This window comes from Monodelphis domestica, chromosome 2, assembly GCF_027887165.1.
Source record: "Monodelphis domestica isolate mMonDom1 chromosome 2, mMonDom1.pri, whole genome shotgun sequence".
Taxonomy (NCBI): domain Eukaryota; kingdom Metazoa; phylum Chordata; class Mammalia; order Didelphimorphia; family Didelphidae; genus Monodelphis; species Monodelphis domestica.
Genome location: NC_077228.1, coordinates 43,033,597 through 43,155,446, shown reverse-complemented (window position 1 = coordinate 43,155,446; position 121,850 = coordinate 43,033,597). Strand labels below are relative to the sequence as shown.

At 38.3% G+C, this 121,850-nt stretch overlaps 1 protein-coding gene across 1 annotated transcript; it reads right to left on the bottom strand.

Moving 5' to 3' along the window:
• Nucleotides 1-22,336: 22,336 nt before the first annotated feature.
• Nucleotides 22,337-90,165, bottom strand: LOC100009811 (calcium-activated chloride channel regulator 1-like). The gene is made up of 15 exons (XM_007480563.3): nt 90,057-90,165; nt 89,499-89,722; nt 66,515-66,655; nt 66,185-66,332; nt 65,119-65,224; nt 62,646-62,823; nt 59,020-59,241; nt 58,018-58,251; nt 53,351-53,525; nt 49,029-49,135; nt 38,086-38,301; nt 37,131-37,392; nt 28,980-29,144; nt 27,054-27,290; nt 22,337-22,772 (listed from the first exon to the last, which is right to left on the bottom strand). The coding sequence occupies exons 2-15, from the start codon at nt 89,655-89,657 to the stop codon at nt 22,384-22,386; spliced, it is 2,739 nt and encodes a 912-aa protein (XP_007480625.2). The 5' UTR covers nt 89,658-89,722; nt 90,057-90,165; the 3' UTR covers nt 22,337-22,383.
• Nucleotides 90,166-121,850: the final 31,685 nt, after the last annotated feature.

The following is a 121,850-nucleotide window of genomic DNA, read 5'->3' as shown; positions in this document are numbered from 1 at the left end:
TTCTTGGTCTTAAGATATTTGTATGTGTCGTGGATATCAGATCCTTATTAAAGAAACATACTACAGTAATTTTTTTTCCATCTAGCTACATTAATTTTGCTTGTTCAGAAGATTTTTAATCTTCTGGAATTGAAATGATATTTTTCATCCTTTGTATTCATTTCAGTTCCTTATTTACATATGTATTCTGGCCAATCTGTATCTGTGAACAGTATATCTTTCTTCTGTCTTTAATTTGTTTATGTTGACCTTGTATGTTTAGATTATAGATGTTTGGTGTTGATGATGATATATTGTGCATTTTTTCTCTTCTATTGCTTTTGTTGTTATTGTTGCTAGTCGCTTGCAGAATGCTAATGATTAGTTTGGAAAGGAGCAGTTACTATTGATTCCTTAATTAGTTATCTCTTAACTGGGATAGGGCTTTGAGAAGTTTTCTTTCTAGTATAAAGCCCAGGAAGTGCCCTTAGACTGGAAGAGTGAACCTGTGGGTGAGAAACAGTTCTTAGAAGAGCTTGCAAGAGCTATGAATAGTGTCTACCTTGTTTTGAGAGCTTATTCACCTGTGTTAATTCTTTTACTTAACGGGCCCTTGAAAGGTAACTGAGGGACTACAGATGGAAAAGAAGAGTGAAAATAAAGTTATATTCTGGAGAGGATTTTTATTGACACATTTATTGATGCCTATGATTTCCTCTTAGCTCTGGAATCTGTGTTCATTCTTGAAATTACCTTTCATATGCTTTGATTTGATCTTTGTATATGCTGTAAGTCCTAGTAGAAAAAAGTACAAAAGGACAGAGAGTGTTTGGGGCATTTTTTTTTTTGTATCTCCAATATATAGCACATTGCCTTACATGCAGCTGATGATGCCTGTTAAGTTGAATTTGGCCTTTTCCCCTAAATCAAATGTGAACTTCAGAGTTACTTCATTTGTGATCATAGTCATCTCCAGGAACTGTCCGTGTCAGATTAATATTGTCTCCTTTAGTTTTAGCTTCAAGGTTGGTGATTTTATATGGTGGGAAAAAATCAGGTTTGTGGTCATTTGGAATATTTTTGCCACAACTGAATGTCCTGAAGATATTCTGCAGAAGTGTTCTTGTTTATCTTGACCTCCCTTCTCAGTTTCAGGTTTGGGTGGCTTCCTTTTTATTTCAGTAAAGGAATCCTTACCCTTTGATTTTGTATAATATTAGAGGTTGAAAAATTACTACTCTTTAAGAACAAGTCACCTCAGTAAAACAGTCTAAAAAGAGCAAGTTTCAAATTGATGTAAGGAAAATCATCCTAACAATCAGATCCTTTTCAAAGTAGATTTGGGTAACTTTTGGAGGTTGTGAGTTTCTCCTCATTGTGGGTTGATGCAAGCAACTTGCAGAATTGCCAATGATTTTGATACGCTACAAATGTAGGGTATTGTGGTATCTGTTTGCAAAGTAAATGCGAAATTTTGCCAGATTTTTAGTGAGCACAGAAACTCCTGGTTAGAGGGTTCTTTTGTTAGATCTTGCGATGCATAATGGTTTCAGTGAATTGAGGATTGTCTCAATGTGATTGATAGCAAGCCTGACCCAGAGAGGAATGTTTATTCTATAAGGACAGAAATTGTGCTGGCCACTTTATAGATGTAAAAGTCATCCAGGAAAAGTTGCTATGTTGTTGAGAAGAACTTATTCTAGAATTTAAACTTGGGGTTTTTCAAATCAGATGTTATTTTAATATGTGCTGTCAGAAGTAGAAGTCATGTGACACACAAGAAGTTTTTAAAGTGGTTCATCTGTGCATGGGATTTAATGATATTAGTGCTAAGAATCTGATACTTTGCAAAGGAGGGAATTTTCGAACAGTGTTGTCTTTGACCAAGGTTATATGAATTGTTTTTTAAAAATGTGCAAAACGCATAGAAAGGAATTTGTAATCTAGAGATGAACACGTATTCAGACACCAAATGCTGGAAATTAGTAATGCTGAGTGAATGCAAAATATGTATGCATTTGTATGATGAAGAGAATTAAGTTTTCCACCTACATAGGTGAGGGGTATATCATATGTAAACTGTATGTCCTTAACAAGACAAATTTAACCAGCCCTGAAATCAAGAGGGCTTAGCATGAGGATTAAATACAATTCCATATGGTGTCTTTCCTCTACTTACAATAATGGGAAAGAGGAGAAGCCAGAAGAAATAATGAAGTAATCCCAATAAGAAAAGACAATAAAATTGAAGTAGATGAAGCAGATCTATCCCTTCCTACATTTTTTTAGGAAACAGACCCAGCCCCCTCCCCCTCAGGAGGTCAAGCAGTTTAGGCAGGCCACAGAATGGACTCCAATTAGCTGAAGAATGAGAATTAGGAAGGTTGGGAAACAAAAGGAGCTCCAGGAATATCAAAGAGGTCAGGCTGGAATCCCAGGTAACATGTAGCTAACTAGGGAGATGTGATTAAGTACATGTGAAAGTAACCAACCCCTGAGGACAAACCTAAGGATGGTCCACTCATCACTAACCTCACATAACTATGTTTGTGATGAGGTTTGTTTGATTGTCAAAGAAGAACCTGTATGTGAAAGGAAATAACTTTATATCTTATAACCTAGCTATATAAGTTAATAATTGAATTTTGGGGTGTCTGGATTCGTTTTTTGAAGTGTTCAACTGCAATAAGAGTAAGGAATAGAGATACTGACAGATAGTATGAATTCTAGTATGAAATAGATATAAATTGTAATAATGTTGATGGAATTTAATCAGGAATGTAGCAATGTTTTGAGCTAAAAGAAAACTAAACTGGAGGTTCTATTCTACTTTAGACAGAGGTCTGAGAGGAGTACAGGTAAATGCTTTGCACTTCAGTTTGGATACACTGAGAGATTGCTAAAAGTTTTAATCAATGTTATTTGGAAGTGGGGAGTTCAAACTGAAATCCACTGAGAGTAAATTATTTTGAAAGGGGGTTTGATGCATTCAACATTTTAAATTATAGTTAGCTCACTGGTTAAAGAAGGATGGGACATAAATAAATAAAAGCCAAGCAGCCTTGGGATCAATTGCTCAGAAGTTATTAACCCCTTCTTTGCACACAGGAAGGAGAAGGAAGTGGTGATACTTGTTCCACACTGATACTTAGGCACTGAAATAGGGATCTCAAAAATGTTGACAATCACTGTGTGATAGAACTTAAAGATGAGTATATTTTAAATGTATATTTTGGAGCTTTTAAGATGCTCAAGTTTGGAGCTGTGGAATCTCAATGCAAACATTCCATGCCCAGAATGATAAAATGAGTTGAGTGATATGTAATTGATAAGTTACATCACATGAATTTTGGGAATATGCTGGTTGATATTTTGTTAACATTTTTGATCTGTATAGAGATATTTGTGGCACATAGTAGCCAAGGACTGGGTAGGATGTTAAAAATGGCATATATGTGAAAAATGTTTGCTCAGAATTTTATGATTTTTATGTGAGTTGCTGCTAAAATATGTGTTTAAGTATTGTTTGGATGTAAACATCAGCTCATTGTAAACCTATACCATAGATTTTGTTCAATACTCAGTGGTTTCCTCAGTTTACCAATTTGTACTCTGAAATGAAATTTATAACTGATGTAATCTCTTAAATCAGAATTCATTTGGGTTACTGACTAACAATTGAAGTGATACAACTGTATGTTTCTTTGACTTAAGCAAGTGAGAGAAGATGGGAAGGTATGAAGAAAGGGACTTTGATCGAAAGTCCATAAAGCTTGAGTATGCAGATTTGTAAGGAAGAATGGAAGTCTTGTTCTGCTTTTTAATCAGTGTTTGGGAAAGAGACAGAGAGATAGAGAGAAAGAGAGATGGAGAAGGAAACACATAGGGAGGTAAAAGAGAACAGATAGATGTTCTGCTCTCATGCTTGGATCCTTAACTTAGGGACAATATATAGAATTAATGTACATGATGTGGGAAAATCACACATGAGTCTTTAATTTCTCTGGACAGTGTGACAAGGAAATCACTTTAAAAGACTGATATATATTAATTTAAGGTCGCCAAGGAATTCAGCTATGTAATTCCTAAATGGAAACTCAAGTCAGCAGTCAATCTTTTATGGAGTTTAATTACAATAGGAGGAAGAAAGGAATTCGAGATCAAGAGAGAGAAAAAGGGAGAGAAGGGAATAGGGCTTAAATACCCCTTCTGTTTAGGCTGGGCCAAAAGGCCCAAGCCCTTAGATAGCTGGGGCAATGAAAGGAGATCAGTCCCTATTACTCACGTGACCAAAATGGAGAAACAGTCTCAGAGGCCCCCACCTTCAGCTTCCTTCAGAGCAAGCTTCTCAGAGCACCTCCCACCACTCAGACAAACTCCTCCACCACCACCTCGAGTCTTCAGACCCCCCTATCCTTAAGCAACCCATCCAAGTTACCTCCCCTCAGTCCTCACATCTACCAATCACCTGTCCATCAGTTTCCCTGTGCCAATGGAGGCTCTAGCTTAACCCAGGACCGCCCAGAGGTCTGGCTTTGCACATGTCTGTTGAAAGTCATATTTTCAAATAATTAAATCTTTGATCCTTTGCTACAGCCCTTTCTAAATCCTGTTAACCTGAGTAGGGTAGAGATTGGAATAATTAAATTTTGATCTAGGCTGCAGCCCTTACTCAATCCTGTTAGGACTGAATAGGGTGGAGATTGATTCCAAGTATCTCCATTGTATCAATTCTAAAATCAATCATGACTCAAAGAAATTCCTGTTCTATGCTTAAGCATAGGTCAAAGTCCTTTCCATTGTTCAGCAAAAGGTTTCTGTCCTAAAGTAATCTGAAAAAGGGAGTAGAAGGAACCTCCCATGCCAATGGGGTTCACATTCCAATAGTCAAGACCCACTATCAATAGGAAATTTTTCACGTATGAAATTTCCCAATGGTGAAATTTCCAACATTTATAAGTCTAAGAAATTTTGAGGTTTACAATCCCCCCTGATGATCATTGGGAGACTAGTCTCCCCATTGATCATTTAACATAATCATTTTGTAGTTCTAAATTCACTTCTAACTAAAGATATACACAATATTCAATTTTCTAAGAGAAATTAGAATAGTGAGAGAGGAAATAGAAAAGAAAAGAAAGTAAAACCAATGTTTGCTAGGCCCATTGACAGAAAGCCAAATTAGGGGCAGTCCCTTTTGGCATAAATGTGTACAGTTACAATAAATGTTCAATCAAAATTTCAGTCCAATCAATCACATCCAAAGTTCATTCTTGATCTTCTTGATGAAGTGTAGGGTTTTGGCATCTTTCTGCAACAGTTCATTCTCTGGATATAAAAGTTTCAAGCTTCTTTCTTGAAGATCTTTTCTCGAACAAAATCAAAATCTTTGAATTTTTTATAAAAGTAAAATCTTAAACAAAATTCTTGGATTTTTTTTAATAAAAATACAATCTCAAACAAAAAAAATTCAAAAATTCTTAGATTTTAAATTAAAATACAATGCCCCCTGAAGTAAGTATTTAAAAAAAATATCAAGTTTAGCTCAGAATGCAATGTTCAGTTATGGGGGTGTATGTGTCAATTATCAAAAGAATAGAAAAATAATCAAAAACATAAGAAAAATTCAAAATAGACCTTGTATAGGTCCAGTTTAAGGTAATTTCTATCCCACAAGTATGTAGGACAGAATGCAGTAATATTTCACTTAGACATTTGTAGCCAAGACTACAGGAAGTTGCCATAATGTAAGAAGAAAAGAATTAGAATTCTCTTTTGATGGGGAAATGTCATTCCCTTGTCTGATTTTTTCCTCAGGGATATAGGGAGCCAGCATGATAGTCAAGCTTTGTACTTGTTTGAGTACTTCGAAAAGAGTGTAGATACAAGGAAGTCCTACGACTTAAACATAAGTTAAGCGTCACAACCTCGAGTCTCACTTTAATATTTCATGTGTGCTCTATTGGCACTATTCAGGTTTAGTCTGTGCTCCTTGTTTTTATCCCTTTTCCTGGAATCAGACACAAACATTAATCACAGTCCTATAATATTTTATCAATAAATGGCAGGTTCCCATAGTTTAAAGCTTTTAGGCATATATTGATATTATAGCAAGAGTATATATATTAACTTGTATTACTGCAGGGAAAAATAATATTAGTATTAATTATGTGTACCTTCAGTACAAAAAATGAGAAAAAAAATCAAATATTTTCATTAAAAAATAAAAGAAAAGAAATAAGAAAAAATAAGAATAAATCAGTAATTCAATATATTCTTGAAAAAAAAACAGCATCCATTTGTCTATGGATTATTATCTCCAATTCTTATGATAAGATAGAGTCACAATTCATAAGATAGGATAGAGTCAATCAGTCTCAGCAGAAGATGCTTTCTTCACATGTGAGCAGTGAATCCAAGAGTCTCTTTCTCCAATCTTTATAGATGTTGGAGTAGTTAATAATATTTGGAATGGTCCTTCCCATGAAGGTTGAGTTGCTCCAGTTCGCTTGCAATTCTTGATATAAACTTTATCTCCTGGGTTCAGGTCATGCAGAGAAAAGTCTAATGGTCCAGCTTGTACTGCAGCTCCGGATTCATGAAGTTCACGTAGTTTGTGCTGTAACTCCTGTATATAGGAAGCAATAGTAATATCTCCCCCTAATAGTGATGTATAAGCCAGGGAGAAAGGCTTAGCCTGTATAGGCGGATGTCCAAAAAGCATCTCAAATGGTGAAATATGTAAGTCTCCTCTAGGCCTGCTTCTAAGATAAAATAGGGCCAGAGGGAGAATTTCAGGCCATTTTAAATGGGTCTCAGTGCATAATTTGCCAATCATAGTCTTACGTTCTTTATTCATCCTCTCCACTTGGCCTGAGCTCTGGGGGTGATATGGAACATGGAATTTTGGAGTTATCCCCAAGCAAGAATATATTTGATTTAAGACAGAATCGGTAAAATGACTCCCTCTATCGGAGTCAATACGTGCTGGTAGGCCAAAACGAGGAATAATTTCTTTTAAAAGTATCTTTGCAACAAAATCTGCTGTGGCTCGGGTCGTAGGAAATGCTTCCGGCCATCTGGTTAGTTGATCTACAATTACTAGACAAAATTTATAACGTCCAGCCTTTGGCATTGTTTTGAAATCTATCTGTAGATGTTCAAAAGGTCTGTAAGCCAGAGGACGTCCCCCAAAGGCTTTTCCACGATATGCATGTTGATTATATGCCTGGCAAATAGGGCAGGCTGAACATACTTTAGAGGCTATAGTAGTTATACCAGGGGCTATCCATACTCTCTTGACAGAGTCCACGATGCCCTGGGTGCCAAAATGACCATTTTTATGAATAGATTGGTAAATTTGGTTATAGAAACTTCTAGGGAGCAGGGGTTTTCCTTCAGATGACACCCATACTCCATTAATTTGTTTTGCTTTAAATTTTTGTGTCCATTTTTCCACTTCCTTTCCATTATAGGAAAGTGGTAAATTTAAATCATTAGTAGTAGTTAATGTTAAAATTAATTCAGGTTCTTCTATGGCTGCTAGCTTTGCAGCGGCATCTGCTCGATCATTTCCTCTAGAGACAGGGTCAGTGCCAACTGTATGGGCAGAACAATGAACTACAGCTAGGGCTTCAGGAAGCTGGAGAGCAGAAAGAACTTCATTAATAATTTCTACATTAGCTATAGATTTTCCAGCTGAGGTTAAAAATCCTCTTTGGAGCCATAGCATTCCAACTGAGTGGCAAATGCCAAAAGTATATCTAGAATCTGTATAAATTGTTGCCTTTTTATCCTTGGCAATTATACAAGCTTGTTTCAGAGCTATGAGTTCTGCTCCTTGAGCGCTAATGTTAGAAGGTAGTGAAGCTGACCATTCAGTGGCAAATTCTGAGACTACGGCAGCTCCAGTGTAACGTATGCCATCCCTCATAAAAGAGGAACCATGGGTAAATAAAATCAGATCTGCATTGTCTAAGGGAGTGTCCAAGAGATTATCTCGAGGCTTTTCTGCCATAGACACTAATGTTTCACAGTAATGTACTGGTTCTCCTGAAGTAGGTAAATCTGGAAGCAAGGTGGCAGGGTTAAGAGTTGAACAGAGCTTCAAGGTAATGTTTTCACTATTTAATAAGGTTATTTCATACCTTGTAATTCTCTAATCTGAGAATGCCTGTGTTCTATGTTTTATCAATAATGCTTCTATCTCATGTGGGCACATTATTGTTAATGGACATCCGAATACTGAATCAACAATTTTTGTTACTAGTAAGGCTGTAGCAGCTACTCCTCTAAGGCATGGTGGTGCTCCTGCTGCTACTGGGTCCAGTTGGGCAGAATAATAAGCAATTGGGCGCTGAGAAGGTCCCAAAGTCTGAGTTAACATGCCAGTGGCTACTCCTCTTCGCTCATGCACATATAAAGTAAATGGCTTGTTGTAATCTGGGATGTCTAGAGCAGGGGCAGACATGATAGCCTTTTTTAGATCTGTTAGAGCTGACAGGTGTTCAGGCTCTAATTTGAGGGGTTCAGGAACCGAATCCTTTGTTAATGCTATAAGGGGTTTAGTAATTTCACCATAACAAGGAATCCATTGTCTGCAAAACCCTGTTGCTCCTAAAATTGCTCTCAACTGTTTCTTAGTGGTAGGAACATTCAATTTTTGAATATTCTCAATTTGTTTTGGAGAAATATAACGAGCACCCGCAGTCAAGATGAATCCCAAATATTCTACTTTTTGGAGACACCACTGAACTTTATCCTTAGAGATTTTATGTTCTCTTTTGTACAATTCCAAAAGAAGGTGTTTGCTATCTTCTTGACGTGTTTTTGCATCTATTGAAGCCAAAAGTAGATCATCTACATATTTGATTAATTTGCTGTTTTGAAATGTTATATTGTCTGTGTCTTGGCTCAAAATTTGCTCAAATAAGCTCGGACTTTTGACATAACCCTGTGGCAGCCGACACCAGGTATATTGTGAGCCCTTCCAGGTGAAAGCAAAAATATGCCTGGAGTTCTCATGTATAGGTATGGAAAAGAAAGCTGAACACAAGTCTACCACTGTAAAGTATGTAGCTGTGCTAGGAATAGATGAAATAATAGTATGTATGTTAGAAACTACGGAGTATCTCTTTATAACGTGATTATTCACTGCCCTTAGATCCTGTACGAATCTATAGAGGTTCTTGCCATCGGGCCCTCTTTTTGGTTTTTTAATTGGCAGGATGGGCGTGTTGTATTCAGATTTGCAAGGGATTATTATTCCCTGTTCTATTAATGAGTTAATAACTGGTGTAATACCCTCAATTGCCTCCTTTGAGAGGGGATACTGAGGGATGTAAGGAGGTGGGCTAGATTTAGTTTTTATCTGCACAGGAACAGCAGATTTAAGTAAGCCTACATCGGAAGAAGATGGGGCCCAAAGAGACTCCGGTATATCTTTAGGTATTTCAAAAGTGGAAGGCTCTTTTGCCTCCTGGTTTTCCGAGAGAAGTACAGGGAGTAAATTTAAAGATTCCTCTGGTACTTCTAATGATAATGAGCCATCTGGGGAGCAGGTTATTGTGGCTCTGAGTTTGCATAGAAGGTCCCTCCCCAGCAAATTTAAAGGGGAGTCAGGCATCAAAAGGAAGGAGTGTTGTACCTCTAGGGGTCCTACAGACACCATTCTAGGAGGAAGTCTTTTAACTCTTTGGGTTATTCCTGATACTCCCATTACATTCTCTGAGCCAATAGAATAACACTGTAAATCAGGTGTTCTCTTTAATACAGACCAGGAAGCTCTGGTGTCTAATAGACAATCATAATAGGTGTAACCCACCTTTAAGGTAACATGGGGTTCATTAGTATGGGGAGGGCAGTGGATAGGGACAACGGGTAGTAGGACATCAGGGTCCGGGAAATCAAAGGTTGTATCCTCTGATTCCTGTGCCCCAGACCCCCCCAGACACCATCATTGTGTTTGGGATATTCCTTGGGCACCCCCCTGAAGGGCACCTCTCTGAGGGTCATTAGTATCTCGAGTATTTTTTGGACGAGCTCCATTTCTCATATATTGTTGTTGTTCATTATCATTATAATTTTCTTTTAATTGGAACATTGTCATTAATTTCCCAATTCCTATTTCTAGAATTCTGGTTTCTATAACCATTATCATCATTTCTATAGTTATTATTTCTAAAACTATTATTAAACTGTGTATTCCTTCCAAACATCTTAAGAAAGGTTCTACATTCCATCATTTTGTGGCCCTTCTTCCCACAGAAGTGGCAAGTAATGGATTGATAATTGGATTTCTGGAGAGGGGCAATTGTCGTTGGTTCATTATCATGCCCACTTTCTAATTTAGTCATCCTATCTATTAAATATCTCATTTTCTTCTTTATTTCCTCTATGTCATCATTATTTTCTTCCTCCTTTTCCTTGTTTCCCTTTAAAACATATATAGCTGTTTTTCGCAATTCTTCAAGGTCCATATCTGACCATCTTGGGCATTGTGTTCTAAAATAATTTTTAATTGCTTTGCAAGAATTGTTTACAAAGATTCTCCTAACTTGTCTTAAACTACTCTCTTTAGTTAAGTCCCAATCTAAGTATCTGTCCCCAAACTCGATAATTCTGTCCATAAATCTGGAGGGTGTTTCTTCGTCCTTTTGCTTATTTTTTTCCAGTTCCATCCACTTATCTGTACTGTCTGCACATTCCTTCATGGACGTGAGGATGGCCTCTCTACAACGGTATAGTTGTAGATAATCATCAGGATTGTTATAGTCCCATTCGGGATCCTGAGATGGCCAATGTGCTGCATTACGCCCCCGGGTTTTGTTGACATGAGCAATTATTTTATTTTTTTCATGTTCACTTAAAAAAGCCTGTAGTAAGCTCTCAATGTCCTTGTAAGAAGGATTATACTGAAAAAATATGTCTCCCATCTTTTTTGTTACTATAAAAGGATCTTGTTCATATGTGGGGATATTTCGTGTAAATTCATTTATTTCTTGGGGAGTAAATGGTATCCTATGTCTTAAAGTCACCACATCCCCATTCCGTCCTATTTCAGGTACTTCTCTTAGAGGAAACAGGCCTCTAGTTGAATTTTGTACCTGTGAGTCAGTTTGACAAGGACAGGTTTCTCTAGGAGGACAAGATCTCCCTTGCATTGGAATTTGGTTTTCTGTAGGAGAAGGAACATGAGAAGCTGGGATTGCAGGGGAAGGGTTTTGGGGATTAAATTCAGACAAGATTTGCACTACACGAGAGAAGCAGTCTGTTAACTGGGCTATAGGGAAGGTGTTTTCCATCTCTATTTCAGGAAAGGAAATTTCCTCATTCAAAGGTTCAGAAACAGGTCTGTTTCTGGTAGAGTGGTTGTTTGCCAATTGATCCTGTAAGAAACATTTTAGATCTTCTAATTGGGCTTGCATTTTATCCTCAATTTTTCTTATTTTATCATCTCTAAATATAGTATTGAGGATTACAAAAATGACAGTACCTATTAATATAAAAATTTGGAGGTATCCTGCATTCCTCAATGCCCCTACTTCTTCAGCTGCCATATAATTGTCAAAGAATGTAGTACTCATTTATATATATATTTTTTTTGTAATTTCACAAAACATGTGGGGAGCAGGGCAAAGCAACAAACTTTCCACAGGGTTGTTTTTTTTTTCCCTAATCCAGGAAGTTGTTCCTTAAGGGAAAGTATATTTAGAAACAGCTCTTCCAGCCAGGACTTTAGAGTCCTGTTGCTGAGATTTAAAACAGCTGTTTTCTGTCTATCAGAGTCACACCGCTGGGAAGTATCCGAGGTCCGATTTGAACCCAGGACCTTCTGTCTCTAGGGCTGGCTCTCAATTCGCTGAGCTACCCAGCTTTCCCTTAAGATTAAAGGGAAGAAAAAGAAAAAAACTGCTGATTCCAGTTTAACTTAAGGAGAAAAGAGAAAAGAGAAAAAGTTTTTTATACTCACGTGTTCTAGCAGCTGTGTCTTTAAGCCAAGTTGTTTGTTAAATAAAAAAGAGGGACTAAGTGGTGAGATGGTATAGTAAAAAAGCAAGGAATTTCAGAAGTTTTATTGAGAAGATTCTTTAGACTCCCGTGTGGTCAGCCACAATTTGACAAGGAAATCACTTTAAAAGACTGATATATATTAATTTAAGGTCGCCAAGGAATTCAGCTATGTAATTCCTAAATGAAAACTCAAGTCAGCAGTCAATCTTTTATGGAGTTTAATTACAATAGGAGGAAGAAAGGAATTTGAGATAGAGAGAGAGAAAAGGGGAGAGAAGGGAATAGGGCTTAAATACCCCTTCTGTTTAGGCTGGGCCAAAGGCCCAAGCCCTTAGATAGCTGGGGCAATGAAAGGAGATCAGTCCCTATTACTCACGTGACCAAAATGGAGAAACAGTCTCAGAGGCCCCCACCTTCAGCTTCCTTCAGAGCAAGCTTCTCAGAGCACCTCCCACCACTCAGACAAACTCCTCCACCACCACCTCGAGTCTTCAGACCCCCCTATCCTTAAGCAACCCATCTAAGTTACCTCCCCTCAGTCCTCACATCTACCAATCACCTGTCCATCAGTTTCCCTGTGCCAATGGAGGCTCTAGCTTAACCCAGGACCGCCCAGAGGTCTGGCTTTGCACATGTCTGTTGAAAGTCATATTTTCAAATAATTAAATCTTTGATCCTTTGCTACAGCCCTTTCTAAATCCTGTTAACCTGAGTAGGGTAGAGATTGGAATAATTAAATTTTGATCTAGGCTGCAGCCCTTACTCAATCCTGTTAGGACTGAATAGGGAGGAGATTGATTCCAAGTATCTCCATTGTATCAATTCTAAAATCAATCATGACTCAAAGAAATTCCTGTTCTATGCTTAAGCATAGGTCAAAGTCCTTTCCATTGTTCAGCAAAAGGTTTCTGTCCTAAAGTAATCTGAAAAAGGGAGTAGAAGGAACCTCCCATGCCAATGGGGTCCACATTCCAATAGTCAAGACCCACTATCAATAGGAAATTTTTCAAGTATGAAATTTCCCAATGGTGAAATTTCCAACATTTATAAGTCTAAGAAATTTTGAGGTTTACAACAGTTACTCTGAAGTGATTCCTGTATGGCCTTGTCTTAGTCTTTCAGAGGGCCTATGTCCAGGAGATGACACAGCTCTGATTAATATTACTATGGAGCTACTCAATTCAGCACTCATGTTTTTTTTTTTTTCAGGTTTTGTGACTAAAGTGCGATGTGTAACTTATTGCCAAAATATGTAAGAATAACTGCTATAATGTAGACTCATAGGCTTTAAGGAATCCTTAGAGAGGGTAAATGATCAGAAAAGCTTGTTTGAGGGTATGGAGATTTGTTTCTGAACTGCCGATAAGCAGCATTTCTCTCAGCTGACCTGGGTGAGACTTGTCTTCTAAAGCAAAAGAAGGCTTCTGAGATTTTTTTTAATAACATTATTTTATTTGGTCATTTCTGAGCATTATTCATTGGAGACAAAGATCATTTTCTCCCCCCCCCCCACCTATCCCATAGCCGACATGTGATTCCACTGGGTATCATATGTAATCTTGATTTGAACCCATTTCCATGTTGTTGATATTTGCATTAGAGTGTTAATTTAGAGTCTCTTCTCAGTCATATCCCCTCAACCCCTGTAGCCAAGCAGTTGCTTTTCCTCGGAGTTTTTACCCCCACAGTTTGTCCTCTGCTTGTGGATAGTGTTTTTTTCTCCTAGATCCCTGCAGATTGTTCAGGGACATTGCATTGCCACTAATGGAGAAGTTCTTTACGTTCAATTGTACCACAATGTGTCAGTCTCTGTGTACACTGTTTTCCTGGTTCTGCTCCTTTTGTTCTGCATCACTTTGTGGAGGTTGTTGCAGTCTCCATGGAATTCCTCCACTTTATTATTCCTTTGAGCCCAATAGTATTCCATCACCAACATATACCACAATTTGTTCAGCCATTCCCCAATAGATGGGCATCCCCTCATTTTCCAATTTCTGGCCACCACAAAGAGAGCAGCTATGAATATCCTTATACAAGTCTTTTTCCTTATTATCTCTTTGGGGGTACAAACCCAGCAGTGCTATGGGTAGATCAAAGAGTAGACAGTGGTTTATTGCCCTTTGGGCATAGTTCCAAATTGCCTTCCACAATGGTTGGATCAGTTCACAACCCCACCAGCAATGAATTAGTGTCCCAACTTTGCCATATCCCCTCCAGCGTTCATTACTTTCCTTTGCTTTCATGTTAGCCAATCTGCTAGGTGTGAGGTGATACCTCAGGGTTGTTTTAATTTGCATCTGTCTAGTTATGAGAGATTTAGAACACCTTCTCATGTCCCTATTTATAGTTTTTATATCTTTATCTGAAAAATGCCTATTCATGTCCCTTGCCCATTTATCAATTGGAGAATGGCTTGATTTTTTGTACAATTGATGTAGCTCTTTATAAATTTGAGTAATTAAACCTTTGTTTGAGGTTTTTATGAGGATTGCTTCCCAATTTGTTGCTTCCCTTCTGATTTTGGTTACATTGGTTTTGTTTGTACAAAAACTTTTAAATTTGATGTTATCAAAATTATTCATTTTGCATTTTGTGACTCTTTCTAAGTCTTGCTTTCTTTTAAAATCTTTCCCTTCCCAAAGGTCTGACATGTATAGAATTCTCTGTTTGCCTAATTTTCTTATAGTTTCCTTCTTTATGTTCAAGTCATTCATCCTTTTTGAATTTATCTTGCTGTAGTGTGTGAGCTCTAATCCTTCCCACACTGTCTTCCAATTTTCCCAGCAGTTTTTATGAAAAAGTGGGTCTTTGTCCCCAAAGCTGGGATCTTTGGGTTTGTCATAGACTGTCTTACTGAGGTCTCTTTCCCCCAGTCTATTCCTCTGATCATCCTTTCTGTCTCTTAACCAGTATCAAATTGTTTTGATGACCGCTGCTTTGTAATATTGTCTGAGATCTGGGACTGCAAGGCCCCCTTCCTTTGTATTTTTTTCATTATTTCCCTGGATAGCCTTGATCCTTTGTTCTTCCTAATGAACTTTGTTTTGTTTTTTTCTAAATCAGTAAAAAATTTTGGAAGTTCAATGGGTATGGCACTAAATAGATAAATAAGTTTGGGTAGGATGGTCATTTTTATTATATTGGCTCATCCTACTGTAAACCTTAAAATTTCTTAGACTTATGAATGTTGGAAATTTCCCCATTGGGAAATTCATACTTGGAAAAAATTTCCTACTGATAGTAAGAACTCTATTGGTATGTGAAAACCCTTGGCATGGGAGGGTCCTTCTCCTCCCTTCTTAAGATTACTTTAGGACAGAAACTTTTTGCTAAACAATGGGAAGGGCCTTGACCTATGCTTAAACATAGAACAGGAAGTTCTTTGAGTCATGATTGATTGTAGAATTGATACAATAGAGATACTTGGAATGACAGAACCAGGTCTTGGAACTTGCAATCTCCACCCTACTCAGTCTAACAGGATTTAGGAAGGGCTGCAGCATAGATCAAGATTTAATTATTTGAGAATATGACCTACAACAGACATGTGCAAAGGAAACAGACCTCTGGGTGGTCCTGGGTTAAGCCAGAGCCAGCATTGGCACAGGGGAGACATCGACAGTGATTGGTAAATGTGAGAACTGAGGGGAGGGGACTTAGATGGTTTCCTTAAAGATAGCGGGGTCTGAAGAGAGGAGGAGGAGAGGTTTTGCTCTGAGCAAGGTGGCTCTGAAGGAGGACTGAGGAGGTTGCTCTGTGGGAGGACCAGGAGAGAAGGCTGGCTCTGAAGGAGGAGAATTCTCTGGAAACATTTCTTGAAAGGAGGCTCTCTTGAAGGTGGAGCCTGAGGTTGGCATGAGAAGCCTTACCTAGAGAGATCTTGGGTGAGTGATAAACCAACTGACTGATTTATTCATTCTTATTCCTTTCTTCCTTTCTCTCTTTTTCTATTGATTAATCAGTGTATTATAAATTAAATTTCTCTATAAAACCCAGTTGGCTTGAGCATATTCATAAATTGGGAATATATTCCCTGGCGACCATTTTATATTTATATAAAACCAAGACACAGTAGAAAACATATTTCAGCAGTCATAATTGATATATATATATATATATATTTCCCTTGCTCCAAAATATTTTAATTATCACAGTTTATGGCTCCCACTCTCTTATCTACAACTATTTAACACTCAAAACTATTTTAAATCTAACACTACCCATGAGCAGTTAATGTTTTTCCAATTGTTCAAGTCTAGTTTTAGTTGTGTGGAGAGTGTTTTGTAGTTGTGTTCATATAGTTCCTGTGTTTGTCTCAGGAGATAGATTCCTAGGTATTTTATTTTGTCTAAGGTGATTTTGAATGGAATTTCTCTTTCTAGGTTCTTGCTGATGAGCTATGTTGGAAATATATAGAAATGCTGATGACTTATGCAGGTTTATTTTGTATCCTGCAACTTTGCTAAAGTTGTTGATTATTTTGATTAGGGCTTCTGGGATTTAATGGTGACAAAGCACACCAAGGACAGAGAATGTCCTGGGGTGGTGCAGAGGCATGTTCTGGTGTCACCTGGGAATGGACCTCTTCTGAATATCTAGGCTGTGTAAAAAATGGACTTGAACTCTGGAGTACAATCCCCACAAGCCTTTGCTCCACTTCCCCAAAATGCCTGTAATCTCACGGGAATTCTGAGGTGGGCCGAGATTGAGGAAGGATTTATGCTGGTGACAAAGGTTTTGGGTCTCTTCTGGCTCTTTTTCCTTCTTTTGGACTTCCGTTTTGGAGCAGAGGCGTCTCTTGCATGATGTGAGGTTATTTTGTCTAGGCCTCTGGCCTAGGCACGTGTTTTTTCTTAATCCTGTATTTTCTTTAATCCTTAATTCTTAATAAACCTCTAAAAAAATATAATACTCCTTGTAGAGAGAAACAAATTTCTACCTGCCTCAGTCTCCCCATATTCCTAAATTTTAATCTTTACAGCTGCTACATGAAACCACTCACTTTGTCCTTTGAGACATGAGGAAATCTTTTCCCTGCCTTTTCCTTTAATTAGCACATAATGCAAATTGTAATATTACAGTTTCCATTGCCTCAAACAACCTTAATAATTGAAAATTCTTAAATTGTTAGGGAACATACATTGAGATGTAGGTGAGGTTTATTCATAGATGACTTGTATTTGTAGCCTTAATTTTCCACAGTTGAAGTTTGGACTTTGAGCTTGAATCTATAGCTCAAAGTTTTTTTGAATTTCTCCCAGAATCTAAGGTAAGCAATACATCCATAAAATATTGTTACTCAAGTGTATATAGATGGTTATAGTTAATGTGTTCTTTGCAAAAGGATATTCTTTCAACTCAGGCAACTATTCCTGTCAGAGGATGATTTCTGAAAAAGTCTGTTGGCTAAGCTACCCAAATGCAAATGTGTAATGCCAATTGCTATTGTACTGATTTTCTCTGTTTCTATCTGGTGTTCTAGTTTTTGCCCTAGTCCTGGTTTCTACACTTCTCTCTTAGGAGCTGATTCTCCCCCTTGTGACCTGTCCGCCAATCAGGGGAAGCAGTTACAGGACATCCTTCAGATCTCCAAGCTGTTCCCCACCTACCTAGGACCCATGCATGCACTAAGGACACGCCCCTAAAGCCCTGGACATTGCTTATAATCAATACCTCTCTCTCCTAACAGTAGCCAGGGACAACTCTACAACAATTCTCAGCTCTGCTCTGAAGAAGCTACAGAAACCTGAGACCATTGCCCCTTTTCCCTTAGATATTTGGAGAGAGGGGAGATGACCCCCAGGAATTCGGGGAGAGGAAAAGAAAATGATCTATGTCTTTAATGAATAATGCTTGGAAATGATAAAATAAAATATAAAAAAAAACCTGAAACTGACTGTGACTCAAATAAGGAACTCCTTATGGCAAAACTCATTTAAATGAAAGAAAGAAGGGAAAACCATCAGTCTGTTCACGTTTGACCTAAATAATACCTCATATAAAGATTTAAGGAATTAGATGTAGTAATTAAAATACCTAATGAAATAGAGAATGTAAACTGAGGAAACTGTTTCTTGATGCAATGACTCCTGTACTCTGGCTCATGAATAGAGAGAGCTGTTAAGGGAACCTGAAGCTGCTTATTTGTGATGGATGGTAGGAATGAGAAATGCTGAGGGATGCTAGTACAGGGAAGTTGCCACACAGGGGGACTGCTCTGAGGAATGCCTACTGATCCCTACCAATGACTGATGGATCAATCTATTTCCTAACCACCTCCTCCTTTTCACTCCCTCCATTTTCCAACCCTCTCCTTCCTGCCTCCCTCACCTCCCAGTTCTTCTTGAAGCCTTTGGCTTCTTCCCTCCCCCCTGAGTGAACTATAAAGGTACTCTTTTCTTTTCCATTTCAAGTCAGGGGGTTTATTGGGATAACATGACTGGAAACTGAGGTAAGAGGGATGAGGATGTCCCTAATCTAAAATGAGGGCAAATTGAGGGTTTGAGAGAGCAGTCTAGTCACAAACTGTGACAGAGAGACAGTTAGAGAGATGGATGAAGGACAGCTGTTGAAAATCTTCTTTTTCACCAAGCCACCAAAAAAATCTCTCCTTAAGCTTGGCTTTCCTCCAATTCTTGGTCAGTCAAATCTCAGAGAGTGTAGAGGTTTCCCCTTGATCAGAAAGCCCCAAACCAAGCCAGCCCTACAAGGTCATGGACAGAAGCTAACTGGGACCAGTTCTCAGCTTCTTCTCTTCCAGTCAGGCTCAACTGCCTCTCCTCCTCCTGGGAACATTCTGTCTGGAACCTTCTTCCTGATTGACAGACAGGTCCCCATCCTTGCCTCTTGCATCTTGGCTTGTCCTGCAAAACCTCTCTCTCTCTTCCTGTCTCTATCACACTAAGGAACTGTGGCCAGAAGTTCACAATATTGTATGGGAAGCAGCAACAGAAAACATTCCAAAGGAAAAGAAGAGCAAGAAACCAAAATAGCTTTCTGATGATGCTTTATAATGGATGAGAAAAGCAAGTACAAGAAACTGAAAGGAGAAAGGAAATGTATGGGATGGAATTGTGCATTATTCCCCAGTATACATTAATAATCATAGATTGGCAACTTCCTATAGAAAATTAGTGAGTTAGGTGCCCTTTTCTAGGGAGATATCAGTCTCTCCTTATGAAGAGTAGAGAGATCCCCCTCCCCAAGCAATTTCATATATATTCATACCTAAATATAGACCTTTAACATACTCTTTTCTAATATGACTAAGAGATGCCCCTCCTTCTTTTGGTTCCTGTGGGAAAGATTTTGGGTGTCCTAATTTCCATGAGAGAAATCTTAAACTTATAAGTTATAATCTTGACTACATGTCCTAAATGTTTCAGCCTGAACAAGTCTAAGTTTTGATGCAACTGAGAAATTGCAACCTTAAGGAATTTTCCATATTTTAAGGAAATTTCCATAACTTGGAAGTGTTGGGAAAACTTAAGGAGGATAGAGGAAAACAAGATAAAAAATAAGACAAAGAAAAGCATTATGTCACACACAGATGGTGGGAAAGAGGAGAAGGTATTGTGTTGAATCGCTAGAAATTCTGAGAAAATTTGAGCATCAATGGCCATTGCTTCTGAGAGGTGTCTCCAGACAGAGGTCATTCCCTCACTCCCTCACACACTCTCTTCTCTCCTGCTCTCCTCCTGCTCTCTCCCCTCCCCACCCCACTCTCCCCTGAGGGCATTGCTTCTGAGAGTTCTCTCCAGATAGTGCTCCCTTACTCTATGCCCCCCAGCCCCCTCCTGAATAAGCCACATGAGCTCTGCCAGCATCTTACAAAGTCTCTTATCTGCTCATTAGAGTGATTCATGAGAGAATGAGCCCCCCCCCATTCTACTCCACACAGAAAGATATACTCAACTGAAAGTAGAATTCCAGAGACTAGCAAGGAGAGAGAAGGAAGTTTTCTGAAGTGAGCAATGCAAAGAAATAGAAGAAATAATAGAATGGAAAAGACAAGAAATCTCTTCAAGAAAATCAAGGGAACGTTTCATGCAAAAATGGGCATGATAAGAGGCAAAAATGATCGGGACTGAACGGAAACCAAAGAGGTTAAGAAGAGATGGCAGGAACATAGGGAAGAATTATTCAAGGAAGATCACCAATAACCATAGTGGTGTGGCTACTGCTCTAGAGAGAATGAAGGCAAGTGACCTTTTAGGAAGCATTGCTAACAGTTAGGCTAGGGGAGGAGACAAAATTCCAGGTGAACTACTTAAAATCCTGAAAGATCATGCTATTGAAATGCTGCACTCAATCTGCCAGAAAAGGAAAATACCTTCTCAGTAGGCCATGGTACTTTCACAAAAGTCAGCCATTTATCAGGACATGGAAACATCATAGTTAGATGTAGAAAAGCATAACTATGAATGCATCCTTTCTAGACCATAATAAAAATTGCGTATAGAATTGGGGACCATGGAAATACAAAGTAAAAACTAACTGAAGGCTAAATAACTTGATCCTAAGGGATGAGAGGGTTAAAGACCAAATAAGTAGTTTCATTAAAGAGAATGATAATAATGAGGCAAAGGCAGTAATTAGAAGAAGATGTATAACTGAATGCTTATACCAGCAAGAGAAAGAACAGGTCAGTGAACTAAGAATGCAATTTAAAAAACTTGAAAAAGAATATAATTTAAATTCCCAATTAAACACCAAATTGGAACTACTACAATGGTCGTTTATGGTACTTTACGATTTAGCACTATCTATTCGAAACTGCCCATCCCCTCATTTTACAGATTAGAAAGTTGAAGGCTCAAAGAGGTGAAGATATTTGTGCAAGGCCAAGCAGAGAGTGGTCTAGTTAGAATGCATTGGAATCTAGGTTCTTTGATTTCATAGCTATTAACCTTATGGTAAACCAGATTTATTCAGTGGTCAACTCTGTGATTTGTTTATCTTATTCTTACTTTATCATATTCTGATAATATAGAATTGAAACTATTATTGATTATTCTAAAATATGCTTCTCTTTCAACTATTAGCAAAGGTTAAGATACTATGTAAGTGAGTTATTCATTTAGCTGTAGCTATAGCTAACATTTATATAGTGCTTCCAAGTGCTTTATAGGTATTATCTCATTGGGTCCTCTGAAGAAACCTGGGAGATAGATGCTATTATTAGGCTCAGTTTTTCAGATGAAGAAATCAAGATGAACAGAGGCTAAGAGACTTGGCCAGTCACACAGCTGGGAAGTGTCTGAGGCAGGATTTGAGCTCAGTTTTTCCTGATTCCATGCCCTGAGCTCTCTCTCAACTGTGTTCTCAGTTGCCTCCAATTCATCATAATAATGGAACTTCTCGGTTATTTGATAGGATTAAAGTCTGTTTCGATTTTCAGTGCCAGTGGGAACAAATTTTGGCATTTAGCAACTTTGTGTCTAGAAGCTTTGAGTGTGGCTTATTGATGGACTCAGTGTCTATCTACATAAGACTCACCTGTGTATGTTTAGAGAGTATTTATTATAAGGAGCCCCCAAATTTGCCTTCCACTGTGATGTCACAGATAGAAGCCGTTTCAATGGGAAGTAGGAGAATGAGTCCCTTTCTCACCTTGTTCTCACTAGTACAGGAGTACTACTCAAATAAGCTACCAGTTTAAGGGCATGAATTTCCTTCCTCTTATAGTTCAGGTGTAAGGACCATTGTGAATCAGGATTCCCCTGATTCACTAATTCTGAACTTCTTCCATACTCCATGCTACCTTTTGATTCTGTTGCTTTATTCTGATAATTTCCATTAAAATACCTACTTTCCTTTGTATAGTTATTTTGTCAGTCTGACTTTGCTGGTAAACAGTGAGAAGATTACCAGGAATCCAACTGCTCCAGTAGATTTGGGGATAAAGCAAATTCAATGATTGGCCCATTTGGGAGGGAGGGCAGTTTCTTCCTATTACAGGTATTCTATTCATGGCTTCCTTGGCTGAAACACCCCCTTTTTAACTTCCAAATAATTCCCAGTTTCTTCAAAACTGTCCTAGTGAACTCAGCAAAGAGAACAATTATTTAGCATTTATCTCCTGTCTTCAGATTAGTTATCATTTTATTTCTTAATTCCTATATCACTTCTAATCCACACACACATATACCTTCAGGCACAAATATGAAAAATTAATGTTATTTCCTGTAAAATAAAATTATCAGCTAATAAATGAAGTGACTATATGTTTATATATTTATTTTCAATACATTTTCAAATGTTTTAGTTAATCCATTTATTCATTTAATGTTAGCCGCATAGTTTGCTTTAAGTTTATGTACAAATTTATAAGTAGTCTACAAAATTCAGAGAATCCTTTTATTTTGTACTGATATTATAATTATTCCATCTTTAGTCTTGTGTTCTTGTTTTGTTCAAAAGATACACTATGACACATGCAATGATAGCAATAGCTACAAGGCTGCCAACCACAGATAGCACTATTATTGAAATGCTAGTACCAGGACTGGAATCATTTTGATCTTCTAGAGAACTAGTGAACATATGTACTTGAGCAATGTTGGAGATGGGAGACATCAAGTTGGCTTTATCAACAGCCTTAATAGCCAGATAGATGACGGTGCCATTTTCTATTCTGAGGCCTTTTGGTTTGAACACGAAGACTTCCTCGGAGTTGGCATACTTTGGAATGAGGTTATCAGTATTCACTTGAAGAGCAGAATCAAAGTATGAGCTTAGGGTAGGTAAATCTTTGCTCATTCTTATAATATACCGATCAGCTAAAAGAGAAGAGATTGTTAGTTCAGGACCATAGACCATACAGGGCACACAGGGTATTATTCACTGGGAAGTTTGTTAAACAGAGTCCAGAAATAAGCCAAGTGGTCAAACTAAGCAAGAATTACTTGTTTCGAGGGAAACTGAATCTTAAATGTACCTAAAAAGTACTTGAATCTACCATATAGACTAGTAGTAAACACGGACTAGCTGAAAACTCTTCATTGGCCAGGGAATTTGACCTTAAGTTCCCTTTAAGTAGAACTGGATCTAGCCTTTGGTCCATTTGACTGGCCAGAGGAAAAATATCTCCCTGTGTGTAGAGGCAGTGTTTAATGTTTAGAAGTCCCTGCTAGGACCTAACAGAACTGAATTGGGCTGGGATGCCCACCTGTAAGTAGTTGTTAGAGTTACCCCAAAAGCCTCCATTGCTCTGTATCTTCAAAGCTATAACCTAGGAAAGGGCACAGGCCTACTAGAGTGTGTAATTCTCCAATCATGGTCATCTGTATCCCCTCTCAGACCTTTCCCACACAGCTGCTCTGATGTGCTAAGAGATATATCTCTAAATTAAATAACATGATACTCCAAAATTGGATAGTTAGAGAAGAAATCATAGAAACAATTAACAATTTCGTTGAAGAAAATGAAAATGGCGAAACATCCTTTCAAACCTTTTGGGATGCAGCCAAGGCAGTACTTAGAGGAAAATTCATATCCCGGAGTGCATATATTAACAAATTAGGGAGGACAGAGACCAAGGAATTGGAAATGCAAATCAAAAAACTTGAGAATGAACAAATTAAAAACCCCCAGAAGAAAACCATACTAGAGATCCTAAAAATTGAGGGAGAAATTAATAAAATAGAAAGTGACAGAACTATTAAGCTAATAAACAAGACTAGAAGCTGGTACTTTGAAAAAACAGACAAAATAGACAAAGTACTGGTTAATTTAATTAAAAAAAGGAAAGAAGAAAGGCAAATTAACAGCATCAAGGATGATAAGGGGGATCTCACCTCCAATGAAGAGGAAATTAAGGCAATCATTAAAAACTACTTTGCCCAACTATATGGCAATAAATATACCAACCTAGGTGATATGGATGAATATTTACAAAAATATAAATTGCCTAGACTAACAGTAGAAGAAATAGTTTTCATAAATACTCCCATATCAGAAAAAGAAATCCAACAGGCCATCAAAGAACTTCCTAAGAAAAAATCCCCAGGGCCTGATGGATTCACCAGCGAATTCTATCAAACATTCAGAGAACAGTTAATCCCAATACTATACAAACTATTTGACATAATAAGCAAAGAGGGAGTTCTACCAAAGTCCTTTTATGACACAAGCATGGTACTGATTCCAAAACCAGGCAGGCCAAAAACAGAGAAAGAAAATTATAGACCAATCTCCCTAATGAATATAGATGCAAAAATCTTAAATAGGATACTAGCAAAAAGACTCCAGCAAGTGATTAGAAGGGTCATCCACCATGATCAAGTAGGATTTATACCAGGGATGCAGGGCTGGTTCAACATTAGGAAAACTATCCATATAATTGACCACATCAACAAGCAAACCAACAAGAACCACATGATTATCTCAATAGATGCAGAAAAAGCCTTTGATAAAATACAACACCCATTCCTACTAAAAACACTAGAAAGCATAGGAATAGAAGGGTCATTCCTAAAAATAATAAACAGTATATATCTAAAATCATCCACTAATATCATCTGCAATGGGGATAAACTAAATCCATTCCCATTAAGATCAGGAGTGAAACAAGGATGCCCTTTATCACCTCTATTATTTGACATTGTATTAGAAACACTAGCAGTAGCAATTAGAGAAGAAAAAGAAATGGAAGGCATCAAAATAGGCAAGGAGGAGACCAAATTATCGCTCTTTGCAGATGACATGATGGTCTACTTAAAGAATCCTAGAGATTCAACCAAAAAGCTAATCGAAATAAGCAACAACTTTAGCAAAGTTGCAGGATACAAAATAAACCCACATAAGTCATCAGCATTTCTATATAATTCCAACACAGCTCAGCAGCAAGAACTAGAAAGGGAAATCCCATTCAAAATTACCTTAGACAAAATAAAATACTTAGGAATCTATCTCCCGAGACAAACACAGGATCTATATGAACACAACTACAAAACACTTTCCACACAACTAAAACTAGACTTGAACAATTCGAAGAACATTAACTGCTCATGGGTAGGACGAGCCAATATAATAAAAATGACCATCCTACCCAAACTCATCTATCTATTTAGTGCCATACCCATGGAACTTGAAATTTTTTTTTTACTGATTTAGAAAAAACCATAACAAAGTTCATTTGGAAGAACAAAAGATCAAGGATATCCAGGGAAATAATGAAAAAAAAATACAAAGGAAGGGGGTCTTGCAGTCCCAGATCTCAGACTATATTACAAAGCAGCGGTCATCAAAACAATTTGGTACTGGCTAAGAGACAGAAAGGAGGATCAGTGGAATAGACTGGGGGCAAGCAACCTCAGCAAGACAGTATATGACAAACCCAAAGATCCCATCTTTGGGGACAAAAATCCACTATTTCATAAAAACTGCTGGGAAAATTGGAGGACAGTGTGGGAAAGATTAGGCTTAGATCAACACCTCACACCCTACACCAAGATAAATTCAAAATGGGTGAATGACTTGAACATAAAGAAGGAAACTATAAGAAAATTAGGCGAACACAGAATAGTATACATGTCAGACCTTTGGGAAGGGAAAGACTTCAAAACCAAGCAAGAATTAGAAAGAGTTACAAAATGCAAAATAAATAATCTGGATTACATCAAATTGAAAATTTTTTGTACAAACAAAACCAATGTAACCAAAATCAGAAGGGTAGCAACAAATTGGGAAACAATCTTCATAAAAACCTCTGACAAAGGTTTAATTACTCAAATTTATAAAGAACTAAATCAATTGTACAAAAAATCAAGCCATTCTCCAATTGACAAATGGGCAAGGGACATTAACAGGCAGTTCTCAGCCAAAGAAATCAAAACTATTAATAAGCACATGAAAAAGTGCTCTACATCTCTTATAATCAGAGAGATGCAAATCAAAACAACTCTGAGGTATCACCTCACACCTAGTAGATTGGCTAACATGACAGCTATGCAAAGTATTGAATGCTGGAGGGGATGTGGCAAAGTAGGGACATTAATTCATTGCTGGTGGAGTTGTGAATTGATCCAACCATTCTGGAGGGCAATTTGGAACTATGTCCAAAGGGCGATAAAGGACTGTCTGCCCTTTGATCCAGCCATAGCACTGCTGGGCTTGTACCCCAAAGAGATAATGGACAAAGAGACTTGTACAAGAATATTCATAGCTGCGCTCTTTGTGGTGGCCAAAAATTGGAAAATGAGGGGATGCCCATCAATTGGGGAATGGCTGAACAACTTGTGGTATATGTTGGTGATGGAATACTATTGTGCTCAAAGGAATAATAAAGTGGAGGAATTCCATGGAGACTGGAACAACCTCCAGGAAGTGATGCAGAGCGAAAGGAGCAGAACCAGGAAAACATTATACACAGAGACTGATACATTGTGGTACAATCCAAGGTGATAGACTTCTCCATTAGTATCAATGCAATTTCCCTGAACAATCTGCAGGGATCTAAAAAAAAAAATACTACCCACAAGCAGAGGATAAACTGTGAGAGTAAAAACACCGATGAAAAACAACTGCTTGACTACAGGGTTGGAGGAGATAAGACTGAGGAGAGACTCTAAATGAACACTATAATGCAAATTCCAACAACAGGGAAATGGGTTCGAGTCAAGAACACATGTGATAACCAGTGGAATCATGTGTCAGGTATGGGAGAGGGAAAGGCGGGGGGAGGTGGGGGGGAAAGGGAGGAAGGGGAGGAAAAGAAAACGATCTTTGTTTCCAATGAATAATATATGAAAACGACCAAATAAAATAATGTTTAAAAAAAAAAGAGATATATCTCTGAATTATTTCCTTAGCAGTTTTCCAAGTTAAACTTTTATTTTTCAGGGCTCAGCTAACCTCAACTGTTTGTTTCAGAGTTCTGGAATAACTCATCCTCAAATCAGATCTGTTCAGTTAGCCAAATAATTGGTTTTTAAATCACTGTTTTCAGGATCTGTTAATTTTGTTCTTCATAGCCCAGCCCTCATTTTGTGGGTTTTCTACTTTTCTGTGTTGCCAGTGTGTCTCCTTGGCTCTGAATCCAAACGGAATGGGGCACTTACCTCGTCCTGTATCAAGGTCATCCCCGGGGGCTGTCCAGGTCAGACGAATGTGATCTTCTTCAAAATTAGCCTTTAGATCCTTGATTCGACATGGCGGGAATATATCAGTCTGAGAAGGCTGAGAACTGGGAATATTTGATACCAAAAATGAATCTCCTAAGCCTACTACATTAAAACCAGTTTGAGATATAGCCGGACTAAGTGTAGGTTTTGGTTTATTAACTTGGATTTGACCTGCTGTAGGAAAAAAAAATATGTCAATAATCTTGCCTTTTATGGTCAGTTCCACACAATTGCTATAAATTTTTGTCATTTGTTATCTCAGAACAGAGGTGAGGTGGGAGTTGGGCCCAACTGAGCTCTAATGTAGCTTCAGACACCAGCTGTGTGACCCTGGGCAAATCACTAAACCTCTATCTGCCTCAGCTTCTTTAACTGTAAAAAGGGGTTAATAATAGCATTTATTTCCCAGAGTTGTGAGAATACAATGAAATAATATTTGTAAAGCTACTGGCACACAGAAAGCATTAAATAAATGTTAGCAGTTATTACTATTTTGCCCTTTATCTTTCTACATACAAAATAACTTTTCTTATAAGCAAAGCCATTCATAGTATGGGACAAGCAGTTTGTTGGCCCAGAATGCTGATATCCAGAGGACATATTTCTTTCCCACATGGATGTCCTTTCTTCTTGCGAGGACTCATTTCTTCCACATAGTCTACTGTCTCTACATCTCTTGTCTCTCCACCATACTGCTCCACCATATGGCACATCCAATCCCACACTACCATTGCTAGGTTGTAATCTACATTCTCCCTTAACTCCCATGGGGCAGAACTCTAGGGAAGATGAGCTACCAGGTCCCCTGATATAGCTGTAGTTATTATTAGACTCTTGTCCAGTGTTTTACCATACCCTATTACACTTCAGCCCCCACAACTTTTGACCAAGGGAGAAGATTTCTATTGATGGCTGCATTGGCTCTGAAGCAAATACAGCAATATGGCTGATGAACTCCATGGAATTTCAAGGAAGTAACGATTTGTTAAAAATCAATTGCTTGGAATAATTATTCTGGGGCATGACCTCTAGAATAAGTGATTTCCAGTATTCTCAGGGACAGTTCAGCATCATTTATTATGTTCTGAATATCCATACGATCCACTTTCATCTTGCTTAGAAACCTTATATTGGCCATGCCATCATCAATGGCAGATCTTCCTTTGCCCATTTTTTCTGCTAGTTTGTGTTAATAATTTCCTGTTCTCTTCCTGTTGGTGGGTAAGAGGGACATGTCAAAAATTGACCTTATTTTGCTCAATGAGGGTAAAAAGAAGCTACAACCCCAAAGTTGCAAAGGAGCATATGAAGCAGTTAGAGGTATTCTAATGTAGAATTAACTTTTTCAATGGATTTCTCCATCACTAGAGACTTTTTCAAACAGAGAGTCTATGTAGTATATTGTAGACGGGGTAGTCTTGTTTCAGAATTGGGTTGAACTACAAGACTGGAAATCCCTTCCAGTTCTGAGATATTGTGATACTTAGTCCTAATCTTTCTGCTTCTACTCAGGAATTTGTGTCTGGGCAATATTGGAATATTTGTGCCATAAAAACATGATTTTTCTACCAGTTATATATACACTGGGACAGATTTCTTTATTTGTAGAGGTCTGTGGAATTTAGACATATTTGAAGTAAAGTAAGATGCACTTTATAAATAACCTCTGTATTGTAGAATTGCAGAATCTCAGAGTTGCAAGGGGCCCGAGTGGCCATGTACCACATTATGTGAAAAGAGCCCACTTAAACTTAGGTATTCAGATTTAATAGTGATGGGGAACCCCTTGTGAGGTTGATTCTCATTTCTGAGGCAGTGGCTTTCATTGCAGAAACGCTCTAATTGCTAAGAGGTTTTCCTTACCTTGGTCTATTGAGCCTGGTATGTACATGGCTCTATTCACTTGGGATCTTGACCTTTGGGTGTTTGTTCTTCCCAGGGCTCTCACTTTTAAGCTGTATTGACCATCTGTTTTATAGCCTAGGAAATATCTTGAGTAGACCCCATCATTCTTGAAAGAATCAGCACCTTAGTGTAGAAATAAAGGCGTTAATACTCAGCTTCATGATGAATGGATATGTAAATTCTCAAAAATACAGTTAGACCTAGGAAGACACTAATAGACTCTTCATATTGGTGTGGATTTACATGTATGCTATTTTGACACACAGACACACATATTCTTAAAATGCTTCAAAGTTTTTAAAGGTTATTTAAGAAATATGGTCTCATTGGAATCTCCTAACAACTCTGTCAGGTAAGTCATAAAACATTGATGTGCCCAAGTCAACTTGTATTAGAGATAACTGACTGATAAGTTTTAAGTGTGAGTATTTACCCCTTGGAAATGCCTAACAATCAAGGTTTTATTTCTCGTTTTATTGATTGTCTAGATAAAAATGTGATGGAGATTAGACCTAGAAGTATGTTGTGTATACTTTGTCACCCAGAGAACCAATTCTTAGACATTTATCAGCATATCCCTGAGGAGAAATATTGTTATACCCTTTATTCAAGTGAGAACACTGAAACTTAGATCAAATAAATGAAATTTCCACAAAGAACTGTTAACTATAATTGGCAGGATTTGAACCCATGTCCCTTGCTTTTCTCCAGATCCAGTCTTTTGCTAAGTATTATCAATTCCAACTCTATATCATCTCTTACATCAGTTTTTTTTTTCCTGCTCAGAGAGCCACTGACCAATTCAGGCATTTGGATGATTATAATAGCCTCCTAATTGGTCTCACTGGCTTCATTATCATTCCTCTGCAGTCAATCTACACCACAGCTGCCAAATAGACACCTCTAAAACACAGATCTAAACACTTCACCTCACTGTGCAAAAATCTTCAACTGTCCTCTCAGAGCTTCATCTGCCCCAAACTCTAAAAAACACTTGTTGATCTCTTCCACCTCATGTTAGAATATTGCTATCAATTCCTTTCGTATATATATATATATATATATATATATATATATATATATATATATATATATATATATATATATATATATTCTTGAATCTCTCACTTCTTTGCCTTCACCCAAGTGCCTCCCTGTTCCTCCCCATTTTTGAAATGTTCTTCCTCCCGTCCCTTGATTCTTGAATTCTCTCACTTCCTTGAAAGCATGGCTCAGGTCCCATCTCCTCCACAGGGGCTTTCCAGATTCCCCAGACTTGCTAATTATTTTCCTGTCCTCTCCCACACCCGAATTTCTTTGAACTTACCATGCATATACTTTGCATTTACCTCTCTGTGTATATGTTGTGTTCAGCTATGTAAGAAGCATGGAAAGGAAAACTGAATCAAGTTCTGGATTTTCTGGCGCTGAGTTGGAGCAAACAACAGTTGGAAGGTTAGAGTGAAATTGATGGACAACAATGACAGTTGGTGGGGGGAGGGGTGTCTGGAGAGTGATAGTTGGTCTGGAGGTCTCTTTTTCCTGGGCCTTGGACTATTGCCAGATCTGTTCTTTCTCCTTTCTTTGTAACTTGTTCCACTGTTCCAAAAAATTTCTCTCTAATCTCTAAGACATCATTATCTAATTGGATTTCTTCTATCTGCTCTTTCGTATTATTTTTCCTTTTTGTACCCTCTATTTGTATGTCAATGCAATTTTTCCCGAATTCCTTTTCTTTACAGATTACCAGTATTCATTCTCAGTAATTCATGAAATTTGGAAACAGAGGATTTTTGACAAGTGCAGGCAAAGCGATCGCATATGCCAAAGTCATCATGCAACTTCTTGAGAACTTACAACTGCCCAAGGAAGTGGCAATAATCCACTACAGATCACACACGGGAGCTAAAGATCATGTGTCCTTAGGAAACCATAGAGCTGACATTATAGCCAAATTCTGTGCTAGAGAAGTACTTCTTCATGTATTGAATTTCTCAGTAGTTGAACAGGACAGTATAACTAATGCCTACAATGAACGGGAAATTCAGTCATGGATGAAGAACTTAGGGGCAACTAAATCTGTTTTAAAAACATCCCCTGAAGACAGTGGAATCACAAATTATGTACAAATAATGGGGGCAACAGGGAAAAAACAGAGAGTACCAAAACTAAAATCAAAGATGGTAACTCTAGGACCCCTAACAATAGGACACTATGGAACCCAAGCCGTTATCGATTCAGTGAGATGATTTTGAACTGCACCAGGAATATCCTCATATGTCATAAGAGTCTGTCAAAAATGTAAAATTTGTATGCAGTTCAATCAGGGAGTTTATAAGACCAAAAGGTTAGGTGGTTGTCCCTTAGTATATTTTCCATTTGAATGCATGCTGATAGATTTTATCAATATGCCAAAAGACAAAAGGTTTAAGCCCTGTCATCCTAGACAGACTTACTAGATGGTCAGAAGTTTTTTTGCCAAAAAGAACAATGGAGCATTTGTGGTCAGAATCCTAGTAAAAGAAATCATACCTAGTTTTGGAATTCCCACAAAATTGGACTCAGACCATTGGAGTCACTTTACTCAATCAATACTCAGTGAAATTTATAAAAATCTAGGAATACAAGCAACATACCATATCATCGCCAAAGTTCAGTGCAAGTGGAGAGATTAAATAAATCAAAACATTGATAGTAAAATTTTGTGCAGAAACACCAAAAAAGGACAGACAGGGGGCAACTGGGTAGCTCAGTGGATTGAGAGCCAGGCCTAGAGACAGGCCTAGGTTCAAATCTGGACTCAGACACTTTTTAGCTGTGCAAGTCACTTGAACCCCATTGCCTAGCCCTTACCACTCTTCTGCCCTGGTATTGGCTCCAAGACGGAAGGTAAGAGTTTTAAAAAAAAATGGACAGACATTCTACCATTAGTTCTGTTCCATCTTAGAACAAGACCCAGTGGAGATCTTCACATGTCTCCATTTAAGATGTTATATGGACTCACAATTTGGCAAGGAATGACTTGTAAAACAGCTTACATTCCAATGATAGGGGGAAGATTGTCAATTAAGAAAATGTATACAAGCTTTTAACAAAATACATACAAGCTTTACAAACAAGAATAGCAGATTTGCATGAAATGGGCTTGATAAAAGATACAGTACCCATGAATTACAGTTTGCACAACATCAAACCAGGAAACAAATTATACTTAAAAATATTCAATATGAAATTGGCTACAAACATAAAATGGACTGGACCACACAACGTATTGCTTACTACCCCGACAGCTCTAAAAATTTCAGGGAGAGATTCATGGTTCCACTGGTCCCACATAAAACCAGAAAAATCTGATACCACTGTAACAGACATAGAAGATGAAGATAGCTACACAAAAGATAGCGCTGTGAAATGAAAACAAGAAATGCAAACAAAAACTGATTAACATAAAAACATACACTATAAAGAAACAATAGTGATGCATAAGACAATGAGATCCCAGCAGTCAAGCATGCCACAGCAAGAAAAAGACAACTTTCCAGCCCAGAGGAAAAGATTTTAAACCATTGCAGAGGAAAAGATTCTAAACCAGCCCAGAGAAAAAGATTTTAAAGCATGCTAGAGGAAAAGCATCAAGAATAGAGCTGCTAGAGAGAAGAAATAAGGAGGAAAATCTTAAACGGACAACTATGACTTTGAATTTTGTACATTTGTTTATACAGGAAGAGGAAAGGTGGAAAACAGGACTTATATGTAAGACTGAGAGTGGTGAAAGAATAAAACAAAATTAATTTCACATATTCGGGAAATGACATGCAACACTATATAAAGTAGAAGAAAGAAGAGATACATCAGTCAACATGAGAAGTGGAAATCTGAGGAAACTTGATAAGTATTAATTCAAACAACACTATTAGACACAGTACAAAATCACAAACTGACATATTGGGAGACCTTGTTTAAATAAATGAGTGTCTGAAATTGCATTATGCAAAATGTAAATATGTATATAGTTAGTTCCATAAGGTCCTAGGCAAATAGAAATATCAATTGATAGTTCTATTTTCCTGACATCAGGATACAGGAACAACACATATTATTGAATTATATGTAAATAATCTCTATAAATAATGTATATACTATAATCAGGTTAGTAATAATAATAGAGTATGTAACTATATAGCATAGCATGTATATATATATGTGGTACATAAGATTAGGTTATGGAATAGACTAGGGGCATAGATAATAGTTATAATAAGTAGGGAATAGATTAGGAGTAAGTTAAGTTAAACATAGCATAGACAGTTATATTTAGGAATAGACTTAAGCTGCATTTGCAGATAGTAAACTTTTAATTGTTTACTGTAAAGCTGATGCTGAAATTGTGTTTAATGGAAATATATAGATAAAACAGTTTGCAAATAATTATAGATATATAAAATAATGTTTGTTTTAGTTTAACTTAGTAAGAGTAAGTAGTATTAGCCCTAAAATCAAATTTCTTTGTAATGGTTTTGTTCAGACATTTATTATACTGAATTTATTAGTAAAACCCCAAAACTACCCTTACCCAAACTTTCCTGCATAAAATTCCTTAGAGTAGATAAAGTTCGCATAGAATAGTGATAGAGTAATTGAGGGAAGTTTATGATTTGGGGGGAGGGGTGTAGTTAGAAAGTAGATTTAGTAGCTTGGTAAATATAAAAAATATAAATGACCTTGGGAAGGTCACAACAAAAAAAGGGATGATTGTGGAAAAGAAAACTAAATCAAGCTCTGGATTTTCTGGCACTGAGTTGGAGCAAACAGCAGTTGGAAAGTTAGAATGAAATTGATGGACAACAATGACAGTTGGTGGGGGGAGGGGTGTCTGGAGAGTGACAGATGGTATGGAGGTCTCTTTCTCCTGGCCCTCAGACTGGAAGGAGCACTCTCTCCCTGTCTCTGGATAGAAGTACCTCGATTCCTGGATATTTCCCAACTGTGTGCTTTACCTGGATTCCTGTGATTGTGTCATTGAACAAAATGATTTAAGGGGAGCGGTTTGAACTATAAGACTGGTCTTTAGAGGTGTCAGCCTGAAGAGACAGGCCCAACCAACTCTAAAAGTCAGAACCTTTTCTTCCTCTTGCAGTCTACTGCTAAAGACTTTGAAAACTTAAGAGAACTAGCACAGATTAGCATAGACAGGAATAAAAGAAACCTACCAGCCCATGAGGCCTGGCCTTAGCTCAAAAACTGAGACTCAAACCCAATCTAGGGAAATCCCTCTTCCCTCATCCTCTCTCAATCCAAACTTGTTATTACATTCATCTTGAGTTAAATAACCCTCAGTCAGATAAGAGAACAATCATTTCAGGGGAACATAGAGGGAGCTGAACCTAAGGACAGCCATTCAACCATAAACAGCCCTTATCTGACCTATGCCGGGCAACCTTAGTCCCCAGGGTGGCTTGTCCCTCGGGGGGTCCATGCTTACCTGCTCTGGGGTATCTTCAACATCAATCAATAGAGAAGACATCCCCTCAGGCTACCATAGTTGGCCCATTTCTCAGGAACCCCATTTTCAAAGATAGCCTCTCTGCAGGGGGTATCTCTCTCCTTTTCCTCACCAGCATCCATATTCCCTCTATCCCTACAATTCCATTTTCTGTCATAAAACCTTTCATACCTCTTCAATATCCCTACAATCCCTTTAACTAATACAGAAGTAAGCTCCTTAAGGCTAGAGATTGCTTACTGTTTAGCATTATCTCCCTAGCTCCTAGCATTGTGCCTTCTCTTAGTAGGAGCATCATAGATGCCTCTCAAATCTACACATTTTTGTTAAGTGGATATTATACTTAGTGTCAAGAGGGTCGGCTCTCCGTAGTTCATAGACATTCCAGGGGGCAAAGGAGGCCTCATTGCTGAAAGCTGTCCATACAGTTCATTCCCTAGAGCAGATGAATTGAGTACAGAGGCAGGGTGGTACTGAAGCTTGGTCAGTGTGAGCATTGTCCTTCCTCCCAGAGATCATGGAAGAATTTAGGAACCCCTCCTTAAAGTGTTTTTCTATTATCTAATGACTTTTTGAATTTGTTTTTTGACAATTTACCTTTTAAATTTGTTTGAAAGCTGATTACAATCTTTTGTGGGCCCCTCTCTGCTATGTTTTTGGGGTTCGCCTAACATTTCAAAGGGAGAATCTTAATCTTTTATTTGTTTATAAGTTATACACTTCCTCTAAGATGGAAAGATTTTTACTTGGAGTAACTAAAGTGCCACTTATCCTTCCAAGTAAACAATCTTCCTGGGCCTCCATCTTACTACTAACGTTCCTTCAATTCAGTTCAATAAGCTGGAGATATATTGGAGATATTTCAATATTAAGGAATGATGAGAGCCTTGTAAAATGTGGGCTTGACTGTGTGCTATTTAAAATTATATTTGGAAAGAAAGAAGGGCATGAATGTCATGCGTATCAAATGTGCAGATGACACGGAGCTAGGAGGGGGAGGCAAAACTTTATCTATGAGAGAGGGAGGTTGCAAAATGATCTTGACAAACTGCAACATATCCAAAAAGGTATAAATGTCATGTCATATATAAAAGGGTTCATTCACAAGTACAAGAAAATGGAAAGGAATCAAAAGGTAGGACTATATTTAGCCCAAGTCCAAGAACTGATGGTGTAAGATAGTGTCTGCAAGAAATTTGTCAAATTTAGTGAAATGCAAGCTTAGTGTGAGTCAACAGTGTTAAAAAAAAACCCAAAAAACAAATGAATGAACAATCTTATCCTGAAAAAATGTAATAAGGCAGCAGAAAATGCTGCTCCAATCTGAGGCTGCATTTCAAGACACGGTGTCCAGGATAAGTAACAGGATTATTTTATTCTGTTCAGACCAGATTTAAAGTCTTGTATTTAATGTTGAGTGATACATTTTAGGAAAGATGGGTAAGTTGGAGACCTCCAAAAGGAGGGCAATCAGATCCATAAAGGGTCTGGAGATCATTTCATATAGGGGCCTGAGGATTCTTAGCCTAGAAGAGGGACAATTGAGGGGCTATGACAGCATTCTTCTGATATTAGAAGGCCTGTAATACAGAAGAGGATTTGGATTCGTTTGCTTGGCCTCAGATGCCACGGGTGAAAATCATGGAGAGGGCCATACAAGCTGGCTTTCAGGAAATCCATGAATGGAACAGAAGTAGTGATTCCCATCTCATTGAGAGTATTCAAGCAAATACTTGATATGTTCTTTTTAATTATGGTACAATCCTGTTCAGAGAATCTGGGAGATTTCGTAGTGAATTCCAAATAATTTTCAGATAATTCAGGAAGAATCCTGTTCAAGTACAGGTTATATAACTCATTGGTCTCCACTCTTAGCTCCCTTCCCACTCTGAGTTTCTGTGATTCTTTGGGTTGGAGGGCATTATTGGCAGGATTCCCGAGTTCTGCTCCTCAGTATTTTCTTATAACAAACCAAGCCTTTAGCAAACACATGCTTCTCCTGGAATATAAGCCTGGTATTTAATACAATAGAATTTTAAAAGACCTTAGGAGTCATTTAGTTGAAACTGCATCCTTCCTGTACATTAGGAAAAGTTTGAGATAAAGAATGATGAACAATAGCAATCAGATTTATCAAATTTAAATCATTAAAGAGGCAGCATGGTATTGTTTATGGAGAGCTGGCCTTTTAGTAGGAACACATAGGTTCAAGTACCATTTTGGAGATATAATTGTCTCATGTCTTGTGATCTTGGTTAAGTCATTAAACTCTAAATGTCATAGACAATTAGTTGTGGAGAAGAGGCAAACCAGCAAATGAAAAGGGAGTTTCATTATATGGGAGTTACCCGTATCAGTGAAATCACAAATCTAATTTTTAGCCTATTCTATTGAAAATGTTTTCAGAAAATCATACTAATCTAGGTGGCACAGAGTCAGCAATTTTCTAAAAAATTTAAGAGAAGAGACAAAGCTGATTCCTCTCCTTTTCAGTATCTGATATTTGGAGATGCACCATTTTGGAGTTTGCATGCAATAAAAAAGTATCACATTTTTTTTTTCTAAAAAGAGAAAGAAGCTGGAAGTTTTTGTGGTGGATAAATTACCTGCACCATTGTCCAGGAGTTGCAGTGTCACTGTTGTTCCATCTGCCGATTCAATGAGAGCTGTTACATTGGCTCCTAAAATAGGCAAGGATCCTTGACGAACTTCTGCATAAACAATCATTGGGCTAGGGAAGCTGCTGGTGTCTTTATGCATTCTAGAGTCCACCGTGAAGGGGGGTACAGTAGGATTTGCAGCACGAGAGGTTATTGTCAGAGTCAGGGTTTGTGCACTTGATTTTAGGCTATAAGTCCAAATTCCAACCTGAAAAATGCAATAGAAATTCATTAAAGCAAAACTATGTTATGACCTGCCTTACCTACCTTCTCTATTATCCACTATCTATCTTAAGGTGATATCTGATATATACATTGAAATTCAAGAAGATTAGAGACTTTATATGACTTTGCTTCTCTATCAGCTATGATGGTCATTTCAGATCTTATGAGAAGGGAATCTAGACTAGAACTTTCCCTGTAATATGCATAATGCAATTATTGTTGAAACTTTTGCTATGGAAAATGCCATAATTCCTTTTTTCTTAGAAGCAAGGCAAAGATTTCAGTTGGTAGGACACAGGAGATCTCAAATTCTGGACAGAGAAATGGGAGGTGGGGTGACCTAAATGTTCACAGCAATCAGAAAAAGTTTCTATAACTTCCAGGCCTGTCTTTTTAATCTCCCATGTGCTCCAGCCTAGTTCCCGCCCTTCTGACACCTATTTGACAGTTCCTTCCTTGCTTCATTTTTTTAAGCCTTTGCTTTTTTTGTTCAATTTGTAAAATTTCTATGAGAACATATAGAATAAAACTGTGGGGTTTCAAATTATAAAAACACACTAAAAAAACAAACAAAACCCCTATTGTCACTCAGAATACTTGGAATCCTAACATGAAAGTCTTCACTTCATTTTCTCAGAGTTTTAAGAAAACACAAGAAACAAAGCTGGGTCCTCACCTGGGCAGTGTTTGGTATTTGGAGGTATGCCATTTGGGAGCTTGTTTCCACTGCAAAATTTTTATATATGTTGCCACTGGGATCCATGACAAACATTTCAGGTTGTTGTGCTGTCCACGTGACAAGAAATAGAGTGTCTTTTCCTACTGTGCTGTCAAAAATAACTGTGCCATTCATCCAGCCTTCATTTGTCAGAGTGATTCCCTTACTTTCAAGCTGTTAAGAAAATGAATAAAACATTTAGTAACTGAGCAAAAAAAAACTCATCAACAAGTCATATAACAGTTAATCTGAAGGAGGTGTCAATGAGCAGAAGAGTACAAATTGCAGATGTTTCCAACCAACATTGGCAAAGGGAATTGCCTCAGCTGGGAGTCCCTCTACCAATTAAATCAGAGGTCTTTTCCTGTTCCCTGTGGTTAGCATCCATTAGGAGAAGACAGGTGTCATGGTTACCCAAATGTGCATGAATAATATTCCTGGCACAAAGGACATGCAAGACAGGACTAAATGAGACTCCTTTGTTTTAGTCTAAGGCAATATTCAAGTTTTGCTCATTCTCTCTCTCCTTCCACTCCTTTTGTGTCCTTTTTCTATTCCACTTCCCTTCTAAATCAGATTCTCTCCACAATAGGTGGAGAACAGATAAAACTCATCTATCCAGTTTCTTGAGTTTAACTCCCTGATGTAGAATCAGCTTCTCACCAGTAGACAGGTAACACTTTTGTTGGGTGGAAGGAATATCATGAATGAAAGCTCAAAATTTGGAGTAGTCTCTGCCTACAAGAAGCTCATATTATGATTAAGGGGTTGGAACAACATGCAAAGTAAACCTTCCTATCAAAGATACTTGTAGTGCAAATGGGAGATAATCTCAGAGGGAAGGCATTGGCAGAGTCCAAATCCAGATTTCTTTCCATTGAACCCCCTGCTTCAAGGGTGTGGCCTGATCAGGCCTTTTATATCTCACCAGTTAACTCTTTGTCCCACTCAGCAGACTCTTTTAAATCTTTCCATCTCTCTTTAAGCCTCTCATGCTTTCCTCTAACTTGCCTTCTCCTCTGAAAATCTTGCCTCATGTTTCCCTGAATAAAAAGGGAATTGATTGAGAGTTCCTACTTTCTCCCTCCTCCTCTGGTTGAGTTGCCACATCACCCAGATACCTTGTACCGTTATCTCCTTTACTTGTGTCTCACAAGAAGAGGTGGCCCTTGTAAAATTGAGATTTGAACCCTGGACTACAATCCCCACAAGCCTTTGCTCCACTTCCCCAAAATGCTTTGTAATCTCACTGGAATTCTGAGGTGGGCCGAGATCCAGGAAGGATTTAAGCTGGTGGAAAGTCTTTTCTTGGTCTTGGACTTCCGTTTTGAGGCAAACATGGCTCTTTCCATAATGTAGGTGAGGTTGTGTGTCTAGGCCTCCTTATGGCCTAGGCACGGGTTTCTTATCCTGTATTTTCTTTAATCTTTAACCTTTAATAAACCTCTAAAAAATATAATACTCCTTGCAGAGAGAACTAATTTCTACCTGCCTCAGTCTCCCCATATTCCTAAATTTTAATCTTTACAGTTGGCGACCTAATGGGGAAAAAAAAACACAACTCAATCTTCTGATTTCTTTTCTGATCTTTAGTTCAACTTTTAATATCTAGTACCTAGAAATTTGTTTTTTTTGAGCCATATCTCTCTGGCCAAGGTTTTCTACCCTCGCAAAGCTGCTACAGGCTCCGGACCTCGGCCCCGTCGCTTCCTGCCTGCAGCCCATCGTCCTCACCTGGTACCTGGTCCTGGCCTTGCCCACCCCCGCAGTCACTTCAGCTCCCGCTCCTGGCCTCTCACCAGCCTGCTGGCTGCCTGTTACTGCACCCCAGACCCATGAGCACGACCCCAGTTGGCTCATCACCCAGATCCTTGGAGCAGATCACTCAGGACTCACTTCTATCAGCTGGTAACAGTATTGACCACCTGGGCTGAGGGGAGAGATGAGAGGGAAAGGAGAATGGGCAATTTTCCCTTAGGCTAAGCCTCGGAGTGGAAGGGGGAGCAGGGGGAGGGATCATATCAAGGGAGAGAGAAAAAGAGACTAGAGAGAAGAAACAGAAATAGCAATGGGCTGTGTAACAGGATACCTGTTGACTCTTCTGGCCATTTCATTGACTGCACCTTATTGTCCAGGAGCAGACTCAGCCCAAAGATTCAACTTTGGAGGGGCAGCTGGGTGGCTCAACGGACTGAGAGCCAGACATAAAGACATGCGGTCCTGGGTTAAAATTTGGCCTTAGATTCTCCCCACCTGTGGGGCTCCGAGTCGATTGATAGCCCTTACCACTCTGCCTTCGGACAATAGACATTTAAATGGATAATCAAAAACAAACAAACAAAAAAAAAAAACCCAAGGAACTTTGAAGAGACTAAAGGCTATATTTTGAGGCATTTCAGACTCCAATGGTTTATAAAAATCTCTGTATTCTATTGCATTTTTTGTTATGGTTTAACTTTGTGATTTTAAGTTCATATATTACTGGATTCAGTATTATTTTGCTTGAACTGAAGGTTGATTGAATTGATTTTGAATGTACTGAGTTTTGAAATTCTGTTGTTTTTCCCCTATAACTGTGCTAAAAAAATTATTGTGAATAAGCCCATATATGAAAAAAAAAAACAGCCTTTCTATTTTTTACTTTGTAAATTGTTATAGAGGATGGATGGTCTTCACAACTGGTTATAATTGTAGAACAACCTTTGGAAAATTTAATGTGCTAAATATCTCAAAATGATAGTAAGGGTTTTTTAAATATGATTTTTGTAATTTTTTTTAACAAACTCTGGTTATTTTCTGCCCTACCATGAGGTAAGGCCCATTCTAGTAGCTGAAGTAAAATTTATTTTATAACCCCCAACTTTCCCACATGTGAATGGAAGTTGGGCAGTTAATCTCAGGGCATTTGTATCCCTATAAGCCTCCAAAAAAAAAGGAGCACCCCTTTATTTATACTCTTCAGCTTACTACTTTACTACTACCAGAATGATATATAGATTTCTTGATTATGTTCTTAACCTAAGATGAGTTTTAAAAATATGTTTAAATACCAAGGTTGAAAGATTGCTATGTTTGTAAAAATTGTGACATACGTCCATCAATTCATAGGTTTTAAAAATGCCATACAGCAACTTATGTGAAATATGAAAGTGTGTTTGTTTGCTATTGTAATTAATTGGGCTATTGAGAATTTTGGGGATTTTGATATCTACATATTTGTACTACTGTATTTTTAAAAATGAAAAAATTGTTAACCTTGTTCAATTCATTTGCCTTCTACTCACAGTGATCATGGCCAGATATTAGGAGGAAATGGATCTCATTTTTGGTGAGAAAGCCTTGCATTTTACATTTTCTTTACTGACACAGAGTGTCAATGATTATAAGCTATATTTTTGAATTTTTAAAGCTCTTTTATTATTATATTTCTCTTGCATGTGCAATATACTTTTCAGCTTTTTTTATTTATACTTTTTCAGTTTTTTATTATTTTTTCTCTCCTTTTTATAGTTGAAGCACATGTCACTAGCATTAAGATTTTCTTTAACCTTTTGATTTTTCAGTACTACAAGTGTAAGATATATTTGCTAATGGATGCCCTAAAAAAGCCTGTGACTATAAAAACGATGCCACTAATTATTTAATAAATTATGGGACTTTGCTTAATGATTCTGTCTGATTCCAGGACAAGATATACACACAAGAGCCATTGCACAGAGCCAAAGAAAAGCAAATCCAGGATGGATTGATGCACTTCTAGGCCAATACAAAGGTCTTGAACCTAGTGTGAAGACTCGAGGTTACTATGTTTAACATGTGTTAAGACATAGGCTTTCCTTTTCTCCGCACTCACTCTGAAGATACTCACAGACCAGTATCCCCAAAACCTTGGCGCCCAGAACCTTGGCTTCTATAATCTGGTCCCTTTCTTTTCTGCCTTCCATAATGTGGTACCTTTCTGTAGTTCTGGCACTGACTGGGTAAATGCATCATTACTTAGATCATTTTGATTGGGCCTTGATTGAAGGACCTGTTATAGATTTATTTTTCTTTTACTTAGAATTTTTACACATAAGACTTTGATAGTCTATATTTTCATCCAGAAATTTCTTCTTTTTTTATTTGGATTTTTCTGATGTCCTTTTAATATCTCTTGCCAATTGATTCATATACCTCATACCTCAGCCATGCATCCCTAAGTGATCCTGTATTTGTTAATCACCCTCTTAACGGGGAGAAAATAAAAAAATATTATTATTTAAATTGCAAAGTTTAAATTCCTTTTGAGAAGAATTTTAGGTAAAGAAGATGCTACCTCTCTGAATCCAGAACTGAACTGTTGGAGAAGCCACCATGAAGAAGCCTCCAGACCACAAGCTGCACAAGATCAAAATGAACTTTGGGTGTGGTTGATTGAATATTTATTTGTATGTATACTTTCATGCCAAAGGGGACTGCCCCCAACTGGCTTTTTGTCAATACATTCAGCAATTATTGTTTTTTTTTCTCTTTTATCCTCAAATTATTGTAATCTTTAAATTGATTATGTTTTTATGATCCTTTGGGGAAGGACTTCTTCCCAGAGGATCAAAGGGGGGGGGGTGTAAAATTGAGATTTGAACCCTGGACTACAATCCCCACAAGCCTTTGCTCCACTTCCCCAAAATGCTTTGTAATCTCACTGGAATTCTGAGGTGAGCCGAGATCGAGGAAGGATTTAAGCTGGTGGAAAGTCTTTTCTTGGTCTTGGACTTCCGTTTTGGGGCAGACATGGCTCTTTCCATAATGTAGGTGAGGTTGTGTGTCTAGGCCTCCTTATGGCCTAGGCACGGGTTTCTTATCCTGTATTTTCTTTAATCTTTAACCTTTAATAAATCTCTAAAAAATATAATACTCCTTGCAGAGAGAACTAATTTCTACCTGCCTCAGTCTCCCCATATTCCTAATTTTTAATCTTTACACACTTCTCTTTTCCAATGCAAAACCCTTCTCCAATACACAAGAGATCCAGTGCCATCTTGTTTTCTCAAGCAGTGTTTCCCCTCCATCATTCCCACTCTTATTTATCTTCCTTCTCTTTTTATCTGCTTGGATCCTTGTCCTTTTGGCTCCTTCTCTACTACAATCACACCAGGGGCTCTCCGATTCTCAAAAACACAATCACTTGATCTGTACTTCCTTGTGAACAACCATCTCATACATCTTCTCACTTTTATAGTCAAACTCCCTGGGAAGGCAGTCTACAGGAGATGCTTCTGCTTCCTTTTTTTAATCTTCTTTTCAATTCTCTACAGTCTGACTCTCAGCTTCATCATTCAGTTGCAACCACTCTCCAATGCTGATTGTCCCTTTCATCTTGATCACCAATTCTAATGATCTTTTCCCAGTCCTCAGCCTTTCTGATCTCCCTATATAGCCACTGACACTATTGATCAGCTTCTCCTCCTTAATATTTTCTTTTGTTTGGTATTTCATACTACTCTCTTCTAGTTCTTCTCCTACCTTTCCCACCTATTTGTCCCAGTTTCCTTTGCTGAATCTTTATCCAGGTCAAGCCTGTTCATCATGACTATCTTGGGCTGCCTTCTCTTCTCCCTCTAGACCATTTCACTTAAAGATCTCCTTAGCTTCCATGGATTCAATTATTATCTATGCTGATGATTCTCAGATCTAATTATCCAACCACAATATCTCTGCTGACGTCCAGATTTGTTTCTGCAGCTTCCTATTAGATATCTCAAACTGGATGTTCTGTAGATATCTTAAATTCAGTATGTCAAAAATTGAACTTGTTATTTTCCCCCCAAATCTCCCCTCTTTGAAACTACACCCTTCCCTCAGTCACCCAGGCTCACAACTTATGTTTTTGCCTCTATCCGTTCTCTCTTTTTTGTCCAATGTGTTGTCAAATTTTCCTTGATAACATCTCTCACATATGCCCCCATCTCTCCTCTGACACTGTGGGCTCATGGTGTATGTCCTCATTACCTCACTCCTGGACTATAGCAGTAGCCTGCTCATGGGTCTGCCTCCTTTACATTTCTCCATTTGCCAGGTTACTTTCAAATTAATTCCATGATGTCACTTCCAACTCTGTAAACTCCAGTGACTCCTTTTGCTCTCAGGATCAAATGTGAAATGCTCCCCATGGCTTGTAAAGTCCTTTGTAATCTGATTCCTCTCCTGTCCCTCAAACTTTCCAGTCTTCTTATACTTTCCCACCCCATGCCCTGACCCTACCATGTACCTGCAATCCAGCCAGCACTGGTCTCCTTGTTGTTCCTTGTACGGAACAATATTTCTAGATTCTGAACATTTTCACTGCCTCTCTTGGATAGAATGCTCTCCTTCCTTATCTCCTCCACCTCTTGGCCTCCCTGACTTCCTTCAAGTTTCAGCTAACATTCCATAGCTTAAAGGTCTGTCTCTCTCATTCCTACTACTACCCCTTTGCAATTATCTCCTACTTGCCATATCTAGATCTAGTTTATACATTGTTGTTTGTTTGCATGCTGTTGCCCCCATTAGATTGTTGGCTCCTTGGATTTAGAGACTTCAATATCTTTGTGTCCCGAGGCTTAGCACAGTAAGGGGCATACAGTAGGTGCTTAATAAATACTTATTGACTGACTTACTACCTGGTTTTTTTCCCATGTATAAGAGAAGGCCTTCGGCCTATTCAGAGTATTGATGTTAGTCTAGTTTTTCTGAAACATCAGTGACTCATTTGGGTATAGTCCTTGGTCTCTCCCATATCCCTTCAACAAAATCTACTTAAACACCATGTAAAGTATTTTACATTAAGTTATTGGATTTGATTCTCAGAACAACCCAGTGAAGTAGGCCCTATAGGCCCTATATAACCTCCAGTTAACCGATGAGGAAACTGAGTCACAGGAGGTTAAGTGAATTGCTCAGAAGCACAGAGCTAGTAAATACCTGTGGTAAGATTTTAACTCTGGTCTTTTGAACTCGACATCCAGCCCTCTAGGCACCACTTCATCTTGCTGCTTCTAAATTCCCACTTGTCCTCTCAGAGTTTAGAGGACCTCCTCCTCTTCCAAATCATAGCTCCTGTGTTTAACTACCCTGCTGCCTGTTATCAGAGTCCCCTGGTCTTGATACCTGACTACCTGAATCTCTGACATGTCCTGTCACCATGACACCTTACTCTGCTGGAGCCATCTTCTCTGTTGCCCATTTTTATCCTCTCTAACTGATGGGGCAGAGAAAGTAGGTAGACTTAGGCTGACTACCTGTGGCCTGACTCATGCTCCTAACTTTTTTCTTGCTGATTATTAGGAGAGATTTTCTAAACCATTGTTCTTTCTCCACAAAAAGCTTTCTAGTATTATGGCCCCAAGAGTCTTTGACCTTGCCTGTCCTATTTCACTCTAAAGACTGGTATAGACACTTATATGGGGAAGGAACAAGATAAAAACGTGGAAATAGAGATGTGGACCTGGAGTCAGTAAAACCTGAGTTCAGATTGCCTTCAGCCCTAGCTGTGTGACCCGGGGTGAGTGACTTATCCTTTGTTTTCCTTAGTTTCTGCCACTATAAATTGGGGATCTTGATAATATCTATCCCCACAAGATTGTTTTGAGGACCAAATGAGAATATTTGTAAAGTGCTTAGAAGAGTATGGTAAAAGTGGAGATTTGAACTCCAGACTTCAATCCCCAGAAGTCCTTGCTAGATCCCAGAATGCCCTCTAATCTCACTGAGATTTCCACCTGGGTGGGTCAAAATTTCTATTTAACCTCTCTGTAAAAGCTACTGGGTCTCTTTTCCCGTTTCCCCTTCCAAGCAGACACGTCTCTCATGATGTAAGTGAAACTGAATTGGGCCTCTCGGCCTGCGTGCTTTCATTATTCATCATTCAGTATTTTCTTCATATTTTAATCTTCAATAAACCTCTAAAAATATAATACTTCTAGAGAGAAACTAATTTCTACCTGCCACAATTTGGCCCCCTCATTTTCACTGTTATAGTATGTGGTACATGGCAGTTGCTTAATAAATTCTTTGTTTTTGTAGTTCAGTTATATCCAACTCTTTCTGACTCCATACTGGGTTTTCTTGGAAGAGATACTGGAGAGGTTTGCCATTTCCTTCTCCAGGTCATTTTACAGGTGATAAAACTGACGTAGACAGTTAAGTGCCTTGCCCAGGGACACACAGCTGAGGCCAACTTTGAACTCAGTTCATCCTGACTCCAGGCTCAGTGCTCTATCCACTGTAGCCCCAGCCTTCCTAATCAATACTTGTAAAATCTAAATCTAATTGATCCAACCATTTTGGAAATCATGCTAGAATTATGTCTAGAGGGTTATAAAAATGTATATACTCTTAGACCCAGTTAACCACTGATGTGTCCCAAGAGAAAAGAAGAACCTATGTATTCTAGAATATCTATAGGAGCTCTCTTTGTGGTGTCAAAGAACTTGGAAGGGACGTCTATCAGCTGAGGAATAGTTGAACCAGTTGTGGCCTAAGATTGTGATGGAATACTATTGTGCCAGAAGAAATGACTAATAGGCTAATTTAAAACAAAAACAAAAAGAGAACTATGTGAAATTATGAAGAGTGAAACAAGTACGACCAAGAGAACATGATGTACAACTTGTAAAAATTGAGATTTGCAAAATGAATGTTTGAAGAAGAACTTGTGAATGCCTACGTCCAGCAAAAGAAAAGATAACTAGAAACACCACAGACACAATTTACTTATGCATATATCTTTTATGTCAATCGATGCCTACTATGTAATTAGACTTTGCTCCCCAGCACTCCCTTTCCCTGCATCCCATATACTAGTTTAGCTACCTGCTAATGTAGGGAGGATATATTTTCATGTAACCCCGCCCCTCAATCTTCCTGGAAAAGGTCTGGGGGGAGAGCTTGGCAGGAAAGTTGACTCACCTGGTCATACTTAAGCTTTGTGGTTCTATTTGTATTTCTTCTACTTCAAATGATTACTAATGAATTTTATAAAATATAATACTTGGAATTATTGGACATTAATTTAAATCTCAGACTACTCAAGGGTGGGGATAGAAATACCTGGGAATTGTGATGTAAGGAAGAAACAAGTTTAAAAAAAATTCCTTGGGGTGGGGGTTGGAACTAAATCATGCCCTGAAGGAAGTAAGGTGCTCAGTTTTGAGGGTACTGCCCAGGACTGGGTTGTCCCCGTTTGAGAAACCTACTACGTCCTATAGCCAGACATGATCATGGTCTACCGTGGATATCATCTTCCTATCATGTTGTCCACTATTGAGCACAATGCCTGGCACATTGTACGCAGTTAATAAACACCTGTTTCTTTCCATCCAGCCCAGCTCCCAATGCCTCCCTCTCCCCTTTATCTTATTTTTACTGTATAAATATCTTGTATTTAGATCATGTTGTTTCTCTTAATTAAATGTAAGCTCATTGCAGTGCATAAATGGAGATTTTGAATCTTAGACTTCATTCCCCAGAAGTCCTTGGTATTTCCCAGAACTCCCTATAACCTCTCCTGCATCTCCACATTGGTGAGGTCACAGGGAATTCTGGGAAATACCAAGGACTTCTGGAGAATGAAATCTAAGGTTCAAAATTTCCTTTTCTACAGCAGGCAGGGCCAGATTCATTTTTTCTTTATATCCCCATTTTTAGGACTATGCTTGACACATAGTAAGTATTGAATCAATATTTGTTGTTGGATTATTGATAATAATCCCAATAAGGTATAGCATAATGATGAAACTGGACATGTGCTATTTTTGAACGGATTTTTCTCTGACATCCATTCTCATCTCAATCTCTAGTTGGAAAATCCTGCCTTTTAGATCCCTGAAAGAGATTTAACTGTTGGCCATGGATTCAGATAGCCTTCAAGGTGCTAAAACAATTTGGATTTGTAGAAAACCCATGCTATAGCTAGAGATCCAATAGAGGGAACCAGTGAAGGTGGTGTTATGGTTCAGGAGTGGCATGGTGATGGAGGTAAGTCGTGGAGAGATACGATGCATCATTCACAATGGAATTTAGTGTTGCTAACTTCCAAGGCTGTGGAAGGAGCCACCAAGTCTGTATAACTTAGTTAAAGCAGGCTGGGAGAAGGGTTTGTGCCCTATGTCAGAGGATACTTAGAGCAACATATGAATTAGCGTCATGGTATTCTTGGCCCTTTTTTGCAAAAGCACTTTAAGCAAGACTTTTCTGCTTACACTGGATAGCCAATGGAAAAGCCTACAGCCTAAAGGCTGCTAGGTGGTACCACTGTAGTATATCTCTAGAGTTGGAGTCATGAAGACCTAAATGCAAATTTGGCCCTCAACAATTATTAATCTCTGCCTCAGTTTCCCCATCTTTAAAAATGGGGGTAATAATAGCATCTACCTCCCAGGGTTATTGAGAAGATAAAATGAGCTAATTTTTGCACATTTGTGCCTGGTACAGAGTAGATGCTTAATGAATAAAACTTGTTATATATATATATATATATATATATATATATATATGTATATATATATATGTAATATATATATGTGTTTCTGTGTGTGTGTATATACACATATATATATATATAAAGAAATACTCTTTTTATGCTTTCAGTCCCTCATGATTCTAATATCACAACCATCCTGCTGAATGTGGAGTCAGAGTATTTAAATTTCATATCACATCGTGACCATGCATGACCTTTGTGACCTTAAGCAAGTCCATTTGGCTCAGTTTCCTCACATATAAAATGTTGGGTTTGACTTTGACCTCTGAAGATCATTCCAACTCTATATGTAGGATGCATGATTCTATGGACCTCAAAAGTTCTTCTAAGCTCTAAATCTCTGGTTTTAGAATACGATAACGTATACGTAACATGAACATAGAAATGAGAAATTGAGACTGACCTTGATGGACCTTTGAGTGATGGCTGCATTTCCTGACGAGAGGGCACTGAATGCATCAATGAGTCCATTGTTCTGGACATTGTCTGTAGCGGTTGTCTTCATACCTCCTAAAGTAGAATTATATTACTAGAAATTCATATGTTGGCGCAGTTTAATGACAAATTAACAGTTTTGAACTTAGGCCAGATTTGGACTCAGGACCTTCCATCTCCAGGCCTGGTTCTCAATCCACTGAGCCATCCAGCTGCCCCCTGCAGCCTCCCACTTAGAAGGTCAATGCAAAATTTTCAGTCTTGTGAATATTTCCTACTTTTATACACATTAAAATCTCATTGATCTGGAATTCAACTGAGGCCTTGAGAAGAGACAAAAATGCCTAATGAGCCAAAATAGTGTCATAAAATCCGTAATTTAAATCAGTTTACACATTTCATTCATAATTGAGCTTTGTGAACCTTAATTCTTAAAGAATACATCAGTTCAATTATGTAGGACTCCTCTCCATGTCTCAGTAGATATTTTAATTAGTAGCTATGGCCAGAAAAATGTATTGCTTAGTAGACAATCTTCTGGTGATTCGTCTTTCCAGTTTTAGGAATGCTGCTCATTTCATTTCAGTTCTACCAACAATCATTAAGCCTCTATTTTTTCAAGAGAAATCTGCAACAGTGAAATAGTACTTAATCCACATAGATCTTACATTCCCTCCTGGACATAAGAGTGAGGTATGAGACAAAAGAAACTACATGTGGCCAAATAGGAAAATTCAGGGAATGACAGAATGAGAAAGAGAGAGTGAGACACAGAGACAGAGACAGAGACAGAGAGAAAGACACAGAGAGAGATAGACAGAAAGAATATCAGCATCTTGAAGAATCAGAATCATTGGAGAATATATCACCCATAATCAAGTCCTCACTCAAAGCCTTTCTATCTTCCTAGAACCTGTTTGAATTTGTACTCAGCTGACATAATCCTTGAGATCCTAGAGTCATCTTCAAAATAAGGATTCAGAATATAAGATGTTGGAGATCCAGGAATTTGGTAAATTGCTAACATTTCCAATCAATACATAAACATTCTCATTATTTGTACTAGTAATAACTATTTCATTGGGTTGGCGCCAATTACCATATTATAACTTAAATTACAACTTCAAAATTGCAAATTTGAATCCATGCAACCATTTCAAAGGATTAATTATTTCTAGTAATTGGGATCTGACTGTTGACTTCTCTGCTAAATTTTGAAGGTCCATTGCAATCTGACTCAAAATATTTTTCCAGTCTCCTTATGGTATTTCTTCCCCTCATACAGCCTGCAATTTGGCCAAACTCACCTTCTCTTCTGTTTCATACAGTCTATCTCCTGTCTTCATAACTTTTTGTTGAAGGTCCCATTTGTCTAGAATTCACTTTTTCTTTCATAGGTTCCCTGCCTTCCTTTAAGATGTATCTCAGGTACCATCTTGTGCCTAAATCCTTTCCTCATGCCTTCAACTATTAGCACCCTCCTTATCCAGTTAACTTGTATTGAACTGTTGGGTATACCTTCACATTCATTCACTTAATACTCTTCCATTATATATTTTTGTTGTCACCCTCAGTAGAATATAAGCTCAATCAAAATTGAGATTGTTTCATTTTTTGTCATTAAATTCTCTACAGCTCTGAGTGTGCCTCTCATATAGTGGGCATTTAATATGTGTTGACTGTTGTGCAGACTGGGATCCAATGAGTTTTACATTGACTTTACTCTTACTCCTGAAAAATTCTCAAGCTCATTATTAAAGTTAAGGGTAGTATATTTGGAGAAAGAAGAAGAAATTACTATGAGGCAGCATGATGACTTTATGAAAATCATGGCTACTTAACCGTATTTCCTTTTATAGAGAGATGGTTAGCCACTGTTATAGAGACTTTTTCAGAGCCTTAGACAAAGTGTATTTTGTCCTTTTTCTGGATAAGATGGAGTGATTTAGGTTAGACTATATATTTAGAACAAGAACCCAATCATTTTATTAACAGGGAAACTGAGGCCCAGATAGTACAAATTTCTTCTGAAAGATCACATGGTAAATGATAGATGTGATATGATAATATGGTTTAACACAATTTAGAGCTGGTTGAATGACTGGACCCCAAAAGTCACTGTGAAGGTTTGGTGACAACTTAGATTTCATGGTAGGCATCATTGGGCTCTAATGCATTATAAATAAGGAAGAATAATGGAGAACTAATGTAAAAAATGTCATGAAAGAGATGTACAAACAACAACAAAAAAAGATGATAAGCTAATCATGTGGTGATATCAGTTACCCCTATTTATAGCCTGAGTAATGATATCCATATGAAGTTCAGATAGCTTTAAGAAGCTCTTTAGCTTCTTAGGAAGAATCCCTGTGACAACATTATGGAAAGGCATAGACAGATAGGCATGGATAGTTTGCAATCGGTGTCTGGGGGTGGGAGCAATACTCACATCAGTTAGATCATGGATCCATTGTAGATCCATTGTATTTGAAACAACTTGAAAGGAGGTCTCTGTAGGAAAGCCCCAGGGATATGTACTTAGTTAGCTCTTTGCTGCTTAACACTTTATCAGTGCCATCAATGACATACTTCTCAAACTTGCAGCAGACAGAAAGCTGGGAAGTCTACTCAAGTTGAATGAGACAGAAATAGAAAAGGTGCTTGGACACGTTGGAATGAATATTTAAAATCTAATATTGGATTATCATGAAGATATTAAAGGGAGAAATATTATGGTTTATGTATGGGTTAAAAAAATCAAATTCCCAGGTATAAGATAGGAAAGGGTAGCAGTTCATGTGAAAAAGTTCTGGAGGGTTTTGGTATACCGCAAACTCAATAGGGGTCAACAATGAGATATGTACCAGTCAGAAAAGTTAATGGGATCTTGGGCTAAACTTAGTGTCTAATACTAGGGAAGCAATAGCTATTCTACTTTACTCTCTTCAGAGGATCCCAGGGTATTGAGTTGAGTTCAAAACACATTTTAGGGGGATTAAAAAGCTAGAGATCTGTAGGAGAAAGATCACTAGGATGCTGAAAATCAGTAGAAGAAACTGGGTGATTGACGTGGATAATATTTATGGGCTACCAATTAGAACAGAGATTGGTTATTATTATTTTGAAACCTTTCTGTCTTAGAGTCAATACTCCTTATTGTTACCAAGGCAGAAGAGTGGTAAGGGCTAGGCAGTTGGAGATAAGTGACTTGCCCAGAATCACATAGCAAGGAAGGGTCTGAGTTCAGAATGGAACCCAGGACCTTCTGCCTCCAGGCTTGGTTCTCCACTGAGACACCTAGCTGCCTTGATTAGATATTTTACTGCCACAAAGACCAGAATTAGGAATAATGAGTGGGAGATAAATAGAAACAGATTTTTGTCTTGAGATGAGGAAATGTCAAAAATGGAATAGGTTTTTCAGAAGTATTTCATTTTTCCCATATGAATGGCTTTAAGTAAACATTGGAAGACAGTGGTTGGAAGAATCCTTTCTTGGGTATGGGTTGTACTAGATAGTCTTTAATATATCTCAAAGATCAGCTATCAGACTCTGTAATTCTCTCATTGGGCAGACAGCCTTTGAGACTTATTGGGGTGGGGGAGTATATCAGGAGCAAACAGAAATGAGCCTCTCTCTGAATGTATTGCAGCATGTTCTCAGATGGCAGACCCTCAGGCTATTTTTGGACTTCATATGGAGGATCTCCAATTTGGTAAGACTGTTGTTTTGTAATTCCCCATCATCATGCAAGGTAACTTCTACCCTGGAACTCAAACTTCATCAGTCCGGGGAGTATTCCTTCTCTCCGATGGGAAGAGATAGGGTATGGAAGGCATATATGGAAGGGTATAGAGCAGAGAGCTCCTCTTATATCTTTCATTGAATTATAGTGCCCAAGACAGTCATCTCTTCATTTCCCAGCAGACTCTATTCCTTTGGACTTCATCATGCCTCTATTTTGGGCATCTTCCTCTCCTTTACCCTCTCCCTTTAGAGTTTTGCTAAATGTTTTACATTCTACTATATCCCCGTTAGACCGTGAGCACTCTGAGGGCAGGGGTTGACTTTTGCATTTCTTTGTATCTTAAGCACTTAACATAGTGCCTGGCACATAGTAGACATTTAAATATTTATTGGCTGCCTTATTAACTGACCTTCCAGATCTTGTGCCCAACTTCTCTAGCCTTCAGAAACCCTGGGTCACCTGCAGATCCTAGGGGAGAACTTGAGGGGAGGTTTGATCATTCCATGCCTACTAAAGAAAACTTTTCTTCAGGTTATATTTACCTGTCATTTCTGACAATTTCTCCAGGCCTTTCTCTGTAGAAGGTCCCAAAACAATTGTGTGGATAATGGCTCCACTTTGTTTCACTTCCTCAAAACATGTGTTGGTTGTATTGTCTTCTCCATCAGTCAAAAGGACCATTTCTGAACCATCAGTTAAGAATTTCTTTTTAACTACCTGAAAACACAGATTCATTCCAGGTATTGGTAAATAGACTTATTAGTGTTGCCAGATAGCCCTTAGTGAGTGGAGCAGGCCAGAAATTAAAGAAGGAAATAAAGGGAAGAGCTCAGGAAATCCATAAGGATCTTCCTGCCTTGCTGTCCTCAGATGGGAAATGTGGGACCTTTAGAAACTGAGCCAGAAAGTACACAGTCTTGAGATCATAGTCCCAGTTTCCCTTAGAATGTAAGCCATATGGATTCCAACCAGACTTTTCCTATACTTGTCTAATTTACTCTTTCTTGATTCTCTAGGACTTCTTCATAATATCTGTTCCCACAATTTTCCTAACTTTTTGAGACTCCAACTTCACATCCATATTTCCTAACCCCAGCATATTACATCATCTCTTATTTTGCTGAAAGAATTGAACATTTGACATGTTTTCTGGTATTTCACCCATTTCCCCTCTCCTGTTTGAGAGGAAACAGAGGTGCTGTGATAGCAAAGCCAACCCTTCCATTTTTCCCTTGATCCCTTCCTTTCCCTTTCCTCCGGCACCCTACTCTATTGTTACTTCTTGCTTTCCCTCTCATATATCATTGGTGTCCTCTCTGTTAATTTCTTCCTCCATTTCTACGAATATTAGGTTGTCCCATGGAATGCTATATTTGGGCCACAGGCTCAGACTCTCTCTTTCTTCTCCTTCATTGTTAAGCTTCATGACCTTCACTCTGATACCACTCAAGTCCGTACAATCTGTGGGTTCCATCTGTGCTCCTGCTCTTTTGCAGTTTGTACCTCCCCAGTCATCAATGACCTGAAAGTCTTCATCCTTCTAGACCTTTTATCCCCCATCTTTCTTGATATACTCTTTTCTCCTTTTGGCTTTCTATAACACTATTTCAACCTTGCTCTTCTACATCTCTGATGGATTCTTTACTGTTTCTACTCCCCTATTTCCACCTTCTCAGCATGGACACTCCCCAAAGCAATGTGTATGGTGCTCCAATTTTCTCTCTTCCATCTCTCATTTGGAATTTCTTCCACCAGGTTAGACACAAGGTTTACAGCTTACTGTAGGTCTCAAGTTTATCTTTTACCCTAGGATATTGATAGGGCATGAAAAACTGAATGAAGACTATCCAAATCCAAAGTTCAGATTAACCTTGAGAAGACTAAGTACTCAAAGTTCCCATTCCCTCTGAAGACAAATGTGGGAATCACTTTAAGTGTTTATACCTTTTTTTAGCTGTATATCCAAAATTAAAGTTGACTCTAGGCTTCGCATGTAATTTTTGAGAAGCTATATAAATATAATGCATGGTATGACCAATTCCTATCCATCAACTCACTGTTTCTTTTTTTAGACCCTTGTTGGTATAATGAGGTGGTTGAACTCAATGATTACTGAAATGGTTATATAATTTTATTTCATTTCAAGATAAGTCTTTAGACAGTATTAGTGCAACAGAAGGAGGAAAGCCCCCAGGAGTGCTAGTAGAGCAATCAGTTCATCACCTCTTGGCTGTGTGTGGTAATATCCTGTAAGTGGATGACTACCAGCTCTTTGTCTCAATGGATTCATTGTTAATAGAACCAGAAATATCTGGCTTTGTCAGAATGGAGCCTAGATTCAGGATCATTGCACTACCTGGTTGCCATGCTAGCCTAGTAGTAGTCTCTCGGTGACCGAGAATGACAATTGTCTTTGTGCAGTTTCATCTATTAATGCACCCTTATGTGGCTTTGAAGACCAAAGGCTGAGGTGCAGAGTTTGTGACACATGGGGCATGGGACGCCAGTTGTTACGGGAGGTGCGGTTGTGGCCTGGTGTCGGCGTTCACGCGCAGCGGCAAGACATCGATGTCGCTCATCTTCAAAGGTGGTGGCGGCATGGTGAATGTGGGTTCGCCAGCTGCTTCTGTCAGAGGCAGTGGGTTCTAGTTGCTTTGGTGTAATGCCAGCCCACTTCAACTTTGACTTTAGCTGATCCTTGAATCTTTTCTTTAGTCGGCCTTGTTTCCTGAGTCCAGCTGACAGTTCACCATAGAATACCTGTCTTGGTATTTGCTGTGGGTCCAGGCGGATGACGTGTCCAGACCATCGTAGCTGGGCTTTGAGGACAATGACTTCGATGCTGGTGGAGTTGGCTCTGTCGAGGACTTCCTGGTTAGTGATATGGTCATGCCATCGGATCCTCATGATTGACTGCAGAGAGCGTTGGTGGAATTGCTCCAGCTGTTTCATGTGCTTCCAGTACAGTGTCCATGTCTCGCAACCTTACAGGAGCGAGCTGAGGACCACTGCGTTGTACACTTTGAGCTTCATCGCAGTGCTTACACCTCTATATTGGAGGACTTAGGAGCTCAGGCACCCGAGTGCCTGGCTGGCCTTTTGGATCCTGGCATTGATCTCATGGTCTAGGGACTCGTTGTTGGCGATGGTGCTGCCCAGGTACTTGAAAGTGTTGACCTTAGAAAGCTGCGGGCCATCGATAGTTATGCACAGCTGCTTAGTTGGCCTCCCTGGTGCGGCTTGGAACAGTACCTCTGTTTTGCTGAGGCTGATAGTCAGGCCAAACTGTTTTGTTGCTGTGGAGAACCTGTCCACAATGGTTTGGAGATGATTTTCTTGGTGAGCCATGAGAGCACAGTCATCCGCGAAGAGAGCTTCCAGGATGAGTCTCTCTGTTGTCTTTGTTTTTGCAGTTTTGCAGTCAGGCGGCGAAGGTCGAATAGTGAGCCATCCAGCACATATTTGATCTGGACGCCCATGTCTAGATCCATCACAGCATGTCGTAATACTTGGGTTAAGGATAGGTTGAAGAGTACCTGAGAGAGGACACAGCCTTGTTTCATGCCATTGGAGATGTTGAAGTGATCGGAAGGCTCTCCACCAGATAGGACTTCCCCTGTCATGTCGACAGGAAAGAGCTGGATCAATTTGATGAATTTTGCTGGGCAACTGAGCTTGCTAAGAATCACCCACAATGTGTCCTGTTCACTATGTCGAAAGCCTTTGTCAAGTCTATGAAGACAATGTAGAGACTCAGGTTCTACTCAAGGCATTTTTTCTGCATTTGCCTCACAGTGAAGACCATGTCGATAGTGCTACGATCTGGTTGGAAGCCACATTGTGATTCAGGCAGGTTCTGCTCTGAAACAGATGACAGGAGTCTGTTGAGTATTACACGGGCGAGGATCTCTCCAGCAGTGGAGAGTAGTGAGATGCCTTTGTAGTTGTCACAGGCTGCTGTGTGCCTTTGTTCTTGTATAGGGCTACGATGGAGGCATCTCTGAGTTCTGGGGGCATGTCTTCCTCTTCCCATATGCTGGTCAGCACTATGTGGAATGCCTGGAGTGCCTTTCACTTTAAGGCCTTGTACACCTCAGTTGGGATCCTGTATTTACCAGGTGCCTTGCCTGCACTCATTTGCTTAAATTCTTTTTGGACTTCCTCTATTGAAAGAGGGACGTCAAGTTGTTCAATGGTGTAGTTTTGGGGGATCTGGTCAAGGGCGCTTTGGTCGACTGAAGAGGGTCGGTTGAAAAGCTGACTGAAGTGTTCTTTCCACCTGTTGCTGATGCCTTTTTTATCTTTTATGAGAGTGTCACCATCAGAGGATAGCAAGGGTGTGGTGGTGGGTTTTAATGGCCCATAGATAGTCTTGAGGGCACTGAAAAATTGTTTGTAGTTTTTCGTATCAGCAAAGTGCTGGATTTCTTCTGCCTTTTTTTCTCACCATCAGTCTTGCATCTTCCTGATCTCACGCTGCACCGTGGCTTGGAAAGATTTGAATCTGTCCTTTTTAGGAGCAGAGTTTGGGTTATTTTGCCACTCCATAAAGGCTTTGTTGTTTTTGCTCAACAGGTCTTCAATAGCGGTGTTGTTCTCATCGATCCAGTCCTGGTGGTTGCATTGTTTGGGGCCTAGGACTGCCTTAGTTTCTGCTATATATCATGGACTTTATTATATACTGTGCATGGTGCCATTATCATTGGTTTTACATTCCCATAGCTAGTATGGGTCAGGGTATTGAAGATTTAGATCTAGAAGATCTAGAAGAATCCTCAAAGGTCATCAGTTCTTTTTCTGCCATTCTACTAATGGGGAAACTGAAGCCTAAACAAATTAAGTGTGCAGGGTCACATAGTATATTTCTGAGGCAGAATTTGAAATCAGCTCTTTCTGACTCCAAGTTAATTGTTCTGTTTACTATATATATATAGTTGCTTATGGTCAAGTTGAGTCTATATATATATATATATATATATATATATATATATAAAACTATCTCCTTCCACATACTAAAAGCTTAATCAGTATTTAACTAGAGTTTCTTGATTTCATCATTTGCCAATATTCTTTTCCCCCTGGAAATATATTCACTTTTTAGATGTATCAAATTATACTAGACAGAAGACATATGAGAGATATTCAGAACAGAAATCCCACTTTAAAAATTTCTACTACAATAGAGACAGTGAAGGGTAGATGCTTTCACCATAAATGCTGTTCTGAGTCCAGAGCAGATGTGTGCTCCTCCTCCAGCAACAGTAACATTAGGTAACCTTGAAATGAGTGTCTTCCGCTGAACGTCAGACTCTATTTGCATCAGTTCACTTTGTATAGTGGCTGAACTGTCAAATGTGACTATTCCAGTCCATGATCCTTTTTCAATGATCTGAAGCAGGAAGAATTGCGAGGCTTGCCTTAGTCGATTCAGCCGGTTTCCAACCTGAAGAAAAAACACAAGTCAAATTCATAAGCTGTCAAGTTGTTATTTATAAGGAAGTTGTAGCAGAAGGGACTAAGCTCCGATGTTGAATTCCAGGGACTGTGGAGACTCTGCTTCCCAAGGTTAGGACAATGGAACACAAGCTTTGAAGTATTCTAGGTAACCAAGATCTTCCTGACTGAAAGGTCAAAGCACTATCTGCTATATTACATTAATGAAGAAATTCTATGGGAGGACTACTAAGCTATTGTGACCAGTGGGGAGAGTAAGATGGAGGGGACAATGCCCACACTAAAGAAGCTATAGGTTTTTTAAAGTATGGAATGTGAACTGCATTTTTTTGGTAGGGTGCATGACGCCTTTTAAAAATCATCAATAAACAGAAGGAAAATATGAAGTCATACAAAATTGATTGGAATGTTTGGTAATGAGGATTATAGATATTCATAGTCTGAAAAACTAACCAAGGAGCAAATTCTTAATTTAGACCTTCTTTATCTATGAAAATGTCATCTGTATTTAGGGATAAGGTTAATTGGCCATGAACACTAGTTGGAGAAAGTGTGTGAGAAGAGGAGAGGGAGGAGTATGAATATGAAGGCTTAGAGGGAAACTTGGTGAGTGGTGAATGATTCCTTGTTCTGTACTTTCATTTAAATCATGAGATCAATATGATTTTTGACAAGCCCAAGCAAGACTCTATGAGGTCAGCATAGGTTGCAGGTATATTCTTCCAGCATCCATGAGAATGGGACTGGTTTGGCTTACCTTCATGCTTCTAGACGTATCTATAACTAAAACCAGGATTCTTTCTCCTATCTGCTTCAGTGAGAATCTGGACTTGGGTGGTTCTGCTGCCATCATCGGAGTTGATTTTTTATAGTCTTCTGAATCCTGAATCACTTCCCATGTACTCTTGAGGTAGCACATCTTGTTTTGAAGATTGGGAGCAAATCTATTATGGTTCTTTTCTGTACAAAATTCAACCACCTAAAAAGCCCCAATAGCATTATAAATAAATACATGCTTCTTATTCTGGGGTACATGAACTTGATTTTGAAAGGATATTTTTATAACTATTTCAAATATTATTGACTGTCTTTGTCAGCAGAAGTGTTTTATGCATTTAAAACATATTTCTGATGAGTCCAAAGGCTTCATCGGATTGTTGATGGGTTCATGACAGAAAAAAAGGAAAGAACTGTCTTTGATAAACCACCTACAGAAATAATCCAACTAGCAGTATCATTTAGTGCAAAAAAAAATTATTCATTTGAAAAACTCTTCTCTTATATCACCTCCCCTAAATTTTCATGCTTATCAATCACAGTAGACACTTTTTCACAGGGCTGCTCATTCTTAGTTCTCACCACTCTTTAGTTCTCACCTTCTCTGGCTACATTATATCTTCTGAGTACTTCACACTTCTTTGTTAAACTTGCCTTTTGTGAGTTACTTGACCTTTGTGTGATTAATTTAACTTTTACAGGTAGTGTATTAGATTTAAAAATAGACTTAGTTTAAGGTTTAGCTTCACTGTAAGGTATGAGATAAGTACCATCATTGTTCAATCAGGAGTTTACAACTTTATCTTCCCCTAAGGTATCTCTATGTATGGGTGCAGTAATGTAAAGTTCCCAAGACATTCCTGATTCTTGTTAGACCAAGTATCTCCATTGTTACAATAAGGAAATAGCTAAATCAAATCTTCTTAAGTATAGTCTGAGTAGTTTTTAAGATTCACAGCTCCCCATAACACCAAGAAAGAATCCCCCCCCCAGAGCCCCAAATTTGCTTATGTATTTTAGAGATTTATGGGAGATTTAGACGAATTTTGAGATTCTAACTAAAAAGAAATGGGCCACAGTATGTGAGTGTGAGGGATAGAGGGAAATAAGGGGTTGGATGGTGATGTTCTCTTATGTTCTAACTTTGTTTTATGAATTTCAAAACTACTCAACCCTGTTCAAACCATTCTTTTTTTTTTTCTTTTTAATTTTTATTTGGTCATTTCCAAACATTATTCATTGGAAACAAAGATCATTTTCTTTTCTTCCCTTCCCCCCCCCCCCACAGCCGACACGCAATTCCACTGGGTATCCCATGTGTTCTTGATTCAAACCCATTTCCATGTTGTTGGTATTTGCATTAGAGTGTTCATTTAGAGTCTTTCCTCAGTCATATCCCCTCCACCCCTGTAGTCAAACAGTTGCTTTTCATCGGTATTTTTACTCCCACAGTTTATCTTCTGCTTATGGATAGTTTTTTTTTAGATCCCTACAGATTGTTCAGGGACACGGCATTGCCACTAATGGAGAAGTCCATTACCTTCGATTGTACCACAGTGTATCAGTCTCTTTGTACAATGTTTTCCTGGTTCTGCTCCTTTTGTTCTGCATCACTTCGTGGAAGTTGTTCCAGTCTCCATGGAATTCTTCCACTTTATTATTCCTTTGAGCACAATAGTATCCCATCTCCAACATATACCACAATTTGTTCAGCCATTCCCAAATTGAAGGGCATCCCCTCATTTTCCAGTTTTTGGCCACCACAAAGAGTGCAGCTATGAATATTTTTGTACAAGTCTTTTTCCTTATTATCTCTTTGGGGTATAAGCCCAGTAGTGCTATGGCTGGATCAAAGGGCAAACAGTCTTTTATCTCCCTTTGGGCATAGTTCCAAATTGCCCTCCAGAATGGCTGGATTAATTCACAACTCCACCAGCAATGAATTAGTGTTCCTACTTTGCCACATCCCCTCCAGCATTCACTACTTTCCTTAGCTGTTATGTTAGCCAATCTGTGTGAGGTGATACCACAGAGTTGTTTTCATTTGCATCTCTCTAATTATAAGAAATTTAGAACACTTTTTCATGTGCTTACTAATAGTTTTGATTTCTTTGGCTGAGAACTGCCTGTTCATGTCCCTTGCCCATTTATCAATTGGAGAATGGCTTGGTTTTTTGTACAATTGATTTAGCTCTTTGTAAATTTGAGTAATTAAACCTTTGTCAGAGGTTTTTATGAAGATTGTTTCCCAATTTGTTGCTACCCTTTGGATTTTAGTTACATTCATTTTGTTTGTACAAAAACTTTTTAATTTGATGTATTCAAAATTATTTATTTTACATTTTGTGACTATTTCTAAGTCTTGCTTGGTTGTAAAACCTTTCCCTTCCCAAAGGTCTAACAGGAATACTATTCTGTGTTCACCTAATTTAGTTATATTTTCCTTCTTTATGTTCAAGTAATTCACCCATTCTGAATTTATCTTGGTGTAGGGTGTGAGGTGCTGATCCAAACCTAATCTCTCCCTCAAACCATTCATTAGAGGATGGGATTTGGCTATTTCCTGATCAATAACAACAGAGATACTTGGAATGACAGAATCAGGTCTTGGAAACTACAATCTCTTCCCTACTCAGGGTAAAAGGATTTAGGAAGGGCTGCAGCAAAGCTCAAGATTTAATTATTTGAGAATATGACCTTCAACAGACATGTGCAAAGGGGACAAACCTCTGGGCAGTACTGGGTTAAGCTAGAGCCATCATTGGCACAGGAGATACACAGGAAGTGAGGTAGAGGAGAGCTGAGGAGTGCTGCGACTTCCTGTGTGGAGGAGAATGTTGTTGGTTAGATCCTGGTGCTTGGAGTAGAGGCCCTCAGACTGTTTCTCCATTTTGGTCACGTGAGTGATAGGGACTGATCTCTTTTCTTTGCCTCGGCTATCCAAGGCCTTGAGCCTTTGGCCCAGCCTAAGCAGAGTGGGTATTTAAGCCCTATTCCCTTCTCTCCCCTTCTCTCTCTCTCTCTCTCTCTCTCTCTCTCTCTCTCTCTCTCTCTCTCTCTCTCTCTCTCTCTCTCTCTCTCTCTCTCTCTCTCTCACTCTCTCTCACACACACACACACACATACCTTTCTTCCTACTGTTTTGTAATTAAAACCTCCATAAGAGGTTGACTGCTGACTTGAGTTTTCATTTAGGAATTACATAGCTGAATTTCTTGGTGACCTTAAATTAATATATATCAGTCTTTTAATGTGATTTCCATATCACAGTGTCCTCAGCCTTCCCTTTTAGAGAAATATTGGCTCACTAGGGAGAGCTGTTGAGCTCAAGAGGCCTGCCTTAAGTCATTAGGACAGATGTTTCTTACAGGAGCAGACTAGTGCAGTAGAGAGAGCCCTGAGCTAGCCAGGGGCACCACTCGCTTCATTTCTGCAAGTCTGTTTCCTCCTCTGTGAAATAGGAATGAGGGTTATGGCAAATGAGGTCATTCTAAGCATCAGAGAAGGTCTAGTCAAAGTGCCTTGTAAACCTTAACACTAAGTAAATGCCAGCTATTAGGACTATTTTCTGTTTATAAACTTCAGAACTGATGATCCAAATACTTACAGAATCGATGCTTTGCATGAACATGATGGAGGCTTTCTCACTCTGAACTTTATCGGGTATGAACATACAGTCTTTGTTTAACTTTCCTGTTTTGGGATCTGTCCAACAATCTCTGATGGAACAGCTTCCTCCAGAACATGTATATACCTTATTTGTACCAGTGATACCCTCAGAACACCTGAAAAATATGAAGATTAGATTTTACGAACATTAGACCATTTAACGTCACTCCCCATAAAAACACTTCAACCTATGTGTTAATCTTGCTATGCATTTCTTCATCAAAGAGAGTGTGTTTCAAGCAACCCAGGAAGTAGAAACTTCTCTTATAGCCAGCAAGAACCGTTTTTGTTTGGCAGAGCACCCCTGTTGGCAATGTTAGCCTGTCTGCAGGAAGCCAGGTCTGCTTTACTGGGATCCCTAATGCTGTTTCTCCAAGGGATGGGCACCGGGCTCCTTATTGTCATTTTTAGGGGAATTAAGAGGGAATCTTCCTCATTCTCAGTAACTTTTGGAGCTCCTCAGTGTTGTCATCTCCATTAACAAGTGGGGCATCTAAAGTTCTTTATCTGTTTTCCTAAGAAGCCAATTTGCTTTCTCTTTGATCTCTTCATAAGGTTTCATTCATTCAATAGATTAAAAGTGCCCAAGAGAATGTCTCTTAAAACTCTCTCATCTAGCCAATGTGAGGTTGCTTTCTGTTGTAGAGAAATAAGTCAAATATATAAGAAACAAGCCATGCCCTGATTAGTAAATGGTCAAAGGATGTGAAAAGATGAAGTAATCAAAGCTATCAATAAATACTTACAAGTCTACCTGCCAAAGCAAACCCAGAAACTCTATGAACACAATTACAAAGTAGTTTTAGTACAAATAAAGTCAAAATTAAAAATTGGAAAAATATTAATTGCTTATGGTCAAGTTGAGTCAATACCATAAAAATGGAAATCCTGTCTAAATTTACTTTATTGCCATGTCAATCAAGCTACATATTTTATGCAGCAAAAACTATTTGATAGAGCCAGAAGAAAATAACAGAATGTATATGGAAGACCAAAAAGTCTTGATATAGTCAAGGAATCAATGGGGGGAAATATGACTGTAGGCTATTGTACCAAATCTCAACTATATTGGGAAGCAGAAAGTATCCAAAAATTTGGTTTTGGCTGCAAATAGAGTGGTCAGCCTGTAGAATAGATTAGGACCAGAATACACAGTAGTAAACGTCTAGTAATCTAGTGTTTGAAAAACTCAAAACGTCCAAGCTTTTGGGATGAGAACTCAGTATTTGACAAAAAAAATTTTAGAAAACAATTTGACAAAAACTAAGCATAGACCAACAGCTCAGCCCCTATACTAAAATACATTTAAAATGGGTACATGCTTTAGACATTGGGGCTGATACTATAAGCAAAACAGAAGCACATGGAATAATTTACCTATCAGATCGATGGTTAAGAAAAGAATCTATGATCACTTGAGATAGAGAGCAATAAAAGATGTTAAATGGATACTTTTGATTATATTAAATAGAAGAGTTTTTGCACAAGCAAGGCCAGTGAGTGCAGCCAAAATTAGAAGGAAAGCAGAAAGCCATGAAAAATATTTTTACAGTAAATATATGATAAAGACTCATTTCTCAAATATATTGACAACTGAATTAAAATTATTAGGCTCCAAGTCATTCCCTACTTGATAAATGGTCAAAGTTTATAATAGGCAGTTTTCAGATAGAGAAATTAAAGTTATCTATAGTCTTATGGAAAAATGCTCTGCATCATTAATGCACATTAAAATAACTTTAAGATACCACTTCATATCTTTCAAATTGGCTAATAGGACAGAAAAGAAAATGAAAAACTCTTGGTGAGAAAATTAGGACACTAATGCACTGTTGACGGAGTTGTGAAATGATACGACCATTTTGGAGAATAATTTGGAACTATGCCCACAGGGCCAGAAAACTGTGGCTACCCTGTGATTCACCAATACCACTCCTATGTCTGTATCCCAAAGAAATCTTTTAAAAAAGTGACAAGGATATTTTTGTACAACGTATTTATGGCAGTCCTTTTTGTGGAGGCAAAGAATTGGAAATTGAGGGGATGTCTATTAATTGGGGATTGGCTGAGCAAGTTTTGGTATGATTATTATCGAATACTATTGTGCTATAAGAAGTGATGAGAAGAATGATTTTATAAAAACCTGAGAAGACTTACGTGAGCTGATTCAAAATGAAGTGACCTATATATTTTAGATCAAATTGTTTGTCATCTCACAGAGGGAGGGAGGGTAAGAAAGGACGGAGGGAGAGGATTTAGAACTTAAAATTTTTAAAAATGAATGTCAACTGGGGAAAATAAAATATTAAAAAATATTTAAAAATTTAAAAAATTACCTATCCCCCCAAAAGAGAATATTATTTCAGTCTGATGTCATACATTCACAAAATGTTAAAAGAAGATAATCATACTTTACTGGTACATTTTTTCCATCAAACTGGTAGAAAGGATTGTCTTCATTGTATTCCTCAAATACACCCCATCGAAAATGGGCCCATTCATGAACTAAAACTTTACCTGTTGGAATATATTTAAAATAAAAAAAATATAATGACTTCTACAATTCAGTGATTGGTTGGGTATCACCTCAGTAAGCCTCCCATTTGACCCTGAAATAATATGTGTAAATCACTTAGCCTGGCTAAGTGATTACACATATTATCTGGCTCATAACAGGTTATTGATGAGGCCTCTCTCCATTCCTCCCTCCCTCTCTGTCTCCCTCTCTCCCTCCTTCCCTTCCTCCCTCCCTCCAATCCTTCATCCCTCCCTCCATTCCTCCCTGCCTACATTTCACCTTCCCTCCCTCCCTCCCTCCCTTCCTTCCTCTCTCCCTTCCTCCCTTTCTCCCTCCCTCCCTCCTTTCCTCTCTCCCTTCCTCCCTCCCTCTCTCACTCCCTTCCTCTCTCCCTTCCTCCATTCCTCCTTCCCTCCTCTCCTCCCTTCCTCCCTCCCTCCCTTCCTCTCTCTCATCCCTCCCTCCCTTCCTCCCTCCCTCCCTTCCTCCTTTCCTCCCTCCCTCCATTCCTCCCTCCTTTCCCTCCTCCCTCCCTCCCTCTCTCTCTCCCTCCCTCCCTTCCTCTCTCTCTCCCTCCCTCTCTCCCTCCATTCCTTCCTTCCTTCCTTCCTTCCTTCCTTCCTTCCTTCCTTCCTTCCTTCCTTCCTTCCTTCCTTCCTTCCTTCCTCCTTTTTTCTCTCTTCCTTCACATTTTTCTAATCTGTAGTCACTTAGAGCATTTTTCATATATTTCTATAAAGCTTTGATTTCTTTATCCCAAAACTCAATGTTCATATACACATAGACTTTGTAATTTAATGTATATTTGGGCATTATACTCGAAATTTCTTTTTTACAGATTGGGAGGGCATTTCAAAAAGCATTTTCAAATAAGGAGAACCATATTCTGTGTAGGCTGTGGTATTTAGATTATTAAATATACTGAAAATTTTATGAAATATTACTCTTAGCAACTATACCTTTTGGTCCAAATACATTCAACATTTCTCCCCGGATGATCCGAGGAGTTAAATAAATTCTCTCTCCCCTCTCTCCACATTTTCCAAACTGGTCAATTCGTGGAATATCATTGCCTGGGGAATTAGGAACTTCAATGATGATATCTGCCTAGAAATATTTTTAAAGGTTTTAAAAATATATATGTATATAATAATAATAATAATAAAAACTCTTGGTATTTGGATTAAAATATCCAGGAAAATTTTCATTAAATATTAGAGAATTATTTATTTAAACAAGTTTTAGGTCACAGTGATGGTTTAATAATATTAAGAACTAGAGGATCTTACATTTTTGTAGGTCTCATGTTTTGGTTTCTCATAATCTGATTTTGGCTGCCATGTCTTGGGAATCAAGATGGAAACGCTTTCGAAGTAAAATCTTTTTTCTGTCGCTCTATATAAGTAAGTTGATGCCTCTGAGATCATGTCCTATGGGAAAAGAAGTCCATCAGAATGCTTGACAGCTAATGGAGAAATGAACAACTAGTTATTTACCTCCACAATGAATACTGATGCTACAAAATGGCCATACTATTTTAATCAAGGGAAAATGGGGAAATGTGAAGATGCTTGTACTGTTCCTTCTGACTTACACTATTATTTTGTTAGTGTGCTGGTCATACATGTTGTTTAGGAAGAAGCCAGAGTACACATGCCCCTCTTCACTGACCCCAACCATCCATACCCAGCACCAAGGTGATAAGAAGCATTCCAGTCTAACCTTGGCCCCTACTGTATCCCCTTATGTTAAATACATACTCACATAGACTTAATCCCATATACAAACCTACTAAGAATCAGGGGTATACCATGTCAATTATAGGTAATTTCTTTTTTTAAAAACCCTTACCTTCTGTCTTGGAGCCAATAGTGTGTATTGGCTCCAAGGCAGAAGAATGGAAAGGGCTAGGCAATGGGGGTTAAGTGACTTTCCCAGGGTCACACAGCTGGGAAGTGTCTGAAGCCAGATTTGAACCTAAGACCTCCTTTCTCTAGACCTGACTCTCAATCCACTGAGCCACCCAGCTGCCCCCCAGGTAATTTCTTGATTGCTTGTTTGTTTTATTTTGTTATTTAGTCAAATTAGAACATTATTCCTTGGTTACAAGAATCATATTCTGACTTCCGGTTAAGATGGCAGCTTAGAGAAAGCTCAAGTTCAGATCTCCGGAAAACCCTTCCCGACCGATCTCAAACTATAAGCTCCTAAGGCGCCGAAATTCAAAATGATCAACAGCACAGACCCTGGGAACCCTCCTCCTGGACCTAGACCCGGTTCAAAAGGTACGGCTCCCCTCAAAAGCCAGAACCCGAGATCCCTCGGACCTCAGGGGTAGGAGCGCAGAGTCCAAGGCTCCCGGAAGCCGCAGCCCTGCCGGCTGGGCTCTGAGAGCAGAACCCTCAGGGCCTTCTACAGTCCCGGTGAAAGTTACTGCCTGGGGCTTCCGCTGCAGAGAGCTGGTCGAAACAACAGCAACCCTCAGGGCAGGCAAGACAGCCTCACGGGCTGGATCCTGCTATCCAAGTCTCAGTGAAAGTCCTTGCTCTCGGAGCTTGGGTTAGCTGCAGCCCATCCCCCCGCAGGCCAACGAAACAGCCTCATGGCCAGCGATTCTGAAGGCAACTTCCTGAAAGCAACGTGGTCCGACCCTTCCATTCCAGTTCCAGTGAGGCATATTCAGTTTAACCCAGGGAAAGTCATAGAACCATCTGCCCAGGACTAAAGCCTCTGAACACCAGAAAGAGACAAGAAAAGCCAATCCTCCACATTCAGAGATGGAAAACTCCACAGAAGCACAAAAGCCCCAAAATACCAAGAAAAATAAGAAGAAAGGGGCGACTTTGGACACATTCTATGGAGCCAAAATACAAAATACAGAGCAGATAGAAGATAATATAAAAGAAAATGCTCCAAAACCTTCCAAAGGAAATGGAAACTCTCCACAAACCTATGAAGAATTTGAATCAGAAATGACCAAAAAGATGGAAGCCTTCTGGGAGGAAAAGTTGGAAATAATGCAAAAGAAATTCACGCATCTACAAAACCAATTTGACCAAACTGTAAAAGAAAACCAGGCTTTAAAGGCCAGAATCAGGCAGCTGGAAGACAACGATCGTGTAAAAGAGCAAGAATCAATAAAGCAAAGCCAAAATACCAAGAAATTAGAAGAGAACATAAAATATCTCAGCGACAAGGTGATAGATCTGGAAAATAGAGGGAGAAGGGATAATTTAAGAATAATTGGACTCCCAGAAAAGCCAGAAATAAACACCAAACTGGACATGGTGATACAAGATATAATCAAAGAAAATTGCCCAGAGATTCTAGAACAAGGGGGCAATACAGCCACTGACAGAGCTCACAGAACACCTTCTACACTAAACCCCCAAAAGACAACTCCCAGGAATGTAATTGCCAAATTCCAAAGCTATCAAACAAAATAAAAAATCCTACAGGAAGCCAGAAAAAGACAATTTAGATATAAAGGAATGCCAATCAGGGTCACACAAGACCTTGCAAGTTCTACTCTGAATGATCGTAAGGCATGGAACATGATCTTCAGAAAGGCAAGAGAGCTGGGTCTCCAACCAAGAATCAGCTACCCAGCAAAACTGACTATATACTTCCAAGGGAAAGTATGGGCATTCAACAAAATAGAAGACTTCCAACTTTTTGCAAAGAAAAGACCAGAGCTCTGTGGAAAGTTTGATACCGAAAATCAAAGAGCAAGGAATACCTGAAAAGGTAAATATTAAGGAAAGGGGAAAATGTTATCTTCTTCTTTTACTCAAACTCTCTTCTATAAGGACTACATTTATATCAACCTATGTATACTAATATGTGGGGAAAATGTAATGTATAAATAGGGGGTAAAGAAAGACCAAATAGAATAATCATTCTCACACAAAGATTCATATGGGAAGGGGAGGGGAAGAAAACTCCTATAAGAAGGAGAGGAAGAGAGGGGGGGGGGGGTTTACTTAAACCTCAATCTCAGGGAAATCAACTCTGAGAGGGAAAAACATCCAGATCCATTGGGATCTTGAATTCTATCTTACCCAATAAGGGTAAGGAGAAGGGAAAACCAAGGGGGGGAGGGGGAGAGGGAGAACAAAAAGGGAGGGAAAGAGAGGGGGGGAAGGGGAGGGAACAAAAAGGGAGGGACTAAAAAGGGAAACATCAAGGGAGGGGACAAGGGGGACTGTTTCAAAGTAAATCACTGGACTAAAAGGTAGAGCCGAAGAAGAATAGGTTAGAATTAGGGAAGGCAATCAAAATGCCAGGGAGTCCACAAATGACAATCATAACTTTGAACGTGAATGGGATGAACTCACCCATAAAATGTAGACGAAAAGCAGAATGGATTAGAATCCAAAACCCTACCATATGTTGTCTTCAAGAAACACACATGAGGCGGGTTGACACCCACAAGGTCAGAATTAAAGGATGGAGTAAGACCTTCTGGGCTTCAACTGATAGAAAGAAGGCAGGAGTGGTAATCATGATATCCGATAAAGCCAATGCAAAAATAGACCTGATCAAAAGGGATAGGGAAGGTAATTATATTTTGTTAAAAGGGACTATAGACAATGAGGAAATATCATTAATCAATATGTATGCACCAAATAATATAGCACCCAAATTTCTAATGGAGAAACTAGGAGAATTGAAGGAAGAAATAGACAGTAAAACCATACTAGTGGGAGACTTAAACCAACCATTATCAAATTTAGATAAATCAAATCAAAAAATAAATAAGAAAGAGGTAAAAGAAGTGAATGAAATCTTAGAAAAATTAGAATTAATAGACATATGGAGAAAAATAAATAGGGATAAAGAGGAATACACCTTCTTCTCAGCACCACATGGCACATTCACAAAAATTGACCATACATTAGGTCACAGAAACATAGCACACAAATGCAGAAAAGCAGAAATAATGAATGCAGCCTTCTCAGATCACAAGGCAATAAAAATAATGATTAGTAATGGTACATGGAAAACCAAATCTAAAACCAATTGGAAATTAAACAATATGATACTCCAAAACCGTTTAGTTAAAGAAGAAATCATAGAAACAATTAATAATTTCATCGAGGAAAATGACAATGGCGAAACATCCTTTCAAACCTTTTGGGATGCAGCCAAAGCAGTAATCAGAGGTAAATTCATATCCCTGAATGCTTATATTAACAAACAAGGGAGAGCAGAGATCAATCAATTGGAAATGCAAATGAAAAAACTGGAAAGCGATCAAATTAAAAACCCCCAGCAGAAAACCAAATTAGAAATCCTAAAAATTAAGGGAGAAATTAATAAAATCGAAAGTGATAGAACTATTGATTTAATAAATGAGACAAGAAGCTGGTACTTTGAAAAAACAAACAAAATAGACAAGGTACTGGTCAATCTAATTAAAAAAAGGAAGGAATAAAAGCAAATTCACAGCATTAAAGATGAAAAGGGGGACAGCACCTCTGATGAAGAGGAAATTAAGGCAATCATTAGAAATTACTTTGCCCAATTATATGGCAATAAATACACCAATTTAGGAGAAATGGATGAATATATACAAAAATACAAACTGCCTAGACTAACAGAAGAGGAAATAGAATTCCTAAATAATCCCATATCAGAAATTGAAATCCAACAAGCCATCAAAGAACTTCCTAAGAAAAAATCCCCAGGGCCTGATGGATTCACCTGTGAATTCTATCAAACATTCAGAGAACAGTTAATCCCAATACTACACAAACTATTTGACATAATAAGCAAAGAGGGAGTTCTACCAAACTCCTTTTACGACACAAACATGGTACTGATTCCAAAACCAGGCAGGTCAAAAACAGAGAAAGAAAACTATAGGCCAATCTCCCTAATGAATATAGATGCAAAAATCTTAAATAGGATACTAGCAAAAAGACTCCAGCAAGTGATCAGAAGGATCATTCACCATGATCAAGTAGGATGTATACCAGGGATGCAGGTCTGGTTCAACATTAGGAAAACCATCCACATAATTGACCACATCAACAAGCAAACTAGCAAGAACCACATGATTATCTAAATAGATGCAGAAAAAGCCTTTGATAAAATACAACACCCATTCCTATTAAAAACACTAGAAAGCATAGGAATAGAAGGGTCATTCCTAAAAATAATAAACAGTATATATCTAAAACCAACAGCTAATATCATCTGCAATGGGGATAAACTAGATGCATTCCCAATAAGATCAGGAGTGAAACAAGGATGCCCATTATCACCTCTACTATTTGACATTGTACTAGAAACACTAGCAGTAGCAATTAGAGAAGATAAAGGAATTGAAGGCATCAAAATAGGCAAGGAGGAGACCAAGTTATCACTCTTTGCGGATGACATGATGGTCTACTTAAAGAATCCTAGAGATTCAACCAAAAAGCTAATTGAAACAATCAACAACTTTAGCAAAGTTGCAGGATACAAAATAAACCCACATAAATCATCAGCTTTTCTATATATCTCCAACACAGCTCAGCAGCAAGAACTAGAAAGAGAAATCCCATTCAAAATCACCTTAGACAAAATAAAATACCTAGGAATCTATCTCCCAAGACAAACACAGGAACTATATGAACACAACTACAAAACACTCGCCACACAACTAAAACTAGACTTGAACAAATGGAAAAACATTAACTGCTCATGGATAGGACGAGCCAATATAATAAAAATGACCATCCTACCCAAACTTATTTATCTATTTAGTGCCATACCCATTGAACTACCAAAATACTTCTTCACTGATTTAGAAAAAACTATAACAAAGTTCATTTGGAAGAACAAAAGATCAAGGATATCCAGGGAAATAATGAAAAAAACCACACATGATGGGGGCCTTGCAGTCCCTGACCTAAAACTATATTACAAAGTAGCAGTCATCAAAACAATTTGGTACTGGCTAAGAAACAGAAAGGAAGATCAGTGGAATAGACTGGGGGAAAGCGACCTCAGCAAGACAGTATACGATAAACCCAAAGATCCCAGCTTTTGGGACAAAAATCCACTATTCGATAAAAACTGCTGGGAAAATTGGAAGACAGTGTGGGAGAGACTAGGAATAGATCAACACCTCACACCCTACACCAAGATAAATTCAAAATGGGTGAGTGACTTAAACATAAAGAAGGAAACCATAAGTAAATTGGGTAAACATAAAATAGTATACATGTCAGACCTTTGGGAGGGGAAAGACTTTAAAACCAAGCAAGATATAGAAAGAATCACAAAATGTAAAATAAATAATTTTGACTACATCAAACTAAAAAGCTTTTGTACAAACAAAACCAATGTAACTAAAATCAGAAGGGAAACAACAAATTGGGAAAAAATCTTCATAGAAACCTCTGACAAAGGTTTAATTACTCATATTTATAATGAGCTAAATCAATTGTACAAAAAATCAAGCCATTCTCCAATTGATAAATGGGCAAGGGAAATGGATAGGCAGTTCTCAGATAAAGAAATCAAAACTATTAATAAGCACATGAAGAAGTGTTCTACATCTCTTATAATCAGAGAGATGCAAATCAAAACAACTCTGAGGTATCACCTCACACCTAGCAGATTGGCTAACATAACAGCAAAGGAAAGTAATGAATGCTGGAGGGGATGTCGCAAAATAGGGACATTAATTCATTGCTGGTGGAGCTGTGAAATGATCCAACCATTCTGGAGGGCAATTTGGAACTATGCCCAAAGAGCAACAAAAGAATATCTACCCTTTGACCCAGCCATAGCACTGCTGGGTCTGTACCCCAAAGAGATAATGGACACAAAGACTTGTACAAAAATATTCATAGCTGCGCTCTTTGTGGTGGCCCAAAACTGGAAAACGAGGGGATGCCCATCAATTGGGGAATGGCTGAACAAACTGTGGTATATGTTGGTGATGGAATACTATTGTGCTCAAAGGAATAATAAAGTGGAGAAGTTCCACGGAGACTGGAACAACCTCCAGGATGTGATGCAGAGCGAGAGGAGCAGAACCAGGAGAACATTGTACACAGAGACTAATACACTGTGGTATAATCGAACGTAATGGACTTCTCCATAAATGGTGGTGTAATGTCCCTGAACAACTTGCAGGGATCCAGGAGAAAAAAACACCATTCATAAGGAAAGGATAAACTATGGGAGTGGAAACGCCGAGAAAAAGCAACTGCCTGAATACAGAGGTTGAGGGGACATGACAGAGGATGGACTCTAAATGAACACTCTAATGCAAATACTATCAACAAAGTAATGGGTTCAAATCAAGAAAACATCTAATGCCCAGTGGACTTACGCGTTGGCTATGGGGGTTGGGGGGGGAGGAAAAGAAAATTATCTATGTCTTTAACGAATAATGCTTGGAAATGATCAAATAAAATATATTTAAAAAAAAAAAAGAATCATATTCTTTCCCTCCTTCCCTTCCCCCCAACCTTCCTCCAGATGATGCACAATTCCACTGGGTATTACATGTGTCCTTGATCAGAACCTATTTCCATGTTGTTGGTGTTTGCACTAGGATGTTCATTTAGAGTCTACATCCCCAGCCATATCCCCTCAACCCATGTAATCAAGCAGTTGTTTTCCTTTGGTGTTTCTACTCCCCCAGTTTTTCCTCTGAACATGGATAGTGTGTTTTCTCATAGATTCTTCCAAATTGTTCAGGATCACTGCATTGCCATTAATGGAGCAGTCCATTACACTCAATTGTACCACAGGGTATCGATCTCTGTGTACAATGTTCTCCTGGTTCTGCTCCTTTCACTCTGCATCAATTCCTGGAGGTCGTTGCAGTTCCAATGGAATTCCTTCACTTTATTATTCCTTTGAGAACAATAGTATTCCATCACCAATATATACCACAATTTGTTCAGCCATTCCCCAATTGAAGGGCATCCTCTCATTTTCCAATTTTTGGCCACCACAAAGAGTGCAGATATGAATATTCTTGTACTAGTCTTTTCCTTATTATCTCTTTGGGGTACAAACCAGCATTACAATGGTTGGATCAAAGGGCAGACAGTCTTTTATCACCCTTTGGGCATAGTTTCAAATTGCCCTCCAGAATGGCTGGATCAATTCACAACTCCACCAGCAATGCATTCATGTCCCCACTTTTGTACATCCCCTCCAGGATTCATTACTTTTCTTGGTGTCATGTTAGCCAATCGGCTAGGGATGAGGTGATACTTCAGAGTTGTTTTGATTTGCATCTCTCTGATTATAAGAGATTTAGAACACTTTTTCATGGGTTTATTAATAGTTTTGATTTCTTTAATGAATTTAAATGAAAATTGCCTATTCATGTCCCTTGCCCATTTTTCAATTGGAGAATAGCTTGATTTTTTGTACAACTGGTTTAGCTCTTTATAAATTTGAGTAATTATACCTTAGTCAGAGGTTTTCTGTAATGAAGAGTGTTTCCCAATTTGTTGCTTCCCTTCTAATTTTGGATGCATTAATTTTGTTTGTACAAAAACTTTTTAATTTGATATAATCAAAATTATTGATTTTACATTTTGTGATTTTTCTAGCTCTTGCTTGGTTTTAAAGTCTTTCCTTTCCCAAAGATCTGACAAATATATTATTCTGTGTTTGCCTAATATGCTTATAGTTTCCTTCTTTATATTCAGGTCATTCACACATTCTGAGTTTATCTTGGTGTAGGGTGTGAGATGTTGATCCAAACCTAATCTCTCCCATACTGTCTTCCAATTTTCCCAGCAGTTTTTTATCAAAAAGTAGGTTTTGGTCTCCAAAACTGGGATCTTTGGGTTTATCATAGACTGTCTTGCTGAGGTCATTTACCCCAAGTCTATTCCACTGATCCTCCTTTCTGTCCCTTAGCCAGTACCAAATTGTTTTGATAACTACTGATTTATACTATAGTTCGAGATCTGGGATTGCAAGTCCTCCTTCCTTTGCATTTTTTTTTTGCATGATTTACCTGGATATCTTGATCTTTTTTTCTTCCAAATGAACTTTGTTGTGTTGTTTTCTAATTTCACAAAGAAGTTTTTTTGGTAGTTCAATGGGTATGGCACTAAATGAATAAATTAATTTGGGTAGGATTGTCATTTCTATTATATTAGCTCGTCCAACCCACAAGCAATCAATGTTTTTCCAATTGTTTAGATCTAGTTTGAATTGTGTGGAGAGTGTTTTGTAGTTGTGCTCATATAGTTCCTGTGTTTGTCTAGGCAGATAGATTCCTGAGTATTTTATATTGTCTAGGGTGATTTTAAATGGAATTTCTCTTTCTAATTCTTGCTGCAGAGATGGATTGGAGATATATAGAAATGCTGATGACTTATGTGGGTTTATTTTGTATCCTGCAACTTTGCTAAAGTTGTTGATTATTTTGACTAGCTTTTTGGTCGATTCTCTGGGATGCTTTAAGTGGACTATCGTATCATCTGCAAAGAGTGATAGCTTGGTCTTCTTATTGCCAATTTTAATACCTTCAATTTCTTTTTCTTCTCTGATTGCTACTGCTAGTACAATGTTAAATAATAGAGGTACCTAATGTTTGCAAAACACCACTGAGGATAGAAAGATGGATCCAATAGAGATCCTGCTATTTAGGAATTTACAATCTAGAGGTTGGGGAAGAGCTATATTTTCAAAGAATTATAATAAGGGAATATGGAATATATGCAAGGAGTTGCCCAGTGCACTCAGGGTACTTTGAGAAAGGGGAGCCCTGACCCTTCTAGCTAGCTTGAGAAGGGGACACTTGCTTGTGTGACCTTCTTCTAGTTGTTTAATCTATGTATCCCAAACAAATTCTTAATGTGAGAGCAATTGCTGATCTGTATTGGGTGATCAGGGGTTCTTATCTAAGGTCTCTGCATTTGTTTTTAATATTTTGATAACTAAATTTAATTATAGATGATTTTCTTTGTAATTCTGTGATTTTTGTCCATTCAAACAATCTGAGATGGGGATCCATTGTTTTTACCACAGTAACAAAGGGTTATAGGACAATGAAGATGTAAGATGGTACTTTTACTCTTACAAAAGCTTTGTAAAGGTTGTAGTAGCTGCTCCTCCCTATACTAAGGGCAAAATGACTACCCTGAGATCTGGAGCTCTAACAAATGGGACCTGAGTTCTTCTCTTAAACAACAGTAGATTTATTAAAGTGGATAATTAGGAGTTTGGGAAGCATGGTAGGCTAGGCAGTTCCCTATGCTTTTGTTTTTTTTTACCCCAAATCTTTAGTCTTTGAATCAATACTGAGTGGTAAGGGCTGGGAAGTGTCTGAAGCCAGATTTGAACCTAGGACCTCCCATCTCAAGGCCTGGCCCTCAATCCACTGAGCTATCCCCATGGCTTTTAAAATCTATCTGTCCCAGATCCCTCTGACCCACACTCACTTCCTCTCTCTCTCTTTTCCAATGTTTCTATCTAACTATGTAGGCTGTGCCCACCAACAAAAAGTCTTTAATGAAGTACAAATCTGGTAGTCGCATAAGGAACTAGTGGCCAGACAGATCAGGTCACCACAAGTTCAGGTTGATGATAGCAGAGGTAAAGTAGCACCCTGAAGGTGTCAAGATGGTGTTTATAGTCTTCACAGGAGTCCAAAGATGTCTCTGGCATGAAGGAATTGCTGCCTGAAGCTCCCAGGGATACATAACCCAAAGGAGGAGCTTTGAGATCAGGAGTAGAGAGAGAGCTAAGTCCGACCGCTGAGACCATCTCCCTCCTCACACTGTCCTCCTGGCTGTACGTGAATTGTGTCAGAACACTACAACAGAATTTCAAATTCTCCTCCTGCATTCTGCCCCTTGCCTTCCCAGCCAAATCGGCTTTTTCTTATTCTCCCACACATCCCCTTTTCCCTGCATTGCATTATTCCTTTCTTTCACAGAAAATAGGAGCACTTTTCTAGAAGAAGATTTCTCACCAAGAATTTCCTGTGCCGGGAATCTCACTCTACTGTACCATAACAGTTCCCCAAACTTTTTGGCCTCCATTCTTTCCTGAGAAATCCATTACTCAGAAGCATTAATTAAGTCACTAGTGTGTTCTAGACACTATCCTAGGCTCCAAACATATAGTAACATCAAAACAAAAACAATAATTACATGGCTAACGTAATAGAATAATGTAATAACATATTAAGAAGTGCTGATATTTATATAGTATTTTAAAGTTTGTAAAGTGGGACTTCTGGGTAAAGATGGCTGCAATCTAGAAGCCACACGCATCCTCTCCCCGGCACCAAATGAAATAGACCACAGCAAAGGAGCATAAAAATCACCTCTGGAGGAACAGAAGGATTCCCCAGTATCCCACAAAGGTGAAGGTATGTGGGGTTTGAACATTTCCATACTATAATAAGAAGGAGGGAAAGCTTGCACAGAAACGTGAACTGAGCTGCCCTCCCCCCCCCCTCCAACCTCCCCCCCAAACCAGAGTGAGCTACCGGAGCACTCATTGGGACAGTGAGTGAGAGAGAGACAAGGGGAATGTCTCTGTCTGGGGGGGGCACTCGAGGGTTCTTGGGATCCGGGGACTGCCAGGAAAGAACGTCTCAGGTGGTTTCACAGGAGAATCCTGCACTGAGGACAGGGACCCCCAGAGCTGTACTTGGGGTGAATGCACTGAGCTCCGGGAAGAGCTAAACACCAGGGGTGGACCAGGCGCTGATTATCTGGGCGGAGCTAAACGCCTGGGCGGCTTGGCTGTGATCAGGAGCCCCGCACTCTAAGAAACCTCAGAGGCTGGGAAGAACTAGTCTGAGGCAACCTAAATTCACAGAAAACCCGCCTATATCACCCAGACCCCAGACCAAAAAGGAAAGGGGAATAAATCCACCAAAGTGATGGCTCACATGGCCCAAAATCAAGCCTCCAGGGAGAAAGGGGAAAAGTTGACTATTGAAAACTTTTATGGTGGAAGTACCCAAGGAAAAGAAGAGAATGAGGATGAAATCCAAAAAAAATCAGAACATGCCTCCCAAAATGAAAACTATCAACAAGCTCCGGAAGGTCTCAAACTGGAGCTCACCCAAAAGATGGAAACCTGGAAAGAAAAATGGGAGAAAGAGATCAGCAGTCTGATAGATAAGAATGCTCATTTAGAAAAAGAGCTGGAAGCCTCCAATAGAAGGGCAGATAAAGCTGAAAAGCAATACCAGTCCCTAAAGACCAGAATGAAGCAAATGAAAGAAAGTGAGATGATAAAACAGCAAGAATCAATAAAGCAAACCCAAAAAATTAATGAATTAGAAGAAAACATATAATATCTCACTGAGAAGGTCACAGATCTCGAAAACAGAGGGAGAAGAGAAAACCCCCGAATTAATGGTCTCCCAGAAAAACCAGAGATAAACAATAAACTCGATATTATTCTACAGGAGATCATAAAAGAAAATTGCCCCCAAATTCTGGAGCAAGGGGGCAAAATAGAAATAGAAAGGATTCATAGGACACCTTCTATACTAAATCCCCAAAAGACAACCCCTAGGAATGTAATTGCCAAATTCAAGAGCTTCTAAGAAAAGGAGAAAATCCTACAAGAAGCCAAGAAGAGGAGCTTCAGATATAAGGGGGCTCCCATAAGTATCACACACGACTTAGCGGCTAACACACTAAGAGACCACAAAACATGGAACACGATATTTAGAAAGGCAAGAGAGCTGGGTCTCCAACCAAGAATCAACTACCCAGCAAAACTGACCATATACTTCCAGGGGAAAGTATGGGCATTCAACAAAATAGAAGATTTCCAAGCATTTGCTAAGAAAAGACCAGAGCTCTGTGGAAAGTTTGATATCCAAGCACAGAAAGCAGGAGAAACATGAAAAGGTAAATATGAAAGAAAGGGAAAAGGAGATAAATCTTATCTTTTTCTTTAAGTCAATCTCTTTTCTATAAGGACTACATTTCCATCAAATTATATATATTAATATGTGGGGAAAATGTTTGTGTAACTCTCATAAATTGTAGCATCATAAGAGTAGTTAGAAGAAACATGCATGGGGAAAGATTGGGGCATTAATAAGATTTGGGGAAAGTGGGGGAAAAGAAAGGAAAAGGGAGGGGGGAACCGTCGATAATACTAAGATTAACGTCAAGAAATAGGGGTGGACTCGATAGAATAATCTTTCCCATATAAAGATACACATGGGAAGGGGAGGGGAAGAACTCTCATATGAGGAGAGGAAGAGTGTGTGAAGTGGAATTACTTAAACCTTACTCTCAGTGAAATCAAATCTGAGAGGGAAGAACATCTAGATCCAGTGAGATTCTGAATTCTATCTTATCCATTAGGACAAGAAAGAAAGGAAAATTAAGGAGGGGGAGGGGGAGGGAATATAAAAAGGGAGGGAAGGAGAGGGGGGAGGGGAAGGGAGCATAAAAAGGGAGGGGCTAGAAAGGGAAGCAATTCAAGGGAGGGGACTAGGGGGACTGACCTAAAGTAAATCACTGGTTCAAAAGGAGAAATCTAAAGAAGAAAGGTCAGAACTAGGGGAAGATATCAAAATGCCAGCGAATCCACAAATGACAATCATAACTTTGAACGTGAATGGGATGAACTCACCCATAAAACGTAGACAAATAGCAGATTGGATTAGAACCCAAAATCCTACCATAACAAAGAAACACATATGAGACGGGTTGACACTCACAAGATTAGAATTAAAGGTTGGAGTAAGACCTTTTGGGCCTCAACTGATAGAAAGAAGGCAGGAGTTGCAATCATGATATCTGACAAAGCCAAAGCACAAATAGACCTGATCAAAAGGGATAGTGAAGGTAAATATATTCTGCTAAAAGGGAGTATAGACAATGAGGAAATATCACTAATCAACATGTATGCACCAAATGGTATAGCATCCAAATTTTTAATAGAGAAACTAGGAGAATTGAAGGAGGAAATAGACAGTAAATCCATATTAGTGGGAGACTTGAACCAACCACTATCAAATTTAGATAAATCAAACCAAAAAATAAACAAGGAAGAGGTAAAAGAGGTGAATGAAATCTTAGAAAAATTAGAGTTAATAGACATATGGAGAAAAATAGAGACAAAAAAGAATACACCTTCTTTACAGCACCACATGGCACATTCACAAAAATAGATCATACACTAGGTCATAGAAACATGGCACTCAAATGCAGAAAAGCAGAAATAATAAATGCAGCCTTTTCAGATCACAAGGCAATTAAAATATTGATCGGCAAGGGTACATGGAGACCCAAATCAAAAATTAATTGGAAGTTAAATAATATGATACTCCAATATCGGATAGTTAGAGAAGAAATCAAAGAAACAATAATTTTCTTGAAGAAAATGACAACGGCGAAACATCCTTTCAAACATTGTGGGATGCAGCCAAGGCAGTACTTAGAGGAAAATTCATATCCCTGAGTGCATATATTAACAAATTAGGGAGGACAGAGATCAAGGAATTGGAAATGTAAATCAAAAAACTTGAGAACAAACAAATTAAAAACCCCCAGAAGAAAACCATACTGGAGATCCTAAAAATTAAGGGAGAAATTAATAAAATCAAAAGTGACAGAACTATTGAGCTAATAAACAAGACTAGAAGCTGGTACTTTGAAAAAATAGACAAAATAGACAAAGTACTGGTTAATCTAATTTAAAAAAGGAAAGAAGAAAGGCAAATTAACAGCATCAAGGATGAACAGGGGGATCTCACCTCCAATGAAGAGGAAATTAAGGCAATCATTAAAAACTACTTTACCCAACTATGTGGCAATAAATATACCAACCTAGGTGATATGGATGAATATTTACAAAAATATAAGTTGCCTAGACTAACAGAAGAAGAAATACTTTTCATAAATACTCCCATATCAGAAAAAGAAATCCAACAGGCCATCAAAGAACTTCCTAAGAAAAAATCCCCAGAGCCTGACGGATTTATCAGTGAATTCTATCAAACATTCAGAGAACGGTTAACCCCAATACTATACAAACTATTTCACATAATAAGCAAAGAGGGAGTTCTACCAAACTCTTTTTATGACACAAACATGGTACTAATTCCAAAGCCAGGCAGGCCAAAAACAGAGAAAAAAAATTATAGACCAATCTCCCTAATGAATATAGATGCAAAAATCTTAAATAGGATACTAGCAAAAAGACTCCAGCAAGTGATCAGAAGGATCATCCACCATGATCAAGTAGGATTTATACCAGGGATGCAGGGCTGGTTCAACATTAGGAAAACTATCCACATAATTGACCACATCAACAAGCAAACCAACAAGAACCACATGATTATCTCAATAGATGCAGAAAAAGCCTGTGATAAAATACAACACCCATTCCTACTAAAAACACTAGAAAGCATAGGAATAAAAGGGTCATTCTTAAAAATAATGAACAATATATACCTAAAACTATCAACTAATATTATCTGCAATGGGGATAAACTAAATCTATTCCCATTAAATCAGGAGTGAAACAAGGATGTCCATTATAATCTCTACTATTTGACATTGTATTAGAAACACTAGCAGTAGCAATTAAAGAAAAAGAAATTGAAGGCATCAAAATAGGCAAGGAGGAGACCAAGTTATCGCTCTTTGCAGATGACATGATGGTCTACTTAAAGAATCCTAGAGATTGAACCAAAAAGCTAATCGAAATAAGCAACAACTTTAGCAAAGTTGCAGGATACAAAATAAACCCACATAAGTCATCAGCATTTCTATGTAATTCCAACACAGCTCAGCAGCAAGAACTAGAAAGAAAAATCCCATTCAAAATTACCTTAGACAAAATAAAATACCTAGGAATCTACCTCCCCAGACAAACACAGGATCTATATGAACACAACTACAAAACATTTTCCACACAACTAAAACTAGACTTGTACAATTGGAAGAACATTAACTGCTCATGGGTAGGACGAGCCAATATAATAAAAATGACCACCCTACCCAAACTCATCTCTCTATTTAGTGCCATACCCATGGAACTTCCAAAATTTTTTTTTTACTGATTTAGAAAAAACAATAACAAAGTTCATTTGGAAGAACAAAAGATCAAGGATATCCAGGGAAATAATGAAAAAAAAAATACAAAGGAAGGGGGTCTTGCAGTCCCAGATCTCAGACTATATTATAAAGCAGCGGTCATCAAAACAATTTGGTACTGTCTAAGAGACAGAAAGGAGGATCAGTGGAATAGACTGGGGGCAAGAAACCTCAGCAAGACAGTATATGACAAACCGAAAGATCCCAGCTTTTGGGACAAAAATCCACTATTTCATAAAAACTGCTGGGAAAATTGGAGGACAGTGTGGGAAAGATTAGGTTTAGATCAACACATCACACCCTACACCAAGATAAATTCAAAATGGGTGAATGACTTGAACATAAAGAAGGAAACTATAAGAAAATTAGGCGAACACAGAATAGTATACATGTCAGAGCTTTGGGAAGGGAAAGACTTCAAAACCAAGCAAGAATTAGAAAGAGTTACAAAATGCAAAATAAATAATCTGGATTACATCAAACTAAAAAGTTTTTGTACAAACAAAACCAATGTAACCAAAATCAGAAGGGTAGCAACAAATTAGGAAACAATCTTCATAAAAACCTCTGACAAAGGATTAATTACTCAAATTTATAAAGAACTAAATCAATTGTACAAAAAATCAAGCCATTGTCCAATTGGTAAATGGGCAAGGGACATGAACAGCCAGTTCTCAGCCAAAGAAACCAAAACTATTAATAAGCATATGAAAAAGTGCTCTACACCTCTTATAATTAGAGAGATGCAAATCAAAACAACTCTGAGGTATCACCTCACACCTAGCAGATTGGCTAACATGACAGCTATGGAAAGTAATGAATGCTGGAGAGGATTTGGCAAAGTGGGGACATTAATTCATTGCTGGTGGAGTTGTGAATTGATCCAACCATTTTGGAGGGCAATTTGGAACAATGCCCAAAGGGAGATAAAAGACTGTCTGCCCTTTGATCCAGCTATAGCACTGCTGGGTTTGTACCCCAAAGAGATAATAAGGAAAAAGACTTGTACAAGAATATTCATAGCTGCACTCTTTGTGGTGGCCAAAAATTGGAAAACGAGGGGATGCCCGTCAATTGGGGATTGGCTGAACAAATTGTGGTATATGTTGGTGATGGAATACTATTGTGCTAAAAGGAATAATAAAGTGGAGGAATTCCATGGAGACTGGAACAACCTCCAGGAAGTGATGCAGAGCGAAAGGAACAGAACCAAAAAAAACATTGTACACAGAGACTGATACACTGTGGTACAATTGAAGGTGATGGACTTCTCCATTAGTATCATTGCAATGTCCCTGAACAAGCTGCAGGGATCTAAAAAATACTACCCACAAACAGAGGATAAACTGTGTGAGTAAAAACACCGATGAAAAGCAACTGCCTGACTACAGGGTTGGAGGGGATAAGACTGAGGAGAGACTCTAAATGAACACTATAATGCAAATTCCAACAACAGGGAAATGGGTTCGAGTCAAGAACACATGTGATAACCAGTGGAATCGTGCGTCGGCTATGGGAGAGGGATAGGTGGGGGAGGGAGGGAAGGGGAGGAAAAGAAAATGATCTTTGTTTCCAGTGAATAATGTATGGAAACGACCAAATAAAATAATGTTTAAAAATTAAAAAAAAAACAAAGAAAATGAAATCCAACAAGCCATCAAAGAACTTCCTAAGAAAACATCCCCAGGGACTGATGGATTCACCAGTGAATTCTATCAAACATTCAGAGAACAGTTAATCCCAATACTATACAAACTATTTGACATAATAAGCAAAGAGGGAGTTCTACCAAACTACTTTAATGACACAAACATGGTACTGATTCCAAAACCAGGCAGGTCAAAAACAGAGAAAGAAAACTATAGACCAATCTCCCTAATGAATATAGATGCAAAAATCTTTAATAGGATACTAGCAAAAAGACTCCAGCAAGTGATAAGAAGGGTTATCCACCATGATCAAGTAGGATGTATACCAGGGATGCAGGGCTGGTTCAATATTAGGAAAACCATCCATATAATTGACTACATCAACAAGCAAACCAACAAGAACCACATGATTATCTCAATAGACTCAGAAAAAGCCTTCGATAAAATACAATACCCATTCCTATTAAAAACACTAGAAAGCAAAGGAATAAAAGGGATGTTCCTAAAAATAATAAACAGTATATATCTAAAACCATCAGCTAATATCATCTGCAATGGGGATAAACTAGGTGCATTCCCAATAAGATCTGGAGTGAAACAAGGACGTTCATTATCATCTCTACTATTTACCATTGTACTGGAAACACAAGCAGTAGCAATTAGAGAAGAAAAAGAAATTGAAGTCATCAAAATAGGCAAGGAGGAGACCAAGTTATCACTCTTTGCAGATGACATGATGGTCTACTTAAAGAATCCTAGAGATTGAACCAAAAAGCTAATTGAAATAATCAACAACTTTAGCAAAGTTGCAGGATTCAAAATAAACCCACCTAAGTCATCAGCTTTTCTATATATCTCCAACACAACTCAGCAGCAAAAACTAGAAAGAGAAATCCCATTCAAAATCACCTTAAACAAAATAACATACCTAGGAATCTACCTCCCGAGACAAACACAAGAACTATATGAACAAAACTACAAAACACTATCCACACATCTAAAACTTAGACTTGAGCAATTGGAAAAACATTAACTGCTCATGGATAGGATGAGCCAATATAATAAAAATGACCATCCTACCCAAACTTATTTATCTATTCAGTGCTATAACCATTCAACCCCCAAAATATTTCTTTACTGATTTAGAAAAAACCATAACAAAATTCATTTGGAATAACAAAAGATCAAGGATATCCAGGGAAATAATGAAAAAAACTACATATGAGGGGGCCTTGCAGTCCCAGACCTTAAACTATATTATAAAGCAGCAGTCATCAAAACAATTTGGTACTGGCTAAGAGACAGAAAGGAAGATCAGTGGAATAGAATGGGGGAAAGCGATCTCAGCAAGACAGTATACGATAAACCCAAAGATCCCAGCTTTTGGGACAAAAATCCATTATTCAATGAAAACTGCTGGGAAAATTGGAAGACAGTGTGGGAGAGATTAGGAATGGATCAACACCTCACACCCTACACCTAGATAAATTCAAAATGGGTGAATGACTTAAACATAAAGAAGGAAACCATAAGTAAATTGGGTAAACACAGAATAGTATACATGTCAGACCTTTAGGAGGGGAAAAACTTTAAAACCAAGCAAGACATAGAAAGAATCACACAATGTAAAATAAATAATTTTGACTACATCAAATTAAAAAGTTTTTGTACAAACAAAACCAATGTAACTAAAATCAGAAGAGAAAGAACAAATTGGGGGGAAAAATCTTCATAGAAACCTCGGACAAAGCTTTAATTACTCAAATTTATAAAGAGCTGAAATCAATTGCACAAAAAACCAAGGCATTCTTCAATTGATAAATGTGCAAGGGACATGTATAGGCAGTTCTCAGATAAAGAAATCAAAACTATTAATAAACACATGAAGAAGTGCTCTAAATCTCTTATAACCAGAGAGATGCAAATCAAAACAACTCTGAGGTATGACCTCACACCTAGCAGACTGGCTAGCATGATAGCAAAGGAAAGTAATGAATGCTGGAGGGGATGTGGCAAAGTGGGGACATTAATTCATTGCTGGTGGAGTTGTGAACTCATCCAACCATTCTCGAGGGCAATTTGGAACTATGCCCAAAGGGCAACAAAAGAATGTCTACCCTTTGATCCAGCCATAGCACTGCTGGGTCTGTACCCCAAAGAGATAATAAGGAAAAAGACTTGTATAAGAATATTCATAGCTGCACTCTTTGTGGTGGCCAAAAACTGGAAAACAAGGGGATGTCCATCAATTGGTTGAGCAAATTGTGGTATATGTTGGTGATGAAATACTATTGTGCTCAAAGGAATAATAAAATGGAGGAATTCCATGGAGACTGGAACGACCTCCAGGAAGTGATGCAGAATGAGAGGAGCAGAACCAGGAGAACATTGTACACAGAGGCTGAACAATCTGCAGGGATCTAGGAGAAAAAACACCATTCATAAGGAAAGGATAAACTATGGGAATAGAAAAACCAAGGAAAAGCAACTGCCTGACTACAGCGTTTGGGGGGACATGACAGAGGAGAGATTCTAAGGGAACATTCTAATGCAAATATTAACAACATGGCAATGGGTTCGAATCAAGGACACATATGATACCCAGTGGAATTACACATCGGCTGGGGGGTTGGGGGAGGAAAAGAAAATGATCTTTGTCTTTAATGAATAATGCTTGGAAATGATCAAATAAAATATAATAAAAAAAAAAACTTAAAAAAAGTTTGTAAAGTGCTTTATATCTATTAAAGTTCACATGATATACTTCATTTATGGGATGTTCTCCTTCCTCATTTATGTCTTCTGACTGCTTCCTTCATGTCCCAGGTAATTTCCCACCTTCTATAAGAATTCTGTCCAAATTCTCTACTAATTCTAGTTGCCATTTATTCATTCTCTCAGTTGTTTCCAGCTCTTCATGACTCCATAGACTTGTCCTTACAGTTTTCTTGTCAAAGTTACTGGAGTGCCATTTCTTTCTCCATTGTGTTCTCATTTTACAGATTAGAAACTGAGGCAAATAGGGGTTAAGTGACTAGCCTAGGGTCACACAACTAGTATCTTCCCAAGTCCGGGTCCATGCTTACCTTCTCACTATTTTTTGCCTGTCCATCCCATATATAGTTTGTACATACTTTGTATGTTGTCTCAACATTAGACTGTCCTCAGGGACTGCCATGTCTTTCATTTGATCTTCACCCAACCCTGGGCAGTAGTTGCTATTATTTTCTATGTTTTACAAATGAGAAAACTGAGTCAGACAGGTTGAGTGACGTGCCCAGGGTCACTCAGCTAGTGTCTTAGGCAGGATTTGAACCTAGCTCTCCCTGGTTCTAAGTCCAACAGTGTGTGTGTGTGTGTGTGTGTGTATATATATTTTATGTATACATTGAGCCACAGGCACAAATTGAATCAATAAATTCTTTTTTAAAAACCCTTACCTTCTGTCTTAGAATCAATCAAGAGTGGTAAGTGATAGGCCATAGGGGTTAATTGACTCACGCAGGGTCACACAGCTAGGAAGTATCTGAGGCTAGATTTGAACCCAGGACCTGACATCTCTGGGCTTGGCTCTCAATCCATTAAGCTACCCAGCTACTCCCCAGTCAGTCCATTTCTGAAAGGAGAGGGGCACATAGAGCCCACTCAGGGAGACAGTCCATCCTTGCTGTGGGAAGAATGAATTTTCCAGAGTCCAGGATCTAGAATAAATTATGGGAGTGCAAAGGGCTTTTGCTCTATAGAAATCATTTTCAGCAAAGAGAGGAAGGCAGCCCATCACATCACCAACATCAGAACAGTCTTTTATACTACTTATACTGCAGCTTCAGAATAATTTCTACCACTGCAGCCATGGTTGGGGAGAGTGAATCTGGTCCCAGCTGTTTTCTTGGAGCTACTTCCCTCTTCTGAATGTCCTCCCTCCCTCTCCCTCTCCTCTGAGAAGGGCATGCTGCCCATCCAGATAATGTGGAGAAGGTGGCAATGGTGGAGGCTGCAGGATGTTCTTTACTTCCTGACAGTCTTTTGCTCTGGAGCCATTGGATAGTTCCTTCTTTTAGCTAGAATGAACTGAGTCTACAACAAACCAGGTTTCTGAAGATGTCAGATCTCTCTGAATATGTTCCTCAGTCCCCAGGATCTTTTTGCTTCTTTGTTTTTAGTCCCAGGGGCTCTTGGAAGAAATGGCAGCCTCAAACGTGGAGCGCTCAGATTTCAGAGGGTCCCTGAACTTGGAGGAGAAAAAAACCACACCACATCCCTATTTACACTAAGCTTTGTTTTCCTTTATAGAAATCCTCTGTATTTTTATGCATTTACAAACATTAGTCCAAGGAGTCCAGAGACTTCACCAGGCCAGCCAAGGAATTCAGGAACCCACAAGAAACCTTACAAGAAGCCTGGCCTCCTGAGAAGTGTCACTGTGTCAGTGAAGGAATGCTTGATTGCCATTAGCTGTGTTATCTGAGGGAAGTCACTTAGCCTTTCTGGTTCTGTTTCCTTATTTGTAAAATGAAGGTTTGATGCTTGCTCTTTCTACCTGACCACTTCCAGTAGGATTATTGTAGTTGTTCATTCATGTCTGACTCTTCATAACCCCATGTAGTGTCTTCTTAGCATTGATACTGGCATGGATTGCCATTTTCTTTTCTGGGTCCTTTGACAGGTGAGAAGCCGAAGCAAGCTAGTATCATATATCTAGCTGGATTTGAACCCAAATCCTTCTGAATCTGGACCCTGAACTGTATCCCCTGGATCCCCTAGCTACCCTTAGAATGGTCTATAAATGTCATCTCAAATGCCTACATTAGGGGACAGGCATTTCTGAAGCATCACTTATGTGTCAAGCACTGTCTTAGGCACAGGGGAGCCAAAGGCACAAGGCAAACAGTTTGTGTCCGGAAAGAACTCTGTCTGCCATGGGAAAAGTGAACACAGATGAGTAACTACAAAACAAGCATGAGGAGTCATTTCAGTTTCTGTCATGGGTGGAGAAGAATATGGAATTCCCCAGTCACCTGCCAGGTAAAAGCAGAATTCCCTTTGCCTTGTCCAGTGCAACTATGATAACGGTGACTTCTAACAGGGACCAAAGAACCACCCATTCTGTGGGTTGTGAGATCCCCAAACTAGGAATGGGAATACGAAGGGATTGGCAATTCTTTCTGGTAGTGATGGCAAGACCGCTCCCCAAACTCTTCCAAATGGCTCTGTCTTTGTCTTCTGGGCCATCTGGGGACTCAGAATTTACCATTAATAATACTTAATTACTCCTGAGAAAAGATCTGATTTAATTAATATAAAACCAAAAAATATCAATAAAATTTTTTTAAAGATTGTATTAGTTTTCTTGCTTACTACATCATATGGTGAATTCATATGAAACTTGCAAGCCAACTGAATCTCCAGATCTATTACCATTAAAAAATAGTGATAAAAGATTCTCCCTTAAAATACACACACACACACACACACACACACACCACACACACACACTCACACACTCACACATTCCAAAATACAAATAAAACTGAAAAGCAAACATTTAAAACCTCTCTTACCTCTATTTGCTGAATAAGTTTTTCATCCTCTGGTACATTTGGGTCAATTGCAATGACCACGTCTTCATAGCCATTTCCATTCAGCTTAATGAGGGATGCACCTGTACCCTGAAGCAGGTACAGGGTAAGGACCAAAATGGGCATCTTAAATGGCACCATGATTCTCTATGTCCAGTTCTTCATAGAAGAACCCTCACTACGATATTTCAGTTAGCAGAAAAGTGCTGGAGAGATGACACCAAGAACTAGGTTAGAGGGACAGTTAGGATTCTCCCCCCTCCCCCCCCACACACACTTCCTGTCTCTCTCTCTCAGATGGCCCTAAGGGCTCTAATCAATGTGAGGATTATCAGAAATTTCCAAAAGACTACTCTCACACCGTGGCTCTTTCTGAAAAGGGGGTTATTCTTCAAGAAGGGAAGTTAGGGAGGTGGGAGAAGGAAAGAGGGAATTTAGGGGCTCCCTAATCTTCTATGAGATTCAATACTGGGAACTACAGTTACTTTGTCCCTGAAGGGATATTGTTGAGGACCGAAAAGGTTCTTCAGAGCTATGTACCAATCTTTTTAGGGTGAAGTCCCGAGCCAGGAATCCAGAGCCCAAGAGAAGTGACCAGTTTCAGATGCTGGCTTTTTTAACTGCCTCCTTGACAAGATTCTTCTTTGGAATCTTCCTTCCTTTTCTCCTTGATTGACAGTTCCTTCAAGCTTCCATTTCCTTGAATTTGTTTGCCAATCATACTGGTGTTACAATCTCTTCCTCACAGTAGGCCAAAGGCTTGTCTAGAAAACCTGCCCCTTCTGCTACTATTTATGTGCTCTTCAAATTATCCACCTCAACTTTCCCTGGACTTGGGCCATGCCTTTAAAAATATACAACTTCTTCCTTGTTGTGAATCAGAAATAAGTTTAATGGTACTTTAAAAATACTTGCCTCCAACCCTGACCATCTTGAACAAAAAGAGTACAAAGCAAATATTCATTTTGTTGATATACTTTTTAGTCACTTGCATTCCTTACATTCCCAGATGTTGAAAGAAAGATCTAACCTGAATAAACTATGAATCCAGTCTTGCCTAATTCCCAGAAACTGGAGGATTGGTTTTTTAATATTCTGTTTTCTCAATTACATGTAATAATACTTTTTAACATCCATTTTCCAAAATTATGAGATCCTCATTGTCTCCCTTCCTCCTTCCATAATGGTTGGATCAGTTCACAACTCCTCCAACAATTGATAAGTGTCCCAATTTTGCCATATCTGCTTCACCATTTGCCCTTTTCCTTTATGTATTTATATTGGCCAATCTGATAGTGTGCTGTGATACCTGAGAGTTGTTTTAATTTTCAAGAATGATTTAAAATATTTTTCATGAGATTATTGATAAATTTTCTTTCTTCCTCTGAAAACTGCTTGTCATATCCTTTGACCATTTGTCAATTGGAGAAAGACTTCTATATTCTTATCAATTTGACTTAGATTTTTCCATTTTAGAAATGAGACCTTTATCAAAGAAGATTTTTGCAAAATTTTTCCCAGTTTGTTTTTTCCCCATCTAATCTTGGTTACTTTGTTTTTGTTCGTATAAAACTTTTTTAATTTAACACAATCGAATTTGTTTATTTTATATCTCATAATGTTTTTTATTCTCTTGAATGCACATAAATTCTTCCTTTCTCTGTAGATCTTGTGAAGATAGAATTAACTTTGTCTAATTTTAGTGCATCAAATAAAGAACTCAGAATACCCCTGCTTAACACTGGAGTAAGATAATTCACAAGTCACTTACTATAGAAAACTCTCACCTGCAAAGGGACTGGGCAATGTTGGAAAATTGAAAGACTGCAATTGGTTTCTGTGAAGAGGGGGAGAGCCAGAAAATGAGGTGGAAAAGGGGTATAAAAGAAGAGACCAAAATCGTCTGGGCTCTCTTTCTTTCCTTGGTTTTTGGAGAGACTGGCTCCTGAGAGACCATTCCTTCCTTGACTTTTGGAGAGACTCTTTCCTTGGATTCTGCATCTTTGAGTAGAGCTGAAGAGACACGCTTTTGCTTGGAGTCATTCCAGATTGGTGAAATTCTGACTGAAAACACCACCAGAGCTTCTGGCTGAGGACTTCCTGGAAATCCACATGGAGATGGGGACTTGGCGAAGCTCCTGCCAGGGGCTGAGCCAGATTTCACCACAGTAGCACTTAGGGCTGGTAGGCTAGACCAAGCTTTGTCTCCTTCCTATATTTCCCACTTTCACTATTTCTACCTTGTAAATAAAAGTTGCTGGCAGTCATTTTGATTTAGGGGCTAATATTTTGTAATTGGCAACCACATTATTTTTTAACTCTCATACTGAGTCAAAACCTAAATTTAATTGTTACAACAAAGAAAGGTACATTATTTGATGCTTCCCTAATTTGCTTATGGTGTCGCACTTTATGTCTAAATTATATACCCATTTTGACCATATCTTGGTAGAGAGTATTAATTATTGGTCTCTATACCTAGGCTCTACCTTGGAGTTTTCTAGTTTTCATAGCATGTTTTGTCAAATATTGAGTTGTTATCCCAGAAGCTAGGATCATTATATTTATCAAACACGAGATTGCTAAGGTCTTTTAACCCTTTATACTGAGTAACTAATCTCTGTCTTAGCCAGCACCAGATGTTTTTGTTGATTATTGTTCTGTATTACATTTTGAAATCTGGTACTGCTGGACCACCTTTCTTCAATTTTTTTCATTAATCCATTGATATTCTTGATCTTTTGTTCTTCCACATGAATTCTGTTATTATTTTTCCTAGTTCTCTAAAATAATTTTTGGTAATTTGATTGGTATGGCACTCAATAACTGAATTAATTTTTATTACATTAGTGTGGCCTACTCATGAACAATTAATATTTTCCCAGTTATTTAGTTCTGACTTTATTTGTGTGAAAAGTGTTTGGAAATTGTATTAACATAGTTTTTGGATTTCTTTTGGCAAGTAGATCCCCAGGTATTTCATAATGTCTAAAGCTATTTTAAATGGAGTTTCTCTTTCTCTCTCTTGCTGCTGAACTTTATTGGTAACATGTTGAAATGCTGATGGTTTATGTGGGTTTATTTTATATTCTGTAACTTTATTAAAGTTATTATTTCAACTAGTTTTTTAATTGATTTTTTCAGATTCCCTAAATATACCATTCTATCATCTGTCAAGAATGATGGTTTAGTTTCTTTACTGCCTACTTTAATTATTTCAATTTCTTTTTTTCACTTATTGCTAAATCTAGAATTTCTAGCACAATTTTAAATAACAGTGATGATAATGGGCATGCTTGCTTCACTCTTGATCTTACTGGGAAAGCCTCTAACTGAAACCCATTGTAGATGACATTTACTGATGGTTTTAGATATATTCTGTTTATTTTAAGGATAGGCCCATTTATTCCTGTGCTTTATAGTATTTTTTTATTCAAAAATATTTTATTTTCCCAATTACATGTAATAGTAATAATAATTTTAAATATACATTTTCCAAAATTGTAAGATCCAAACAGTCTCTCTCTCTTCCCTCCCTCTACTCGGGAATGGTAAGCAATTTGATCTGGGACATATATTATCATATAAACCACACTTCCATATTGACCATTATTGTAAGAGCACCCCCCACAAAACTGAAACCCCCAAATAAAACCATAAATAACTGATATGAAAGATATTATGCTTTGATCTGCATCCATCTCACTCCAACAGTTCTTTTCTTGGAGGTGGATAACATTTTTCATAAGTACACCATGTTAGATAGGTACTTCAAACAGACAATGCACTGGGTCAGTCTGGAATCTTTCTAGTGTTTTTAACAGGAATGGATGTTGTGTTTTGTTAAAGCACTTGTTTGCATCTATTGAGATAATCATGTGATTCTTGTTATTTAGGTTATTGCTATGGTCAGTTATGCAGATAAGCTTTCTTTATATTGAGCCAACCCTGCATGCCTGATAAAAATCCCACCTGGTCATTGTGAATAACCTTGTGATATATTGCAGTAATTTCTTTGCTAGTATTAAAATTTTTGCATCTATATTTGTTAAGAAAATGGACCGATATTATCTTTCTCCGGTTTTGTTCCTTCTGGCATAGATATTAGCACATGGGCACCCTTCCTTGCCTATTTTCCCAGGTTCTTAATATAGGATAGACGATATGGTGTTCAAATGTTGAATAGCATTCACTTGTGAATATACCTAGCTCTGGGAATTTTTTTTTTGTTTGTTCAATTACTTTTTCTGAGATGGGATTATTCAAGTATTCTCTTTCCTCTTTTGTTAAACTCTGAAATTTTTATGTTTGTAAATAATCATCCATTTCACCTAGATTGTAACATTTATTGGCATATAATTGGGCAAAATAGCTCCTAATGATTACTTTAATGTCCTCTTCATTGATGGTGAATTCACTCTTTTCATTTTTGATACTGGTAATTTAATCTTCTTCTGTTTTTTAAATCAAATTAACCAATGCTCCGTCTATTTTATTTTTCATGAAACAACTCCTAGTCTTATCTACTAGTTCAGTGGTTTTCTTGAATTCAATTTTATTAATTTTTCTTTTTGAGAAGAGATCCACAGATGATAAGTGACAGGTTAAACCCACCATAATAGCCACAGAGAGAGAGAGAGAGAGAGAGAGAGAGAGAGAGAGAGAGAGAGAGAGAGAGAGAGAGAGAGTCAGCTTACTAAGGAGGCTAGTTCTTTTTATGTGAATTAGAGAGAGAGAGAGAGAGAGAGAGAATAAAGATAGAAAGAGAAAACACCTGAAAGACTGGGAGGGACCCCTAGTGAGTGATACACACAGCACACAAAGTTTGTGGCTAGGTCTACCATTTATTATGACTAGGAGAAAAGATTTTACAGAATGTTGAGTATAAACTAATGGAGAAGGCCATTACATTTGATTGTACCACAGTGTATCAGTCTCTGTGTACAATGTTCCCCTGGTTCTGCTCCTTTCGCTCTGTATCACTTCCTGGAGGTCATTCCAGTCCCCATGGAATTCCTCCACTTTATTATTCCTCTGAGCACAATAGTATTCCATTACGAACATATACCACAATTTGTTCAGCTATTCCCCAATTGAGGAGCATCCCTTCATTTTCCAAATTTTTGCCACCACAAAGATTGCAGCTATGAATATTTTTTGTACATGCCTTTTTCCTTATTATCTCTTTGGGGTACAAACCCAGCAGTACTGTTGCTGGATTAAAGGTCAGACAGTCTTTTAGTGCCTCTTGGGCAGAGTTCCAAATTGCCCTCCAGAATGGTTGGATCAATTCACAACTCCACCAGCAAGGCATTCATGTCCCCACTTTACCACATTCCCTCCAGCATTCATTATTTTCTGTTGCTTTCACCTCAGAGTTGTTTTGATTTGCATGTCTCTGATTATAAGAGATTTAGAATGCTTTTTCATGTGCTTATTAATAGTTTTGATTTCTTTGACTGAAAATCTCCTATTCATGTCCCTTGCCCATTTATCAATTGGAGAATGGCTTGATTATTATACAATTGATTTAGCTCTTTGTAAATTTGAGTAATTAGACCTTTGTCAGAGGTTTTTGTTTTGAAGATTATTTCCCAATTTGTTGTTTCCTTTCTAATTTTGGTTGCATTGGTTTTGTTTGTACAAAACCTTTTTAATTTGGTGTAACCAAAATTATTTATTTTACATTTTGTGACTTTTTCTAGCTCTTGCTTGGTTTTAAAATCTTTCCTTTCCCAAACGTCTAACGTCTATACTATTGTGTGTTCACATAATTTTTTATAGTTTCCTTCTTTATGTTCAAGTCATTAACCCATTCTGAGTTTATCTTGGTGTAGGGTGTGAGGTGTTGATCCAAACCTAATCTCTCTCACACTTTGACAGTACTTTTTGAGGTGCTATTTTGAGAGTCTGGCCCTACCATAGCATCTCAGGAAAACTCATAAGTATGTCTTTTATGGCTGTTTTCCTCAGTCGATCTAATTTGTCTTTAAATTACCTCACATATCCTCATATCCTTTGATATGAGCCTCCCGGGGGAACAGCTTTTCCATCCATGCTGTCCTCTCAAGGAACTGCTTCCCATCTTGCTGTTCCACCTTGCTATCCTCCTGGTCATTCTCAACATTTTTCTCTAAATTAATAAATTCCTCTCTTTATTTTTAAGCTTTTTGGAGTCTTGCATTCTTGCAAAATGTATCCTTCTTGAACCCCAGGGGTACACCTCTACACCCCCACAACAGGCCCTGTCAACAAGCTGATCCAACCTGATCCAATCTCTACATGCATACGCCTTGCCTCCCCTCTTGTCTCGTCCCAGGCGTGGGGGCAACTGAAATCTCTCTCACAGCTAGCTGCAGATGTAGTTAGGACACATAACCAGGAACCAAGTCCAGACTTGATTTTTGTTGCTATGTTTGCAATTCTTGCCTGTCAGGTAAAGCCAGTCTCTGTTAACGCTCACTGGGCTTACTTCCCAGAACCTCCCATTCTTCACCCTGCCACATGGCTCAATGATTTCCAGGTATATGCCAATGATTCTGAATTTCTTCGAGGTCCCACAGATGAGTACATACTGCACACGTCTTCTCTTAATTTTACAAACTCAGTATTATCACATATGCCACCTTTATGGTTTACCAATTGGGCCTGACCCAACCTCAGGTTGTCTGTCAGGAGATTTTCGCTCATATCGCACTGACTCTCCCAGCAAAGACAACAAGAGACTTGTGTGGCTACTCCAAATGTTATTCCCTGTTTTCTCAATAGATACCTTTTCCGTTCAGTTAACTCCTGGACGTCCCCCTGAAAATGTCCCTGAATGTAAACAACTCTCAGACAAATATTGGCAACAAATTGATGAGGAACATGGTTTTCCCCCCTTGGAAAGAATGTGGATTTCCCCATAAGGGTGTCCAATATTTCATAATTAATAACTCATTCCACATCTTTGATCAGTTTACTTTTTGCCCAGGTTTCGATTTCAGAACATTTCACTCTCTTATCTCTGAATTTACCAAGGTTAATTGGACTAAAGTTAATCAGATTTTTCCCTCTGAAGAGCCAATATCCCGTTGGTATGGTCCCAGGTGGCTCTCATCCCTTTTGGCCTTTTTTGAACCCCCCCTTCCCCCCCAGTCTTCCATCACTCATTTCTGTTCATGGAGAGTGATTGCCTCACTTCGTCTTGCTGTTTTGTTATGCCCCAACAACAAAAAAAGACTTCAGATATGTTCATGCTTGTGTTAGATCTCCCCATGCTTTGCTTAGTCAAACAAAGAGCAGTTTCTCCTCCGTACGACGTGAATCTCTCACAACTTTTAAGATTTCTTGTTCAGGAGGTAGTTTGACAAACCGTATTGATCCATCTATTTCTGCAACCACTGTATTCATTGTGAAACAACCACCATTTCTTATGCTCCCTGTGAACTCGACAGCTGATTGGGATGATGATACAGGTGTTTATTCCTTACAAGTGATTTCTAACAGTCTAAGTCGTACCAAACGTTTTATTGCAGCCTAAATTCTGGGCATAACTGCTCGTATTTCAGTAATTGCATCAGCAATTGAGATTTAAATCAAAGTGCCATGCTGAGTACGAATGGATTTGTGTTTCTCCCCTTCCTTATATTCAATCAGTTTTTCCTTGGGAGAAAATACAATAACACATCTTTGGAATTTGGAACCACTCAGAATTTTCTATTGATCTGAAAACACTGCCTAAACAAATTATGGATATGAGCCATGCCAGTACTTCCCTTTATTCGGCCTCATCTACTGCAAATCCATTTCATGACAATGTTCCTTTCCTATGTAGCCCATAACAGTTTCATTCACACCCTCATTGCCTGTGGATTTGCTCTGGTCTTATTTTTTCTCATTCTTGCTCGCTTTCCAATTATTCTCCCGCGTCTAGGCTCCACCATCGCCCAGTCCAAATTGAGATGAAGTGGTTTACTTTAAAAAATAAGAAGGGAAGAGAAGCCGGAGGCCATCATACCCTGACGGGTTGACAAGGTCACAGTCCAAGGAAGGAAGGTCAGCAAAGCAGACCCCAGATTGAGGGCCCCCTGCTGATCCCCCTCTGTGACTTCTTTCCCCGAATTTCCCCACTAGTGGACTTGTTATGATTATTATTCTCTCCCTAATACAGGAGAAATAACATGAGAGCAAATACTTATAGGATCAATAAATATATGCCCTACTTTAAGCCCCCGAGGTTATTACCCCCAAAGGCGGCAGTTACAGAATAAAAGCCCAAAGACTACTGCCCATGATCCCTCCTTTCTCAAGCACGAGATACGCTCCAAGGCCCTACAACTTAATGAATCTTGTCCTACAGTTACCACACTCCAGTGAATTTGTTGGAACAGAAGCCAAATAGCATGGCTAGGCACTTCCAAGTAACACAAGAAAAACAGAACTCGTAAATTGAGGAAACCCCCCAAATTGGTCTGCCTAAAGTCCTCACACCTGGATGCGAATCTGTATTGTTGTTCACCTCCCAAGCAATTCTGATGGATAGTGAAAGCTGACCAAAAGCACAATGATCCTCTCAGCAGGTCAAGGGGTTCTAACCTACAAATGGCTTTATTCACATGAATCAAATGTATCCCAGAGTGTTGTAGAAACCCAGTAAATGGTCACAGAATTCTTTGTTGTAGCAACATCACAAGAGTGTTGTTGGGTGATTCGATAATATCCAGTCAGACTGTAGAATGTCTCATATGTAGAGAATTGAGTATGTGTGTGCCAAAAAGCTATATAATAAACATACCATGGCAGAGCACTGTGTGTACGTGGGCTCAATGCACGGTGTTATCTCATCTCATTCATCTGACCGTGATGTCACATCTGGGCAGACAGACCCTGGTCCTCAGAGAGGCCGCTGGATAGACCTCAAGATGTAGGTTAGTAGTATGGGTGGTGATGGGGTATTGAAAAAAATCCTAACTTGTAGTCAAAGCACCTAGGTTCGAGTCCTGCCTTTGTAATTAAGTAGCCAGCTCAGCTTGGATAAATCATTAATTCCTCTGCACCTCAGTTTCCTCATCTGTAAAACTGGGAATGCTTATGCATCTGACTCACAGTGTGTGATGGGAACTCTGTAAAAAAAAAGGTTATAGAAATGTGAGCCATTGGAATTATTAAGAGCACACGAGATAATATTAACAAGGTCCTGGCTGGATTCTTCCAGCACAGATTTATACATTATAATATGGGAGCAATATCTGAAGAGAAACTGCCTTGTTTGTGGGACAACAAAAAGACAAAAGTAGTAGTTCAAAGCAGCAACACGGCTCTTTTAGGATTAGAAATTTAAGGTAGGAAGGACTCTAGATTTCAGGCTTAAACAAACATCCATGACTAAAAAAACATACACAATTCATGCTCCATTCTTCTGGTTCTCCTCTCTCTTTCCTTCCTTGTCTTCTTCATTAGGGCATAATTCATCAAATCCATTAGAATAGCTGGGTCCAAGATTTGCTAACTCAACACCCTTTTCTGTAGCAATATAACACACACTTAACAGAACATCTATAAATCCTTTGGCAGCTGCTCCTCCCCGAATTTTTCTTCAGTTCTTATCTTTTCTTAGTTCCAAACCATAGAGTTTGACAATAAAAGCCCTGAGTTCAAATTCCAGCTTTGTAACTGTACAATCTTATGTAAGTTTCAATGTTTCTGGGCCTGGTACTTTGAAAAAAACAAATAAAATAGACAAAGTACTGATTAATCTAATCAAGAAAAGAAAGAAGCAAATAAAATTAACAGTATCAAAGATAAAAAGGGCAATCTCACCTCAGAGGAAATTAAGGTAATTATTAAGAGGTATTTTGCCCAATTATATGGCCAAGTATGTGTGTGAATGAATGAAATGTGTGAATATTTACAAAAATGTAAACTGCCTAGATTAAGAAAAGAGGAAATAGAATACTTCAATATTCTCATCTCAGAAAGAAGAAATTGATCAAACCATCAAGGAACTCCCTAAGAAAATATCCCCAAGGCCATGTGGATTCACAAGTGAATTCTATGAAACATTTAAAAAACAACTAATCCCAACACCATACAAACTATTCGACAAAATAGAAGTTTTCCCAGCTACCTTTAATGACCTGATTATGGTACTGATTCGAAAGAGAGGCAGACCAAAAACAGAGAAAGAAAACTATAGACTTTCCTTAATGAAGATAGTTGCAAAAAATCTTAAATGAAATGATAGCAAAAAGACTACAGCAAGTTATTACAAGGATTATTCACTATGACTAGGTGGAATTTTTTACCAGGAATGTAAGGATGGTTTAATATTAGGAAAACCATCCACATAATTGACCATATCAGGAAGCAAACCAACAGAAATCCCATGATTATCTCAATAGATACAGAAAAAAGCCTTTGAAAATAATACAACACCCAGGCCTATTGAAAACACTATATAGTATAGGAATAGATGGGCCTTCCTAAAAATAACAAACAGTTCATATTTAAAACCATCAGCAAGCATCATCTGCAATGGGGACAAGTTAGAAGCCTTCCTGATAAGATCAGGCAGGGATACCCATTATCGCCTCTATTATTTAATATTGTACCAGAAACACTAGTAATAGCAATTAGAGAAGAAAAAGAAATTGAAGGGATTAAAGTAGCCAATGAGGAGACTAAATTATCATTCTTTGCAGATGATATGATTGTTCACTTAAAGAACATCAACTAAAAAGCTAGTGGAAATGATCACCAATTTTAGAAAAGTTGCAGAGTACAAGATAAACCCACATAAAGCAATAGCATTTCTGTATATTTCCAATATACCTCAGCTGCAAGAGTTAGAGAAACTCCATTAAAAATCTCTCAAGACAATATAAAATACTTATCAATATATTTGTCAAGACAAACACAGGAATTATATGAATACAACTACAAAACATTTTTCACAGAATTAAAACTGAATCTCAATAATTGGAAAAACATTAATTGCTCATGGGCAGGATGAGCTAACATAATAAAAATGACAATCCTACTCAAATTAATTTATTTATTCAGTGCCATACATATCAAACAAACAATAAACTTTTTTACTGAATTACGAAAAATATAATGAATTTTATTTGGAAGAACAAAAGATCAAGAATATCAAGGGAACTAATGAAAAAATGTGAAGGATGATGGAGGTCTAGTACTACCAGATCTTAAACTGTACTGTAAGGCAGTGATCATCAAAATAATATAGTACTGGCTAAGTGATAGACAGGTAGAGCATGAATCATGTAGCCATGAAAAAATATTCTAAATAAATTAATAATTTTAAAAAGAAAAGAATTTCTTAAAAAGAAACATTGACCAAGTCAAAAAGGATGTTCAGAATCTAATGGAAGAAAATAATGCCTCAAAATTAGAATTGGTGAAATAGAATCTATTGAATTCATGAGACATCAAGAAACAACAAACAAAATCAACTATGAAAAAATAGAAGAAAATATGAAATATTACCCTAGGAAAAAAACTAACCTGTAAAATAGTTCCATGGGAGACAATTTAAGAATTTTTAGACTACCTGAAAGTCATAAAAAGCCTAGGCGTCATATTATAAGAAATTATCAAAGTAAATTGCCCTGCTATTCTTAAATAGAAAGAAGACACTAATCAATTCCTGAAATAAATCCCCTTATGATAACTCCCAGGAATATTTTAACCAAATTCAAAATCTCCCAGGCCAAGGAGAAAAATAAAATATTATTAAAAAACAAAAGACTAAGTTATGCTGTGAGTACCATAGCTATTCTCAGGAATACAGAGATCATAGACAATTCCAATGGACTTATGATGTAAAAACACTAATCCAACTCCAGAGAAAACTGATGGAGTCAGAATACTTTTTTTACTTTCTTAATTTTTTCATGTTTTTTTTCCTGCATTTTATTTTTACGACATAACTAATATGGAAATATGTTTTACATGACTATACATGTACAATGTAAAATGAATTGCTTGCCATCTCAAGGAGGGAGAAGGGAGGAATTTGGAATTCAAAATTTTTAAAATATTAAAAATTGTTTTTACATGAATTTGGAAATTTTTTATTTATTTATAGAAAAGGTGACAACCTACATTAACAGGAGTTTCCTCATCTGGTTCTCCTTTTTTCCCCCATGAAATACCAGATCCAATGTTTGTCAACATACATTTACAGTCATAATATTCAAATATATTATGGTGAGTAAAATGCCATAAATGGGAAACAGATATTTCTCTGAGCAAAATCAGTTTATTTAACAGTAGCAGGTATAAATGTTTTAAAAAGCAGGTTGGACTAGCCCCCTCCATGTGAACAGCAACCCTCATGAGAAGGGAACAACCCTTTTTATTGATACACAAGGAAAGGAGAGGATCAAGATTGGCTACAGCTAGGGAACGTGGGTTAGCATTCAGGTGTGTCTGATGACACTCATCTAATAATTAAGAAATAGTAATTGCTTTATTGATCTTAATGGCCTCCTATCTTGATTAGAAAATCCTCCAAATTGAAGCTCACTGTTAATATTCTTCTTGGGAAACATCAGATCATGACTTAATAGCACAAAGCCATAGAAAGTGTTATCTTTGGTGGGTGAGTGGTACCAATAAGCTAGTCTTGTTTCCAGAAAAGAAGCAGATGTCCTAGACACTAGTAGCAAACTAGCAACAAAGTGATAACACGTTTCTGTTTCAACCACACCTTTAAGACAGTTCCCGACTTCCAGTTAAGATGGCGGCTTAGAGAAAGCTAAAGTTCAGATCTCCGGAAAACCCTTCCCTACCGATCTCAAACTATAAGCTCCTAAGGCGCCGAAATTCAAAACGATCAACAACACAGACCCTGGGTATTTTATTTTGTCTAAGGTGATTTTGAATGGGATTTCTCTTTCTAGCTCTTGCTGCTGAGCTGTGTTGGAGATATATAGAAAAGCTGATGATTTATGAGGGTTTATTTTGTATCCTGCAACTTTTCTAAAGTTGTTGATTATTTCGATTAGCTTTTTGGTTGAATCTCTAGGATTCTTTAAGTAGACCATCATGTCATCCGCAAAGAGTGATAACTTGGTCTCCTCCTTGCCTATTTTGATGCCTTCAATTCCTTTATCTTCTCTAATTGCTACTGCTAGTGTTTGTAGTACAATGTCAAATAGTAGAGGTGATAATGGGCATCCTTGTTTCACTCCTGATCTTATTGGGAATGCATCTAGTTTATCCCCATTGCAGATGATATTAGCTGTTGGTTTTAGATATATACTGTTTATTATTTTTAGGAATGACCCTTCTATTCCTATGCTTTCTAGTGTTTTTTTTTTAAATATATTTTATTTGATCATTTCCAAGCATTATTCGTTAAAGACATAGATCATTTTCTTTTCCTCCCCCCCACCCCCCATAGCCGACGCGTAAGTCCACTGGGCATTAGATGTTTTCTTGATTTGAACCCATTGCTTTGTTGATAGTATTTGCATTAGAGTGTTCATTTAAAGTCTATCCTCTGTCATGTCCCCTCAACCTCTGTATTCAGGCAGTTGCATTTTCTCGGTGTTTCCACTCCCATAGTTTATCCTTTGCTTATGAATGGTGTTTTTTTTCTCCTGGATCCCTGAAAGTTGTTCAGGGACATTACACCGCCCCTAATGGAGAAGTCCATTACGTTCGATTATACCACAGTGTATTAGTCTCTGTGTACAATGTTCTCCTGGTTCTGCTCCTCTCGCTCTGCATCACTTCCTGGAGGTTGTTCCAGTCTCCGTGGAACTTCTCCACTTTATTATTCCTTTGAGCACAATAGTATTCCATCACCAACATATACCACAGTTTGTTCAGCCATTCCCCAATTGATGGGCATCCCCTCGTTTTCCAGTTTTGGGCCACCACAAAGAGCGCAGCTATGAATATTTTTGTACAAGTCTTTGTGTCCATTATCTCTTTGGGGTACAGACCCAGCAGTGCTATGGCTGGGTCAAAGGGTAGATATTCTTTTGTCGCCCTTTGGGCATAGTTCCAAATTGCCCTCCAGAATGGTTGGATCAGTTCACAACTCCACCAGCAATGAATTAATGTCCCTACTTTGCCACATCCCCTCCAGCATTCATTACTTTCCTTTGCTGTTATGTTAGCCAATCTGCTAGGTGTGAGGTGATACCTCAGAGTTGTTTTGATTTGCATCTCTCTGATTATAAGAGATGTAGAACACTTCTTCATGTGCTTGTTAATAGTTTTGATTTCTTTATCTGAGAACTGCCTATCCATTTCCCTTGCCCATTTATCAATTGGAGAATGGCTTGATTTTTTGTACAATTGATTTAGCTCATTATAAATATGAGTAATTAAACCTTTGTCAGAGGTTTCTATGAAGATTTTTTCCCAATTTGTTGTTTCCCTTCTGATTTTAGTTATATTGGTTTTGTTTGTACAAAAGCTTTTTAGTTTGATGTAGTCAAAATTATTTATTTTACATTTTGTGATTCTTTCTATATCTTGCTTGGTTTTAAAGCCTTTCCCCTCCCAAAGGTCTGACATGTATACTATTCTGTGTTTACCCAATTTACTTATGGTTTCCTTCTTTATGTTTAAGTCACTCACCCATTTTGAATTTATCTTGGTGTAGGGTGTGAGGTGTTGATCTATTCCTAGTCTCTCCCACACTGTCTTCCAATTTTCCCAGCAGTTTTTATCGAATAGTGGATTTTTGTCCCAAAAGCTGGGATCTTTGGGTTTATCGTATACTGTCTTGCTGAGGTCGTTTTCCCCCAGTCTATTCCACTGATCTTCCTTTCTGTTTCTTAGCCAGTACCAAATTGTTTTGATGACTGCTGCTTTGTAATATAGTTTGATGTCTGGGACTGCAAGGCCCCCATCATATGTGTTTTTTTTCATTATTTCCCTGGATATCCTTGATCTTTTGTTCTTCCAAATGAACTTTGTTATGGTTTTTTCTAAATCAGTGAAGAAGTATTTTGGTAGTTCAATGGGTATGGCACTAAATAGATAAATAAGTTTGGGTAGGATGGTCATTTTTATTATATTGGCTCGTCCTATCCATGAGCAGTTAATGTTTTTCCAATTGTTCAAGTCTAGTTTTAGTTGTGTGGCGAGTGTTTTGTAGTTGTGTTCATATAGTTCCTGTGTTTGTCTTGGAAGATAGATTCCTAGGTATTTTATTTTGTCTAAGGTGATTTTGAATGGGATTTCTCTTTCTAGTTCTTGCTGCTGAGCTGTGAAAAGCTGATGATTTATGTGGGTTTATTTTGTATCCTGCAACTTTGCTAAAATTGTTGATTATTTCAATTAGCTTTTTGGTTGAATCTCTAGGATTCTTTAAGTAGACCATCATGTCATCCGCAAAGAGTGATAACTTGGTCTCCTCCTTGCCTATTTTGATGCCTTCAATTCCTTTATCTTCTCTAATTGCTACTGCTAGTGTTTCTAGTACAATGTCAAATAGTAGAGGTGATAATGGGCATCCTTGTTTCACTCCTGATCTTATTGGGAATGCATCTAGTTTATCCCCATTGCAGATGATATTAGCTGTTGGTTTTAGATATATACTGTTTATTATTTTTAGGAATGACCCTTCTATTCCTATGCTTTCTAGTGTTTTTAATAGGAATGGGTGTTGTATTTTATCAAAGGCTTTTTCTGCATCTATTGAGATAATCATGTGGTTCTTGTTGGTTTGCTTGTTGATGTGGTCAATTATGTGGATGGTTTTCCTAATGTTGAACCAGCTCTGCATCCCTGGTATGAATCCTACTTGATCATGGTGAATGATCCTTCTGATCACTTGCTGGAGTCTTTTTGCTAGTATCCTATTTAAAATTTTTGCATCTATATTCATTAGGGAGATTGGTCTATAGTTTTCTTTCTCTGTTTTTGACCTGCCTGGTTTTGGAATCAGTACCATGTTTGTGTCGTAAAAGGAGTTTGGTAGAACTCCCTCTTTGCTTATTATGTCAAATAGTTTGTATAGTATTGGGGTTAACTGTTCTCTGAATGTTTGATAGAATTCACAGGTGAATCCATCAGGCCCTGGGGATTTTTTCTTAGGAAGTTCTTTGATGGCTTGATGGATTTCAATTTCTGATATGGGATTATTTAAGAATTCTATTTCCTCTTCTGTTAGTCTAGGCAGTTTGTATTTTTGTATATATTCATCCATTTCTCCTAAATTGGTGTATTTATTGCCATATAATTGGGCAAAGTAATTTCTAATGATTGCCTTAATTTCCTCCTCATTGGAGGTGCTGTCCCCCTTTTCATCTTTAATGCTGTGAATTTGCTTTTCTTCCTTCCTTTTTTTAATTAGATTGACCAGTACTTTGTCTATTTTGTTTGTTTTTTCAAAGTACCAGCTTCTTGTCTTATTTATTAAATCAATAGTTCTATCACTTTCGATTTTATTAATTTCTCCCTTAATTTTTAGGATTTCTAATTTGGTTTTCTGCTGGGGGTTTTTAATTTGATCGCTTTCGAGTTTTTTCAATTGCATTTCCAATTGATTGATCTCTGCTCTCCCTTGTTTGTTAATATGAGCTTTCAGGGATATGAATTTGCCTCTGATTACCGCTTTGGCTGCATCCCAAAAGGTTTGAAAGGATGTTTCGCCATTGTCATTTTCCTTGATGAAATTATTAATTGTTTCTATGATTTCTTCTTTAGCTAAATGGTTTTGGAGTATCATATTGTTTAATTTCCAATTGGTTTTAGATTTGGTTTTCCATGTACCATTACTAATCATTATTTTTATTGCCTTGTGATCTGAGAAGGCTGCATTCATTATTTCTGCTTTTCTGCATTTGTGTGCTATGTTTCTGTGACCTAATGTATGGTCATTTTTTGTGAATGTGCCATGTGGTGCTGAGAAGAAGGTGTATTCCTTTTTATCCCTATTTATTTTTCTCCATATGTCTATTAATTCTAATTTTTCTAAGATTTCATTCACTTCTTTTACCTCTTTCTTATTTATTTTTTGATTTGATTTATCTAAATTTGATAATGGTTGGTTTAAGTCTCCCACTAGTATGGTTTTATTGTCTATTTCTTCCTTCAATTCTCCTAGTTTCTCCATTAGAAATTTGGGTGCTATATTATTTGGTGCATACATGTTGATTAATGATATTTCCTCATTGTCTAGAGTCCCTTTTAACAAAATATAATTACCTTCCCTATCCCTTTTGATCAGGTCTATTTTTTTTTTCCTTTTTACAAAACCCATTTTATTAGTGCCTTTTGTTTTTATTTCACTGTTATTTCCACCCACCCAGAATTAATGGTCCTTGGTGACAAAGAAAAACAATTAGACAAAAACACCTGACAAAATGACTGTTTTTGGTAATTACAATGTATTGTGCTAGTAGTCTCCCAACTCTCAGAGAGAACTTCTCTTACCCTTTACCTCATTTGAAAGAAAAAAAGAGAAAAAGACATTGCCTATAATGTATAGTCAAGCAAAACAAATTCTTTCATAATATGCTCAAACTATTTCTCTCACTCTATACCCTGAATTTATTACTTTTATTCTCAGAAAGTGCATAGCATGCTTCATTACTGGTCCTCTGGAATCATGTGTTGGTCATGTTATTATAGATTTCAAGATTGTTTTTTCAGTACAGCTTTCATTGTATACATTGTTCTTCCAGTTCTGCTCATTTCCTTGATCATCAGTTTATAAATGACTTCAAAATTAATCATTTGTATAATTTGGATGTTATAGTATAAATTGTTCTTCTGGTTCTACTCATTTTGCTCTCCATCAGTTCATTCAAGTCTTTGATCTTTGAAATGATTTATTTCCTTATTTCTTTTTTTTTTTTAATTTTAATATTATTTTATTTGGTCGTTTTCATACATTATTCACTGGAAACAAAGATCGTTTTCTTTTCCTCCCCTCCCCCCCCCGCCTTTCCCTCTCCCATAGCCGACGCATGATTCCACTGGTTATCACATGTGTTCTTGACTCGAACCCATTTCCCTGTTGTTGGAGTTTGCATTATAGTGTTCATTTAGAGTCTCTCCTCAGTCTTATCTCCTCCAACCCTGTGGTCGAGCAGTTACTTTTCAGCGGTGTTTTTACTTCTACAGTTTATCCTCTGCTTGTGGGTAGTATTTTTTTTTAGATCCCTGCAGATTGTTCAGGGAAATTGCATTGATACTTATGGAGAAGTCCATCACCTTCGATTGTACCACAATGTATCAGTCTCTGTGTATAATGTTTTCCTGGTTCTGCTCCTTTCGCTCTGCATCACTTCCTGGAGGTTGTTCCAGTTCACATGGAATTCCTCCACTTTATTATTCCTTTTAGCACAATAATATTCCATCACCAACATATACCACAATTTGTTTAGCCATTCCCCAATTGAGGGGCATCCCCTCATTTTCCAATTTTTGGCCACCACAAAGAGCGCAGCTATGAATATTTTTGTACAAGTCTTTTTGTCCATTATCTCTTTGGGGTACAAGCCCAACAGTGCTATGGCTGGATCAAAGGGCAGACAGTCTTTTATCGCCCTTTGGGCATAGTTCCAAATTGCCCTCCAGAATGGTTGGATCAATTCACAACTCCACCAGCAATGAATTAATGTCCCCACTTTGCCACATCCCCTCCAGCATTCATTACTTTGCATAGCTGTCATGTTAGCCAATCTGCTAGGTGTGAGATGATACCTCAGAGTTGTTTTGATTTGCATCTCTCTGATTATAAGAGATGTAGAGCACTTTTTCATGTGCTTATTAATAGTTTTGATTTCTTTGGCTGAGAATTGCCTGTTCATGTCCCTTGCCCATTTGTCAATTGGAGAATGGCTTGATTTTTTGTACAATTGATTTAGTTCTTTATAAATTTTAGTAATTAAACCCTTGTCAGAGGTTTTTATGAAGATTGTTTCCCAATTTGTTGCTACCCTTCTGATTTTGGTTACATTGGTTTTGTTTGTACAAAAACTTTTTAATTTGATGTAATCCAGATTATTTATTTTGCATTTTGTAATTCTTTCTAATTCTTGCTTGGTTTTGAAGTCTTTCCCTTCCCAAAGGTCTGACATGTATACTATTCTGTGTTCGCCTAATTTTCTTATAGTTTCCTTCTTTATGTTCAAGTCATTCATCCATTTTGAATTTATCTTGGTGTAGGGTGTGAGGTGTTGATCTAAGCCTAATCTTTCCCACACTGTCCTCCAATTTTCCCAACAGTTTTTATGAAATAGTGGATTTTTGTCCCAAAAGCTGGGATCTTTGGGTTTGTCATATACTGTCTTGCTGAGGTTGCTTGCCCCCAGTCTATTCCACTGATCCTCCTTTCTGTCTCTTAGCCAGTACCAAATTGTTTTGATGACCGCTGCTTTAAAATATAGTCTGAGATCTGGGACTGCAAGACCCCCTTCCTTTGTATTTTTTTTCATTAATTCCCTGGGTATCCTTGATCTTTTGTTTTTCCAAATGAACTTTGTTATGTTTTTTTCTAAATCAGTAAAAAAAATTTTGGGGAGTTCCATGGGTATGGCACTAAATAGATAGATGAGTTTGGGTAGGATGGTCATTTTTATTATATTGGCTCGTCCTACCCATGAGCAGTTAATGTTTTTCCAATTGTTCAAGTCTAGTTTTAGTTGTGTGGAAAGTGTTTTGTAGTTGTGTTCATATAGATCCTGTGTTTGTCTCGGGAGATAGATTCCTAAGTATTTTATTTTGTCTTGGGTAATTTTGAATGGGATTTCTCTTTCTAGTTCTTGCTGCTGAGCTGTGTTGGAATTATATAGAAATGCTGATGACTTATGTGGGTTTATTTTGTATCCTGCAACTTTGCTAAAGTTGTTGATTATTTCAATTAGCTTTTTGGTTGAATCTCTAGGATTCTTTAAGTAGACCATGTAAACCTCAAATTTCCTTAGACTTATAATTGTTGAAAATTTCACCATTGGGATATTTCATACTTGGAAAATTTCTTACTGATAGTCTATTGGAATGGGAACCCCATTGGCATGGGAGGTTCCTTCTCTTCCCTTCTTAAGATTACTTTAGGACAGAAACCTTTTGCTGAACAATGGAAAGGACTTTGACCTATGCTTAAGCATAGAACAGGAATTTCTTTGAATCTTGATTGATTTTAGAATTGATACAATGGAGATACTCCACCCTATTCAGTCCTAATAGGATTGAGTAAGGGCTGCAGCCTAGATCAAAATTTAATTATTCCAATCTCTACCATACTCAAGTTAACAGGATTTAGAAAGGGCTGTAACAAAGGAGTATAGATTTAATCATTTGAAAATATGACCTTCAACAGACATGTGCAAAAAGCCAGAAACCTCTGGGCGGTCCTGGGTTAAGCGAGAGCCTCCATTGACAGGCAAATTGATGAAGAGTGATTGGTAGATGTGAGGACTGAGGGGAGGCAACTTGGATGGTTTCCTTAAAGATAGGAGGGTCTGGAGACTCGAGGGGTGGTGATGGAGTTTTTTGGTCGTGGTGGTTCCTGGGCTCTGAGGAAGCTTGCTCTGAAGGAAGCTGAAGGTGGGGGCCTCTGAGACTGTTTCTCCATTTTGGACACGTGAGTAATAGGGACTGATCTCTTTTCTTTGCCCCAGCTATCTAAGGGCTTGGGCCTTTTGGCCCAGCCTAAACAGAAGGGGTATTTAAGCCCTATTCCCTTCTCTCCCCTTTCTCTCTATATATATATCTCTAATTCCTTTCTTGCTCCTATTGTAATTAAACTCCAAAAAAGGCTGACGGCTGACTTGACTTTTTCATTTAGGAATTACATAGCTGATTCCTTGGCGACCTTAAATTAATATATATCAGTCTTTTAAAGTGATTCCCTTGTAACATTGTGGCTGACCACACGGGAGTCTAAAGAATCCTCTCAATAAAACTTTTTCCTTGCCTTTTTACTATACTGTTTCACCACTTAGTCCTTTTTTTTTAACAAAAAACTTGGCTTAAAGACACAGCTGCTAGAACACGTGAGTATAAAAAACTTTTTCTCTTTTCTCCTTAAGTTAAATTGGAATCAGCAGTTTTTTCTTTTTCTTCCCTTTAATCTTAAGGGACAGCTGGGTAGCTCAGCGGATTGAGAGCCATCCCTAGAGGCAGAAGGTCCTGGGTTCAAATCGGACCTCAGATACTTCCCAGCTGTGTGACTCTGATAGACAGAAAACAGCTGTTTTTAAATCTCAGCAACAGGACTCTAAAGTCCTGGCTGGAAGAACTGTTTCTAAATATCCTTTCCCTTAAGGAACAACTTCCTGGATTAAAAAAAAAAAAAACCCTGTGGAAAGTTTGTTGCTTTGCCCTGCTCCCCACGTGTTTTGTGAAATTACAAAATATACATATAAAAATGAGTACTACATTCTTTGACAATTATATGGCAGCTGAAGAAGTAGGGGCATTGAGGAATGAAGGATACCTCCAAATTTTTATATTAATAGGTACTGTCATTTTTGTACTCCTCAATACTATATTTAGAGATGAAAAAATAGAAAATATTGAGGATAAAATAGAAAAAATTGAGGATACAATAGAAAAAATTGAGGATACAATAGAAAAAATTGAGGATAAAATAGGAAATATTGAGAATAAAATAGAAAAACTTGAGGATAAAATAGGAAATATTGAGAATAAAATAGGAAATATTGAGGATAAAATGGGAGATATGGAAGATAAAATAGGAAAAATTGAGGAAAAAATGCAAGCCCAATTAGAAGATCTAAAATGTTTCTTACAGGATCAATGGGCAAACACCCACTCTACCAGAAACAGACCTGTTTCTGAACCTTTGAATGAGGAAATTTCCTTCCCTGAAATAGAGATGGAAAACACCTTCCCCATAGCCCAGTTAACAGACTGCTTCTCTCGTGCAGTGCAAATCTTGTCTGAATTTAATCCCCAAAACCCTTCCCCTGCAATCCCAGCTTCTCATGTTCCTTCTCCTACAGAAAACCAAATTCCAATGCAAGGGAGATCTTGTCCTCCTAGAGAAACCTGTCCTTGTCAAACTGACCCACAGGTGCAAAATTCAACTAGAGGCCTGTTTCCTCTAAGAGAAGTACCTGAAATAGGACGAAATGGGGATGTGGTGACTTTAAGACATAGGATACCGTTTACTCCCCAAGAAATAAATGAATTTACACGAAATATCCCCACATATGAACAAGATCCTTTTCTAGTAACAAAAAAGATGGGAGACATATTTTTTCAATATAATCCGTCTTACAAGGACGTTGAGAGCTTACTACAGGCTTTTTTAAGTGAACGTGAAAAAAATAAAATAATTGCTCATGTCAACAAAACCCGGGGGCGTAATGCAGCACATTGGCCATCTCAGGATCCCGAATGGGACTATAATAATCCTGAGGACTATCTACAACTATACCGTTGTAGAGAGGCCATCCTCACAGCCATGAAGGAATGTGCGGACAGTACAGATAAGTGGATGGAACTGGAAAAAATTAAGCAAAAGGAAAACGAAACACCCTCCAGATTTATGGACAGAATTATCGAGTTTGGGGACAGATACTTAGATTGGGACTTAAATAAAGAGAATAGTTTAAGACAAGTTAGAAGAATCTTTGTAAATAATTCATGCAAAGTAATTAAAAATTATTTTAAAACACAATGCCCAAGATGGTCAGATATGGACCTTGAAGAATTGCGAAAAACAGCTATATATGTTTTTAAGGGAAACGAAGAAAAGGAGAAAGAGAATAATGATGACATGGAGGAAATGAAGAAAAAAATGAGATGTGTAATAGATAGGATAACTAAATTAGAAAGTGGGCATGATAATGAACCAACGACAATTGCCCCTCTCCAGAAATCCAATTATCAATCCATTACTTGCCACTTCTGTGAGAAGAAGGGCCACAAAATGATGGAATGTAGAACCTTTCTTAAGATGTTTGGAAGGAATACACAGTTTAATAATGGTTTTAGAAATAATAACTATAGAAATTATGATAATGGTTATAGAAACCAAAATTCTAGAAATTATAATAATGACTATGGAAATAACTATAATGAATATAGAAATAAGAGCTTTAGAAACCAGAATTATAGAAATAGGAATTGGGAATTTAATGACAATGCTCAAATTGAAGAAAATTTTAATGATTATACTCAACAATATATGAGAAATGGCGCTCGTCCAAAAATTACTCGAGGTACTAATGACCCTCAGAGAGGTGCCCTTCAGGGGGGTGCCCAAGGAATATCCCAAACACAATGATGGTGCCCGGGGGGGGCTGGGGCACAGGAATCAGAGGATACAACCTTTGATTTCCCAGACCCTGATGTCCTACTACCCGTTGTCCCTATCCACTGCCCTCCCCATACTAATGAACCCCATGTTACCTTAAAAGTGGGTAACACCTATTATGATTGTCTATTAGACACCGGAGCTTCCTGGTCTGTATTAAAGAGAACACCTGATTTACAATGTTATTCTATTGGCTCAGAGAATGTAATGGGAGTATCAGGAATAACCCAAAGAGTTAAAAGACTTCCTCCTAGAATGGTGTCTGTAGGACCCCTGGAGGTACAACACTCCTTCCTTTTGATGCCTGACTCCCCTTTAAATTTGCTGGGGAGGGACCTTCTATGCAAACTCAGAGCCACAATAACCTGCTCCCCAGATGGCTCATTATCATTAGAAGTACCAGAGGAATCTTTAAATTTACTCCCTGTACTTCTCTCTGAAAACCAGGAGGCAAAAGAACCTTCCATTTTTGAAATACCTAAAGATATACCGGAGTCCCTTTGGGCCACATCTTCTTCTGATGTAGGCTTACTTAAATCTGCTGTTCCTGTGCAGATAAAAACTAAATCTAGCCCACCTCCTTCTATCCCTCAGTATCCCCTCTCAAAGGAGGCAATTGAGGGTATTACACCAGTTATTAACTCATTAATAGAACAGGGAATAATAATCCCTTGCAAATCTGAATACAACACGCCCATCCTGCCAATTAAAAAACCAAAAAAAGGACCCGATGGCAAGCACATCTATAGATTCGTACAGGATCTAAGGGCAGTGAATAATCATGTTATAAAGAGACACTCCGTAGTTTCTAACATACATACTATTATTTCATCTATTCCTAGCACAGCTACATACTTTACAGTAGTAGACTTGTGTTCAGCTTTCTTTTCCATACCAATACATGAAAACTCCAGGCATATTTTTGCTTTCACCTGGAAGGGCTCACAATATACCTGGTGTCGGCTGCCACAGGGTTATGTCGAAAGTCCGAGCTTATTTGAGCAAATTTTGAGCCAAGACACAGACAATATAACATTTAAAAATAGCAAATTAATCAAATATGTAGATGATCTACTCTTGGCTTCAACAGATGCAGAAACATGTCAAGAAGATAGCAAACACCTTCTTTTGGAATTGCACAAAAGAGGACATAAAATCTCTAAGGATAAAGTTCAATGGTGTCTCCAAAAAGTAGAATATTTGGGATTCATCTTGACTGCGGGTGCTCGTTATATTTCTCCAAAACGAATTGAGAACATTCAAAAATTGAGTGCTCCTACCACTAAGAAACAGCTGAGAGCAATTTTAGGAGCAACAGGGTTTTGTAGACAATGGATTCCTTGCTATGGGGAAATCACTAAACCCCTTATAGCATTAACAAAGGATTCAGTTCCTGAACCCCTCAAATTAGAGCCTGAACACTTGTCAGCTCTAACAGATCTGAAAAAGGCTATCATGTCTGCCCCTGCTCTAGGCATCCCAGATTACAACAAGCCATTTACTTTATATGTGCATGAGCGAAGAGGAGTAGCCTCTGGTGTGTTAACTCAGACTTTGGGACCTTCTCAGCGCCCAATTGCTTATTATTCTGCCCAACTAGACCCAGTAGCAGCAGGAGCACCACCATGCCTTAGAGGAGTAGCTGCTACAGCCTTACTAGTAACAAAAACCGTTGATTTAGTATTGGGATGTCCATTAACAATAATGTGCCCACATGAGATTGAAGCATTATTGGTAAAACATAGAACACAGGCATTCTCGGATCAGAGAATTACAAGGTATGAAATAACCTTATTAAATAGTGAAAATATTACCTTGAAACGCTGTTCAACTCTTAACCCTGCCACCTTGCTTCCAGATTTACCCACTTCAGGAGAACCACTACATAACTGTGAAACATTAGTGTCCATGGCAGAAAAGCCTCGAGATAATCTCTTGGACACTCCCTTAGACAATGCAGATCTGATTTTATTTACCGATGGTTCCTCTTTTATGAGGGATGGCATACGTTACACTGGAGCTGCCGTAGTCTCAGAATTTGCCACTGAATGGTCAGCTTCACTACCTTCTAACATTAGCGCTCAAGGAGCAGAACTCATAGCTCTAAAACAAGCTTGTATAATTGCCAAGGATAAAAAGGCAACAATTTATACGGATTCTAGATACGCTTTTGGCATTTGTCACTCAGTCGGGATGCTATGGCTCCAGAGAGGATTTTTAACCTCAGCTGGAAAATCCATAGCTAATGCTGAAATTATTAATGAAGTCCTTTCTGCTCTTCAGCTGCCTGAAGCCCTAGCTGTAGTTCATTGCTCAGCCCATACAGGTGGCACCGACCCTGTCTCTAGGGGAAATGACCGAGCAGATGCTGCTACAAAGCTAGCAGCCATAGAAGGGCCTGAACTACTTCTAACATTAACAACTACTGATGACTCAAATTTATCACTTTCCTATGATGAGAAGGAAGTGGAAAAATGGAAACAGAAATTCAAAGCAAAACAGATCAATGGAGTCTGGGTGTCATCTGAAGGAAAACCCCTGCTCCCTAGAAGTTTCTATCACCAAATTTGCCAATCTGTTCATAATAATGGCCACTTTGGTACCCAGGGCATCGTGGATTCTGTTAAGAGAGTATGGATAGCCCCTGGTATAACTACCATAGCCTCTAAAGTGTGTTCATCCTGCTCTACCTGCCAGGCATATAACCAACATACCTTTCGTGGTAAAGCCTTTGGTGGACGTCCTCTGGCTTACACACCTTTTGAGCACCTGCAGATAGATTTTATAACGATGCCAAAGGCTGGACAATATAAATTTTGTTTGGTCATAGTAGACCAACTGACCAGATGGCCGGAAGCATTTCCTACAGCCCGAGCCACAGCAGCTTTTGTTGCTAAGGTGCTTTTAAAAGAAATTATTCCTCGCTTTGGCCTACCAGCACGTATTGATTCCGATAGGGGGAGTCATTTTACTGATTCTGTTCTAAACCAGATATATTCTTGCTTGGGGATAACTCCAAAATTCCATGTTCCATATCATCCCCAGAGCTCAGGCCAAGTTGAGAGGATGAACAAAAGAACTTAAAACTATGATTGGAAAATTATGCACTGAGACCCATTTAAAATGGCCTGAAATTCTCCCTTTGGCCCTATTTTATCTTAGAAGCAGGCCTAGAGGAGACTTACATATTTCACCATTTGAGATGCTTTTTGGACATCTGCCTATACAGGCTAAGCCTTTCTCCCCGGCTTATACGTCGCTATTAGGGGGAGATATTACTATTGCTTCCTATATACAGGAGTTACAGCACAAACTACGTGAACTTCATGAATCTGGAGCTGCAGTACAAGCTGGACCATTAGACTTTTCTCTGCATGACCTGAACCCAGGAGATAAAGTTTATATCAAGAATTTCAAGCGAACTGGAGCAACTGAACCTTCATGGGAAGGACCATTCCAAATATTATTAACTACTCCAACATCTATAAAGATTGGAGAAAGAGACTCTTGGATTCACTGCTCACATGTGAAGAAAGCATCTTCTGCTGAGACTGATTGACTCTATCCTATCATATGAATTGTGACTCTATCTTATCATAAGAATTGGAGATAATAATCCATAGACAAATGGATGCTGGTTTTTTTTCTCTCAAGAATATATTGAATTACTGATTTTTTTTCTTATTTTTTCTTATTTCTTTTCTTTTATTTTTTATCAGAATATTTGATTTTTTTTCTCATTTTTTGTACTGAAGGTACACATAATTAATATTAATATTTTTTTCCCTGCAGTAATACAAGTCTTGTTATAATATCAATATATGCCTAAAAGCTTTAAACTATGGGAACCTGCCATTTATTGATAAAATATTATAGGACTGTGATTAATGTTTGTGTCTGATTCCAGGAAAAGGGATAAAAACAAGGAGCACAGACTAAACCTGAATAGTGCCAATAGAGCACACATGAAATATTAAAGTGAGACTCAAGGTTGCGACGCTTAACTTATGTTTAAGTCGTAGGACTTCCTTGTATCTACACTCCTTTTGAAGTACTCAAACAAGTACAAAGCTTGACTATCATGCTGGCTCCCTATATCCCTGAGGAAAAAATCAGACAAGGGAATGACATTTCCCCATCAAAATAGAATTCTAATTCTTTTCTTCTTATATTATGGCAACTTCCTGTAGTCTTGGCTACAAATGGCTAAATGAAATATTACTGCATTCTGTCCTACATACTTGTGAGATAGAAATTACTTTAAACTGGACCTATACAAGGTCTATTTTGAATTTTTCTTATGTTTTTGATTATTTTTCTATTCTTTTGATAATTGACACATACACCCCCATAACTGAACATTGCATTCTGAGCTAAACTTGATATATTTTTTTAAATACTTACTTCAGGGGGGATTGTATTTTAATTTAAAATCTAAGAATTTTTGAATTTTTTTTTGTTTGAGATTGTATTTTTATAAAAATCCAAGAATTTTGTTTAAGATTTTACTGTTATAAAAAATTTCAAAGATTTTGATTTTGTTCGAGAAAAGATCTTCAAGAAAGAAGCTTGAAACTTTTATATCCAGAGAATGAACTGTTGCAGAAAGATGCCAAAAACCTACACTTCATCAAGAAGATCAAGAATGAACTTTGGATGTGATTGATTGGACTGAACTTTTGATTGAACATTTATTGTAACATTTATGCCAAAAGGGACTGCCCCTAATTTGGCTTTCTGTCAATGCGCCTAGCAAACATTGGTTTTGCTTTCTTTTCTTTTCTATTTCCTCTCTCACTATTCTAATTTCTCTTAGAAAATTGAATATTGTGTATATCTTTAGTTAGAAGTGAATTTAGAACTACAAAATGATTATGTTAAATGATCAATGGGGAGACTAGTCTCCCAATGATCATCAGGGGGGATTGTAAACCTCAAATTTCCTTAGACTTATAATTGTTGAAAATTTCACCATTGGGATATTTCATACTTGGAAAATTTCTTACTGATAGTCTATTGGAATGGGAACCCCATTGGCATGGGAGGTTCCTTCTCTTCCCTTCTTAAGATTACTTTAGGACAGAAACCTTTTGCTGAACAATGGAAAGGACTTTGACCTATGCTTAAGCATAGAACAGGAATTTCTTTGAATCTTGATTGATTTTAGAATTGATACAATGGAGATACTCCACCCTATTCAGTCCTAATAGGATTGAGTAAGGGCTGCAGCCTAGATCAAAATTTAATTATTCCAATCTCTACCATACTCAAGTTAACAGGATTTAGAAAGGGCTGTAACAAAGGAGTATAGATTTAATCATTTGAAAATATGACCTTCAACAGACATGTGCAAAAAGCCAGAAACCTCTGGGCGGTCCTGGGTTAAGCGAGAGCCTCCATTGACAGGCAAATTGATGAAGAGTGATTGGTAGATGTGAGGACTGAGGGGAGGCAACTTGGATGGTTTCCTTAAAGATAGGAGGGTCTGGAGACTCGAGGGGTGGTGATGGAGTTTTTTGGTCGTGGTGGTTCCTGGGCTCTGAGGAAGCTTGCTCTGAAGGAAGCTGAAGGTGGGGGCCTCTGAGACTGTTTCTCCATTTTGGACACGTGAGTAATAGGGACTGATCTCTTTTCTTTGCCCCAGCTATCTAAGGGCTTGGGCCTTTTGGCCCAGCCTAAACAGAAGGGGTATTTAAGCCCTATTCCCTTCTCTCCCCTTTCTCTCTATATATATATCTCTAATTCCTTTCTTGCTCCTATTGTAATTAAACTCCAAAAAAGACTGACGGCTGACTTGACTTTTTCATTTAGGAATTACATAGCTGATTCCTTGGCGACCTTAAATTAATATATATCAGTCTTTTAAAGTGATTCCCTTGTAACAACCATCATGTCATCTGCAAAGAGTGATAATTTGGTCTCCTCCTTGCCTATTTTGATGCCTTCAATTTCTTTTTCTTCTCTAATTGCTACTGCTAGTGTTTCTAATACAATGTCAAATAATAGAGGTGATAATGGGCATCCTTGTTTCACTCCTGATCTTAATGGGAATGGATTTAGTTTATCCCCATTGCAGATGATATTAGCTGATGGTTTTAGATATATACTGTTTATTATTTTTAGGAATGACCCTTCTATTCCTATGCTTTCTAGTGTTTTTAGTAGGAATGGGTGTTGTATTTTATCAAAGGCTTTTTCTGCATCTATTGAGATAATCATGTGATTCTTGTTGGTTTGCTTGTTGATGTGGTCAATTATGTGGATAGTTTTCCTAATGTTGAACCAGCCCTGCATCCCTGGTATGAATCCTACTTGATCATGGTGGATGACCCTTCTAATCACTTGCTGGAGTCTTTTTGCTAGTATCCTATTTAAGATTTTTGCATCTATATTCATTAGGGAGATTGGCCTATAGTTTTCTTTCTCTGTTTTTGGCCTGCCTGGCTTTGGAATTAGTACCATGCTTGTGTCATAAAAGGAGTTTGATCAGGTCTATTTTTGCATTGGCTTTATCAGATATCATGATTACCACTCCTGCCTTCTTTCTATCAGTTGAGGCCCAGAAGGTCTTACTCCATCCTTTAATTCTGACCTTGTGGGTGTCAACCCACCTCATGTGTGTTTCTTGAAGACAACATATGGTAGGGTTTTGGATTCTAATCCATTCTGCTATTCGTCTACGTTTTATGGGTGAGTTCATCCCATTCACGTTCAAAGTTATGATTGTCATTTGTGGACTCCCTGGCATTTTGATTGCCTTCCCTAATTCTAACCTTTTCTTCTTCGGCTCTACCTTTTAGTCCAGTGATTTACTTTGAATCAGTCCTCCTTGTCCCCTCCCTTGATGTTTCCCTTTTTAGTCCCTCCCTTTTTGTTCCCTCCCCCTCCCCCCTCTCTTTCCCTCCCTTTTTGTTCTCCCTCTCCCCCTCCCCCCCTTGGTTTTCCCTTCTCCTTACCCTTGTTGGGTAAGATAGAATTCAAGATCCCAATGGATCTGGATGTTTTTCCCTCTCAGAGCTGATTTCCCTGAGATTGAGGTTTAAGTAAACCCCCCCCCCTCTCTTCCTCTCCTTCTTATAGGAGTTTTCTTCCCCTCCCCTTCCCCTGTGAATCTTTGTGTGAGAACCATTATTCTATTTGGTCTTTCTTTACCCCCTATTTATACATTACATTTTCCCCACATATTAGTATACATAGGTTGATATAAATGTAGTCCTTATAGAAGAGAGTTTGAGTAAAAGAAGATAACATTTTTCCCCTTTCCTTAATATTTACCTTTTCAGGTATTCCTTGCTCTTTGATTTTCGGTATCAAACTTTCCACAGAGCTCTGGTCTTTTCTTTGCAAAAAGTTGGAAGTCTTCTATTTTGTTGAATGCCCATACTTTCCCTTGGAAGTATATAGTCAGTTTTGCTGGGTAGCTGATTCTTGGTTGGAGACCCAGCTCTCTTGCCTTTCTGAAGATCATGTTCCATGCCTTACGATCATTCAGCGTAGAACTTGCAAGGTCTTGTGTGACCCTGATTGGCATTCCTTTATATCTAAATTGTCTTTTTCTGCCTTCCTGTAGGATTTTTTCTTTTGTTTGATAGCTTTGGAATTTGGCAATTACATTCCTGGGAGTTGTCTTTTGGGGGTTTAGTGTAGAAGGTGTTCTGTGAGCTCTGTCAGTGGATGTATTGCCCCCTTGTTCTAGAATCTCTGGGCAATTTTCTTTGATTATATCTTGTATCACCATGTCCAGTTTGGTGTTTATTTTTGGCTTTTCTGGGAGTCCAATTATTCTTAAATTTTCTCTTCTCCCCCTGTTTTCCAGATCTATCACCTTGTCGGTGAGATATTTTATGTTCTCTTCTAATTTCTTGGTGTTTTGGCTTTGCTTTATTAGTTCTTGCTTTAAAGCCTGGTTTTCTTTTACAGTTTGGTCAAACTGGTTTTGTAGATGCGTGAATTTCTTTTGCATCATTTCCCACTTTTCCTCCCAGAGGGCTTCCATCTTTTTGGTCCTTTCTTATTCAAATTCTTCATGGGTTTGTGGAGAGTTTCTATTTCCTTTGGAAGATTTTGGAGAATTTTCTTTTATATCTTCTTCTATCTACTCTGTATTTTGTATTTTGGCTCCATAGAATGTGTCCAGAGTCGCCCCTTTCTTCTTATTTTTCTTGGTATTTTGGGGCTTCTGTGCTTCTGTAGAGTTTGTCATCTCTGAACGTGGAGGATTGGCTTTTCTTGTCTTTGTCTGGTGATCAGAGGCTTTAGTCCTGGGCAGATGTTGGTTCTATGAGCGTTCCCTGGGTTAAACTGAATATGCCTCACTGGAACTGGAATGGAAGGGTCGGACCACGAGGCCACACTCTCCCCCTGGCTCGATTTCCGGAAGTTGCCTTCAGAATCCCTGGCCGTGAGGCTGTTTCGTCGGCCTGCGGGGGGATGGGCTGCCGCTTCCCCAAGCTCCGAGAGCACAGACTTTCACTGAGACTTGGATAGCAGGATCCAGCCCATGAGGCTGTCTTGCCCACCCTGAGGGTTGCTGTTGTTTTGACCAGCTCTCTGCAACGGAGGCCCCAGGCAGTAACTTTCACCCGGACTGGGACTTGGGTAGAAGACCCTGAGGGTTGTTGTTCCTCAGACCCTGCTCTCTGAGCCCGGCGCTGCTGCCGCTTCCGGGAGCCTTGGACTCTGCGCTCCTACCCCTGAGGTCCGAGGGATCTCGGGTTCTGGCTTTTAAGGGGAGCCGTACCTTTTGAACCGGGTCCAGGTCCAGGAGGAGGGTTCCCAGGGTCTGTGCTGTTGATCGTTTTGAATTTCGGCGCCTTAGGAGCTTCTAGTTTGAGATCGGTCGGGAAGGGTTTTCCGGAGATCTGAACTTCAGCTTTCTCTAAGCCGCCATCTTAACCGGAAGTCCCCGCTTTCTAGTGTTTTTAATAGGAATGGGTGTTGTATTTTATCAAAGGCTTTTTCTGCATCTATTGAGATAATCATGTGGTTCTTGTTGGTTTGCTTGTTGATGTGGTCAATTATGTGGATGGTTTTCCTAATGTTGAACCAGCCCTGCATCCCTGGTATGA

Bases quoted from the DNA above. Each gene is read 5' to 3' on its own strand.
- LOC100009811 (XM_007480563.3), bottom strand. From the start codon at position 89,657: ATGGTGCCATTTAAGATGCCCATTTTGGTCCTTACCCTGTACCTGCTT. The intron at 37,393-38,085 runs GTGAGGACCCAG...TGCATTTTTCAG, and splicing joins AAATACCAAACACTGCCCAG to GTTGGAATTTGGACTTATAG. The intron at 27,291-28,979 runs GTAAGGAAAACC...TTTTTCCTACAG, and splicing joins ACCAGGCTCAATAGACCAAG to CAGGTCAAATCCAAGTTAAT.